The 123918-nt window shown below is 45.6% G+C and overlaps 2 protein-coding genes across 4 annotated transcripts; one reads left to right on the top strand and one right to left on the bottom strand.

Moving 5' to 3' along the window:
- Positions 1 to 13370: 13370 nt before the first annotated feature.
- On the bottom strand, positions 13371 to 13544 carry LOC125340684 (40S ribosomal protein S29-like). The gene has a single exon (XM_048332447.1). The coding sequence runs from the start codon at positions 13539 to 13541 to the stop codon at positions 13371 to 13373; it is 171 nt and encodes a 56-aa protein (XP_048188404.1). The 5' UTR covers positions 13542 to 13544.
- A 10542-nt stretch (positions 13545 to 24086) lies between these two features.
- Positions 24087 to 108740, top strand: Xpo6 (exportin 6). 3 transcript variants are annotated; one of them, XM_048333247.1, is made up of 24 exons: positions 24087 to 24678; positions 53106 to 53196; positions 55444 to 55556; positions 56505 to 56702; positions 60147 to 60306; positions 63357 to 63434; positions 68721 to 69174; positions 74235 to 74361; positions 75388 to 75497; positions 81387 to 81495; positions 82382 to 82471; positions 83827 to 83896; positions 87880 to 88039; positions 90318 to 90410; positions 94335 to 94479; positions 96782 to 96928; positions 97692 to 97881; positions 100988 to 101143; positions 102232 to 102346; positions 102474 to 102645; positions 104210 to 104371; positions 105947 to 106045; positions 106198 to 106428; positions 108100 to 108740. In XM_048333247.1, exons 1-24 carry the CDS (start codon positions 24676 to 24678, stop codon positions 108199 to 108201), a joined length of 3375 nt encoding a protein of 1124 aa, XP_048189204.1. In that variant the 5' UTR covers positions 24087 to 24675; the 3' UTR covers positions 108202 to 108740. The 3 variants fall into 3 exon arrangements, with proteins under 3 accessions (XP_048189204.1, XP_048189203.1, XP_048189205.1); XM_048333246.1 differs by having other exon boundaries at positions 24088 to 24678; positions 82379 to 82471; XM_048333248.1 differs by lacking the exons at positions 24087 to 24678; positions 53106 to 53196; positions 55444 to 55556 and having other exon boundaries at positions 56565 to 56702; positions 60127 to 60306; positions 82379 to 82471.
- The last annotated feature ends 15178 nt before the right edge of the window (positions 108741 to 123918 follow it).

Below are 123918 nucleotides of genomic sequence, written 5' to 3'. Positions count from 1 at the left end.
GTGCACTCAGTAAGCCCATCTCACACCAGTACCCCTCAAACCTCTGAGTCCCTCTGCTGCCTGCCTTGCACAGTCACCATGAGCAAGGCTGGGTCCAATTCCGAAACAGGTAGCTCCTAGTGTAACATGACTGAGTGTGGAATTTGTTTGTTTAACAAATACTTATTGAGTCCCTACCTCTATGCCAAGTGCTGTGCTGGACATGGGGCCTACAGTGACAAAGACAGCAGAGGCTCTTCCTCCATCTGTGGATTTTGTGAGAAAAAAAAATCTCATAGGGCTGCAGCTCCTCTATATAATGCCATCATGTGACTTAGATAAAGTTATTCCCAGCCGGGTGTGGTAGCACATATCTGTAATCCCAACTCTCAGGAGACTGAGGCAGGAAAAATAGGAGTTTGAGACATAGTCTCAAAAACAACAACAACAAAAGAAGAAGATGATCGATGATGAAGAAAAGAAAGAAAGACAGCAAGAGAAAAAGACGAGGAAGAAAGAAAAAAAAAGTGGCCTTTGAAGGCAGGCATCCCAGAGTACCAGCTCTGGGCTGGGTTTCAGCCTTATTCAGCTCTGCCACAATTCTTAACCATGCCCAGCGGCTTCAGGAGCCCCAGGACAGAGGAAAATGAATCAGAGAGACATGAGAAGGGCTATGGGCAAAGAGCGAGGATATTCTGGGAAGGAGGTAAGGAGAAGCAGGATCTAGGCAGCAGGTCTCGAGGGAAAATATTTAGAAAGAGGGATCAGCAGGTTGGAAACCCAGAGGTAAGAACCGGCTGGCGTTTGGGCTGCAAAGGTCTGGAAGCTGGACTTTGACAAGAGGGTAGAGTTTTCTAGAAGGCTCAAGAGGTGTGGCATCAGGAGCAGAGAAGGTAGAGTGTGCAGAGGCTCAGAGGCAGAATAGGGACGGATGATGCCCCATAAGCCAGGCAAAAGACAAGACGGGCTGGGAATATGGCCTAGTGGTAGAGTGCTTGCCTTGCATACAAGGCCCTGGGTTCAAATTCCTTAACACCACACATATAGGAAAAAAAAAGCCAGAAGCAGTACTGTGGCTCAAGTGGAAAAGTGCTAGCCTTGAGCTAAAAGAAGCCAGGGACAGTGCTCAGCCCTGAGTTCAGGCCTCAGGACTGGCAAAAAAAAAAAAAAAAAAAAGAAAGAAAGAAAAGAAAAAAAAGCAAAAAAAAAAAAAAAAGAAGAAGAAGAAAAGAAAAGAAAAAGAAAAAAAGACAAGACAGCAGCAAAGCAGAGGTGTAGCAGGCATTGGTTCCAGAGGGGCCCACTCAGTGTAGGTGGAGGCTGGGATCCAGTGTTCTGCAAAGTCTTGTGCTTTTGCACAGTGACAGTGAGGTTTGCTTTTTTCTAACTGGTCCATCCCAAAGGGTGCCCTTTTCTGATTGGTTAGTGTGGAAGTTCCCCCCTCCCTCCCTCCCTACTCCTTCTCTCCTTCCCTCCCTCCCTCCCTCCCTCCTTCCCTCCCTCTTCCCTTCCTTCCTTCCTTCCTTCTTTCCTCTCTCTCTCTCCTTCCTTCCTTCTTCCATCCTCCCTCCTTCCCTCCTTCCCTTCCTTCCTTCCTTCCTTTTCTTTCTTTCTTTCTTTCTTTCTTTCTTTCTTTCTTTCTTTCTTTCTTTCTTTCTTTCTTTCTTTCTTTCTTTCTTCTTCCTTTCTCCTTCCTTCCTTCCTTCCTTCCTTCCTTCCCTTCTTTCTTGTGCTGGTACTGAGGTGTGAACTCAGGACTTGGGATAGCAGCTCCTTAGCTTATTCTACTCAACATTGGTGCTTTACTGCTTGAACCACAGCTCTACTTCCAGTCTTTTGGCAGTTAATTGAATATAAGAATCTCATGGACTTTTCTGCCCCTGTTGGCTTCAAAGTGTAGTCCTCAGATCTCAGCCTTGAGTAGCTAGGATTACAGGCATGAACCAACTGAAAGAGGATTCCTTGTTTCTAGTTGATCCTCGTAGAGATAAGTCTCTTGTTCACTAGTCTGTCCACAGGGCCTGCCAGTGGAGCCACTTGGGTTGGGGTGTCTTTTATGAATTAGTGTACCCAAAGGGGTTGCTTTTTTCTGTTTGGTTCAAAGGACCCCATAGATGGACTGGGGCTCTAGGTGCCAGGGCTGGCCTCTGCTGCAGACTGTCCATGTGTCATGAGACCAGTCTTTGTCCTTTTCTCCAACCATAGACGTAGAGACTTTGCTAGGGGCCAGCTACACACCAGCTCAGAGGTGGCAGCTCTCTGGAGAAGCCACAGTGACACGTGGCAGCACTGGCACCCCTGTTTCAAGGCTCCCCTCCTTCCTCCCTGTGTCAGTTTGAGTCCTTGGTGATGCAGACTTGCTGTTTCTTTGAGAGGAGGACAGTGACGAGAAGGGGACAAGAGGAAAGATGGAGGAGGCCAGGCTGGGGCTCCCTGGGGTGGGGTCAGAAAGGGTCAGAGTGGCCCTGGCCTCTAGGACCCCCCTCCCCCTGGCCCCATGGGGCTGTCATTTGCAGACATTAACTATTCATGATGCTGTGCTTTGCTTGGTTTAATGCACTCTGATGGCGTTCTCTAGCTAATGGGGAAAATCAATAGGTTTTAATTCCTAGTGGCTATGAGGCTCTGTCTGTCTCTTGCTGGGGTGGCAGGGCATGGCTCTTTGGCTGGGGGGGTGGGTGGGGTACAGGCTCACCCTAGTTTTCAGGAGCCTGAAAGGTCCACTGCTGGGCCATCTCATGCCTCCAGCCTGGAAAGCCAGGATTGGAGACACCAGATATTTCCACACATCAAGGGGGGCTGAGTCCTTACATCTCAGCTGTCAGCCATAGTCCAAGGTGAGTGGTGGCTCTTCCCAATGTTCCCTCCCCGCCCCCCCCCCCCAGCCCCTGTGCAAGACCTATGGGGCCAGACACATGCTTGGTCGGCCCTGGAATCTGGGGGTCTGGGGGGGGCCTCTCCAGATCACCTGGTCAACCTCCTGTGGTTTGGGGGGAAATGTGGTCCTGACCCTACATGTCTGAGGAGCCTTAAACTGCAGACGTTAGAGGTTATCCTACGGACAGCCCCACACTGGGGCCTGGCAACTCTGCAGGATTGAGGGCGGCCATCTTTAGTGGCTGTCATGGAGAGCGCGTCTCCTCTCAAACCGCATCCTCTCCTTGGGTGTCGTTGTGATTCCTGTAAGAAGTCTGTGCATAGGACAGCTGTAATGCAGTGTGTGTGTGTGTGTGCTCGCGCGTGTGTGTGTACGTGTGTGTGTGTGGTATATGTATGTGTGAAGCACTGATTAGATAAGCATAAACATAGAAGACAACACGGTGGGTGTTGATAATGCTATTTTTGTTATTTCTCCATGTTTCTTCAATACAAGCTTCCAAAAAAAAAGAGAGGCCTGGGGTGCCTTGGGGTAGGAGGTGCCCCCCTTCTGTTTTCTGGCACCCCCTTCTGTTTCCTGACCTTGTGGTAGGCCTGAGCTAGTGCGGAGACCCTCTGGACCACAGGACCTGGGCTTGGGAATGCTTTCAGACCTTATTGCTTACTTACTGCTGCTATGATATGAAATGCTCCCCGCCCTCCCCCCGAAAAAACACGTTCCCCCAGAGGCACCTGATCCCTGGTGCAGCAGGCGGGACTTTGGGGAGGCGCTTTTAACACCATATGTGATGGCGCTTTAGGGAGTGATGGAAATTGGGAAGTGGGGCCTGGTGGCAGGAAATAGGTCTCTGGGGACACGCCTTGGGCCGACTGCCCTTGTCACCCGTGCCCTTCTGTGTCGCCTTCTGCCTCCTGGCCTCCATGAGGTGAGTGTTTGGCTCCACCATAATGCTCTGCCTCCTGTTGGTCATTTTCATTCACCTCTTGATTCCCTTCTCCTCCCCATCATCAGGCAAAAGCTACCTAGGTTTCCCCATCTTGTGCAATTTTTGGGAAAATCATCTGAGTCAGAGCACGCATCCTGCTCAGATCACTCTGAGCCTGAGCCACAGTGATGGCCAGCCGGATGAAGGTTCCATTTCTGTTGGGTACTTGTCACCTCCCCCCTTTAGTCCCCCCATCCCCTGGGGCTTGGGGCCTTGGAAGAAATCCTTTCCTCCTGACACACCCAAGCTGATGTCTTTCACAGGCCTTCACAAAAGGATTGGTCCTCCCTCTGGAATAGATTCTAACTTGCTCATAGTTACAGGGAAAGCAACTATCTGCCTCAACTAGTTATTTCTTTTTCCTTCCCTTCCTTCTCTCCTTCCCCACCCTTCCTTCCTTCCTTCCTTCCTTCCTTCCTTCCTTCCTTCCTTCCTTCCTTCCTTCCTTCCTTCCTTCCTTCCTTCCTTCTTTCCTTCCTTTCTTTCTCCCCCTTGTTTCTTTCCCATGCTGGCATGAAACCCAGAACCCTGCACATGCTAGACAAGTGTTCTGTCTCTGAGCCACACCCTCAGCCCTTGGTCTCATTCCAGGTTTAAATTCAACAATGACTGACTGAGCATTCTAGGTTGAGTCAAGTAATGGGTAATGGATTGTGAGGCCCAGATAGATGTAGAGAAGAAAGAGTTTGACCCTATGTGGAAGTCTCTGCCCAGTGGAGGTAGATGAGAGAGATTTTCTTCTCTAGCCAATTAGAGAATGAATTAATTTAGTACAGCTTAAGCTGCCACCATACCACAGGGGTCACACATTGCAGTGACTCCAACAAGTCTTCTAACAAATGATCAGAAGGGCAAGGCTAAGGTATATTTCAGGGAACGGACTTCACACCAAGCTGGTTCAAAGTGTCCCTTCTACAGTCTATTCAGGAGGCAGAGATTCTGAGGATAGTACTTTGAGGCTAGTTCAGGCAAGAAATTAGTATGAACTTCTGTTTCAACCAGAAGCTGGGCGTTGTGGGTGCACCTGTGACTCCAGCTACTGGGAGGCATAAGAAGGAGGATCATTTGAGACCTTATTCAAAAAACAACCAGAGCAAAAGAGAACTGGGACATGGCTTAATTGGCAAAGTGCAAGTGTAAGGAAGGCTCTGAGTACACATGTCAGTAATTCCAAAATAAATAAGTAAATGAAACCTGGAAACAGAATAGTCCTTTCCCTTCTTTTTTTTTCCTTTTCTCTGTAATAGGGATCAAATCCTGGACCTTGCTTATGCTAGGCAAGCACTCTACCCTGTAAGCAGTGCCTCTAGCCTCCCAGCTTTGACACAGGGTCTTGCTAGGGAGCCTATACTGTCCGCAAACTCGAAAACTCCTGCCTCAGCCTCCTGAATCAATGGGATTAAAGATGAACACCACCATACCCAACTCTCCTTCCTTATTTATAGGTGAGTATTTACAGCGTCTTTGTTTAACCAGGCATAAGAAAGTCTGATTCCAGACATATCATTACAGCCCCAATGGACAGTGCTAAGTGGGTACAGGCTAGTTTCGTTACTTGAAACGAAGTTACTTGAAGAAGTGTTACTTGACCTAAAGTTTATCAAAAGGTGGCTAAAGCATTTTGTGCAGAAAGCCAAAGTCTTTCCAGAGGGAACTTGTACCCATGGAAACCCAATTACAACCTGAACCAGTTTTAGTCTAAGTTTTCTTTCTCACAGGTGGGATTGTGTTTCTCAGGCAGCTGCCCAGCAGGTGGTCAGTTGTTTGAAGCTGGCTTATAAGGGTCCTATTGATAAGTTAGTCCTGAAGAAACAGGAAAGATGGGGTGACCTGGAAGATGAATCCCTCATTTCACTTGCTTTTTGTCAGCAATAGTTGGTTCCTAGCTAAATGGAGACTGAGAAATTCTACGTCTACTTGCACAGTTGTGGGCATTGCAAAAAACTAGGGCAGAGGTAGAATATTACTAAAAGGAGGAAGAAGACTAGGATATAATTAACCATCTTAAGAGCCTCATTTGAAACTGAGGCTCTGAACTCTCCGTTTTGCTTCCTACCACAAACTTTCTTCTTTTGTCAGTCCTGGGGCTTGAACTCAGGGGTTAGGCACTGTCCTTTTGCTTCTTTTGCTCAAGGCTAGTGCTCTACCACAGCTCCATTTTTGGCTTCTTTTGAGTAGTTTATTGAAGATAAGAGTCTCACAGACTTTTCTGTCGGCTGGCATTGAAGCACACTCCTCAGATCTCAGCCTCTTGAGTAGCCAGGATTACAGGTGTGAACCCCCAGCGCCCAGCTACACACTTTCTTTATAAAGCCTTTTTTTTTTGTCTTTTTGATGGAGGAAATACATAGAGAAATATGTATGCGAGTCCCTATTGGACCAGAAGACAGAATCAAATGTGTAGATAATGTAATATGTTTGAATTTACTAAAAAGAGATATTCAGTTTTGTCAGAAAGGCTTACAAATGCACTACTAAAGGTGAAGTGGAAAAATGGTCCTGAACATCATGACACACACCTGCAATCTCAGTCTTCAGGAAATGGAGTCAGGAAGATTGCAAATTTAAGACCACTTTGATCCACACAATGAGCTCAAGGCCAGCCTGTACTATATAGTGAGACCCTCAATAACAAATGAAAAAGGGAAACAGGAAGCAATAATTAACTCCAGGAAAAACAAACAGTTATAAGAGCAAGGAAATTATGTGGCTGTGCTGTGCATATTATCAACAGAGATGCAGCAATATAAATTTATAAATATCATTTTATAAGTTCAAAAAGGATATATAACCATATGGAAAGGATTAGGACAGGATGCATGTGGATGGGAAAGGGGCAAAAGGTACAAGAGACATAAATTTTCATTTTGTAGATTAAGAAGTACAATATTTATTTATTTATTTATTTATCTATCTATTTATTTATTTATTTATTGCCAGTCCTGGGTTTTGAACCCAGGGCCTGAGCACTGTCCCTGGCTTCTTTTTGCTCAAGGCTAGCACTCTGCCACTTGAGCCACAGCACCACTTCTGGCCATTTTCTATATATGTGGTGCTGGGGAATCAAACCCAGGGCTTCATGTATGCGAGGCAAGCACTCTTGCCACTAGGCCATATTCCCAGCCCAAGAAGTACAATTTTAAAAATAAACCTCAACAACAAATAGCTGTATGTAGTCAGAATCTTGCGCGCGTGTGTGTGTGTTCTGGTACTAGGGCTTAAAGTCAGTCTCGCCTTCCTATTCTCATTTAGCTTGCTTGCTCAAGCTGGTACCCTCTGACTTGAGCCATATATCAAATCCAGCTTTTTGCTGGTTATTTTTGGGGAACAGAGTCTCCAAGACTTTTCTGCCTAGGTTAGCTTCAAATTTAACCCTCCAGATCTCAGCCTCCAGAGTAGCTAGGATTACAAGCATGAGAATATCAATGCCTGGCTTGAGCTTTGAACTATGGAGAAGCTTTGTATTCCATTTAGCAGTTCTAAATGGAATACGCAGGTCTCTCTCTTTCTAGTAGAGATTCATACTCACCTTTGCCTTGTCACCACATTCTAGAGTCTCCTTCTAGAACAGTTCTCTGCAATCCAACCTTTGAGCAAACAGCTACTGTTTGTCTCTCTATTTACCTCCACAGAGAAGATCACCTTACCAATGCATCTTTTGGCTTCTTAAATTTTCATTTACCAATCTCAGAGATGATTCCATATAAGCATGTATAGATCCATTTAATTCACTTGTAGACTGCTTTTATAGGCTATTACAGAATGCCTAAAGTTGAAATTTATTTAACTACTCCCCTATTGATGGGAAATCAGGTTGTTTCCAGCCTTCTTCAGTAACATTGGATGCTGCAATAAGCATTTTGTAACCACAATGTAGGCTAAGGGTTCAAAATGCCTAGGCCTCGAAACTTAGGGCTGCTCTTAAAGCCAACTATTTGATCTCTGTGAATTTCCATTTTTCTAGCCTGGAAATGGGAAAGTGACACTCACAGTGCCCCTCTGCTGGGCACATTCAGAAATGAGCAGAACAGATGCAAGTCCCTGCCCTTGGGGAGCTTAGAATCTGGTAGTGAGAGATAGCTAATCAATAAGATAAATAAATAAAAATATATGAGAAGAAAGCTGGGCACTGGTGGCTCATGCCTGTAATCCTGGTTACTCAGGAGGTTGAGATCTGCGGATCACGGTTCAAAGCCAGCCTGGGCAAGAAAGTCCATGATATTCTTTTTTCCAATTGGCCACCAAAAAGCCAGAACTAGAGCTGTGGCTCAAGTGGTAGAGCACCGCCTCGAGTAAACAAAAACAAAAACAAAAAAAACACCTCAAGGACAGTACCCCAAGACCAGCACAAAAATAGAATAAAATATAAAGGAGTTGAATGTGGAGCAAGGAAGAGGGATGGGTGGGGGGTACGCAATTTTGTTTATTATTATTATTATTATTTGTTCCAGCACTGGAGCTTGAACTGAGGGCCTGGGTGTTGTTCCTGTACATTTTTGCACAAAGCTGGCTTTCTATCACTTGAGCCACACGTCTACTTCTGCCTTTTTCTGGTAGTTAATTGGAGAGAAGAGTATCTGGGATGTTTCTGTTTGGGGTTGGCTTTGTTTTGTTTTGTTTTTTTGGCCAGTCCTGGGCCTTGGACTCCGGGCCTGAGCACTGTCCCTGGCTTCTTCCCGCTCAAGGCTAGCACTCCGCCACTTGAGCCACAGCGCCGCTTCTGGCCGTTTTCTGTATATGTGGTGCTGGGGAATCGAACCTAGGGCCTCGTGTATCCGAGGCAGGCACTCTTGCCACTAGGCTATATCCCCAGCCCTTTGTTTTGTTTTTTTTTGCCAGTCCTGGGGCTTGAACTCAGGGCCTGAGCACTGTCCCTGGCTTCTTTTTGCTCAAGGCTAGTACTCTACCACTTGAGCCACAGCGCCACTTCCAGCTTTTTCTATATATGTGGTGCTGAGGCATCGAACCCAGGGCTTCATGTATACGAGGTGAGACTTTACCATTAGACCATATTCCCAGCCCTTGGGGTTGGCTTTGAACCATGATCCTCAGATCTCAGCTTCCTGAGCAGCTAGGATGACAGACGTGAATCAGTGCAGCCTGGCAGTTTTGCCAGTTTAGATGAACTTGTTGCAAATGATTTGGCTGACAAAGTGACCTGGAGTGGTATGTATTTATAGGAGATTAAAGCCAGTACAGCGAACTCACTACCTATCATGGCAGCTGCAGGCACCTGTCTTTTTCTCTTGCCTTTAAGTCTGCCCTTGGGGCCTATGCCAAACAAGTAGAACCCCTTCCCCATGTATTGCCAGCAAGAGATCTACCTCTGCCACCCGAGCCTGTGCCCTTGACGGCTCAGGGGACTCTGTCACCAGGTCCAAATGTTCTTCTGGTTGGGTAGGAGGGAGGGGGGTGGAGGAAGGGTGAGAGAGGGGGCTAGGAATCCTCTCTGGATGCTGATGGGTGGTGGCTTGGGTGGTGAGTGGCCCTTGGGGGCCTGGAAGTGCCCTCCTCCTGCTCAATCTGAACGTTCTGGAGAATCTAAAATAACAGTGTGACTGGAAGAGGAAAAGGATAGTGGGGAGTGGGTTCTGAGGGCAGCACTGGAGAGCGAGCTTACTGTTTTAGAATGTGTTTCTGTGGGATGAGTTAGGGGAGGGGAGGAGGAAGTGGTGAGAGGGCCAAAGGCAGTGATGTCACCACTACCCCAGGGCACAAGAGTCGGAGGGATGGGGAAAAGGCCTAGTGGTAAAGTGCTTGCCTCCTATACATGAAGCCCTGTGTTCGATTCCTCAGCACCACACACATAGAAAAAGCCAGAAGTGGCGCTGTGGCTCAAGTGGTAGAGTACTAGCCTTGAGCAAAAAGAAGCCAGGGGACAGTGCTCAGGACCTGAGTCCAAGACCCAGGACTGGCAAAATAAGAGTAAAGAAAAGAATCTGAGGGACTGGTCTCCCTCCTCCTCTAGCCTCCCTCCACACAGCCTCCTCTAGCGCCCCTTGGGGACAGAGTCTGTTACAGAGCCACACAGCCACACCTTCATCTGACCAAACACAGTGAAAGTGATAAGGAGAGTTTATCAGGAAAGGACTGTGTCTAAGAAAGGAGGGAGAGAGAGAGAGAGAGAGAGAGAGAGAGAGAGAGAGAGAGAGAGAGAGAGAGAGAGAGAGAGAGAGTGTGTGTGTGTGTGTATACTGCTGGGACTGGGACTTGAACTCAGGGCCTTGCAACCATTTGAGCCACACTTCTGATTCCAGCTTTTTGCTGATTAATAATTAATAATAATAATTAATGCTGAAGATAAGCATCTCTCAGATTTGTCTTTTGGCTTCCATAACTAAGATCCTCAGATTTCAGCCTCCAGAGTTAAGTGGTCCTTCCATCTTATCTTCATAGGTCTTGGGGGGGCTTACATGTGGGCATTAAGTTTTAGTAGAGGAAAAAATAAAGGACATATAACAAAGGTGTGCCTAGTTTGAAGAGTCCTATTTTCAGTTGTGGGACTCAACAGGTCTTTATCTTAGTCACTGTGTTGTCCCTCGAGGCTAAACTGGTTCCCATGACTTGAATCCTGCTCCAGGGTGCAGCCAGATTCATGCTAGGCAATTGTCCTATAATTTGGGGGTGCTGTGCCTTGCCAAACTCTGCTGTTCCTTAGGGGTAGCTTGAGTCTCTTGTAAAGACATTATTAACCAGTTCTGTCTTTCCTGGAACCTAAGCTGACTGCAAAGTGACTGGAGAGAACTGCTTAGAACACTGGCAAATACAAATTGAAGACCAGATGCCAGGCAAAGACAGTTTAAGGATCTGTGACAAAAACCCTTTCGATAGATTGGAAGTGGGGTTTCCCTAGCATTTGAACACAGCATTGGCCTTTAGAGTGTAAGTACTTATGGAGATGTCTATGAAACATTGCTGTCCCTAGGTCCAGTATACAGGGATGAAGTCACCTGTTAGTCAGGAAGTTGGCCTTTTTGGTTGTTTTTTTTTTTTTTTTTTTTTTTTTTTTTGCTGGTCTTGGGACTTAAACTCAGGGCCTGGGTGCTGTTCCTGAACTTTTTTTTTTTTTTTTTAACTCAAGGCTAGCACTCTACCACTTGAGCTATAGCTCTACTTCTGGCTTTTTGGTGGTTAATTGAAGATTAAAAGTCTCACAGACTTTCTTGCCTGGGCTGGCTTTGAACCATGATCCTCAGATCTCAGCCTTTTTTTTTTTGCCAGTCCTGGGGGCTTGGACTCAGGGCCTGAGCACTGTCCCTGGCTTCTTTTTGCTCAAAGCTAGCACTCTACCTCTTGAGCCACAGTGCCACTTCTGGCCTTTTCTGTTTAAGTGGTGCTCAGGAATTGAACCTAGGGCTTCATGCACGCTAGGCAAGCACTCTACCACCAAGCCACATTCCCAGCCCTGATCTCAGCCTTCTCAGTAGTTAGGATGATAGGTGTGAGCCTTCTGAGTAGCTAGGATGACAGATGTGAGCCACCTGAGTAGCTAGAATGACAGGTGCGAGCCACCAGTACCCAGCTAAGGGGAGTTTTCATTATATTTCCTCTTAGAGACCTTGTGATATGGTCCTCCATATAGGTTCTTGGTCTCATGGCTAGCTGCTACCTGTAAATAGGTAGTACTGAGCTTAATGCCTGGCATAAGGACATTGCAAGTTAATGACAGGAAAGATGGGCTTCTTTGGGAAACTACAAAGCTTAAAGCCCACAATACAATGGATGGATCAGAGATTTCAAAGCTGAAAATAAAACCCGCAAAGAATTAGAATAAAATGTGAATGATTAAAAAATAATGTGAATGGGAAAGGCCTTTCCAGGTGAATAACCAAGTTTGAAGATCATAAGTTTTGACTATAAAAAATTAAAAAGTGACTGCCCAGCATAAGTGTCTATAAACAAGATAAAGACACGTGGCAAACTATTTTTAAAGCATGTAATACAAAGGGCAGATCAAGGGTAATGTCTGTAATACAAAATTAGCTCTTAGGATTCAGAAATATAAGAACCACAAACCCAGCAGGGAAGAGAACAGACAATGTGAACCTGCAGTTACAAATAAAGAAGTGGAAATAACTAGAACGTATTGGGGGAGGGGTGGAGGAAGGGATTCACTTCTCATCACTGAGGAATTATCCTGTTGTTGTGTCAAGAGCCTCTTCCTCCCCCAGGTAGCAAGGAACCGGCCACAGGCTCCTTCAGTGTTACACCAGAATAAGGGGCTATAAACCACCTGAGGGCACTGAATGGCAGAGTAATTTTTGAAAGATCCTTCTCTCTGTCTCTCTGCCTCTTTCTGTCTGCTTCTCTCCCTTCCATTTCTCTCTCTCTCTTTCTCTCTCTCAGGGCCTTGAGCTCTCTCTTGGCTTTTTCCATTCAAAGCTGGCACTCTACCACTTGGGACACAGCTCTACTTCTGGCATTTTGCTGATTAATTGAAGAGTCTCCTGGACTTTGCTGTCCGGACTAGCTTCACACAGTGATCCTTGCATTTCAGCTTCCTGAGTAGCTAGGATTACAGGCACTGGTGATGCCTAGCACTCAGTCTTTATAGTTTTTGTTGGCTTGTTTTGGTCATGGGGTCACCAGCTTGTTTGAGCTGATACTGAGGCTTGAGCTCAGGGCCTGGGTGCTGTCCCTGAGTGCTTTTGCTTAAAGCTAGTGCTCTACCACTTTGAGCCACAGTGTCACTTCCAGTTTTCAGGTGGTTAAATGGAGATAAAAATGTCACAGACTTCCCTGTCAGGGCTGGCTTTGAACTATGATCTTCAGACCTCAGCCTTTTGAGTAGCTAGGATTACAGATGAGAGCCACTAGCCCCCAGATTAGTTTTTTGATAGGGCTTCCCATTATTTATTTATTTGTGTTAGTAGTGGGGCTTGACCTCAGGGCCTCACACTGGAAAGCTGGAAAGTCTGTGAAACTCCTGTCTCCAATTACTAACAACAAAAAGAGGAAGTAGAGGTATGACTTAAGTAGTGGAGCACCAGCCTCCAGTGAAAAATCTAAGGGACAGCACCAAGGCCCTGAGTTCAAGCCATAGTACCAGCTCAAACAACAACAACAACACCTCCTTTTGTTCATATATCCCTTCCTGCTAGAGGATAGTGACCCTTCATCTTCAGGTTCTTCTAACTGTATATTTATTTGTGTGTGTGTGTGTGTGTGTGTGTGTGTGTGTGTGTGTGTGTGTGTGCTGGTCCTGTTTGAACCAGGGCTCTGTCCCTGAGATTTTTTTTTTTTTTCATAAGTTGATTTTTTTTTTTGCCAGTCCTGGGGCTAGAACTCAGGGCCCAGGCACTGTTCCTGAGCTTCTTTTGCTCAAAGCTAGGGCTCTACCACTTGAGTCACAGTGCTACTTCTGTCTTTTTCTGTTTGGCTGGTACTAAGGACTTAAACCTAGAACTTCATGCATGCTAGGTGAGCACTCTACCATTAAAGCCATGTTCCCAGCCCCTTTTATTTTATGTACAATCAGAGTCTTTCACTGGATTTAATGTCTTAGGTATTCCATTCAAGGAAGATCGCTCAGTCCACTTTAATGAAGCTAATACCCTTGGCATACTGGTGAAAACACTGTTGGCACATGTTGAGCCTGTACTTCTGGATCAGACTGTGACAGTTAGAGCACCTGTGGCAAGAGCAAGAATCCTGGCCGAATTTTGGGGGGTGACTCCAGTAGAGCTGCTGGTGACCCATCTTATTTCTATGAGTCCAATGAGGAAAAAGGCGTCCCTGAGCTTTTTGGCTCAAAGCTAGCACTCTACCATTTGAGCCACAGCTTCACTTCTGGCTTTCTGATGGTTCACTGGAGATAAAGGTCTCATGGGTTTTTCTGCCTGGGCAGGCTTTAAACTTTGATCCTCAAATCTCAGCCTTCCGAATAGCTAGGATTACAGGTGTGAGCCACCAGTGACTGGGCTTCTAACTGTATTTAATAAAAGGAGGAAATCAAAGAGGGAGATGGAAGTGGAGCAATGCATTCCTTCTTAGAGCTCTGGGGATGTCCATTGGACTCACATATCCTCCGAAAGTACATAATGACACCGTGTGTGGGGTGGAGGGTGTGGTCCGGATGTGCTTGGCCAAGAAGTCAAGGAAAGCTTCCGGAGGAAATGACATTTGAGCTGAGGCTGGAAAAGTGATGGGGGTATTTGTATAGTATACAAAAAATGGGGACAACCGGCGCAAGAATGTATGTTTTTGTGCAAAATTGTATGTGTACAAAATTGTACATGTACAAAACTATCTCCTTTTCCTCCTTACTGAAGGTGTAGGACTGAAGCACTGGCGCTTTGGTGATTTCTAGAAAACAGAACTGGGGAGGTAAAACGAATTTGCAAATGGTAATTAGTTTATACTTGGAAAACCCCAAGAGTCTCTGTTGCAAAACAAACAACATTTTCCCTTAGTTAGCTGGATCCAAAATTAAAATAAAGAAATCAATAGCTTCGCCATTAATAACAACACCAGCCACTTAGAGGATGAAGTGACCCCATTTACAATAGCGACAGGAAAGGTAAAAGATCTAAGAATAGACTGAATAAGAAATGCATAAGATCTATGCAAAGAGAACTGGAAAACACAGCTGAGGGATACAAAAGATCAGAACTCATAGATCTATAGACACTCCTTTGGAGATACATATAGTCGGTTGTGGAGCTTGAACTCTGAACTCAGGGCCTAGGTACTGTCACTGAGCTCTTTTGCTCGAGGCTAGAGCTCTACCACTTTGAACCGCAGTGTCACTTCTGGTTTTCTGGTGATTAATTGGAAATAAGAGGAGTCTCAGAGATTTTTCTTCCCAGACTGGCTTTAGATCCTTAGATCTGGCCATGATCCTTAGATCTCAGCCTCCTGAATAGCTAGGATTATAGGCATGAGCCACCAGAGCCTGGCTTTTTTTTTTTCTGTTTTTTTTTGAGACAGGGTCTTGCTATGTTGTCCAGGCTGGCTTCAAACTTGTGAATATCCTGCCTCCGAAAGTACTGGGATTACAGGTGTATACCAGTAAGCCCATCCAATTTATGCTTCAAAGAGAAAAGTCAAGAGCATAGTCATGTTCTATATAAATTATACTGTTGCAGTTAAAAATAATTCCCAATGGGTCACAAGCTCATTCATTGGTTAAGACTCAGTTCAAATGTCATCACTTCCTACAGGAAGCCTTTGTGGTCAGGATTTATTGCTCATAGTTCTCTGACCTTTATTCTGCTTTTAGTCTTTTATTAGGGCTGGTGGCTGACACACGTGACACTTAAGATCTTTTGGAAGGTAATGACTGTTTCCCATCTGCTACAGGTATCAGGTTAGGAGAGGTGGAGATCATGGTGACCTTGAAGCCTGGAGCTACAGAATTTCCCAGAGGTCAGGCCACTAGGTAGCTTTCTGTTGAGCAAGGAATAGGTTTCCAATATGTTCTCTGACCTCCTCCATCTGCTGGCTGGGATCTTGGGCTTCCTCTCTGGTTGTTTCCTTGTCATCTTCCCTTCTGGGAAATGGTGTTAGCCTCCTGCTGTCCTGCTATCTATCCTTGGCCAGCCCTGGACACTACTTTCATCCCTTGTTTCAAGGGCTGGCCACTAGCGTGGCCTTTTCTGGGAACAAAACCACTTTACTCTGTTTCTTTTTTTCTTCTCTTGTCTCAAAACAACAGTTCAAGTATATACCTTACATTACACCAAAATATACTTCAAGAAAGTCAATGGCTTACCTGTTGGCTTTTTTTTTTTTTTTTTTGCCAGTCCTGGGCATTGGACTCAGAGCCTGAGCACTGTCCCTGGCTTCTCTTTGCTCAAGCACTCTGCCACTTGAGCCACAGCCCCACTTCTGGCCATTTTCTATATATGTGGTGCTGGGGAACTGAATCCTGGGCTTCATGTATATGAGGCAAGCACTCTTGCCACTAGGCCATATTCCCAGCCCACCTGTTGGCTTTTTTATATGCTTAAAAAAATAAAGCTACAAAAGTGGCTGGAGTTGGGGATTTAGCTCAGCCTGGCAAGTACAAGGCCTTGAGTTCCATCCTCATCTCTGAAGGAAAAAAAAAGTGTGGAGCTAGTTGCTCACACCTGTAATCCTAGCTCCTCAGGAGGCTGAGATCTGAGGATTGAAGTTTGAGTTCCATCCTTATCTCTGAAAGAAAATAAAAAAAAGGTGAAGCTAGGTGCTCACACCTGTAATCCTAGCTCCTCAGGAGGCTGAAATCGGAGGACTGAAGTTTGAAGCCAGCCCAGGTAGGAAAGTTCACAGGACTCTTATCTTCAATTAACCAGCAAAAAACCAGAAGTGGAGCTGTGATTCAAGTGGTAGAGAGCCTTGAGAAAAAACAAAACAAAACAAAACAGAAAACAAAACAAAGAAAAGCTCAGGGCCTGAGTTCAGGCCCAGGCCCAGGTCCAGCAACGCCCCCCTCTCCCCCTCCTCAAAAAAGTGAATCATCATAAGCCAATTCCTTTATTATTTTGGCATAGGAACATCCTTACTAATCATGACTCAAAGTCTATATCCAAGACTGATCAATTCATACATAAAAAATAAATTTAGGGGGACTGGGAATGTGGCTTAGTGGTAGAGTGCTTGCCTAGCATGCATGGAGCCCTGGATTTGATTCCCCAGCACCACATACACAGAAAGAGCCAGAAGTGGCATTGTGGCTCAAGTGGCAGAGTGCTAGCCTTGAGCAAAAAGAATCCAGGGACAGTGCCCAGGCCCTGAATCCAAGCCCCAGGACTGGCAAAAAAAAAAAAAAAAAGAAGGAAGGAAAGAATATCTTAAGTAGCTAGCCATTGGTACCTGGCTAACATGTAATTTTTGTTCCAGTCTGTGTGTGTGTGTGTGTGTGTGTGTATGTGTGTGTATGTGTGTGTGTGTGTGTGTGTGTGTGAGAGAGAGAGAGAGAGAGAGAGAGAATATATTGCTAGTCCTGGGACTTCAACTCAGGGTCTTATTCTTGCTCGACTTATTAACCAAGGCTCTGCCACTTGAGTTACTCCTTCACATCTGTGCGTGCACACGGGCACGTGTGTATGTGTGTATGTGTGTGTGATTACTTGGAGATAAGAGTCTCAGATTTGTCTGAGTTGAGATATTTTGTACTGGATTATACTCATTTCCCATGGATGGGGGCTCATCTTCTTTTTGACCATATTTTTGAATCCTTTAGGCATCTATTATTCTTACCATATGTTTTCCATTAAAACAAAATCTATTGTTGAATGTGGTGATGATGCCTAGAATCCCAGCTGCATTGTAGGTTGAAGCAGGAAGATCTTGGTCTAAGGAGAGAGAAAAGCCCTATCTTAGAAAATAAAAAGAAGGGGGTTGGGGATATGGCCTAGTGGCAAGAGTGCTTGCCTTGTATACATGAGGCCCTGGGTTCGATTCCCCAGCACCACATATACAGAAAACGGCCAGAAGTGGTGCTGTGGCTCAAGTGGCAGAGTGCTAGCCTTGAGCAAAAAGAAGCCAGGGGCAGTGCTCAGGCCCTGAGTTCAAGGCCCAGGACTGGCAAAAAAAAAAAAAAAAAGAAAAGAAAAGAAAAAGAAGCTATTATTCAATAACATGCATCAAATTTGGATCTTGTTTGGGAAATCAATCAGGTAAAAATAACTATTACACATACTGTTCAGAATGAAGGTATTGAAGTTTCATAAACTTACATGTGCCCTGAATTAGCACTCCATACTTTTCTACAAGAATTTTGTAAGCCACTGATTTAATCAACTAGCTAAAAGTGAGGGGGGCGGGGGAGCATGGCTCACACCTCTAATCCTTGCTACTCAGAAGGGTAAGATCTAAGGATCGTGGTTCAAAGCCAGCCCAGGCAGGAAAGTCCCCATGAGACTTGTATCTCCAATTAACCACTCAAAAACTGGAAGTGGTACTGTGGCTCAAGTGATAGAGAATTAGCCTTGAGCACAAAGACAGTGCCCAGGCCCTGAGTTCAAGCCCCAGAACTGACAAAAAAAAAAGTGAAGGTAGGAAGTTGGGTTCAAGTGGAAGGGGCTGATAATCCGAAAGCTGTCCAGGGCTCAACGATGAATGAATATGCCTTGGGGTTGGACTAGAGCAGGGAAGGTGAGCTTCAGGCATTACCTGTCCTTGAAGGCCATGGACAATAAATGGCACATCAACTTTCAGTGGCAGGTGGTTACCCATTGGTTGGTTGGGGTTATAGACAATGATTTCTTCAATCTTACAAGAAGAGAACTTTGGTGGTTCATTCTTTCTCCTAAAGGGTGAATTGTTATTGTGCTGTTCTATTTATATATTTCTGTATGCCAGATATATTGGTCAGCTTCCTGTCACTATACCAAATACCTGAAGCAAGTGACTTATGAAGAAAAAAATTTTCTCTTGGATCACACAGGTTCCAGAAAACGAGGAGGTAGGGGCTGGGGATATAGCCTAGCGGCAAGAGTGCCTGCCTCGGATACACGAGGCCCTAGGTTCGATTCCCCAGCACCACATATACAGAAAACAGCCAGAAGCAGCGCTGTGGCTCAAGTGGCAGAGTGCTAGCCTTGAGCGGGAAGAAGCCAGGGACAGTGCTCAGGCCCTGAGTCCAAGGCCCAGGACTGGCAAAAAAAAAAAAAAAGAAAAGAAAAGAAAACGAGGAGGTAATCCATTATTTTCAGACCTCTAGTACCAGGAGGCAATGATGGGAACAAATGACAGGAAGAAAAAGAAAGAGGAGACTGGGGACTCACAATTCCATTCAAGGACACACTCTGGTGACTAAAGACCCTGTGAACAGAATTTCACAGTGATATTAAAGCTCTTGCAGAGCTGGGCGCCAGTGGCTCATGTTTGTAATCCTAGCTACTCAGGAGGCTGAAATCTGAGGGTCACAGTTCAAGGCCCATCAGGACAGGAAAGTACATTTTTTTATCTCCAATAAACTAGTTTTTATCTCCAATAAAATAGTTTTTATCTCCAATAAACTACCAAAAAGCCAGATGTGGCTCAAATGGCCGAGAGCTAGTTTTGAACCAAAAAGCCAAAGGGAAAGTAGAGTGATCAGCCCAGTAGAAAAAGGAAGGAAGAGAAGAGGAGAAAAAAGAAAAGATAAGAAAAAAAGAGAAGAAAAGGCAACCCTGCATGGCTACAGTTTCAAAGGCCCTGAGTGTCAAACTAAGCTTAGCATGATCACCTACTGTGTGAACCCTACTGCGTGAGCCCTACTGTTCAAGCCAAACATTTACCCTACCTTCCTTCTCTCACTAAATCCATACTGCGTTTACAGTAATATTTCCATACCTGTTGAGAAACCAGTGTTTCCTCATTCGCAAAATGGAGGAATTCCCCAGGATATGATAAGCTCACAGAGCCAGGGTAGGACTGAGATCTGTGAGATATTCTGGAGCTTGGGGTGTGACCTGGCTTCTGTGATGGGTTTGGGAGTGAGAGTTTGGCCCAAAGCCCAGGCAGAGTGTTTTCCTAGGACAAGCATGAGGCTGGCTCCCTGTGAGCCGGGAGATGACAAAAGCTGGACATACCAGGAGCCACTATGTAGGTAAGAGATCCCTAATAAAGGAAACAACAGCAGCAAGTGTAGAAGAACCGAGTTATGTGTTCAGACACTGAATCCATCTTGTCTGAAACCCACCACTTTCTTGGGTAATTTTTTTTTCTCAGCAGGTCTTGGGACTTGAACTCAGATCTGGACACTGTCCCTGAGCTATTTTTCTCAGTGTTAATGCTCTACCACTTGAGCCACAGCTCTATTTCTGGCTTTCTTGTTAGTTGAAGAAAAAGTCTCATAAAATTTCCTCTTCAGGTTGGCTTCAAATGGTGACCTCAGAGAGTAGTTAGCATTATAGGCACGAGCCATTGGTGCCAGCTGAGTAATTCCTTTTAAGATTATAGATCTGACCAAGTCCCAACTGTAGAATTCCAACCTTGTCACTTGCAATGGAGAGTCTTAACATAGTGGAAAGCTGCTTACAAAATGGGAGCAGCAGCAAAGCCTTTGTTATTAGCCAGGGGAATGTTAACTCATCCATCAAAATCCAACCTAGGGGCTGGGAATGTGGCTTAGTGGGAGAGTGCTTGCCTAGCATGCATGAAGCCCTGGATTCGATTCCTCAGTACCACATATACAGAAAAAGCCAGAAGTGGTGCTGTGGTTCAAGTGGTAGAGTGCTAGCCTTGAGCAAAAGAAGCTCAGTGACAATGCCCAGGCCTGGAGTTCAAGCCCTAGAACTGGCAAAAAAATAAACACACACACACACACACACACACACATACACACAAAATCCATACCCAACCCAAAGGTTATCTGTGTGTAACCTTCCAACTAACCCCTCCCCAATAGCTTCTCATTTTCTCCCACTTCTTTGTATGCTCAGAAAATCTGACCACCTCTCTATTATAGAGCATCTCTCATACTGTCAGGCTGTTGTTAACATTGGATAGTGAATAATTTGTTTGAAACTTCTTCATTTTGGAATTCTTAGTGGTTTTTGTTTGTTTGTTTGTTTTTGCCAGTCTTAGGGCTTGGACTCAGGGCCTGAGCACTGTCCTTGGCTTCTTTTTGCTCAAGGCTAGCACTCTGCCACTTGAGCCACAGTGCCACTTCTTCTGGTCGTTTTCTATATATGTGGTGCTGGGGAATCGAACCCAGGGCTTCACGTATACGAGGCAAGCACTCTTGCCACTAGGCCATATTCCCAGCCCAAATTCTTAGTTTTTTTTTTTTTTTTTTTTTTTTTTTTTAAGCAAAAAGCCTGGGAGGATCCTAACTCTTTGAATGAATAACTAAATGAACAAGACCAGCTCAGCAGCCAATAGCAGCAGGCGGGAGGAAATGGAATGGGGGCTGCCCTTGCACTGCCAACAAAAACTAAGAGCAGCCTTAAATCTTTTATTGGAACAGGACATATTTGAGATTAATATTAATAACCAACTGTTATTTAGTTGACTTGGACAAAATTCCCTGAGGTGAAATGAATAATCGCTGCCATTGATTGCATGACTTTTTACAAGGTGTCTTATGTATATTGGATTCTGTCTTCACCCAGGTTGCAGCTGATGTGTGGTGGAGATGTGGAGACCCCATGATATCTGGTTTGTTCTGAGGAATTGAAAGCCCTCCAGGGGTTCATTCTTTAATCACATAGCAGGTGCGTTCTCCTTTAGTTAGGGATGAGCAGACCCAAGGCAGTCAGAGAGGAGCAGGGTAAGCATTATTGCCCTGAGAAAAAGGTATAAAGTGCTCCCCTGCTGCCTGTGAAAGGGGTTCCAAGCTAGGAACATGGAAGAGACCAGAGCCAAGAAAACCCTAGCAGGGGGCTGGGAATATGGCCTAGTGGTAGAATACTTACCTTGCATACATGAAGCCCTGGGTTTGATTCATCAGTACCACATAAACAGAAAAAGCCAGAAGTGGTGCTGTGGTTCAAGTGGTAGAGTGCTAGCCTTGAGCAAAAAAAAAGCTAGGGACAGTGTTTAGCCCCCGAGTTCAAGCCCCAGGACTGGCAAAAAATAAAATCCTAGCAGAATGGATTGCTACACCCAGCTGAACCTCAATTAGCTGTGCAAATCCAGTTATGAGAGTTCTGTGAGTCCAAAGCATACTTTCTATTTTTTTCCTTTGGCAGTTGTGGGGCTTGAACTCAGGGCCTGGGTGCTGTCCCTGAGCTCTTTTATTCAAGGCTAGCACTCAACCACTTGAGCCTCAAATCCACTTTTTTGTTTTGTTTGCTTCCCTCCCCCCGCCTCCCCAGTCCTGAGGCTTGGAGTCAGGGCCTAGGCACTGTCCCTGGCTTCTTTTTGCTCAAGGCTAGCCCTCTACCTCTTGAGCCACAGTACCACTTCCGGCCTTTTCTGTTTATGTGGTGCTGAGCTATCTAGGGCTTTGTGCATGTTAGGCAAGCACTCTACTGCTAAGCCACATTCCCCATCCCCACTTCTGGTTTTTGAGTGGTTAAGAAGTCTCACAGAGACTTTTCTGCCCAAGCTGGCTTCAAACTATGATCCTAAGATTTCAGCAGTAACTAGGATTACAGGCATGAGCCACCAAGGCCTGGCTTTTTTTTTTTTTTTTTTTTTTTTGATACCGGAGTTTGAATGCAGAGCCTTGTGCTTGCTCAACTGGTAGTCCACTATTTGAGCCACACTCTTAGCCTGGCTTTTGGCTGCTTATTTTTAAAAATTCGTATACATAGTATATGAATGGGCTCAAACCTTGGTCCTTTGAATTTTAGCCTCCTCTACACATCAGCTCCAAACTGGGTGAAGATTTCATATGGGCAGGGGCTACTGATATCCAGAAATACTTTTTTTTTTTTTTTTGTAGCGCTGAGGGTCAAACTCAGGGCCTCACACTTGCTAGGCAAGTGCTCCCCCACCTGAGCCATTTAAGTCCTTTTGTTTGTTTTTCAAATAGGGTCTTGCACTTTGGTCCAGGCTGATCTGGAACCATGATCCTCCCCCTAGTAGCTGGGATTGCAGCCATGGGCTACTGGGTCCAGCCCCAAAGCATACCATTATATGAATCTGGGTTGAATTTCTGTTAGTAAGTCTAATTTCACAGTGAAGAAACCAACGCTTGCTCAGGTAGAGAATTCAAGAGCTGGATGCCGAGTGAGATGCATATCATCCTAGAGCTTTGGTTATACTGAGTTAAGAAAAAGCAGGTGACTTGGCCTTGGTCCTCATTCATCTGTTTACCTACTGAGATACCTCTTCTCTTACATGGTCCTTTTACTGAGTAGAATGCTCCTCTGCCTCTTCTCTGTGCCTAGCCATCTCTACCTTGTTTCAGGCCACGGCTGCAAGTGAGCTGGCTCCTCTTGTTGTCTTCATGCATTTGGCATTTCTACAGTTAAATGTATTTATTTATTTTTGCCAATCCTGGGGCTTGAACTCAGGGTCTGGTCACTGTCCCTGAGCTTCTTTTGCTCAAGTCTAGCACTCTACCACTTGAGCCACAGTGCTGTGTCTGGTGCTGTTTATGTGGTACTGAAGAACTGAAACCAGGGCTTCATGCATGCTAGGCAAGCACTCTACCACTAAGTCACATTCCCAGCCCTAAATGTATTAATTCTTGTTGCCTATCTTCACCTCCTGCCTCCCCAGCAGGAGTTACAGATTTTATTTACCTCTTTTAAATAAAGAGTACAGGAAAATCATTGTTTTGGACTAAACTCCTGTATTAGATTCCAGTAGATGAGGTGAAAATAAAAAATGGAGTTATTCATGCTAAGGTTCCACCCCTCCAATGTGAAACTAGTAAAAAATTCAGGATTAGAAAGACAAAAGCCCTCCAGGCACTGGTAGTTCACTGGAATAGCCACTCAGGAGGCAGAGATCTGAGGATTGAAGTTGCAATTCAGTCCAGGCAGGAAAGTCCGTGGGATTCTTATCTCCAGTTAACCGCCAATAAAGCCAGAAGCCTTCAGGGAAAAAAAAACAAACCTAAGGAACAGTATCCAGGATCTGAGTTCAAGCCCTAGGCCCAGGATCAAAACAGACAGACAGAAAGGCAGAAAGAACTGGGCGAGTGGAAGGGAAGGGGGTGACACTGACCAAGAAGACATGCAGTGTTTACCTGAGTTATGCAACTGTAACCCCTCCCTACATCACCTTCTTACTAGCAATAAGAAGAAAGAAGCCAAGTTTCTCTAACAGGCCAGTGTTCATTGGCAAGAGAATGCAGTTCCATAGAGGACCAGCAGTGATTCTTCTATTTTCCTGTGTTCTCTCTCCTGGTCCCAGAAGAAGGCGGGTACTCACTTTGACACAATCTCGTTTCCTTCGGTTCCCCCTCATCTACCTTGGCTCGTGGGAACGCCCTTTCTGTTTCATGGGATGCCGTATCCCTGGATTCCAGAACCGGGGAGAAAGCGGATTAAGGTCGTGAAGTTACACTGTTACAGCTCTGTCCCGGCAGCCTCCCCCGCAGAGCCCGCGCCCAGGCGGGGAGGCCGGGCCTGCTGAGCTCCACCAGCACCGCAGAGACCTGCCGAATGAATGAGCCAAGGAGGCGGAAGCAAGAGCGCCCCCTGACCAACATGGCGGCCTCCGCTCCCTTTACCAAGATGGCGGCGCGCAGCGGCCGCCTCGGGGCGTGCCCCGAGGGGGTGGGGGCGGGGCCACGGGGCGGGGCCGCCGGGTGCCGTCAGGTGAGGCTCCACCCTCTTCCCCGCCCCTCCTCGGTTCCGGATTGGTCCGGTTCCAGCGGCCACAGCTCGGCCGCCTCGCTGTGGGGCGCCCAGGCGCTCTCCACTTCCGGCGCGTTGGGGCTGTTGGTGGCTGGCGGCCGCGCGGCGCGAGCGGGCGGCTCCTGGGCGGGCGCGCGCAGGGATGCTCTGGGGGGCGGCAGCGGCGGCGGCCGAGTGGGCTGAGGCGGCGAGGACAGCGCGGGCCTGCGGGCCTGTCTCCTGAGGCGGCCGCCCGCACCGCCGAGGCCCCTTCAGCTTCTGCTTCCTTGAGCCCCGGGGCCGGGGCCCGCCCTCGCCTCCTGCCTTCGGAGGCCGGGGAGCCCCTGCCTGGGCCCGCAGCCGCCCCACCGGGGGTCGGGCCCGGGTGGGGGCCTGGCGCCGCTGCTCTGGTCGCCGGCCTCCGAAACCCCGTTTCCTGCTTTTCCAGTTTCCTTGGGGAGGGGCCGGTGGGGCTGCATGAATTGTCGCGGAGAGTCCCCAATGAGGAGGACCGGGGGTCCCTGCTCTTTTTAGAGGGTCCCCGCGGGCCCGGGTGGGACAGGGGTTGCTTTTGCTTGGGGCGGGAGACTTCCCGAGCCTGCCGGGACCATGACCTGAACTGTCGGAGAAGGACGCTTCGGAAGCCCGGGAGCCAGCTCACCTGAGCCGCCTCACCCCCGGCCAGCATGGTAAGTGTGTGTGTGGGCGGTCGCTGGCCTTTCCCTGTGCGGGGGGCCAGGGCCCCGGGGCGGCCGAGCCCTCGCTGCCGTCCCCGGGGTGGGGAGAGGCGCGTGGCGAGCGTGGCCGGTGACACATGCGTATAGGGTTGTACGTTCCCCATCCCCCGCCAGGGCTGGCTCAGGCCTGGGAGGGCCCTGGGTGCACAGCGGGCACAACCCTGGCAGTGTGGAGCTTGCTTCTCTCCTGCCACGATAATCACTGTCGTCGACTGTGTGCCAGGCTCCGTGTTTCAGGTGATAGGCGCGCGTTTACTGATCTCAGTAACTGGGAAGACTGAGGCATGAAGCAGTGAATTATCCCCTTCAGGGCCAGTCTGCTTCACCTGGGGCTGTAGCAAGATTTAAACCTAGGAAGGCTGGCTTGGAAGCACCTGGTAGTAAAAGGCTGGTCAGGTTCTTGGAGAGCATCTCCATCTGTAGGTATTCGTTTTAATGTGGGGAAACTGAGAGCAGAACTTGCTGAGCTTGCCACATAGACGATGGTGGAGTTGGCAGTGGAATTCTCTGGACTTCCAGGTTGCTGTTCCTTCTGCTCCACAATGTGACCTTTACCTGTTGGTGCCAGGAAAATGTTCATCCTTTTAGATTCAGCTCAGAAGCTTTCTTTCTTTCTTTCTTTCTTTTTTTTTTTTTTAAAGAAAAAATAACTCAGGGGGCTGGGAATATGGCCTAGTGGTAAAGTGCTCGCCTAGTATACATGAATCCCTGGATTCGATTCCTCAGCACCACATATATAGAAAAAAGCCGGAAGTGGCGCTGTGGCTCAAGAGGTAGAGTGCTAGCCTTGAGCAAAAAGAAGCCAGGGACAGTGCTCAGGCCCTGAGTTCATGCCTCAGCACTGGCAACAAAAACAAAACAAAAAAACAACTAAGGGGCTCTATCACTTGAGCCACACCTCCACTTCCGCCTTTTCACTGGTTAATTGGTGATAAGTCTCTTGGATTTAGACTGCCCAGGCTGGCTTTGAACCACTATCCTCAAAGCTCGGCCTTCTGAATAGTTAGGATTACAGGTGAGAGCCACTGAGATATCTTCTGGAGGAAGAGGCCATCCTCACTTCCCAGATCTGCAGACACTCAGTGGTACTTCCTGAGATTTAGGTGTTCATCTCTTAATTTGTAGAGCATTTATGTTTTCCTTTTTTTTTTTTTTTTTTGCGTGTGTGTACCAGTATTAGGGCTTGAACCCAGGATTCAACTTGTGTACTTGGCTATGTTTTTTTGCTCAAGGCTGGCTGGTGCTTTACCATTTGGGCTATGCCTCTTCTTGCTTTTTTTTTTTTTTAACTGGATAATTGGAGATAAGACTCTTTCTTGGATTTATCTGCTTAGGCTGGATTCAAACCACAATCCGCAGATCTCAGCCTCCTGAGTAGCTAGAATTACAGATGTGAGCCCCCAGTGCTTGGCTTCCTTTTACCATTGTAATGGCCTCTGAGTCTATGGCAATCCAAAATAGACTGAGCTCCCTCAAGGTGGAATTGTCAGAGTCCTGTCTTTTTTTTTTTTTTCTTTTTTTTTTTTGGTAGTGGGGATTGAACCTAGGATGTTGCACTTGCTAGGCAAGCACTTTGCCATTGAAGTATAACTCAGCCCTTCAGAATTTTTGCCAGTCCTAGGGCTTGAACTCAGGGCCTGAGCACTGTCACTGGCTTCTTTTTTTTTTTTGGCCAGTCCTGGGCCTTGGACTCAGGGCCTGAGCACTGTCCCTGGCTTCTTCCCGCTCAAGGCTAGCACTCTGCCACTTGAGCCACAGCGCCGCTTCTGGCCGTTTTCTGTATATGTGGTGCTGGGGAATCGAACCTAGGGCCTCGTGTATCCGAGGCAGGCACTCTTGCCACTAGGCTATATCCCCAGCCCCCTGGCTTCTTTTTGCTCAAGGCTAGCCACTACCACTTGAGCCACAACTCCACTTCGGGCTTTTTTTGTTTATGTGGTGCCAAGGAAATGAGCGCAGGTCTTCATGCATGCTAGGCAAGTACTCTACCACTAAGCCACATTTCCAGCCCCCGTTCAGATTCTTTACTGCTTACCTGTGACATGTTCTGAACCCATATTGAGTGGTGATGGCAGTCTGGGTTTGAGCATCTCCAGGCCCCCTGTTTTACTTCTGGCAGTTTAGTGGTATAAGTAAATAGTATGTTCAAAAGGGATTGTCCAACTTTGAAAGGCCAGAAGATGATGGGGTTAGGTCCTAGTTGTAGAAAGGAAGTAAGGCACTGACCTTGTTTTCATGGGCTTAACCACCACCTGGGTTAAAGACAACACCAGCGCTGAGGAGCATGGCATAATTGTACTACGTATACTACTTAGTGTGTATGCTGTACACACACACACACACACACACACACACACACACAGCAGAGCAGTTAAACTCAATACAATGTAGAGATAGGAGTTTTCAAGAAGGTACATGCAATATTCAGTACTGAAAGTAGTACTACTCATTATTTCACTTTTAAATTTAAACATTTAAAATTGTGATAAAATCTCCATAACACAAAACTTTTTTTTACTATATTTAACTTGGAGATCAGTGGCATGAAGCATATGTCTTTTGTTGTACAACTTCAATGGCCATCCATCTCCCTGAACTGAAGACTGAAGATCTGTACCCTGAATACTAACAATTGGCTTCACCCAGTAGTCCTTCCATTACCATTTGATTTTCTTTTTCTATGAATTTCACTACTTGAGGCACTCCTAAGTAGGATTTGTCCTGTGGTGTGAGGGACTCATTTTACTTAGCATCATGTCTCCAGAATTCATCATGATTGGGTGTGCTGGAATTTCTTCCTTTTTTTTTTTTGCCAGTCCTGGGCCTTGGACTCAGGGCCTGAGCACTGTCCCTGGCTTCTTTTTGCTCAAGGCTAGCACTCTGCCACTTGAGCCACAGCGCCGCTTCTGGCCGTTTTCTGTATATGTGGTGCTGGGGAATCGAACCTAGGGCCTCGTGTATCCGAGGCAGGCATTCTTGCCACTAGGCTATATCCCCAGCCCGAATTTCTTCCTTTTTAAGGAACTTCTTGGTAGATGTTCCCTGTGTGTCTATTCACCTGTCAGTTGTACACTACATCACTTCTATGTTGAGCTTTTGTGTACAAATCTTTTTTCTTTTTCAGTAGGACTGAGAAATTGAACCTCATGCATGGTAGGCAAGCACTCTACCCCTAAGCCATATTCTCAACCCCTTGTGTACAAATCTTTTGGTGATTTTTTTTTTCAAGTCCCAGGGCTTGGACTCAGGGACTGAGCACTGTCCCTGGCTTCTTTTTGCTCAAGGCTAGCACTCTACCACTTGAGCCACATTGCCCACTTCTGGCTTTTTGTGGGTATGTGGTGCTGAGGAATCGAACCCAGGGCTTCATGCATGGTAGGTGAACACTCTAGTCACTAAGCCATATTCCCAGCCCCATTTTTTTTTTCTTTCTTTCTTTTCTTTTCTTTTTTTTTGCTGGTCCTGGGGCTTGAACTCAGGGCCTGGGCTCTGTGCCTGAGCCTCTCTGTGTTCAAGGCTATTTCTCTGCCACTTGAGCCACAGCCCCACTTCGGCCTTTTCTGTTTATGTGGTACTGAGGAATTGAACCCAGGGCTTCATGCATGCTAGGCAAACACTCTACCACTAAGCCATATTCTCAACCCCTTGTGTATAATTCTTTTGGTGAGTTTTTTAAGTAGCTACTACCTGCTGCACCTAGAAAGACACAGTCCTCCCTCAGGAATTTAGGACACTGTAGATAGAATTTTATTTGTTCTCAGCAGAGCCAGCACAGCCCTCTTTGCATGCAGGTTTTATTCAATGGGCAGTCAGTAGAACATTATGAGAACACCCAATGTTGAGTAATGATTGTGAATCTTTTGGCTTCATAACCTCTATGGACATCTTTTCCTGAGGTCAGTTGCAAGTCATTGTTTCTGTAATTGGTCCCCAGTTACTTAAGGGCACTGGGAGTGGCTGTGGTGGGTGTGAAGTGACCTAGCCACATCCTTTCACATCACTGACACTTGAGTTTACTTGCAGTTGTTTCAGGGTCAGAGATTTGGGCAGGGTAGGCTGTGTCCTCTAAAGGTGAGGAAGCCATTGCTTGATTTGTGTCTTACAGGAGGCCTTTTCTCAGGCATCACATATCTTTTTTTTTTTTCCCCCCAATCCTGGGACTTGGATTCAGGGCCTGAGCACTATCCCTGGTTCTTTTTGCTCAAGGCTAGCACAGCACCACTTCTGGCCATTTTTCTGTATATGTGTACTGGGGAAATTGAACCCAGGGCTTCATGTATTCGAGGCAAGCACTTTTGCCACTAGACCATATCCCCAGCCCCATCACATATCTTTATTCCAAATCTTTTCCTCCTTTTCTTACAGACATTTTGACTTTTAAGAATATTAGCTGGCCTAAGTTTAAACCTTTTCAATTTCCTTTTAGACCCCAATAAAGCTTGAAAATTATGTAGCAGGGTAAAAACTACCATTTGACCAGGCATGGAGTTCACACCTATAATCCTAGCACTCAGGAGGCAGAGGGAGGAAGATCCCAAGTTGAAGGCCATTATTAGCTACACATTGAGTTCAGGGCCACTTGAGACTACATTTTGAAACTAGCTCAAGAAAAAAATAAAAATCTCAAATCCTCTACCATTTATTAAGCATTTCTGGTAATGCTATTTTTCATTTATGGCCTTATTCAGTGTCAGTTAACCCAGGTTGCTTATTGCTCTTATTGCAGAGAGAAGGTAACAGACCTACTCTAGGATACTTATTAGGTGTTGGAGCTGGCATTTGGACCTAGGATGTTCTCTTCCAAACCCTGTGCTTTTTGCTGTACACTCTACCACCTCATGGGAAAGAAGATCAGAAGTGTCATCCAGCTGTGCTTTGATACATCTTTTCTTTCTTTTTTTCCCCTGCTGGTCCTGGGGCTTGAACTCAGCGCCTGGACACTGTTCCTGAGCTTCTTTTGCTCAAGGCTAGCACTCTACCACTTGAGCCACAGCACCACTTCCCCAACTGTGCATTGATTCTCAGAGTAGCAGGGCATGAGGAGTATGGCAATTTTCTTTAAATTGTCCCTGTAGCAGGAGGAAATTTGGCTTGCACATTTACTTTAAAAAGATTTGTAGTTGCAGCACAGAATTATTAACAGCCAACTCTATTTAAAATGATTAAATCATCATTTTGCACTGACTTTCCATGAGTTTGGGGGCTGTGTAACACATTAGAGGCTTTCAATACTGCTTTGAAAAGTTATTAATATTCAGTGATCTGCTCCTTCAAATGGTAATGTGCAACATTGAGCCTCTGTTTAAATTAGCATTTCTTTTTAGTTGCCTAGAGATTGTATTGGTTATAGATCAGACATCAAGTCTGGCCACTTTCATAGTGTACTTTCAATTTGTACATCTGCAGTGTTGTACTGTGTGCTTCACAGCGGAAGGCCTGGAGAAGTCATGGTGGTATGATGTGAATGCAGGGGAGAGTTCAGCATCCAGAGGTTTGAGTATTTTGGTCACAACCATTGGAAACTAGCTAGTTGCACACAGCTAAAATATACTGGTGGCACATACTAGTAATCCTAGCACTGGGGAGGCTCAGTCAGAAGGATGGGAAGTTGGAAGCCAGCCTGAGCTCTCTCACAGAGAAGATGGGGAAGGAGAGAAAAGGAGAGAGAGATCTCAAAACAAACCAAAAAAGATGATTTTGACAGCTTTTGAAAAAAATTAAAGAGTTGGAGGCATGGCTCAATTTGTAGAGTGCTAGCCAATTAGAGAATGTGTCAGTTACTGAGTGCAAGTCTCGTTCTTGGACCTGAAAAAATTTGACGTATTTTGAAGTGATGAAATTACCTGGCAAACAAGGCCCTCAGTTAATGTGATGTACACCTGTCATTCTCTATGTGAAGCCAAAGCTTTTTATTCATGAAGTAATCATTGAAGTCCTGCTTTCAAGCATAAAATCCCAGGTGCTGTGGTTATAACAATGTAATTATATATAGGAAGCTTAGTGTATGCTAGGCATTTTTGGCCAGTCCTGGGACTTGAACTCAGGGCCTGGGCACTGTCCCTGGCTTCTTTTTGCTCAAGGCTAGCACTCTGACACTTGAGCCACAGCGCCACTTCTGGCCGTTTTCTGTATATGTGGTGCTGAGGAATCGAACCCAGGGCTTCATGTATAGGAGGCAAGCAAGCACTCTTGCCACTAGGCCATATTCCCATCCCTATGCTAGGCATTCTACAGATAGTTATCCATTTGTTTCTCTAAACCATGTCAGGGGATAGAGACTTTTTATTTTATAGATGATGACATTCAAGGCACTGAGGGGCTAGGCAACTTCCCAAGGTCATACTGCAATCTCAGGGTGAGACTGGGGTGGCAATCCAGGCAGTCTGGCTCCAGAGTTGGTAGATTTGGGGTATTGGTTGTAGAGGGGCTGCTTAGCATACTTGAGGGCCTGGCTTCCAACCCCAGCAGTGAGAAAAATGGGTGCTCATAACAGTTATACTTTCAGAGCAGTATCTGCCTTTCCTGGAGGAGAGAGCATAATGGTGAAGATAAGACATACATTCTGATACATACAAGAGACTGTAAGAAGAGTGATAATAGAAGAATTTGTTGGCACTAACACATTGATGCCAAGGCACTTTGTTAGGAAGAATGCACCGACACAGCCGGAGGAGCAGCTGGGAAGCAGTCTGTGCCAAGGGAGGCTTCTTGGGAGGTACACGTGCATCTTGGAAGATAAGGAAGAGTTTGACAGTTAGCAGGGCACAAAGGGCCTTCTAAGTAAAAGTTGCCTGCATGTGGTTCCAAAGAGCGGATATATATCAATAAAGATAATGGAAGGCTGGGAATGTGGCTTTAGTGGTAGAGTGCTTGCCTAGCATGTATGAAGCCTTGGGTTCCATTTCTCAGTACCACATATACAGAAAAAGCCAGAAGTGGTAGTGTGCTAGCCTTGAGCAAAAGAAGCTCAGGATAGTGCCCAGGCTCTGAGTTCAAGCCCCAGGACTGGCAAAACAACAACAAAACTTCTGCTTTGCTTGATAGGTACTGCCCTATTTCTCTCCTTCCCCCCACCCCTTCAATAGAATTCTAAGAGTAGTCTATGCCTGGTCTCTAATTTTTCACTTCCTATTCTCTCTCTCTCCCTGTATCTCCCTATCTCTCCCTGTCTCTTTGTCTCTCCCTCTCCCCAGATCAGTCATGGGGCTTTTACTCAGGGCCTGGGCTCTGTCCTTGAGCTCTTTGTGCTCAAGACTAGCGCTCTAACACTTTGAGGCACAGCACTACTTCCAGTTTTTTTTTTTTTTTTTTTTTTTTTTTTTTTTTTTTTTTGGCCAGTCCTGGGCCTTGGACTCAGGGCCTGAGCACTGTCCCTGGCTTCTTCCCGCTCAAGGCTAGCACTCCGCCACTTGAGCCACAGCGCCGCTTCTGGCCGTTTTTCTGTATATGTGGTGCTGGGGAATCGAACCTAGGGCCTCGTGTATCGGAGGCAGGCACTCTTGCCACTAGGCTATCTCCCCAGCCTCCAGTTTTTGAGTGGTTGGTTAATTGTAGATAAGAGTCTCTTGAGAAAGAATTTTTCTGCCCAGGCCCGGCTTTGAACTGTGATCCTCAGATCTCAGCCTCCTGAGTACCATTTCAGGCATGAACCATCAGCGCCTGGCCTTCTCAATCTCTCTTGCTCTCTTCTTTGCCATGCTGGGGATCAAACCCAGGGCCTTGCACATACTAGCCAATACTGCCACTGAGCTGTACTTGTAGCTGTCTGTTCTTAAGCTCATTAATCAGAGTTCCTCCCATCACTGCTTGCTCACTCTTGTTTAGTCAGTGGCACTGGACAAGTTGAGTCCTTGCTCTTCTCTGAAAGAAGACTTGTCCCTGGGATTCCTCCCATCTCACTGATCCATCAACAGCTGGAGTCAGTTCCTAGGCTATAGGCTTAGGGAACTCAAGGTTCAGACCTCTCAGCACCAGCTCTCACAGTGTACCTGCCTATTTAGCATGCAAGCTTGTCATGCCTGTCAGACTTACTCTCTCAGCTCACCTAGCTGCCCTGGTCTTCTGTTCCCCCATCCCTGCAGAAGTGTTCGTGCTACAGGGATTGGTCCTGCACTGTGCTTTCCCCTGTAGTCTGACTAAACCTTCTTTTAGTCTTCTTAAAAGTTGCCTTAATCATGGGCTCTAGCCTTACTGCCCTATCTAGAATGGTTATCTCTGGGCCTGGCTTGTAGCTCAGTGTAGAGCACATTTCCAGCACTACCCAAAAGGAAAACAAACAGTCCTTCTTCAGAACCCACTCAGGGCCTGGGTTTTGTCCTTGAGCCTTTTTTCTCCAGGCTAGTTCTCTACAGTGTGTGTGTGTGTGTGTGTGTGTGTGTGTGTGTGTGTGTGTGTGTGTGTGTGTTTGTGTGTCTGTCTGTCTCGTGGGGCTTGAACTCAGGATTGAGCACCGTCCCTGAGTTCTTTTGCTCAAGGCAAGCACTCTACCACTTGAGCCACAGCACCACTTCCAGCTTTTTCTGTGTATGTGGTACTGAGGAATTGAACCCAGGGCTTCATGCATGCTAGGCAAGCACTCTACCACTACCCACTCTCCCAGGCCCAGCTCTCTATCATTTGAGCCACAGCTCCACTTCTAGATTTTTGGTGGTTAGTTGGTGAAAAGAGTCTCATTGACTTTGTTTTGTTTTTTGCCAGTCCTGGGGCTTGAACTAAGGGCTTGAGCACTGTCCCTGGCTTCTTTTTGCTCGAGGCTAGCACTCTACCTCTTGAGCCACAGAGCCACTTCTGGCTTTTTCTATATATGTGGTGCTGAGGAATTGAACCCAGAGCTTCATGTATATGAGGTGAGCACTTTACCACTAGGCCATGGACTTTTCTGACCAGGCTGACTTCAAACCTCAATCATCAGATCTCAGCCTCCAGAGTAGCTAGGATTACAGGTATGGGTTATCAGTACCCTGTTGTACTTCTTTTTATAGCATTCTTTTAACATTTAATATTCTTAGTGTTATGAGGTCCATTTTTGATTGTCTCATTGTGTTACAATATTGGCTTTATAAAGCTGGGAATCTCTTCACTGATGTATCTTAAATGTAGAACAATCCTGGCATGGCACATAGTTTTGCAGTGGTCGTCTTGGGGATGTAGCGAGAGGGAGTGAGTTGAGTTCCCTGGGTTGAGTAGAAGTTGAAGTGAGGATGTTTCATAGGAGATGTGTAGAGAAAGGTGGCATGTAAAGAAAGCATTGGGTAGACTTGACTGGCCAGTGTGTTGGTTTTTGTTTTTGGCTGGTCCTGGGCCTTGGACTCAGGGCCTGAGCACTGTCCCTGGCTTCTTTTTGCTCAAGGCTGGCACTCTGCCACTTGAGCCACAGCGCCACATCTGGCCGTTTTCTATATATGTGGTGCTGGGGAATTGAACCCAGGGCTTCATGTATATGAGGCAAGCTCTCTTGCCACTAGGCCATATTCCCAGCCCAGTGTGTTGGTTTTTGCAGTGTGTGGAGAGATGGTGGGAAGGCTGGCTAGATTGTGGAGGGTCTCTAGGGAGGCTTCTGGCCCCCTTTTTTTTTCCCTAAAGGAAAACTAATCTATCTGTTGCACATAAGTTAGATTGGTGTGGCAAGCCAGGTATGACTGTGTTGGAATGGATGTAGACTTAGGAGTGGAGAGGAAGACTTGAGTGTGGTGATAATTGTCATGTAAGTCTGGTTGCACAGAAACAGGATGGGGAAGAAGGAAAAGCTCAAGCTGATTGTGAAAACTTGAATTGGTGATTTGGATTTGATAGGAATGGAAGGTAAAAGAAAACCCAACAAACTTGCAGGAAGAGAAGACAGGAGATGGGCCATGTGCTGACAAAGTGTGGGGGTTGGCTATTCTCAATGTGGGAGACTGCTGTGTTAAGATGAGAGTGATTGGGGGCTGGGGATATGGCCTAGTGGCAAGAGTGCTTGCCTTGTATACATGAGCCCCTGGGTTCGATTCCCCAGCTCCACATATACAGAAAACGGCCAGAAGTGGCGCTGTGGCTCAAGTGGCAGAGTGCTAGCCTTGAGCAAGAAGAAGCCAGGGACAGTGCTCAGGCCCTGAGTCCGAGGCCCAGGACTGGCCAAAAAAAAAAGATGAGAGTGATTGGCACCTAGCAGGAAAAGGAAACTCAATTCAACCATGGTTGAATTGTTAGCACACACTTCCAAGTTAAGGATGATGTGATGGCATGGGCAGGGATGAAGAGTATAAATTCTTGAAAGAAAATGCACCTGCTTCTGCCTCTTGTTTTTGGAGTGGAGTGCTAGGGATTCAACCCAAAGCCTCAGACGTACTAGGCAAATGCTTTACCACTTGGCCATGCTCCAGCTCTGCCTCTTATTTATCATGCATGTGCTTGAACTCAGAGCCTAGAGCTCTCACTTGTTCCACTTTATCACTCACAGCTGGCCTTCTACCACTTTGAGCCAGGCCCCTATTTATACAGCTGTTTGGTGGCTAATTGGAGGTATGAGTCTGGAGGACTTTTCTGCCCCGGTTATTTTCGAACCTTGATCCTTATGTCTCAGATCTCGGCTAGGATTACAGGTATGAGCCACCAATAGGGACAAGCACAATTTATGAGATACTTGGAATATGTTTTAGAGACTTCCCAAATTGTGCCTTGTTCTCCAGTCACAACAGACCAGAACACTCAGTACCCTTTCATACTTGTCTGTTTTTGCTCATCTGTTTGTTTTCTCTGCTTGTCCACCTTGTTTTTGCAGGTGTGATTTACCTGCAGTATTCAGGGTCATAAATATCGCTTTGTTGCTTTCTAGCCCCTAGTTTGTAACAGAGATCATTTTTGATTATATAGTTTTTTGTTTTTTTCTTTTTGCCTTAATTTTTTCCAACAGTCTTGGGGCTTGACCTCAGGGCCTGGACACTGTTCCTGAGCCCTGAGCTTTTTTTGCTCAAGGCTAGTACTCTACTACTTGAGCCACATTGCCACTTCTGGCTTTTTCTGTTTGTGTGGTACTGAGGAACCAAACCTAGGGCTTCATGCATGCTAGGCAAGCACTCTACCATTAAGCCACATTCCAGCTCCTATTTTTTTTTTATAGCTATTACAGGATTTCCTTTATGAAATTAAATGTCAAACAGGTTCAAAGTTTGAGTTGTGCAATGTGAAATCTTGATTTCTTCCTCTCTCTCTCCTCTTCAGTCTTTAGTCCAAGTCTGGGGTGAGAAGAATCTGTGATAGGTTTATGGAACTCCTTTTTGCATCTCCAGTGCCCAGTAAGGATCCAGAAGATATTTGGGTAGTGGAGTCAGGAGTGATAATAAAATCAAGAAGGTCAAGGTGGGCCCAGGAAGTTAGAAATAACAGAGTATGAGTGTAGTCCCCACCCAGTTTTCTAGAATCCGGAACAGTAAGGGTGGGGAACTTTTGTAGCAGAGGGTGGGCAGCAGATAAGAAAGGACAGTGCTTTGAACAAGTGCTCTGTAGCACTTCCTAGAAGCCCCATAGCCTCATGGCTACTGGGAGATCCCTGGGCTAATAGTTGGAGGTAGAGATAGGTATTGGCTAACCCAGCAAAGCCTCTAAGTGGAAGAGTGAAGGAGGTGGAAGAGACAAACCAGGAGAGGAAGGAAAAAGGAAAACACACATTTCATAATTATATCCTGTAAGGATCACTGTTAGGGATCTCTTCCCATTTCTCACAGCCACCTCACAGAGTAGGAAGATATCCATGTTCCTATTCAACAGGTGGGAACGGCCAGGTGATTCAGGCCTACAAGGCTGAGCTGAAGCTCTGAGGATAATTAATACTAACCTGAATAGCTAAAATGACCTAGCAAATTGACAGCCAGGTTTCAGACCCCAGAGCCCATGCTGTTTAGAGATCACTAGATTTCTTCTTAACCTGGTGCACATATGCATAGACATTTGTTTAATATATAGCCTATTTAGGTATATTGTCCCAGAAAATCAGGGCATCTTGCCAGCTAAACTTGAAACTAAAAATTTGCTTTATAGAGGGAAGGGTCCACATTTGCTAATGGAATCACCTTGTGTCCTGGAAAGTGATGGGACTGTTGAGGCAGGGTGACTGCTGGCTCGCATTAGGCTCTGGCAAGGCTGTCTGTCTGCCTATGGGTCCAGAAGACTCATCTTCGCCTGAGAGTTACAGTGAAAAAGAACTCTGGTTTAGAAGGCCCATGCGAGGAAAAGGGGATTTATGACAAAGTAAGCTGGAAAAAAAGATTGATTTCTAAATCAGAACTAGCTAGACTTGGGGATTTAAATTTTTTTTTTTAACAGCAGGATAATGTCTCCCTTCCTCCCCTCCCCTCCCTTTCTCCTCCTCCCTCCTCTCCCCTCCTCCCGTCCTCCCGTCCTTGGGTTTGAACTCATGGCCACACACAAGAATTCCACTGCCTTAGTCAGTACCCCAGTCTTTATGTTTTAGTTATTTTTTGGGTAGGGCCTTATTTTTAGACAGCTTCAGATGGATATTCTCCTGCCTCTTCTTCCCTTACAGCTTGGATTACACATGCTTGCCACCATGTCCTGTTGGTGTCACTAACTTGGGGTGACTTCTAGCAGATTCTTCTGAGCAGTTAGATTACAAACAGGCATGACTATGCTTTGCTTTTTTATTTTTATTTTTTGCCAGTCTTGGAGTTTGGACTCAGGCACTGTCTCAGGCCTCTTTTTGCTCAAGGCTAAGACTTCCTATCACTTGAGCCACAGCACCACTCCTGGCCTTTCCTGTTTTATGTGGTGCTGAGGAATGAACACAGGGCTTCATGCATACAAGGCAAGCACTCTACTGGGGGTTGAACTCAGGGCCTGAGCACTATCCCTGGCTTCTTTTTGCTCAAGGCTAGCACTCTACCACTTGAGCCACAGCGCCACTTTTGGCTTTTTCTCTATATGCGGTGCTGAGGAATCGAACCAGGGCTTCAGGTATGTGAGGCAAGCACTCTACCACTAGGCCATATTCCCAGCCCCTGAACCATACTTTTTAGGAAAAAAAATTGTTATTATAAAGGTGATGTACAAAGAGATTACAGTTTGAACCATTTTTTTTTTTCAGTGCAGGAATAGAACCCAGAGTCTCTTCTATCACACTGAGCTACACTGAGCTGTAGGAAAAAGTACAAAGAACATTGCAGAAAAAGGAATCACTTCAGATTCTACTAGCCTACACTGATTAACATATAAATATTCCATATACCTTTGTGTCTGGTTGCCTATAGCTATATTTCTGTGTATGGAAAATGAGGATGGTATTTAAAATAAGGACAGATACAAAGCTAAAGAGTGTGCTAAGGTGTGTTTTTTTTTGCCAGTCCTAGAGCTTGAACTCACAGCATGAGCACTGTCCTTGGCTTCTTTTTGCTCAAGGCTAGCACTCTTACCAGTTGAGCCCCACTTCTGGCTTTTTCTATATATGTGGTACTGAGGAATCGAACCCAGGGCTTCTTGTATGTGAGGCAAGCCCTCTACCACTAGGCCATATTCTCAGCCCTGTGCTAAGTTTTTGAGTCACATGAGTTTTAAAATAAAAGTCAAGTCACTATCACTTGTGTTAAAAAAAACAACAATTATATTTTGAAGTAATTGTATGGTCATAGGGAGTTGGCCAAAATGGTGACATCTTATGTACCTGTGTACAGGTAACCAGGAAATTGACATTGGTACATGTCAATTACTGACTACACTACAGCGTTTCCAGAGTTTTAAACCTGCATTCATTCACTTGTGTGTTTATGGTTCTTTGTAGTTTATTCCACATGTTGATTCATGTACTGATACCACAGTCAAGGTTCAGAACTGACCAGTATGAGGACTCCTTCATAAGTCCCATCTCTTAGTAATTATAGTCCCCTTCCTAGCATCTCTCTATTCAGTACTTGTATCATTTTGAGAATGATAGGTGAATGCAATCTGCAGAGTGTAGCCTTTTGGAACTGCCCCCCTCCTCCAATATAAGCCCTTGAGGTCTGACCATTTTACTTGAATTTAATAGCAGAAAAAGAAAAATGAAATAGAAATGATCAGTTCAATTAAGTCTTTGCTTCAATTAATAAACCCGTGTAGAGTAAGGAAGATCATGAAAAATGTTAAGATGACATTGTCTCTCATAAATATGTATTTCATGTTTAAGTTCTGCCCACTCTTTCCTCCATTTTTGTTACGTTAGTGTGAGTGCATTTATAGTTTGTTCTAATTTAGTTCCTCAGCATTTTAGTATTCTTTATTTTAAAGGATTGTGTTCCCGTTAGTATTTTTTTTTTTTTAATTCTCTTTGTTTTTTTGAGAGAGGATCCAGGCAATATATCCTCTTGCCTCTGCCTTGTAACTGCTGGGATTACAGGCATGCCTCGTGCCTAGCTCCCTGCTAGCTCTTCTTGGTTGGTTCACATTGAATTCTGTGATTTATTTCCTTATGGCTAGGTTTTATTGTCAGATTTTATAAAGAGTGCCCTAGATGGTAAATTCAAACTACATATTTTGAAGAACATCTTGGCTAGGCATAGCATTCTTGGATTTCATTCTCTCTCCCTATGATTTTGTTGACATTCTACCATCTAGAACGAAGTGTTCTATTAACCTTTTTGTTTATTTATCATTGATTAGCTGGGTAGTTCTTTTTTCAAAAAAGTTCATAATTGTTATATTTCCTAGATTATTTCATGTTTAAAAAATGTCTGTGTTGTCCTTCTCCATAAATGGTAGCCTTGCTGGGTACAATGTTCATGGGTCATACATTCTTCTTCTAATAGTTATGTAGATGTTTCTTTATTGTTTTCTGCCAGGGAAGGATGGTGTGTGGAAATGTTCTCCCATATTATCCAGGCTTCTGCCTGGCTCAGAGGGGAGAGCCATGTTGGAGTTCTGTAGCATGAAGTGCCTCTCCGTGGATCACTTTTTATCAGTTTGCCCCAGAATACAGTGTGCCTGCATTTGTGAATGCACTTACTTCCCTGATGTTGGTGCATTTGCAGGGTTTCTGCCAACTGCCCTCAGTACTCCAACCAAAGATTGCATCTATCTTTGCATACTTTGTGACTTAGTAAGATACATTTGTAAAGGTGGAGATATGGGGCAAACAGCAAGTACTTATAAGAATTTTACTAAGTAGTGTGAGTCTCTAAAAATATTGTGTCATTACACTGGAACTTGTGGCATATTCAGTTTCCCTATTTTGTGGGTAACACTATTAAAACTCCTTATGTCCAATGAGAAAGTCACACCTCAGGGAGTACACATGCTTGTGAGTGAAGTAGAGCATCTGTGGTATTTTATTACCATATGTCTATTTCCTACATCATCTGGCCATTCTTGATCTTCTGATCTTTGTATGTTTTGGGTCAGTCAATATTTTAGAAAATGTAATTTAGTTGGATAAATTTAGAATGTTGACAGATTGCTCAGATTTGGAGTGGCTTTTAGCAATTTCAGGATGAATTGCACACCCTGCTTTTTGTCAGAATAAGAGCCCTAGCACTAGTGTGCTGGTTGAGACCATGTATACATACCTATAGTCCCTACACACAAGAGCTCCTTGCCTCAGCAGGGAGTACTGGTTTCATGACAGCCTGGGCTGTGTAGTGAGTGTGGAAGAAAAATGAGAAGAAAAAGCACCAACATTTCATGTCTACTTATGTTGTATGAATGATGATTATGATGGGCCTAAGAATCTGATAGTTTACTAAGCCACTGTACACTTTTAGTTTGCTGATCCATATAGATACAGATTCCTTTCTGCTTAGCTGTCACAAGGTAAATGAAAAACCTTTTAGAAGTCCAGGCTTCATGTAGGATAGCAGTGTCTATGTTGAAGTGGTTGCCTGGTTATCTTTTTTGGCTGGTTCTGTTAGTTGGAGATAATTATGAACCAGATTTAGAGTGCTCCTGTGAAGTGGTTTTATGGAAGGCTCTGTCAGCCATGCGTAGTGCTGTCTTCCCACTGAAACTCCCCTCAGGGCCCAGACAGCCCATACTGGTTAGAAGACCCCCTGTCCCAGGAGTATAGGTCATAGTTATTCCCTATAAACCTAAAATTTCAGGGGTTGGAATGTGGCTTAGCGGAAGAGTGCTTGCCTAACATGCATGAAACCCTGGGTTTGATTCCTCAGCACCACATACATAGAAAAAGCCAGAAGTGGCGCTGTGGCTTAAGTGGTAGAGTGCTAGCCTTGAGCAAAAAAAGGAAGCCAGGGACAGTGCTCAGACTCTTGAGTTCAAGCCCCAGGACTGGCAAAAAAAAAAAAAAAACAAAAAAACCAAACAACAACAACAACAACAAAAAACCCCCTAAAATTTCTTGAAAATCTTGGGTTGTATCTTAAACGTTTATTGTGTAAAATTAAGCTGGGGGGTGGGGGGAGGTCATAGCTAGTGGTAAGTTCCTGTCTAGCTTATGCAAGGCTGTGGATTCCATCCCTAGCACTAGGGGAAAAATGTGTTAGCACTCACAAGGCTGAGGCAAGAGGATATGGAGTTCCAGGCCAGCCCGGACTACACAGGAGATTGTAGGTAGGTTCTTTCTACTTACCTAGCAGTTTGCATTAGCGCGTGCGCACATACACACACACGCGCGCGAAGAGCACAAAGGCCTTTATTTCTTTTATTCCATGAGGAAACTGATGTCTGTGGTGCTCTGTGGTCATTCATACTCTGCTAAGAGGTGCTGAACAAAACCCCAACACATCTTGTGTGTCCACAAATTTCTTATGAAGAGAAAGCCATTGGAAGACATTTGAAAATACCTTAGAGCAATCTGAAAACTATTCTGAGGAAGTAAGGACACCCCCCCCCCAGACACACACACACACACACACACACACACACACACACACACACACACATATACACTTTTCTTTGTTGGTTGCTTGAACTTGTGGCTTGGGCAATGTTCCTGAGCTCTTTTGTTCAGGGTTGTCACTCTTACCACTTTGAGCCACAGCACTTCTGGTTTTCTGGTGGTGAATTGGAGATGAATCTCATGGACTTTCCTGGCTTTGAACTGTGATCCTCAGATCTCAGCTTCCTGAGTAGCTAGGATTAGAGGAATGAGCCATCAGTGCCTAGTGGGAACTCCCCTTAATGTTTCAATAGTGAACAGACTGAAAATGAGAGTTTGGGGTTGACAGTTTTGGTTAGAACACTCAGGAGACACCTGGCCATTTACTATTTTTGTTTTAAACTATTGATCAGTAACCTTCCAGAGCCTTTGATGAATAATTGTTGGTGTAGGAAGTTGTCTGGAGTGCATGGTTTAGTTAGCTGGTGAAGGGGCCTGCCTAAAAGCAGTTCCTAAGGCTGGGCGTGTGGTATGTTCTGGGCTGCTGCAAAAAATGCTGATTATTTACAGAAAATTGGAAAATTGTGGCCTAAATCTATACTGTAATGTGTGAAATTTGCAATACTTTCCTAGAAGGGAATGTCAAGAGCTGAAAGTACTGGTGCATTTGGAGAATACTTTGCAATAAATCTACATTTATGTTTGTAAGGCCGGAAAGGGTGATAGAAGTTATGAAAGTTTATAATTTCGTGATGGGTGTGATGATGCACCCCTGTAATCCCAGCTCTTGGAATGTGGAGGCAGGAGGATTGAGCATTTAAGACCAGCATAGGCTCTAGTCCAGTCTGGCTAAAGAGGGGATGAATGGGTAGTATGGGGAAAGGTTTGAAAGCTGTAATTTGGGGCATGAGGCAAAGCAGCAGGGCATTTGGCCTCTATACCAAGAATATACTTATTTTTTTCTTATCATTATTCCCCAAACAATACCATGTAACTATTTGCATAGCATTTAAATGGTTTTAGATAATCTAGAGATGATTTAAAGTATTCAGCAGTATATGTAGGACACTTGCAAATATGTGGGACACTTGCCAATATGGCACTTAAAAAAAAAACCACAAAGGATTTAAACATCTGTAAATTTATGGTATCCTTATTGAGGATAGGTCCTAGGAAGCGCCTCCCCCTCCCTCCCTTCAGATCCTGAGGGTGAAGTATGGAGCTTCTTTTCATAGTTGTATAGTACTCCAGTGTATGGATGTACCTCACTTAGCCACCCCAGCTTTGGTGGAAGTTTAGGTTGTTTCCTTTGTTTGCATCTTTTTTTTTTTTTTGCCAGTACAGGGACTTGAACTCAGGGCCTGAGCACTGTCCATGGCTTCTTTTTACTCAAAGCTAGCATTCTACCACTTGAGCCACAGCGCCACATCTGGCTTTTTCTGTATATGTGGTGCTGAGTAGTCAAACCCAGGGCTTCATGTATGTTAGGCAAACACTCTACTACTAAGCCTCATGGCCCAGCCCCTAATACTTTGTTTTAGAAACAGTGTTGTCATGAAGTCCTTTTACATTTAAACTTTGGAAGGGGAAAAAATAACCCAACATATGATTACTGGGTGAAATTGTGCATTTAAATTTTAATAGTTACTGCTAAATGGTCTTCCATTGAGATGGCACCAAAATTAGCATACCCTACTCCTAGCATTGTGTGAAAGTGCAAGGTCATTTCAGTTAATAATCGGAGGGCCAGGAGCAACCAGAGCTGGGGGCTACTACTGGAGGTCTGTTTCAAGGAGTCAGGGACATACTAGGAGCTGTTAGGTGGCTGAGGCCAGCAATAGATGGAGTCTGGAGAGGACATTCAATTAGGGCTGTAGCAAAGGTGGAGTGATGCCATTACTCCTGATGGTCAGACAGTAGAGGCCCTTATGGAGGGGATGGCAGCCAAAAGATGCTTTTGAGAAAGCATTTACAATACCCATTTATTGGGTATTGTATTTATAGGGTACTGTATTGTAAAAACATACCTGGCAGGACTTGAGTCATAAAGCTACAGGGGCTTAGCAGGGTTTTTAGTATAGAAGTCTTGTATTTAGCACAAGTTTACCCGCACCTGCACTCCCCCTCCCCTCCCACCTCTATTTGAAGCTGAGTGTGAGGCTATTCTGTGTTTTACTGGTTACAGGATTTCCTGGCTTGCCATAGGTGGTAGGTTGGGGAGTACAAGCACTCTCCACCTTGCTTAACTAAGCAGAGCCTATCTGAGTTTGTTCTACATGATGGGTTCTGTCAGTAGCTCTTTCTGTAACCGAATCAGCAAATAGCTCTTGGCTGTAGAATGAGGATCAAGTCTGAAGTCAGATGGAGGCCTAGGGCCTGTGAGTCACTCACACATTCCTTTTGTTTGCTTTCCTGGTAATGGTAGATGACCCGCATAAAAATGAGTGGCATTTGACTTTCTGTGGATTTTTTTACAAAGGGTTTTTAGCTTATGTGGGATTTTTGTTTATTTAGTTTCTTCCTTTTAAAAAATGCTTATTGACTCACCAATGAAATATGTAGTGAAATAGTTTTGCTCATTTATGGTGAAGGGTGCTAAGGGATTTATATAACATGATGTCATCTAATTCTCACAACTACCTGCTGAGGGGAGTACTCTTAAAAGTTTGTTTTGCAAGCTAGTAAGAAAGTTGAAGCTCAGAGAAGTTAGGTAACTTACTCAAGGTAAGGTAAATAAGCAAAAGGTATAGTCATTTAAGTACAGACTGTAGCTGACTCCAGAGCCCTCACTGTTCAGTTGAAGTCCAGTTATTTGCATAGCAAGAGTATCCAGACACCCACAGGGATGGAAGGACCCAGGGGCAATGCTGGGGGATCTGTGCAGGTGCCCACAATGAAGGAATAGAGCCGATATGTGAGCTGAATTCAAAAGTACTTCTCATTCCCTCATATCCTAGTTGGGTGGGCCTTTGGCCGATATGCACAGGGAAACTATATGTGGGCTCATTCCTCATTGTTCAGGATGTGAGCAAGCCAAAGGTGCTGGCAGGGCTGGGTAACTGTGCAGCACCTAAGCTCCTGTTTCCTTTTCTTTGTGGATCCTCTCCCCAAAGTTGCCATTTGCTTTCCTGCTGATTGCTGATGCCACTGCTCAGATTTGATAGTGGTATATAATGTCAGTGTTCCAACATGACTTTCTATATTGTGCTAGTTACAGCCTTTAAAAAATCATAGTTGGAGGGCTGGGAATATGGCCTAGTGGCAAGAGAGCTCGCCTCGTGTACATGAAGCGCCCTGGGTTCCATTCTCCAGCACCACATATCTAGAAAACGGCCAGAAGTGGTGCTGTGGCTCAAGTGGCAGAGTGCTAGCCTTGAGCAAAAAGGAAGCCAGGGACAGTGCTCAGGCCCTGAGTCCAAGCCCCAGGACTGGGCAAAAAAAAAAAAAAAAAAGACCAAAAAAAATCATAGTTGGGGGCTGGGAATGTGGCTTAGTGGTAGAGTGCTTGCCTTGCATGCATGAAGTCCTGGGTTCAATTCCTCAGCACCACATAAATAGCCAGAAGTGGTGCTGTGGCTCTCAAGTGTTAGAGTGCTAGCTAGCCTTGAGCAAAAAGAAGCCAGGGACAGTGCTCAAGCCCTGAGTTCAAGTCCCAGGACTGACAAAAAAAATTATAGTTGGGATGGACGGAATTTCCTTCATAGTGTTCTGCAGAGCCCAGAGCCGTGTGAACCCCAGGTTAGGGTTGCTGTACAGACTTCTCTGTCTTTGTGCTGTGACCATCTGTGTGATGGGAGGAGCTCACAGAAGCCCTAGCCAGGAAGAGGCATTTCCTACAAAACACTGATCTCCACTTGTGCAGCACCTCTTACTTCCTGCAGAATGGGATGCCAACAAAGGTCCCTCCAGCAGCTGCTTTTATGGCATCATTCTCTATTGTGTGGAGTATGAGGCCCAGTTGCGCCACTGGCTAATAAGACTGAGAGCTTTCACAAATGTGACTGAACAACAGTTAAAATGATAGTATTAGACTGGTGCTGGGTGTATTCAGACAGCTTAGCTGATGGTAATTTAGGGGGTTTTGTGTAGGCTGGGGATTTAGCTCTCAGTTGTAGAGCACTTGCTTAGTATGTGTAAAGCTGATGTCATTTCATACCAAAGATGCTCCAGGAGCTTTCTGGATTTGCCCAAAGTTATATAAGCTGAACCCCCAAGGAGTCAGGACTGGCTCCACATGTCATTCTCTTGTTGCTATGCATGGCTGTGTGCCTATGCATGGCTATGTGCCTCTCAGTAGCTGTACTGGTACCCATGAAATGAAGTCTGTGCTCTCTCTTGGCTTGTGTAAAGGCCTCCCTTTCTGTGTAGCCTCATTCTGGCTTTGGCCTATATTCAGAGATAGATAGTGTCCCCCAGGTAGGAGCAGCATTAGAGTGTATTCTCTCTCTCTCTCTCTCTCTCTGTCCCCCTCTCTCTCTGTCCTTCTCTGCCTCTCTCCCTCTTCCTCTCCCTCTCTGCCTGTCCCTCTCCCTCTCCCTCCCCTCCCACCTCCACCTTCCTCTTCCTCTCTGGTCTTGGAGCTTAAACCCAGGACCCTGAACTTTTGGCCTCAAGTCTAGCACTCCACCACTTTGAGCCACAGCTTCACTTCCTGTTTAACAGACTTTTCTTTGGGCGGTTTTGAAGTGTGATCCTCAGATGAATTACAGATGTGAGCCACTAGCACCTGGCTAGAGTGTATTCTTTTGGGTCCTCTTGTTACTACTTCCTTTCCACAGTTTTCATTTTCCTGATGGCTGTACCAGGGAGAGTGGTACTCCACTGGTCCTCATCTGCCAGGTATGAGGTTATTCACATATCAGAGCACTACCTAGATGGATCTGAAAACCATCATATTAGCCATTATATTAGCCAGTCTCAGAAGGACAAAAGTTGCATGGCTTCTTTCATATATGTGAGTGTTAGGGCTAAAATATAAATGTAAACACAGGATCGTGTGTGTGTGTGTGTGTGTGTGTGTGTGTGTGTGTGTGTGTGTGTATTATTAGGAAGTTGAAACATGTTGGGGTATAGGTATAGGTATTAACGGGAGGGGGGCCAAGTGAATGTGGAGGGAGGTAAGCAAATATAGTCAAAATATGTACATGTGTGAAAGTGGAACAAGGAAACTTGATGAGTCTGGCTTGGGAAGGGAGAGGGGAGGGAGAATGATAGAGGGAGTGGTTATGATCAAGCTGTATTAGATGCAAAAATGGACAGGTTAAGATGGAATCTTCCTGTACAACTAATTGATGCTATAAAAGAACACTGCCAAGCTTCGTGCTGAACTCTTTCATGCTTACCCTCAAGGGAAGCCTGTCCTCTGCTGTTATTTTCCCCCACCTCCCCACAGGGGCAGTTGGTAAAACCAGTTCAGAGTGGGAAGTGGGCCAGGCAGTGTTGCCAGTCACCAGGAGGATACTGGATTTGATCTGTGCTTGGGTTCTTGAGACTTTAGAGCCACTAGCTAGATCCTGGGAGGGAAGGAAGTAATTATCTGTACCCCATTCCAGCAGTCTGTCTAGTCTCGAGGCTTTGGCCAAAATCATACAACTGTTAACTGCTAGATCTGTCTGGGTGTCATTCAGGATGAGGGTGGTATGGGTTTTACAAGAGAGACTGGCTGTTAAACAGGACAGGTGGTAATAGCGACTGAAGTGAAATTATATAGGTGTGATTTAAAATTTGCAGTATGCTCTTACAGGGGCTGTCAGTGTCCTGCCTAGTTATTACCTAATTTCATCCCATGTAAGATAACGTCAGCCCATTTCTCATCCTTCAGACCCTCAAAGTAGAACATCCTTGTCTTCTTTGAGGGCAGAGGACCTGACACCAGGAAGGAACTCTGGTTGTCTGCTCTAGGTCTCCATTCCAGTAACTAGCAGCTTTGGGCAGGAAGCTGATTGAGCTTCATCATTGCTATTGCAAAGCTGGACTTGCTGTTCTTTGGGTTTATTTCTGTCTTAAGAGTCTGTGGACCTGTTTTAGAATTTCTTGGTAGCATGCCTTGTGTTCATGTGCTCAATGTGTTTGCAGTTTAACTGACTAGGCGAGCAGATAAAAACATTCATCCTCTGGGATGTGTACCTGGGAGTGAGAAGCAGATGGCTTGATGAAGGGAGTGCCTATTCTTGGATGATTACTCATTTATTTTGGACACTTTCTTGCAGAAAAACTATTTTTATAATACTCTTGGCTGTCTAATTAAAGCCTCTGGTATATAAATAAACATATAAAATACATATACTGAAGCTTCTAGTGCATATGGTTGTTGCCCAGTTTTTTAATGTTTAGCCTGTGTAGGATTTCAAAAAGAGTGGGTGAAAATAAGCCTGGCATCTGAGAGAACAAATTAATGTCTTCCCTCCTCTCTGTTCCTACTCTCTTCCTTCCTCCTTTGCTCTGCCAAGCCAGCTTGGAGCAGTGAGGAGCAAGGTGGGGGATACCAGACCATCATATGGGATTTAAAAACTTTTATTTGGAAATCATTTCAGATGGACAAAGACTGTATTGAACTCAGGGCCTGAGCACTGTCCCTGGCTTCTTTTTGCTCAAGGCTAGCACTCTACCACTTGAGCCACAGCACCACTTCTGGCTTTTTTCTATACATGTAGTGCTGAGGAATTGAACCCAGGACTTAATGTATGTGAGGCAAGCACTCTACCACTAGGCCATTTTCCCAGCCCCCTTAAACTACCATTGTGTGTGTGTGTGTGTGTGTGCGTGTGTGTGCATGTGTGCATGCCCATGCGTGCGCATGCTTGAACTCAGAGCTTTGCAGGCTTTTTTGCTCAAGGCTGATGTTGTACCACTTCCAACTTTTTCTGGTTAATTGGCCAAGACTCTCCTGGGTTGGCTTCAAATCTTGATCCTCAGATCTCAGCCTCCTGATTAGTTAGGATTTCAGGAGTGAGCCACTAGCACCCAGCTTAATCTACCATCTATGTTCCAGTTTTGTCAATTATATTCTTTGCAGCTTTTTTTTGGTCGTACCAGTGTTTGAACTTAGAGCCTCCTTATGGACTTTTCTGCCTGGGCTGGCTTTCAGTTGTAATCCTCCTGATCTCAGCTTCCTGATTACAGTTTCCTAGGATTACAGTTGTGAGCCATCGGTACCCAATCTTTGCACCTCTTTCTCTCCTACCCCTGTGTAGTTTGGGATCAGGTACAGCATTTACTTGGCATGACTTGGTGTTTAGATTTGTTGTTCTGAATTTTTGAGAGCAGTATTCTTAGGCATTGGTAGCTAATTTGTAGCTGTAGTATTGTTCAGGAGTACATGGATAGGTTTTCCCAGCATGAAACTGACTGTCCTGTCTGCAAAGATGTTTCCTCCATTTGGTCCCCATGGGGTTGTGACATGCTGTCTAGACCTTATCAGTCCTGCAGTGGGACTGGCTGATCTTTGTGGCCCAAGCTCTGGGAAGTCATCTTGCTTCTGACTCCTGAGCCTCAGTAGTAGTTACATCTTCTGTTCATGGAAGAGACAGAGAATCTACTGAGATGCCGAGGGCTGAAGTTGAGCACTTTACTTAGAGGTCTCTCTAATACCTTCTTTTAAAAGTAACAACTTATCTAAAAGGTCATTCGTTTTCCCCCTTGATTTGTTTAAGTTACTTTATATTCTGATAATAAGTTCTTGGCCATTTACTGTATTGCCAGTATCTGCTCCTGTTCTGTGGCTTCTTATACACACATGCATTGTGTTATCTGATGAATATTCCAGTTTGTCATTCTTTTCCTTCCTATTTAGTTCTTTATGTGTGGTTTTGAGATAGAAAAAAAAATCTCAGGACCTCAATATTATGACACTGTCCTATAGACACTTTATTGTATTATTTCACTCTTAATATCTAATTCAACTGGAATCCTTGTGTGTGTGTGTGCTCTGTCTCACTTAGGTTTAATTTTTTTAATTAATTGACTTGTTTTAATGTATTCTGCATGACCGCTGAATAGTATATTTGGCTTTACAAATGTTACATTATTTGCTGCATATCATTATAGTCTGTTGACCAGTAACATAGCTTTTTAACATGGGTTCATGCCAAAATTGTGAATAAGGGAATTTTGGGCATGCACACATACACACAAGTCCTACTGCAAACTTAAATGCTATCCTATATTTCAGGATTGTGTTTATGAATCCTCAGAAGATAGGCAACTAGCAAGAACACACATTTCATTTGCATAGCCTCACCCCTCCTATATTACACTGTGAAAGAAATAATTATTAAGTGTACTTCCTAAACAAATGGATTTTCTTATAGTGTCTCTCTAGATTTATTGCCAAAGGAAGAGCACAGTACAAGTTTGAGGTTACCAGTTAACAGCAAGAACGGTAGTAACACCCCAGCACTGGAGCCTCCCACTCCTGATCAGAAGGTTTGGCTGTCTTATCCGCACCTGTCCATTTTAGCTCTGCAGTGGGGAGAAAACTCAGTGCATGATTGCTTTGGATAGTTTGAGATACCTTCTACGTAATTTTGCTAGACACGTTGGGGTATCAGTAACATTCGTATTTAGTCAAACCCTAAGCTGTGGAGTCATCAGTATATTCGTGTGATACATTGATTTTCACCACCTGCCTTTCCCCATCAGCTCATTGGATTAAGTCTAGGAAACAATGAAAATACTTCAGGTCCAGGGCTGCCCAGTAGTAGGATGAAGACACCAATGCCTCTTTCTTCCTATGGATACAAAATTGTAAGTGTCTGAGCTGGATTTAGGAAAGTTCTGTTTGGAAGAGGGAGATAGTCATTTCTATGGACAACTCAGGAAAATCAAGATTTCTGTCAGTGCAAACTCACTGTGATGAAGGTGGCAAAAGTTTCTAGAAAGAAACTGTAACATGACCATTTGCAAGCTAAGTCTAGCTGCAGACTTGACTATTAAACTAGGAAGTTACTTGGTTGTAAAGCTGATCTTCCTAGGTTCTTCAGATCTGGAGGTGTAAATTCCAGCAGAAGATGGGAGGCAGTACACAAATTTTGAGTGTTCTTGAACTAGTGCAGGGCAAGGAGATGAAAGCTGAATCCCCTATGGGAATCTGCACATTGCTTGTCGTTAGCATGTAGTCACTTGGATTTTGTTTCTCGTTCTTTGTGTTTTATTGCTTGAAAGTGTAGTCTCGCATGGAGTACTACCACCTCCTCCCACTATAGTCAGGATTTGGGCTTTGCCTCTGCCTTGAAACAGTGGCAAAGGTTCTAGTGGCCTTCCTGCCCAGGGGGAAGTGGGAGAATCTCCCAGTGTCCTTCAACCATTTGCACATCTGTTTTTGTCTATTCTGACTATGATTTTGGCATAGTTATCAACCTCCTTTTTAAATCCTCTGCAAAATTTAAATAGTTTTATTTGGAAACTGAGGCTGAAAAACCCCAGTAGATATGTTTGTGGTAAAGCCTCAAGGGTGGATGTCTCTGATTTCAGAGTAGGCCTGACCACTTCTGTTCTGCATTGTTCTTGCTTGCCTTGGCCTGTTTTCATGTAGTGTCTAAGACCAGGTGAAAATTAGGGCAGCATAACTACTAGTTAGATAGTGCCTTACAGTTTATGTAGTGGTTTTACATGGATCACCTCATTTGATCCTGCTAACACTCTGGGAGGCAGGTATTGTTGGAATTACAGAAGTGATTAAACATGCGAACAGCATGCTGCCTGTACTTGTTGAGAAACAACTGGGGAAGCTAGGGGATCAGGCTCCAGAGCTCCTGTAGCCAGCACTGGATGACAGCATCTACCTGTGAATTTTGTGTTGGTTCTCCATACATTTTGCAGGTCTTTGAGATGCACCTTAGTTTCTTGAGTGGGGACAGGGAGCATGGGGGTAGGGAATGGAAATGGGAGCAGAGTCCTCTGGGAGAGTGTCAGAACTTGCCAGGAAGTATGAAATCCTCAGATCTCTGCCTTAGGAATGAAAGGAAAATAGACGTTGATAGTTGATTACCTGGGTATCATGAGCTTTTTCAGGATCTCTCTGATTTAAGATGTCTCAACATGAGAAAAAGTTGTGGAGAAGTGTGATTTGAAGATGTGTCCTTTATGCTCAGGAACCCATTTTGGCTTTAGAAGATATTTAGATAATTAGATAATTTAGATAATTGATAGGGAGGTTGAAAGAGGAGTGGAGGGTTAACCCCCCCCCCCCCCCCGTCCTGGGGCTTGAACTCAGGGCCTGGTTGCTTTCCCTGAGCTCTTTTGCTCAAGGCTAGTGCTCTATCACTTGGAGCCACAGTGCTACTTCCAGTTTTCTGGTGGTTAATTAGAGGTAAGAATCTCACAGACTTTCTTACCTGGGCTGGCTTTGAACTGTGATCTTCAGATCTCTGTCTCCTGAGTAGCTAGGATTACAGGTGTGAGCCACCAGGCAAGGGGTTAATCTTTATCAGTGTTATAAAGTTCCTCATACTCACATGTGCTAAGACTAGTATGCTGACTGTACCCTTCAGTAGGTAAAGCAATTGTCAGGAACAGCCTGCACAGTGACTACTGTATGGAGGCACAGCTATACCTGGCACTGCTTACTTGTGGCCCCTCAGTAGTCATCTTGCATGTGGGGGATGATAGGGCTGGGCCTGTGCCAGCCTGGCACAGCTTCTGAATGTGTTTCCAGTGCGGACTTGTCTGAGGCTCCATTTGGAGGCTCTGACACATCCTAGTTGACCCAGGGCTGATGGAGGGGATTGGGGGAAAGCAAGACAGAGCAAAAGGAAATGAGAGAAAAAGTCAGGAATCGGTTGGCTCTCATCTACGGTGTAGATTTAATGCTGATAAAGATTCTGACATGGTCTGGAAGTACTCACCTTATGGAGTTGTTTTTTTTTTTGAGATAGGGTCTCACTATAGAGTCTAGGCTGTCCTGGATCTTGGGAATCCTTCTGCCTCAGCTCCTGAGTGGTAGGATTACAGGTATATGCTTGATCTTGTGTGAAGTTTTGGCTTCCCTACTTTACTGAATGAAAACGAAGAGGGAGAGGAAGAGCACAGGGTCTCTGCCCCTTCCCTTTTATCCCTTCCCAGCAGCTCTGCTGAGAGTCTGATTCTTTGTGGGTCTGTGGTTTGGAGGTGCTGTTAAATTTGAGCCTGCTCAGCATGACTTTCAGCTGCACTTTCATCTGTTTTGGCTGACCATGTAAGATTGGAAGTGAAATGACTCCTGAAATGCCTTCCCAAACCCCATGACTCCTCACAGCAGGCAGGGGATGTGGCTGATGACCAGATGTTGGAATGATTAGATGGAGAGTGTGGGCTTCCCTGCATCTCCTTTTCTTAGTACCTTTCCAAAATTTGCATTCTGGATTGTTCATTTTCTGTAACACAAAATGACTATTGTGCAACAGCATGGGTTTGTAGAGGATACTAAGACTTGGGGGAATTCCCTTTCATTTTTGTGGCTTTTGCTATATAGTTGAAGAATGAATGTTGAATCCCAGGTGTTTGAGGAAGTTAACTGCTCTTGCCTTACTTAGTGTGCCCTGGAAGAAACTGAGGAATAGAACTGGAGATGCAGCTTACTGACGTGTTTTTCCAATTCCTTTGTCAGGCATCAGAAGAAGCCTCCCTCAGGGCATTGGAGAGTCTGATGACAGAATTTTTCCATGATTGTACCACCAATGAAAGAAAACGTGAAATAGGTGAGTGTGATTGTAAAGAATCATTTGTAGTAGCCGGGAAGGAAAGAGCTGGTACCCTTACTGGTCAAGGCTGGTCATGCCTGCACGAGTCCCTGAGGTGCTGGCTCTGTCTCTGCTGCTGAATGCAGACTTGGCTCAAGGGCACATTTACTGATTTTCTTTCCCTTGGCTAAGTGTGCTTCTCCACATATACTTTATTCCTAATTTCACACTGTTTGAACGTTTATGAGGAGTCTATGACTTAGTGATTTTAAAAAGGAAAACTCATAAAAGTTTATGAAAATGAATTGTTTTAGTGTGCAGCTGTCTGGGCTGAATCTCTTAATTTGAGTTACTTTTGTGTGTGTGTGTGTGTGTGTGTGTGTGTGTGTGTGTGTGTGTGTGTGTGTGTGTGTGTGCTGATCCTGGCGCTTGAACTCAAGGCCTGGACTCTGTCCCTGAGCTTTTTGCTCACTTGAGCCACAGTTCCACTTCCAACTTTTTGGTTGTTATTGGAGATAAGTCTCACAGACTTTCTTGCCTGGGTTTGCTTTGAAATTCAATTCTCAGATCTCAGCCTCTTGAATAGCTAAGATTATGAGCCACTGGTGCTGGCTTGAAGCTGATTGTAGGGTAGATTTAAATAATCAGATGCTGCAAATACCTACCTAATTGAAATGTAGGCGAAGGAGAATCCAGAGGTCTGGAAATGGCATGTCTTGACCTCTGAGTTCTCTTTGTAGCTAGTTTTTATAGTATTATTTGTGTATGGGGGGCAAGGGCCCACTTCTTCCTTCTTTTCTTTGGTTTTAGGACACACTCAAGGCTTTCCTTAGTGGGTGGGAGAAAAAGAGACCTATTCTTGAAAGAGCTTCACCCATCTTCAGCAGGCGCCAGTCAGTAGTACTCTGGATCCTGAAAGAATGCTTGGCCAGGACCTCAGGAGACCATCTGGCCACTTTGCCAGTGGAGGAAGGCAAAGTATCAGGAGGGGCAGTAGCTTACCAGGGTCAGCACAGTGAATAGTGGCCGAGTAGAACCCAGAGCCCAGCAGGCCTCAGCTTCAGCCCCCATTCACTCTCTTGTTTTGATTTTACCTTTGGGTTGCATAGACTCTGCTTACTTATCAGCTCGGGCCATCATCTTCTCATGGAATTTTTAGTAAGACTATCTCGTGTGGCATTTAGCCTAAATTGCAGGAAACTTAACTGAGCTGTGACTTGAGGATTAGAAAGAGCTCCTGTATGGCTCTTTCTACACAGACTTATAGAATCTCTCAGGGCTGTTGCCTTTGCTTCCCCCCGCCCCGCCCCCCATTGGGCTATATGTCATAGCCAGTATAGCATGTCCAGAGACATGGTGTGATGGGCTCCCAGTACTTGTGGCCCTGGGGACTTGGGCTGGTGCCGTCAGCAGCCTCAGGAGAAGGAAAACCATTCTGATTTGGGACCTTCCACAGGGCTGTTCCCAGCAGCCTTCAGGATACATTGTTACTTTGACTTTTTTTTAGTGATTTTTAAAACTGACCTAAATGTAGGTTAGCTAACTTGAATTGTCTTGTGTTTTTTTCCCCATCCTTTCTTTGTGAGGCCTTTTTTCCTCCACTTCCCTGAAAGGGACCAGTATAGACTTTACTGAAATGTAGAAGAGTGGTAAGGCTCAAACCTGAAGCATCCAGAGAGCCAGGAAGGTGAAATGATAATCTTAAACCTTGAGGCTTGCACGGTAGATTAAGTAAAGACTTTCTAACAGTGGCAAGATCTCTTCTCAGAAAAAATACCTGTAGCCAAGCTCCTGGCTTTAGCTGTTTGAGAACACTGTGTGCCTTGGTGCTCACCTGAGGGGAAACACTAGTATGTGATGTTCCTTTTTCTAGCACTGGCTGGCTTTGCTGGTTGGTGGTGACACAATTTGCATTATATGGGGAAGCATATTTAAAAATGCAATGAAGCTGGGTGCTGGTGGCTCATGCCTGTAATCCTAGCTACTCCTGAGGCAGAGTAGCAGTTTGAAACCAGCCCAGGCAAAAAAGTCCCTATGAGACTCTTATTTCCAGTTAACACTCAAAAATCGAAGTGGCACTGTAGCTCATAGAGGCTCATGGGCAGTACCAAAGCCCTAAGTTCAAACCCCACAACCAACCAACCAATCAACCAAATAAATAAACAAACAAACAAATTAAGTAAGTAAAATGCAATGAGACTGCTCAGCCTTGGGTTAACTTCATATGTCTTATTATCACCTTTTATTGCTGTTTCACTTTTACAGAAGAGCTGCTTAATAATTTTGCCCAGCAAGTAGGAGCCTGGAGATTCTGCCTGTACTTTCTCTCCAGCACTAGGAATGACTATGTAATGATGTACAGTTTAACGGTTTTTGAGGTAAGTTGTCAGGTAATCTTTTACTCTGGCAAAGTCCTTTGTGGGCAGGTTGCTACACCATTGCATTAGACTTGAGCTTTAATGTGCAGATGCCTGGCAAGCAGTGGGAAGTCAGCTCAGGCCTTCATCCCAGGTGCTGCCTCTTAGATGCTGGTGTCCTGGACACCTGTCCATCCTTGACTCTTGACTCCAGAAAGAACAGGTGGGTGGTTGAGTCTGTGATGAAATAATCAGCTTGTATTTGATGGCAGAGGCCTTTCTTCCATGTTACCATTTAGAAGGGAAAGATAACCAAAGGAAAAAAAATTGTTTTGGGAGGAGTAGTAATACCCATAATACTTCAGATGTTTGTTAACACTTTTTTTACCCTAATATGTGCACAGTTCAAGTAATTTAATTATATCACTTTCCTCATGTCTTCTTTTGGGTGTTTTTGGAGTTTGAACTCAGCCTCATGCTTGCTAGGCAGCACTTAAGCCACACCACTATCCCTTGGTCCACTTCAGCTATTTTTCAGGTAGTGTTTTCTGTCCTTTGTCTGGAGCTGGCTTTGGACTGTGATCTCCTTCCTGTGCTTCCTAGGTATCTGGGGTTATAGGTGTGTACCACCATGCCTGGCTCATTTGAGGAGATGGAAGTCTTGCTTTTTTGCTTGGGATAGCCTATGACTGTAATCTCCCTCTTCCCCATTCTCTACTTCTTGAGTATCTGGGATTATAGGCATGTTCCATCACACTTGGCCCTATTTGTGTGTGTGTGTGTGTGTGTGTGTGTGTGTGTGTGTGTCTAGCAAGACTAGGTCTTGCTCTGTTGCTTCTGTCCCTCAAGTGCTAGGATTACAGGCATATGTCCCTCACGCTTACTAGACAAGCTTACTCTGCCACAGCCTGGGGGGAAAAAGTTTTGCTTATAGGTAGTTAATTTAAAAGAACCATCTTTATTTTCCAGAATCTGATCAATAAAATGTGGCTTGGGGTCCCATCTCAGGATAAGATGGAAATCCGTGGCTGTCTGCCCAAACTCCTTTTGGCTCACCATAAAACCTTACCTTACTTTATCCGGAATAAACTTTGCAAAGTTATTGTTGATATTGGACGTCAAGATTGGCCCATGTTCTACCATGACTTTTTTACTAACATTTTACAGGTAAGGATCTATCTTGTAAACTGTTTGTTTGTAGAAGTGATTACTTCTGAGTCTTGAGCAGTGTTAAAATTAGCACTTTGGAACTGTAGTAACAAGGTTATGGCAGGATAGCTAGCTGCCTTTGCCTTGCTGTGTTTCTGAGATGAGTTGTGCCTCTGCAGTGCAGGAGGGTGAGGAAATCTGATTCCTTTGTTAACCTCTTGTGAAATTCTGTTCAGCAGGTCTTTGAAAACCTGCTTCGTGCTGTACCAGTGCTGTTGCAAGGCTGGAGGACTTCAGTAGTTTTGAGAATTTGGAGGGAAAGTAGCTGGTAAATAGCCAGTGCCAGGAGACTTAACTGTTACGGAAGTGTAGGCAGAGTACAGTACTCATGGAGGTTGAAAATATTTGTGGTCTTGCTTGGTCCCTAGACTTTCCTCTTTGTCCTTGTCCAGAAATGATACTTCTTGGTCTATGATGGGAAGAATGTTTTTCAGGGAAAGGAGAGTACCCTATAGTTCCTGAAGCAAAGAAATGCTTCACTTTGAAGTATGACCTATGAAGCTGAACACCTGTGGCTCATACCTGTGAGTCACACTTGTAATTCTACTATTCAGGAGACTGAGATCTTAAGGATCATGATTTGAAGCCAGCTTCAAGAAGTCCTGTGAGACTGAATTCCAAAATAACCACAATAAGCTGGACTGGAAGTATGTTTCAAGTGGTAGAGTGCCAGTTAGGACCAAGAAAGCTGAGCAAGCCTGAGGCCCTGATTGAGTTCAAGCCTTAATATGAGTAGGGTGAAGGAGAAGAGGTGGGAATATGAGTGAATATCTAATGCGCAGATAGAGTTCCTGAGTATCTTCTTTTCTCCTAAGGCTTATAAAGCTTATGTAGCTTAAATAACACATTTACATTGGGATGTGACCTACATTTAATTATGAAATTATTTTAATGAGAAAGATAAAGTCCTTTTTTGGGGGGGCGAGGCAGTTTTGGGGCTTGAAGTCAGGGCCTGAGCACTGTCCCTGGCTTTTTTTGCTCATGGCTAGCACTTTACCTCTTGAGCCACAACACCACTTCTGGCTTTTTCAGTCTATGTGGTGCTGAGGAATCAAACCCAGGGCTTCATGCATGCTAAGCAAGCATTCTACTGCTAAGCTATATTCCCAGTCCCTTAAATTTTTTTTTAAAGTTTATTTTTATTACCTTTAAATGGCTGTACAAAAGTTTCAATTTAACATCGGTTTATGTGTACATTGCATTTTGATTAGTATCACCCCTTCCATCATTCTTTAACTTTGTCGTAAAAGAATGTGGCTTAATGGAAACTCGCTTCATTATTTTTGGATCTGGAAACTAAAAATAAATGTAGCAGGAATTTTTTAAATGTTATGAAAATGATTAGGAAGATGTAAGTATCAGTCTATGAAAAGTGTACTCTGTGTGTGTGTGTGCGTGCGCACGCTCACTCGTGCTTGTGCATGTATGTGCCAGTACTGGAGCTTAAACTAAGGGCTTTATGCTCTCAGGTTGTTGCTGAGCTTTATTGCTCAAGGCTAGTGCTCTACCATTTGCACCTCAGTTTCACTTCTGGCTTTTTACTGTTTAATTGAAGATAAGGGTCTAATGGACTTTCCTGCCCAGGTTGGCTTCGAATTATGTTCCTTAGATTTCAGCCTCCTGAGTAGTTTGGATGACAGGTAAGTTCTCCTAGTGCCCACATCCCTACCCTCCCAAGGCAGAAAGTATACCTAGAAAGTGCTTTTTAAAAAAAATTAATAGTAGAGTCAATATACATGTGATAGAAAAAAGTAGCTTAGTTTGCTATGTAGGTATTTGCAAAACCAAACTATACTAGTAGTTTAATGATTTGCATGTGTATTGCTGCGCTGCCACATGTATGTATGTATGTATGTATGTATGTATGTATGTATGTATGTATGTATTTTGCTGGTCCTGGAGCTTATACTCTGGGCCTAGGCACTGTCCGTGATCATCTTTTTGCTCAAGGTGAGTGCTCTACCACTTAAGCCATAGCCCTACCTCTGCTTGCTCTGCCATGTTTAATCTTGATCTTTTTTTTTTTTTTTTTTTTTTTGGCCAGTCCTGGGCCTTGGACTCAGGGCCTGAGCACTGTCCCTGGCTTCTTCCCGCTCAAGGCTAGCACTCTGCCACCTGAGCCACAGCGCCGCTTCTGGCCGTTTTCTGTATATGTGGTGCTGGGGAATCGAACCTAGGGCCTCGTGTATCCGAGGCAGGCACTCTTGCCACTAGGCTATATCCCCAGCCCCAAATCTTGATCTTTTTTTAAGTACTGGAATTTGAACTCAGGACCTTGCGATTGCTAGGCAGGTGTTCTGCCATTTAAGTCACTCCTCCAGCCCTTGAACTTCTTCCTTTTGCCTGCCTACCTGCCTTCTTGCCCTCCTCTCTCTCTCTCTCTCTCTCTCTCTCTCTCTCTCTCTCTCTCTCCCTCCCTCCCTCCCTCCCTCTCTCTCCCTCTCTCCCTCTCCCTCTCCCTCTCTCCCTCTCCCTCTCCCCTTCCCTTCTCCTTCTCCTCTCCCTCTTCCCCTTTTCCCCTCTTCTTCTTCTTCTCCCTGCGTGTGCATGCGCTCTCTCTCTCTCTCTCTTCTTCTTTCTGTTAGTTTGGAACTTACTTTCTTTGTTTTTTTTTGTTTTTTGTTTTTTTGGCCAGTCCTGGGGCTTGAACTCAGGGCCTGGGCACTGTCCCTGAGCTTTTTTTTTTTGCTCAAGGCTAATGCTCTACCACTTAAGCCACAGTATCACTTCTGGCTTTTTCTGCTTGTGGATCTAAGGAATTGAACCCAGGGCTTCATGCAAGCACTCTACCACTAAGCCACATTCCCAGCCCAAGTTTTGAACTTTCTTAAAGCATGAAGTTTAGAAATGTAAACTTGAGAATTAGAAAGTTGATTAACAAACTGAATGTTGAAAAAAATACTATAAATGGAAATGTACATATCTTAATCACTAATATACATCCCTAATGTATATGGTCTGTCATTTACGGAAATATGATGCAGTAAGAGCCTGTTTGAGTGAGTGCGTGTATGTTGTAAGCAAAACTTGATTACTGGGCAAAATAACCTGCTAGCTAGGCAAAATGATGCTGGGAATCTGGACTTAAGTAGTAGCAATTGTTATGTTAGATACGAAAGTGCATTGTTTTCTATGTTAATACATTAGAAGTGTGTGTGTGTTCGTTCCTGGAATTTGAACTCAAGGCTACCATTTGATCCATGCTTCCAGCCCTGGAATTTATTCTTAGAGAGTAAGGTGAGAGTATGTTTTGAATGGTTAGGAAAATCATTTTTCTGAAGCGCTGACTATTGGAGCCTGTGCCTGTAAGGTTAAACATACAGAGATACCCCACAGGATTAATGCTGTCCTGTCTGTACCTTATCAGTCTGACACTGCTTAGAACTTTTTCTTTCCCGGCAGTTGATTCAGACCCCTGTGACCACCCCTCTTGGGCTGATCATGCTGAAGACGACCTCAGAAGAATTAGCTTGTCCCCGTGAGGACCTCAGTGTGGCTCGGAAGGAGGAGCTGCGGAAACTGCTGCTGGACCAGGTGCAGACTGTGCTCGGGCTCCTGACAGGTGAGCACCATGGTGTGCCTGGAGCTCACACGGGTCCCTGGGCTGTTGCCGAGACCAAGGGTGAAATCGAAATTTGGTGTTGTCTTCCCTGTACTGGCAGCCTACTGTCCAGCACATGGTAGACTTCAAAATAAAGTTGTAACTCAATTTCCTTGTAGACCTTTCTTACCTAGTCCTGTCCTCCCTGTAACTATGACTAGTCATGGGAATGTGATTGGCATGCTCATACTGGAGTCTTAAGTAGGTGCATGGCTCTTTATTTAAGATCATTTGAATTTAAGCCAGGAGATGTTGGAGGAGTAGCAAGATATAAGACAAAGAGTTGGAGGCATGGCTCAGTTGGTAGAGCACTAGACCATGTCTCATATCTCTATGTTCTACTCATATGCTGTCAAATTTATACTTTATTCTTCTTTTGTGTGTACTGTACTGAAGCTTGAAATCAGGATCTGAGCACTGTCCCTTAACTTTTATCACTCAAGGCTGGTGGCTCTACCACTTAAGAGCCACAGTTCTACTTTCAGCTTTTTGGTGATTAATTGGAGATAAGAATCTGGCTGGCTTTGAACCTCTTTTCTTTCCTTTCCTCTTCTTTTGCCAGTCCTGGGCCTTGAACTCTGGGCCAGGGCACTGTCCCCTGGTCTCAATGCTAGCACTTTACCCCTTGAGCCACAGTGCCATTTCCAGCCTTTTTTTTTTTTTTTTTTTTTATGTGGGGCTCAGGAATCAAATCCAGGGCTTCATGCATGCTAGGCAAGCACTCTACCACTAAGCCACATTCCCAGCTCCTTTTTTATTTCCTTTACATTTTATTATCTTTTTATTTTGGTTGGCCATCTGGTTTGAACTCAGGGCCTGGGCACATCTTTTTGTTCAAGGCTAGCTCCCCTTACCTCTTTGAGCCATAAGTGCTACTTCTGGTTTTCTGTTGCTTAATTGGGCTGTTTTTTTTTTTGTTGTTGTTGTTGTTTGTTTTGTTTTTTGCCAATTCTGGGCTTTGGACTCAGGGCCTGAGCACTGTCCCTGGCTTCTTTTTGCTCAAGGCTAGCACTCTGCCACTTGAGCAACAGCGCCACTTCTGGCCGTTTTCTATATATGTGGTGCTGAGGAATCAAACCCAGGGCTTCATATATATGAGGCAAGCACTCTTGCCACTAGGCCACATTCCCAGCCCCTGGGCTGGTTTTGAACCACTATTCTCAGATCTCAGCCTCCTGAGTAGCTAGGATTATAGGCATGAGGCAACAGCATTTTGCTTGTTTTATTATCTTCTAAGTAGTTGTACAAAGCAGTTGTTATTTAAGAAATCATTTTATAAATACAATGTGTCTTGATCAGTGTCAGTCCTTTCAACATTCTTACCCATTCCTCTCAACCTACTGTGGCTTTGAACCTTGATCCTCAAGTCTCAGCTTCCTGAGTAGTTGATTACAGCTGTGAGCCACTAGCACCTGGTTAAATTTATACTTTAAAACACAACATGAGGGCTGGGGATATAGCCTAGTGGCAAGAGTGCCTGCCTCGGATACACGAGGCCCTAGGTTCGATTCCCCAGCACCACATATACAGAAAACGGCCAGAAGCGGCGCTGTGGCTCAAGTGGCGGAGTGCTAGCCTTGAGCGGGAAGAAGCCAGGGACAGTGCTCAGGTCCGGAGTCCAAGGCCCAGGACTGGCCAAAAAAAAAAACAAAACAAAAAAAAAACACAACACGATTATGCAGCTATTGCCACTATGTAACTCTAGAGCATTTGCATCACCTCAGAAAGAAACTCCATTAGAGGGCATTCCTCATTCTTCTCCTCCCCTAGTCCCTGACAATCGCTTGGATTTGCCTTAGCATAAAACGGAATCAGACTTGTCATTTGTGTCTGGCATGTCTCCTGAGCAGGCAGAGCTGAGCAAGGAGGGAGACATTGTAGAGGAGGTGAAAAGCTCAGGGACAGCCAGCAGGAAGTCAGAGGAAGAGGTCTAGTTGGGGGAGGAAAGCAGGGCAGAGGTTGAGAAAGAAGGTCTTGTGTTGAAGGTACAGTGGATTGTTCATTTGGTATGTTGAAGGCATGGGTGTGGGGTAGATTGAAGGCTGGGATAGGTGAGGTTAGGTGCCAGAATGTGGGGGTGGTGCTGCTTACCTGGTGGGGTCTATGGGCTAAGTGATGAGCTCTGGAGAGCAGCTGGATGTGCAGGTCTTTGAGTGGATACCTGTTGGATAATGCATAGCTGGACCATAGTAAGAGTGAGTTTGGGCCTAGAGAGTGAGACTTGGGGTGACTTGAAAATAGGTGGTTGAAGACATGGCAGGAGATGAGTTGCTCCAGCAGAGATGGTGAGGGAGGATCTATCACAGGACCCAGAGAAGGTAGCATTTAAGTACTGGATAGGTACAGGGTGTGGTAGTAGCCAAAAAGGAAGCAGTGGTGCTGTGCTCTTAAGAAACCAGAGAAGATCTAGGAAAGAATATCAGCACAGGGTCAGAGAGAAGTATGGGCATAGCCCAGAGTGTGTGGAGTGCCATGCTGTATCAAGGAGGATTAACGGGTCAGGTGGTCACCAGGTGGATGGTGAAGACGGGTATTAAAGTAGTGGGGAGAAGCCATATGACAAGTCAGTTTGATGCAGTCAAGATCCTGAATTGGACAGAACTCTGAAAGATAACTGAGAGTGAAGCAGTGGGCATAGCTGATAGAGAGGGACAGGACATTTGAGGAGCGATGATTAAATACTGACCTTTGATCAAAGGTATTTATAATTCTGTGTGTTTGAGCTCAGAATCTTAAACGCTTACTCAGCTTATTGCTCATAGATAGCATTCTGTCATGAGCTATGCCTCCAGTCTGGCATTTTTCTGGTTAATTGGAGCCATAGTCTTTTAGACTTTCTGTCTGAGCTGGCTTTGAACCTCAACCCTCAGACCTCAACCTTCTGAGTGGGATTCAGTTGTGAGCCACTGGCATCTGGCTTAATAAATCATATTTAAAAATTTGATTCTTAATATGATCCTTACATGTTGGACATTTATTTCATTTAAACTCAATTTCTCCTTTCTTGGTAGGTATCTTGGAGACTGTTTGGGACAAACACAGTGTTACTGCTGCCACCCCACCACCATCCCCGACTTCAGGAGAAAGTGGTATGGTCTGCTGCCACCTATGGCATTTCTGGCTAAGTGCAGTTGGGGGTTTCAGTGGGGCTTAACAGGTTTTATCTACTTGGTACAAATATTGACTTAATTCATTTTGGCCTTTTTGTCCAGTTTTCTGAATAGCTAGCTTTCTATTTATCGTGTGCGTGTGTGTGTGTGTGTGTGTGTGTGTGTGTGTGTGTGTGTGTGTGTGATTTGAACTCAAGGCCACAAACTTGCTAGGCAGCTGTTCTTTTACTTCAGCCATTTTCCCAGCTGTTTTTAGCTTATTTTTCTAATTGGGTCTTGTATATTTTTCCTGGGACCAGGATTGGACTAGGTTCCTCCTATATTTGCCTCCTGTGGATGACAGGTGTGAACTGCTATGCCTGGCTTGTTGGTTGACTTGAGGTCTCACTAATGTTTTTTTCAGTGTAGGCTTGTATGTCAATCCTCAAGATTTTTTCATCCTCCTTAGTAGTTGGGATTACGAAACTTGTACCACTACTCCTTGTTTTCTTCTCTGCTCATTATGATTTTGGTACCTTTGATCACGTGTCATTGTTCCCATTTCTTTTAATTTATTGCTGTCCCTTCTAGTTTGTGGCCTTCTTGATTTTCTTTTTTCTCAAACTTCCTGTCTATGTTTCTTGAACCAAAGCTGGTGTAAGCTCGGCTTGACAGGTCTGCTTTGCTACTCTGCAGGATCACAGGAGGTCACAGTGGCCTGAAAGACAGGGCATAGGATTGGAGAAAACTTTTCTTCCCTGCTGCACTGTGGAAGAGCCATGTTGCCCAGGGCACATGGGAAATCAGTTTGTCAGCATTGAATTTGCTTTGTAATGTAAACAAGAAAGAATGTTAAGCTTGAGCATTGTTGCAGTGGTTATTAACTACACCATCAGTAAGTAGCTAGTTACATATCTAACTCTTTCTTCTGTAGTCATCTCAGCAAATAGCTATTTCAGGAGTCATTGATTCAAGGAAAGAAGATATTGTGACTGAGAAGGGATTTTTTGTTTCTGAATGCTTCTGTTTACATCTACTTTCACAGATGTTTTTCAAGTAGAGGACATCCTGTGAATTGGCACAAATTTCTTCCTTTCTGCTAGGGGCTGACGTGACTAATGAAAAATAATTGCCACATCCTTCTCTTCTTCTACCCCAAGGATATAGACTGTTGCAATCAGACATCCTTAAGCCTAAATTGTCTCATGTACCCTGTCACTAATATGTGGAAGTTGAAATTTTTTCAGTTACTATAAAATAGAATGTATGTCATGAGTTTTGAGCTGAGAGTACCCAAATACTCGAAAGTTCCATTTGTCATACTTGGATTAAAAACCATTTCAGAGTCCTAAAGTAGATTTAAAACCCATAGGAATTTGACAGTTGTACTTAATGGCAAACCCATCATGGGGCGGTGTGTGTGTGTGTGTGTGTGTGTGTGTGTGTGTGTGTGTGTGTGTGTGTGTGTGTGCCTGTGTGTGTGTGTGCCTGTGTGTGTGTGTGTGCCTGTGTGTGTACGTGCCAGTCCAGGAACCTGAGCACTGTCCCTGGGCTTTTGTGCTCAAGTCTGGCAGTCTACCACTTAAGCCACAACTCCACTGCTCGCTTTTTTTGTGGTTAATTGGAGATAAGATTATCTTGTGAACTTTCTTGCCCCTGCTGCTTTGAACCACCATCCTCAGATCTTAGCTTCCTGAGTAGCTAGGATTACAGGCATGAGCCACTAGTGCCTGGCCCAAACCATCATTCTTAAAATGGATATTTAATGTGACTGAGCAGATGTATACTTTGCATTATTTGAATGATTAAAGTTTACGAATGATGCTGCTATTTGGTTTATGATTAGACTGACATAGGGAATATCTACCATAGTTTGTCTAGTCACTATATTTTCCATTTCTTATAAAGTTAGTTCTGTCTCCTCATAGTACTAGCCTTAGCATCCAGTAGAGCTTCCTAGCACTTCCCAGTACTGCTGTTCTGAGCTACTTTATTTTCCTTGGGGCCAAGTTGGGGATTATCAGAAATAAATATTTTCTGCTTTTCCATGTTGCCTAGTTTTTGTTCATGTGAGATGAGGTGCATTATCTCACCTGACAATTCTGCAGGATCCAAACTATATGGTGCCCACATACCATAAGTGCTTACATACTATTACAATTTTTTTTTCAGGGTGTTCTGGTCCTGGAGCTTGAACTCAGGGCCTGGGGGCTGTCTCTGAGCTTCTTTTGCCCAAGGCTAGTGCTCTGCCACTTGAGCCATAGCACTGCTTCTGGCTTTTTCTGAGTGGTTTATTGGAAATAAGAGTCTCACAGACTTTCCTGCTCTTGGCTGGCTAGTTTCAAACTGCGATCCTCAAATCTCACCATCCTGAATGGCTAGGATTATAGGCGTGAGCTAACTATTGCCCGACTACAATTTTTTTTCTTGAATTTTTGTATTTGAAAAAAAGTGAAATAAGGCTTTGGGAGGGGGTGGGGAGCCTAGGGAGGTAAATAAGCTTTTAAGCTGGTGTACTTCCTCTTTCAAAAATAGGAACTGTATCATTTATTACATTTTCTCTGTTTTTGGTAATTGTAAGCAGTCATCAGATGTTGCCTCATTGTGTAGACAGTGCCGATGACTTAATCAACATGAATTCTGCTGTCTTTGCCCAGGTGTCTTTGGGCACTTAGGGCACAGTCAAGTAAACCTTACAGAAAAATTTCTTGATCCTTTAAGTGTAGTTTTGCAGAGGAAATTCATTCTGAGAAAGTACAGGTTCAGTGAGTAAACCAGACTAGTTCCTTGGTTACTGTCTCCTCTCTTTTTTAGCTCACAATTAGTTATAGTGGTGAAATTTCATTGTTACATTTCCACTCGTGTTTATAATGTAGTCCATTCAATTATCCCTTTTTCCCTCTTCCCAAAACAATTTCAAATTGAATAATTTTGTTGTTTTATTTTCATAGTTACTAATAATATATCTCCATGGTGTTCAGCTTCCTTCATCTGTTCCCTTCTAAGAAGAAAGATCAGGGACTGCTTCTTGCATCATTGGTAACACACACAATCTGGATGTGGAAAATGGTGTGAAGGGAGGGTGGGGTGGGTGTATAGTATTTCTCAGAATAGTTCCTCAAATTGTTGCTTCATCCTCTAACCCCAGGTGGCGATTAAGACTCGCAAGGCCTTCATAGGCAAGGGATCTGGGACTTTGGAGGGCAACTCCCAGAGCCCTTGTGGCTGGAGTGAGAGCAGAGATAGGAACCCAACATCCACTCACAAGAAAATGTTTTCTGTCCTAACCTGGCTACTTTGGTCACTGTCACCACCTCTGATCACGTCTTTCTTCTCCTGGCTTTGTGTGCTGGCCTTAAAACCCTTGATTGAGTCCTTTTAACCTCCCTGACACAGATGTTGTCAGTTTTAAGAGAATAGCCACTGTGAGGGTAAGCCAGTGAAGATGTGGACAGAGCACCTTACTGCTGCTGCTCTTTGTTGCTCTGGTACAATCTCTGCCTCTTAGTCTCCTCTTCTTGGTCTGTACTTCCTGCTCGGTCAATTGGAAGAAAATGTGTGCAAAAGAAATGAGATTGATGCTGCAATTCTCAATTAGCTTTGAAATTCTTCAGTAAAAGTGAAGAGACTGTATCTTTGTTATACACATGGTATGTAGTTTCCAGCATAGGTTTGTACACACTGATGAAAAATTTGTAGAGAAGCTTGAGTTGAAAATAATTCACGTCTTCTTACTTTCCCAAACTCTTGCCCAAGTATGTACCTTTATGCATTGCACATTTTTTTCCTGGATCCCCTATAAGTTACCTATAAAAAGACAATCAGAGGTTCAGCCTTAGCATACTGCCTGCGATCTCATTTTCTTCTTCAAACCAAGGGTTCCTGCTGTAGTTTCCTTTCTTTTTGAAAGTTAAGGCTATGGGTAGACCATTGGTTGTCAGCTGGGGTGTTCTGCCCTGTAGTTTAATGTCTGGAGAGAGATTGTAGTTAACACAGCTAGGGGAGAGCAGTTAACACAGCTAGAGGAGAGCTTCTGTCCTGTAGTGAGTGGAGGCTGGATGCTGTTAATCTACAGTGCAAGGCATACCAAGGCTTTGTTCAGCCCCACATTTCAACAGTGCCCAGGTTGAGAAACCCTGAGGCAAAAAACATGAAATCTCAGTAAGGAAAATAAAAAAGCCAAAGGGAAGAGTGATAGGATTTTGCAGGAGAGTTCTTAGAGTTGTGACAGCCACCATGGGAACCCTCCAAGTTATTAAATACACTGTACCACATACTTTTTTTTTTTTAAGTAGGATTTTATTTTCTGCCTGGGTACAGTCCTAGACTACAGTGCACCTGTTTTAGGTTTCTCATTGTAGCTGGAATGACAGGTACATATTACTACATCCAGCCAGCTTCTTCCATTGATGGTGTCGTGGATTTTCCTCCCCAGGCTGGTCTAGAACCATGGTTCTTTCAATATTAGCCCCCCAAATAGGATTGTAAGTATAAGTTACTGTTGCCCAGCTCTTATTTATTTTCATTTTTTAGAAGATGGGGCCTGTGTAGCACATGGTCACCTCTAACAGAGAACCTCCTGTCTCTACCTCCTTAGTGCTGTCTGCCTGCGGTCTACTCTGCCTGGTCATGTTCCTACTTAGATAGGAAATTATTATTTGGTGATGTGTTAAATTAGTTTTTCTCTTTTGAAGATTTGTATTGTGGTTGTTTTAATAAGTTTTCCATTTTGCTATGTCTCAGCTTGTGTGATTTTTAGATGAATTTTTGTCTTTGGTTTTAGTCTTAAATCATTAGTATCTAACTTTATGGTGTTAAGGTCTTTTATTTAATGATCATGTATTTTTTTCTAAAACCATGGCTATGATTTTAGGAGACAAAAGGAATCTTGGGTAGGCAGAGGCCTTTGGTAATATTACTACTCAGTTTCCTGGGAATCTGCTGTTGTACAAATCTTACTGAAACCACATTTAGGCCAGAACATTGAAGGTTATAGCCAGATTTTTTTCCCCCTCAAGAATCAGAATTAGTTATTGTATTTTGCTATGCTATTAAGTTTTTTTTTTTGTGTGTGTGTGTGTGTGTGTAAGGGGATCAGACCTAGGCTTGTGTGTATAAGCATGTGTTCTATCACTGGGCTAGACCCCAGCCCCTATATAATTGGTGTTTGATTTTCTTTTTTATTTCATAGGCAACTAAACTTTTTCTGGGAGAAGAAGAATTACTTAGAGTGGTTTGTGAGAGATTTGATACTGGCTATTGTAAACACTTCTTTTAAATTTCCAGGTGACTTACTAAGTAACCTGTTGCAGAGTCCTAGCTCAGCCAAATTATTGAATCAGCCTATCCCCATCCTCGATGTGGAGAGTGAGTATATCTGTTCTCTGGCCTTGGAGTGTCTGGCCCATCTCTTCAGTTGGATTCCTCTTTCTGCCAGCATCACCCCATCCCTCCTCACCACCATCTTCCACTTTGCACGCTTTGGCTGTGACATCCGGGCCAGAAAGATGGCATCAGTGAATGGCAGCAACCAGAACTGTGTCTTGGGACAGGAGCGTGGCCGGCTTGGTGTGCTGGCCATGTCATGCATCAATGAACTCATGTCCAAAAACTGTGTGCCTATGGAATTTGAGGAGTATTTGCTGCGTATGTTCCAGCAAACCTTCTACCTCCTGCAGAAGATCACCAGGGATAACAATGCCCACACGGTGAAGAGCAGGCTAGAAGAGCTCGATGAGAGGTAATGCAAAAGGCGGAGTGGCTGTACTCGAGACAGGGCTTACACGTGCTGTCTGTAACCTGTTTGATTTCAGAATATGGGCCTCCTGGTAAGGAACAGAAAGGTAGGTGGATATGTACAGCAAGTCCAGGCTGAGCTGGAAGGGCTAGGGTGGTTAAGGGAAATGAGTTGAGTGTGGAAAATGATGGTGGCTTGTGTAGGCCTGTTGTCTCTCTTCCCTGTCCATCTATCTCCTGTCCTCCTGTCCATGCCTCTATCCCCTTCCTCACTATCTGCCTGCAGGTCTGAGGTGTGCAGGAACCAAGAGCGTGGCCCCTGGCTACATAGGTGAGAACAGAAGAGGCTCACCGGAGGTACAGGGGTTCTGTTGCTCTTTCTCACTGGATGCTGCTTGTTTTCACCATCCAGCTGTTTCCCAGAGGGCATCTTGTGGTATATAGAAGTGTTGTTAGTATTGTTTTACACAGATGATACCTGTTCACCCAAAGACAGGAGAGGTATTCATGAGGGTACACACCTGTATTGCTTTGCTACTTCCTCTTGAATAGAGCCTAAAAATTTTCAAGCCCGTTTTCTTAAAGTCCTTTAGGAGATGATTCAGCGTAATAGTCTGAGATAGGGATGCATTATTTATTTATTTTGCAGATGATGTCGTTTATGTACCTTACAACTTTGACTATCCAGGTGCTACTGTTGTATAGAGATAAAGGCAGTCGAAACATGCCATGTGGATTGTTAAGAAGCATCCAAGTAGATAAATTGTGTTGGATTACTAAAGGTTTACATAACTTGGCAGTAAAATTGTTAATATTACAATTAATTTTCCTTTCATTATCTTTATTAAGCTCTGTAGAGTTAAGGTTATTTCCTTTTTCTCAAAATATATAGCATAGGGGCTGGGATTATGGCCTAGTGGTAGAGTGCTTGCCTTGCATACATGAAGCCCTGGGTTCGATTCCTCAGCACCACATATATAGAAAAAGCCAAATGTGGCTCTGTGGCTCAAGTGGTAGAGTGCTAGCCTTGAGCAAAAAGAAGCCAGGAACAGTGCTCAGGCCCTGAGTTTAAGCTCCAGGACTGGCAAAAAAACCCCACAAAAACAACAACAACCAAAAAAAAACATGATACATATATGTGTATATGTCTTTTAATATTGCTATCCAAAGCCAAGGAAGCTTTAGTACTTTTTTTTTTTTTTGCCAGTCCTGGGGCTTGGACTCAGGGCCTGAGCACTGTCCCTGGCTTCTTTTTGCTCAAGGCTAGCACTCTGCCACTTGAGCCACAGCGCCACTTCTGGCCATTTTCTATATACGTGGTGCTGGGGAATCGAACCCAGGGCTTCATGTATACAAGACAAGCGCTCTTGCCACTAGGCCATATTCCCAGCCCCTAGTACTTTCTTTTAAGATGCTTTTTAAATTGGACACAAGTTTTTCTAAAGTTACATTGATTCAGAAGGTTATTTTGATTCCATTCATTCTAAATAAGTTTTGTGTGATGTTTGCTTTGTGTAATCAGGAAAGAACTAGAGACATTTTTCAGCATTTAGTAATGACTTTTTGTGTGTGTGTGTGTGTGTGTGTGTGTGTGTGTGTGTGTGTGTGTGTCAATCCTAGGGTTTGAACTCTGGGCCCTGGGCGATGTTCCTGAGCTTCTTTTTTTTTGGGGGGGGGGGGCAGTCCTGGGGCTTGGACTCTGGGCCTGAGCACTGTCCCTGGCTTTTTGCTCAAGGCTAGCACTCTGCCACTTGAGCCACGGCGCCACTTCTGGCCATTTTCTGTATATGTGGTGCTGGGGAATCGAACCCAGGGCCTCATGTATATGAGGCAGGCACTCTTGCCACTAGGCCATATCCCTAGCCCCCTGAGCTTCTTTTGCTTAAGGCTAGCATTCTAACACTTGAGCCACTTTTGGCTTGTCTTTGATTAATTGGAGACTCTCATGGACTTTCCTGACTGGGCTGGCTTTGAACTGCAATCCTCAGATCTCAGCTTCCTGAGTTGCTAGGGTTACAGGGTGAGCCACCGGTACCCAGCAATAATTTTTTTTTTTTTTTTTGCCAGTCGTGGGCCTTGGACTCAGGGCCTGAGCACTGTCCCTGGCTTCTTCCCGCTCAAGGCTAGCACTCTGCCACTTGAGCCACAGCGCCGCTTCTGGCCGTTTTCTGTATATGTGGTGCTGGGGAATCGAACCTAGGGCCTCGTGTATCCGAGGCAGGCACTCTTGCCGCTAGGCTATATCCCCAGCCCCAGCAGCAATAATTTTTATATGAATTCATCTGCTTTAGTAGTCACGCAATTTCCTATCCTTTCTAGCTTTGTCTGAAGAAGGATTGGCTTGCCTTCATGTGTTAATTAAGAATTGAGCTACCTGTGGCAGCCAGCAACTATTAGTTACTTTGACTTTTCCTTGAAGCCTAGTGTGGCCTCCAAACCGTTTAGGGCACAAGGGCACATATTCAGTTGGCATAGAGTGCTGCCATGGATTATCTGTGTGCTGGCTTTGTTCTGTGTAACTTTTGTGTTCTTGCTTTTTTATGTAACCCTGTGCTTCCTGTTACCCTGGAAGCAGAAAGGGGACATAAACAGTATGGTGTGTTTATTTCCTGGCTTGTTGGTCTCACTACTAATTCTGAACAGCTCTCTCCACTCTTTGTTTCTGAGCTGCTTAACCAAGGCCTTGGCTTTTCTTCTCTTCTGCCTTTTTTCTAACTTTATTGTCCATTAGCAACTATACCAGAAGGTGGGGAAGGGAAAGAAAATGAGGTGAAATCTGTACTGAACACCTATGGGTTGGTGGTTGATCCCCTCTTCTCCATTTTTCTCCTTCCCCTTTGTTTGTTTTCTTGTGCACATGCTAGGCACATACTCTACCACTGAACTATAGCCTGGCTCTGTGTTTTTAAGATTGAGTTGGGTTTTTACATAAGATCGATTTTGGTGAATATTTTGTCTATGATTTCTCTTTATTTACCTTGTGGGCAATGGGTACAGCTTCCTAAGGAGCAGTAAACTTGCTGCTGTCAATGAAGATCTACCTGTGAAATACAATGCAGTACTCCAACCAAGGACTAAGCAGTTGGTCCTTTTGAATATTAGTGGCTGGAGGACCAGAGAGAAGCCCTTTGTACTTTCCTGCCTCTCAAAACTGTTGATCTGGGGCTGGGAAGGTGGCCTAGTGCTAGAGTGCTTTGCCTAATATGAATGAAGCCCTGGGTTTGATTCCTCAACACCACATAAACAGAAAAAGCCAGAAGTGGCGCTGTGGCTCAAGTGGCAGAGTGCTAACCTTGAGCAAAAAGAAGCCAGGGACAGTGCTCAGGCTCTGAGTCCAAGCTCCAAGACTGGTAAAAAAAAAAAAACCAAAACAAAAAACTGTTGATCTACTGGACATCAGTGATTCTTGCCTGTAATACTAGCTACTCAGGAGACTACTCAGGAGGCTGAGATTTTGGGATCATGGTTCAAAGCTATCCCAGGCAGGAAGCTTATGAGATTATAATCTCCAGTTAACTACCAAAGAAGTAGGAGCAGCACTATGACTCAAGTGGTAGGTTGTTAGCCTGGAGTGAAAAAGCCCAGCAACAGTGCCCAGGTACTGAGTTTAAGCCCCAGGACTGGCACAAGAAAACAAAAACAACCCTATTGATCATAATGCCTTATTTTTTTCCCAATATTTGTTCCAAAATCTAATCCTTATTGAAACAAATTAACTTAATTTTTAAAGAGCTGAATATAGCCTACAGGTCAAGTTGGCTGTCCTTGGGGATGAGTTCCAGGAACAATAGGGGACATTTTCTTTTTGGGCCAGTTTTATTTCTCTGAGATATGATTGTTTTGTCCTTCTTTATTTTATTAATTTCTCTCTTTGAAACATAGCCTTTTGCAGTTAGGAGTTTCAGGATTACTTTTAGACTTAATTTTCAGCTAAGGCCTACTATGACTGTACTTTTTAATTTTTATTTTTGTTGGTCTGGGGCTTGAAGTCAGGGCCTGGGTACTATCCTTGAGCTTTTTTTGCTCAAGGCTAGTACTGTACCACTTTGAGCCACAGTGCCACTTCCCATTTTCTGGTGGTTCATTGGAGATGAGTCTCATGGACTTTCCTGCCTGAGCTGGCTTTGTGATCCTTAGATCTCAGCCTCCTGAGTAGCAAGGATTACGAGTGTGAGCCACTGGCACCTGGCTATGACTTTGCCATGTTGGTGTCTGAAATGTGACTTTTGTAGGTTGGTGCATCTCATTTTCTAATCACCTTTTGGTACTGGGAGCTTAAAATGACAGTTCTGGTGCTGTGATGATGTGTTGTGTGCTTAGCAGAAAGCGCTCTGGTCATTGCCCTCACTGTCTTGAGAAATGACTTAGTGAGCAGATGCATGGGGAACACTGGGCTGGGAATGGATGACAGTCTCCTCTGCCACCAGCTGGCGGAGCCACTGGTGGCTGGGCACATTGCCTCTTTGGATCTCATCTGAAAAATGGGAGCTTCAGACTAAAGTGTCCCTGAAGCCTATCTAGCTCTAAACTCCCCTGTATTTGAAAATTCCTCTGACATGGGCTAAATACTCTGACTTGGAGCAAAAGAAGGCTAAATGAACCCTGGGTTGTGAGCCTGAGTCTGTATACTTGGATGCTAGGCATACTTGTATTGCCTTGGTCTTGGTCTGAAGCACACTGGTTCTAATGTTGGCCTTCCAGCAAAGAAAACCAGCTTCAAGATTTGCCATGTCAAGTGACATTGTCATCTGCCCATCAGTTTCTTAACTATCCCTTTCACTTTGGCTGGGCTGTGTACAGTGAATGAGTTAGAAGTAGATGAATGAACACTAGTTGGTAACAAGCCTTGGCGGGAGTGTCTGAGGATTAAAGCTGCTTTTCTGCTATGTTTCAGGTGGTAATGGAATGAAGGGTTGCCTGTCCTGTAGGTAATTGTTGTAGGCCTTTATATTTTTAACTGAAAACATACCTATTTTTGTATACTTCTGCTCTGAAAGAAATTTGAATTTCTTCTCAGGAGCTAGCTATGTTTCTCACATCTTCTTGCCTTCTTGTCTCATTCAGCTATATTGAGAAGTTTACTGACTTTTTGCGGCTCTTTGTGAGTGTTCATCTAAGGAGAATCGAATCTTACTCCCAGTTCCCTGTGCTGGAGTTTCTGACGCTGCTCTTTAAGTACACATTTCATCAGGTAAAGCACCACAGCCTCTTCTCCTCTCCCCATCCTACTCCCTTCCCTCCTCACCCCCAATTCCGTTCTCAAACATGGGGTTCAGTGAGTCAATCATGTGCAACAAAGGAGTATCTAGAATTTGAGTGGATGTTTTAAAGATTGGGAGCCACATGTTGTGCATGTGTGTGTAGGAAGGATTAGGTGCAGGAGAGAGTGTGGTGCCTGGGTTTTACATGAAATAGAACCTCAAAGCCCTTAAGAAAAGTTAAGTACAGGGCTGGGAATACGGCCTAGTGGCAAGAATGCTTGCCTCATATACATGAAGCCCTGGGTTCGATTCCTCAGCACCACATACATAGAAAAAGCCAGAGTGGCGCTGTGGCTCAAGTGGCAGAGTGCTAGCCTTGAGCATAAAGTTAAGTACAGCAGTCTGGGCTCTAGGACCCTGCAGAGACTTGTTCTTCTCTTCTAACTAACTGTTTATCCTTGTTCCTTCTTTGAGATTGCTGTTAATCTGCTTGACAACCCCTTTTTGCACAGTGCCCTGGGAGGTGCTTGACAGCTTTTTTTCAGCTTGTATTAGAAGACTGGTTACTTCCCTTATGTCCTTTGAAGCCACTCAGATTAATTTTGTAGTGGAAAGAGCATGGGAGGAGACGGGTAAAGGAACCTACTTGGGTCTGTGACTGAATACCACATCTCGGGACTGTGATTTCTTTTTCTCTAAAGTAGATTTGAGATTCCACACAATCTCAAATATTAAGATAGGATTTTATTGTAACCAGTTTGCCTTGCCGTACCTTTTGTCCTTGCCCCGTTTTGCCTCATCTCATTCTATGACACCTTTGTCTTGTTAGGTTCCATAAGGCCCACTGGTAAAGACTGAAAGCTCCCAGTGGTGATTACCAAGGAAGCAAGGGACTCTAGGCCTATACCTTTGCTATTCTGGTGGAAGTAATCACTTGTATGTGTGTTTCCAAGCAATAGTTGCATTAAGAGATTTCACTGACTGGATTTTTTTTTGTTTTTTTTTTGGTACCATAGCCTACTCATGAAGGTTACTTCTCTTGTTTGGACATCTGGACACTCTTTTTGGACTATCTGACAAGTAAAATTAAAAGTCGTCTTGGAGACAAGGAAGCAGTTCTTAACAGGTAAGCTTCAGAAACACTGATAAATAAAAGTCATTATTTTTGCCAGTTATTCCTGTGGCCGAAGGACAGTTGTGCAGCTGGACCTGCTTAGTGAGACAGTCATATGAGCTGTTCAGGCAGTAGTGCCACTACACATTTTAATTTTCCTTGTAATATCTTAGTTTCTTCAAGTTCGTTTCTGATTAAAAAGTAATATTTATACATGGTTATTAAAATGTATATAACATACATAAATTGTTAAGGTTGTGTATATGTATACTTAGGTATGATAATGCTTTTTTGTGTATGTTTTAAAAGGCTCTCATAGACATACAAACAAGTATATGTTGAATACATTGACATGACACAATTTGTTTTCAATAATGGAGTAAGAAGGAAGTATGGTGTATAAAAGAGATGGTTGCCCATGTGTTGATAATTGATGGTAAAGTTAGTTGGGACTGGGCTTTATTATGTTCTTATTCCTATCAGTATGTGTTAAAAAATTTTAAAAAAATATATCTGTCATGAAAAAAGCGTATTTATTTTTTCCAGTCCTAGGGTTTGAACTCAAGGCCTGAGCACTGTCTCTGGCTTCTTTTTGCTCAAGGCTAGCACTCTACCACTTGAGCTACAGCACTACTTCTGGCCTTTTCTGTTTATGTAGTGCTGAGGAATCAAACCCTGGGCTTCATGCATGTTAGGCAAGCACTCTACCACTAAGCCACATTCCCAGCCCTGTATTTATTTTTAAAATTAGGAAAATGTATGGAAGAACTTAAGGAAGATAAGTTATCCATAATCCTGTACTTCAGAGATAATGGCTTGCTTTTTTTTTTTTTTTAACCAGTTCTGGGGCTTGAACTCAGGGCCTGAGCATTGTTCCTGAGCTTCTTTGGCTCAAGGCTAGCACTTTACCACTTAAGTCATAGCACCACTTCTGGGCTTTTCTGTTTATGTAGCACTGAGGAGTCAAACCTAGAGCTTTGTGTATGCTAGGCAAGCACTCCACCACTAAGGCACATTCCCAGCTCCCTGAAGCTCTCTTTTGCTTAAGGCTAGCACTGTTACCACTTGAACTATAGCTTCACTTCCAGCTTTTTTAGTGGTTAATTGGAGATAAGAGTCTCACAGACTTTTCAGTGCTGCCGGGGCTGGCTTTGAACCATGATTCTTAGATCTCAACCTCCTGAGTAGCTAGGATCATAGGTGTGAAACACTGGTACCTGGATAGATAATTACTTTTATATGAATTATTTTTCCTTTTCAACAGATACTGTAGGAGAGGTTTGTTTTTGTCCCCGTTCCCCAAGCCAGAATTTCTTGCTATACAAGAAGCAGAAATCACACTTCTTGTACAGTGTTTGTGCTGCTGGGTGGGCGAGGAGGGCAGCTGGGAATTTATCACGCTAGGACAAGAATGGCAACATCCTTACATAGGGAAACGTACCATTCTTGGTATGTGGCTATTTCAGGCTCAAAGGAGGCAATGTTTCTGTTATACATGTCGTATTAGAATAGTTTCTTAGTACATTAAACCAGAGTTTTCTATTTCTTGTGCAGACACATGGTTTATGACGGGTGGTTACAAGTGATCTAGCACTAAGCATATTATACACTTACTAGGAAGCCTCTTAGGTTGTACCAGTTTGGTTATAACTCTTGGGTTCTTGCACTGTACTGCTCAGATGAGGAGGTTACGGTTTGTGAAAACTGTCTAGTGGCTGAAGGAGGTTCTACAATGTGGACAGCAAGACTGGGCATGAGATAGTCCTAGATTGGTCTTCTGGTTGTATAGTTTCTACTTGTATGTACTTGCATAAATTATTTAGCTTATAGAGGCTTGTTTCCTCATTTGTAAAATAGAGATGGTAATGGCAGTTAATTAGACGGTAAGTGAACTAACTTTTAGGATGTGTGATACATTGTCAATGGTCAATAAATGACACCAGAAATGGCGATTGTGTTGGGTAGCCTTCTATCACTGTGAGAAAATGCTCTGAGAAAACTGAGAAAAACATCTTAAAGGAAGAAAGGTTTTCTTGGCTTATGGTTTCAGTCCACGGTCACTTGGCTCTGTTGCTTTTGGGTGTGGTGAGGCAGAGCATCATAGTGGGGTACATGTGGCGGAGCACAGCTGATCACCTGATTGTGGAGTGGTGGTGGGGGGAGGAGGGGAGGAAAGGACTGGAGATAAGATCTGCAAGCCCACAGTGACCTACTTCCTTCCACCAGGCCCTACCTCCTAATAACCCATTTAGCTATGAACACATCAATGGATAAATCCACTGCTCAGATTAGTGCCTTTGTGACTCAGTCACCTCTGGAGGCCCTACCTCTGAACAAGGCTAGGTTTCATAAGCATCATGCCTCCATATGTGTCTTTGAGGGACCATTTGTAGCCAAACTTCAACAGCGGGGGAATTAGTGACATGCTTTCTCCCAAAATGGGCCAAATGGGGAAGGAGTAAGAAAAACTCCACCTGGAAAGAGGTTGGGGTTGTTTCTATAAAAGCCCTTTTATACTGCTGGGGTTTTATGAGCTGTTAAAATTCTAAATAGAATATTGGCATTCCAAGTTTAAGCATTTGGTCTTCTGTTTACAAGTACACTTTTGTGATTGCAGAACAGCTTCTAAGTTGCAAGGGTATCAGGCCACATGTTATGGTTCATTCATCAGGAACTTAGGACACAGTAGTAGATACTGGTTTTTAGCGAGGTGACAACTTGGAGTTATGGTGCTTTTGATTATATCTCTCAGGCTTTTTGAGAGAATAAGCTGAAAAAATGATAAATATGAAAATGTGTTCTAAAGCATAGTCTAAATGGGAGGTGTGAAGGGTGTGGTTCCACTAAGAAAGCACATGCTAGCAGGTAACTAGTATTTGCTAGCAGGTAACTAGTGTTAAACACTCATGCTGTTACTACTCTGTGAAGGTTATTTGTACAAACAGATGGAGCATTTCCTTTCCTGTTTTGTGATAGCCATGCATCTTTTGGTCAGGTTTTGTGCTGCTGCTACATATCCTCCTGTAAGATGAATGTGTTAATTTTCTTTTGCAGGACAGTTAGAACTCAGGGAATCACATATATTTAGCATGGTTTCCAGGTTTATTACAGTATTGCAATGTGTATGATTATTATACATTCAAATGGTCACAGTGGTGGTGATGATAGTAGCAACAGAAATGGAAAACTATCACTATTACTTGACTATGCTACTCCCCTGGATAGGCCAGTGTCTTTTAGCTGATTTGCCTGTGTGGGAATCTGATATTACAGTCATTCCTGGTTCTGGCTGACCATTTCAAACAATAGTAAATGTTCTCATATTTCATGATTTATTATTTCTATTTTGCACATCTTGGTATTTATATTATTTTTTGCCATTTTAGACATAGAACAGGGCCTTGGACATGCTAGGCAAGCACTAAATACTGAGGTATATCTGCACAACTTACTTTTTAAATACAAGCAAAAAACAAAAGCAAAACAAAGGACAAACTCTCAAAGCCAGTGTTTAGTTTGTGCTGTTAATTAGCAACTGTGGCTGCCGCTTGTCCCACAGGCGCCCCCTAGTGGTTTAAGCCAGTAGACTACAAAGAAGAGTGGATCAGAATGAATTTCGGTTTGTGCAGCCCCTCATGTATTTACACAGTGTATGTTTGAAAAGCTTTTAATTTCAATTTTTAACAGTTTGATAATCACTGATCAATAAGAGCCCCTATATCAGAGACATGCTGTTTTGTAGGAACAGCTGATGGCATTGACTACTGGTAACCAACATGTGTATTTTAACTGAGAGCTCCTAAGTGATCAGATACTTTACAACAGGTGGAACTATATGCCATTGCTTTTGTAATCACATTTGTGGCTTGAGCCAGAATTTCAGAAGCTACTGATCTTCCAGGAAGTAGTCAAAAGTGTTTACTTGTATCTTCAGTTGGAAACATGAGTGTGGTTAGGTCTCAGAAGCAGCACTCAGTTCCTGTCACTGTGGTTAAAAGGTTTTGCATCATTCCTCATCAGCAAAGTGCCAGGCATTGTGGGCTACAGATGTTGAAGCATAAATGTTCGTGGATTTATTTTTGGTCCTAGGAGCTTCAAAATTCAGAATGTGCATGTTCCTTTCTCAGTGAGAGTACTTGAGAGTTTCTTGATCAGAGCTGGGGCAAGCCAGTGTTAAGGGGCTAAAAGTTCTGTCACATGCCTTTCTGACAAAGCTGCTGAATGGTTGATTATCCTGATTGCAGTTGAGATGGTCTCAGGAAAGGCAGGAAAGATGCAGTATCCTTTATATTTGTACTTCAAGGCTGCCTTTCTCCCAGCTATGGAGAAAATAGAGCTAGCTAATGAATGTGTGTAGAGTGGTTGAGAGTAGGTGCTCATTAAGTGAGTGTTAACTGTCACCCACTTCTTTTCATGCTCTTCAATGTGAAGTCACCTGTGTAGGAACTTACTTTTACAGGAAGATTAGGAAATGTAAGTGGTGAAGCAACCTAGTCATTGAGTCAGACCCAGTGAACCTCCTTGTCACATGAATATTGGCAAGTACTGGTCACAGACAACAAAAGGATCCTAAGTAACATGACATTAGACTGTAAACAAATGCCAGTGGACATGAGAAAATTGCCGCTTAAGAGGAAGAAGTGCTGTTGTTACAATTGACATTTGATGTAGTTAATAGAAAGTATTAATTAGGCTTAGATCAGAGGTACAATAACTTTCTAGCTCCTACTAGAAGAACTTTATGCCTCAGTTTGCAACTAAGAATAAATGAATGGCATTTTACTTACCTTATGAGTTGAAAAAGCTATTCTAGTTATCTGACTCGTAATTTTATTTTTTGCATGCTTACGTTTATTGGGCCTCTATCATGTAGTTGCTTTAACATGGATCATTTGATCTATCTCTGAACTTGTGACTTCAGTAGAGTTTTCTTCCATTTTGTACAAACACTCCTAATCCTGTCAAAGCCTTGCTTTAGCTTTATTCACCAGACTTTCAGATACTGCCTTTTATTTGCCTTAAAATCGTGAAATATCTGTTGTTTCACTTCCAAACACACAGGATTTTTGTAAATCTTTCTTTTACTCTTTTCCAGTTAATTTTATTAAGATCTGTGATATAGTTTGTATGATTTCAGGGACTTACTTAGAATCACACACCAGTGGCATATATCTAGGAGGCAGAGGTAGGAGGATAGAGAGGTTAAGGTAGCCTTTGTTAAAGGTAGCAGTGAGACCCAATCCCAAAACCAAAATTAAAACAAATGGCGGAAGGTGTGGCTCAAGCGTAGAGCACTTGCCTAGGATGTACAAGGCACTGGGTTCTAGCACTGTGCAGAAGAAAAGGGAACAGGGAGAGAAAAGGAGAAAGAAAAGAAAAATATATTCCATGCAAAGAGTTTAACCAAGAGAGGTGTGGACTAAAACCAAAGTAGACTTTAAGACAAAAATATTGGGGGGAAAAGGCTATTTTTATTTATTTATTTTTGCCAACACTATCTCTAAGCTCAAGTCTTCATATTCTCCCACTTTGAGCCATAGCTCTACTTCAGGTTTTCTGGTGTTTAATTGGAGAGAAGAATTTCATGGACTTTTTTTCTTGCTCTGGCTAGCCTTGAACTGCCATCCTCAAATCTCAACCACCTGAGTAGCTAGAATTATAAGCACGAGCCACCAGTGTCCAGCAAGGCCATTCTTATAATAGTAAAAAGACAGTGCATCAAGAAACCACCTGAACAGTTGAGTAGAAAAATACAGTGTTCCTGTTTCACTTGTACACACCTTCGCCAGCCAGCTGACAGACTCTAGCTGCCTCTTGTGTGAGGCATTCTCCACAGCACTGTTTTCTGCTAGGCTAAATAAAGGCCTCCTTTCACTGATGTCAGGTTTCTGCTCCACACAGGTACGAAGATGCCCTGATCCTCTTGCTCACAGAAGTGTTGAATCGTATCCAATTCAGATACAACCAGGCCCAGCTGGAGGAGTTGGATGATGAGACTCTGGATGATGATGTAAGCAACATACCCCAACTGACCCTTAATCAATGTTTCCTTGTGATAGCAACCAGACTCTAGGCTTGCATTCTGTGACTCTGTTCTCTGGAAACTAAGTCGGAGTTGTTTTCAAACTGAGTTGTATATTTGAAATTCTTATCTCCTATTGCTGTTTTGTGGCACTGATGGTAAAAAAATGTTCCGTAGGCATTTATACCTATGTGGCCTAGAAGACCAGATGTAAAGTGAGGAGAGGTGGTTTAGTGAGAATTTTGTGTCCTTTCATTTTCCCTGTCTTGCACATCTACCTCCACTCTTTACCTGAGCATCAAAGAATACCTAGCTGGGTACTAATGAAAATTAAAGAGGTATTTAAATGATAAGACTAGAATGGAAGGAAGTCTGTTTTGGTATAGCCTGTTAAAAACAGATTTGACCTAGGATGGGGGCCACAGAATTTAAATTACTGCAAAGCCTCCAAGGAAGGTTGGTAATTATAAGCCTGTGGATCACACTGTAAGGGCACTGATTTAGTCGGGTGTGTATGCACACAGACTTAGCCTTGGACCATTGTGGAAAGGGGTGAGTGATGCCAATGGGTGGGACAAGGTAAAGGTTTCCAAACCTTTCACAGGTGACTCTTCTATCTGTGTACTATAATGCCTGTAGGAGGAAAACTGGGTTCTTCTGCATAGACTTTGGCTTTCTGAGGAAGTAGCTTGTTATGAAATCAGTTTGTTGGGTTAAAAAATAATTCTAGCTTGGCTTTTTAAAGTGTCAAATAACCTAGTTCTGTCATTCTCTACTTTGTCAGAATTCTTTGTCTGAGACCAGACACGAGGCAAAGAGAGAGTGGCAAGGAAGAGGACAGGTTCCAGTTGATGCTTTTGTTTCCCCACAGCAGCAGACAGAGTGGCAGCGGTACTTACGCCAGAGCCTGGAGGTGGTGGCCAAGGTGATGGAGCTTCTTCCCACGCACGCCTTCTCAACTCTGGTAATTCATCATTTGAAGGGGAAGGAAGAATCTATATTGTTCCCTGTTTGTGTAGCATGTATGGCATATGCTTCTTTGTCTCTGCTCTCTTTCTGTATATTGAACATAACTTAGCCCTTTCCTGTGCAGGGGATGGACTCCAGGGCTTCATGGAATGCTAGGCAAATGTCTTACCACTTGGCTACACTGCTGGCCCTAAGTATTATTTATTAAACAGAAAAGACCTCTAATTTATTTATTTTAACATTTTTGCAAACTTTTAGAAGCCCAGCCTAATTTTGAAGAAATCTATTTTACAAATGCCTTAATGCCTTCCGTCAGTAGAGTGAAGGTGGCCAGATCACACAGCTGTGAAGCTTGCCTCTCTCAAACTCCCTGTGGCACATTGCTAGTCCTCTGCCTGTGTATTTGTACTGGGCTCTTTAATCATAATGTTGATTTCATTCAATGAGGATTGATTGATTGTTGGTCATGGAGCTTGAAATCAGGGTCTGGGTGCTGTCCCTTAGTTCTTTTGCTCAAGGCTAGTGTTCTACCACTTTGGGCCACAGCTCCATTTCCAGTTTTCTGATAGTTAATTGGAAATAAGAACCTCACAGGGACTTTCCTGCCTGGACTGGCTTTGAACCATAATCCTCAGCCCTCAGCCTCCTGAAGTAGGTAGAATTACAGCTATGAGCTACCAGCACTGGTTATTTTATTAAACTCATGTCTTCCTCTAAGGAAAGATAACTTACTCGGGTCAGCTTTTGTATATATGACCCAGCTGCATGGTGTTCTATGGAAAATGCCGCTTGGCCATGCTGCCTGCCTCTCTTAGACACATACAAGGACATATGTAGGTCTTACTTTCATTTGTGGTGTTTGTGGCAGCTTCAAAAAGAGCCTGCTCTAGTTATGAAGTCTTAGTTGCTATATGAACAGTGAAAACGGACTTCCAAATCACATAGCCTGTTTTTTTACTTTGCCATGCACATTATCAAGGCATATTGGGTAGTGGATGTTTTTTCCCTTGGGCTTGAGAAGAAATACAGCCCCACCGCAGCTCTCAAAGGTTAGGTCATTTTAGGGCTGTTCCTTGCTAGGAATCTGATGGTCTTATCCCCAGCATCCTTTGCTATGCCTTAAAAAAGTTCATACTATGTTGTTTTCTTGTTCTGTGCATTACATAATAATTTCAACTGTAAAAACTGGGTGGAGGGGACAGCAAAAGGAGACTCCTCTTCCTAGCTGTGTGTAAAGGTTCTTAGAGAACATTTCTGGATTTTGACCCTCTCTCCATAGGTACTTTATGTTTTAATGTTAAAAACTGTTGTTAAAACTTGCATTTACGATTATAAAAACTCTGTTTTCAGTTTCCAGTTCTTCAGGACAACTTAGAAGTTTATTTGGGATTACAACAGTTTGTGGTTACTTCAGGGTCAGGTAAATTGGTTTATATTTTCACATTTAACCTAATTTAAAAAATGGGCTGATAACACGATCTTCTCCCCCATGATTCTCACTTCTGAACAGAAATTTACATCGTCCCAATGCAAGAAGCTGTAGGGGCTATGACACTGATTTCCAAAGACAAGTTTGGAAGGATGCTAGTTTGGGGAAAGAAGTAGTGCTTACTAAAACCTCAGAATATTTCTTTTTGTGCTTTCAAATAGTACAGCTACTGGAAAGGAAAAGCTTTGCACTTCCCTGCTATGTGTTATTTCTCTGGTTGGTAAAATTACAACAGAGGAACAGCTCTGAGCAGGCACACTCACAGTACAGCAGCATCCCGCTTGGATGGTTCACCCCCACCCGGGATGGCCTGCGAGCGGTGCTTCCTATAGCAAGCTGCAGAGCCTTTGGGCTGTGCTTTACAGACCACCCTGCTGATAATACTGAAAATAGCCTCCATTTGTAGAGCACTCATATGCCAGAAATTGTGGTGTTTCCCTGTGGTTTCATTCTCTCCACTGGCCTATAATGTATAAGCACTGCTACTCATACTCCAGTTTTACAGAGGATGACACTGAATTTCCAGACCCACTGCCACATGTCTGGCTAATTCTAGTCTCAGGATGGGAGTGGTGAAAATATGACATCACTGACATACATTTCTGCTAGGTAAAAACACTGGCAACTTGATTCTCAGGTCCCCCCCCCCCCCACACACACACACCTGCATCTTCCCTCTGCAAATTCACTTGCTGTTCCTTGTGGCATTGCCTTGTAGGAGGTACACAGGTCCTGACCTGCAGCCCTCTGGTGTCTCAGTCTGTCACTGAGCTGCCCATATGGGGACAGCTTCTTCCTGGCGGTGCTTCCATTGGGCCTCTTTCTGCTCTTTCTGAGGCTGCCCTTCTTGGTGGCCCCAGAGGGCTTGTTTCCATGACTGTTAGCTTTGAAAGCAACCCAATAAGCCCCAGGAGGCTGATGGGACTTGGCAGGTCCTGGTCCTGGCTTTCAGTGGCTTATACAAACTTTAAAAAGGCATCTTTCAAAACAAACATGCCTATAATATGCCTGTCATCACTAATGAATAATCATTTGAATGTGCAAATGCTAAATATTTTCAGAATCCATCCTTGGGAGTAATCATGAACAGGTGGTCAGGCTACTAACCCAAATTAGAATGTACTCCAGACCCAAAGAACATTAGGGGTAGATAGATGTTCGTAGGTTTGTTTTGAAACAAGATGGCTTCAGACTATTACAGATTACAGAAACCCTTTCCCCTTGTTCTCCCTCCCTCTTTCCTTCCTTCCTTCCCTCTGTCATTTTGCCACCCAAGCCTATGCATCCAGCCTAGCTTCTTGCTGGTTATTTTGGAGACAGAATCTAAACTTTGCTGTCCAGGCTGGCCTTGAACCATGATCCTCCAGATCTCAGCCTCCTGGGTAGCTAGAATTATAGACATAGCATCTACACCATCTATAATAAAAGTCAAGTATGTTAATGCCCTTACCCACAATTGACCCTAGATTTCTTGTTCATCATTATGGTGAGTCTGTTTAGGTAAAATCTGCAGTCGTAATTAATCCTTTTTAGACTATTGATAACTCAGAATTTCACATTCTATACAGATAATACATTTTCACTAAATCAAATATCACATACCTGTTCTCATTGGAACCCATTTACTGGCAGTTTCACAGAGCACTTGGCTCTTCCAGATCATTTATAAATCTATTCCCAGCACTGATCTGCCGTGCATATCTCATGGCAAAGCCTCTCAGGCCGGTGAAATGCTTATTTCCTGTTTTAAAATGAGCTTTCTTCTCCATGACAAAGCATTCCTCCATGCCTTAGTGGCTCAGAAGCCAAGTTTCCAATGCAAAAAGCTATTAAAAAATTTGAAATTGCTGAGTACAGTTTGTTCTCTTGTTCCCATGACCATTTGCCCCTCCAAATAACTTCTCTGCTATATTGGTCTGCCTTTCTGTCTCTCAACAGAAACCATGTTATCTTTTCTCTTCATAGCGTTTGGCCTCTCTCCTTTCATTTGCATTGACCTTTTAGCCCAGCTTCCACTTAAAAAAAAAAATAATAACCCTGCCTTTAGCACTGGAGGTTGAACCCAAGGCCTTGCACATGCTAGGAAAGCTCTCTATTGAGCTATACCTCTGGCTCTTCGGCCTGTAATTCTAGAGTCTCATCTAGAACGTGTGACGGTGGGAGTCAAGCATACCTTTTCTGCTGCTGTCATCATTGATGACAATTGGATGTGTTTTGACCAGTGAAACCTATAGGGCTGTTCCTCCGCTCAGAGCCCTGCCTTACCTGGTTTTGCTAGTACAATATTTAGAAGAGTGGGTGTTCTTACTGTTTACCATGCCACCACCGATCTTGTCTCCGAGACCAAGGCAAGCACATCTGTGTGGCACGGCAATTTCCTGGCAGTTGTTGTGTGGCTCTTGTGCTCCTTACAGGCCATCCTTAACGCTCACTATCTGTCTATCCTACTGTTGGTGGATTAGTAAACTCTCTTTGGTGATCTTGTATCCATTTTATGTGTGGCTGTGCCACTCATCATTGACAGCTTCCCTCAGCTCTAAGTAACCCCTTTAAACTGTTTTGCTTAGCCATGCAAGCTTCCTTGCTTGCATGACAAGACATTGTTTTTTCTTCAGTATATAAGCATTTGACTTACATTCCTTGCTCTGCTTGGGTTCATTTATGACTTGTTTGTTCTCTCAGAGTGGAATACCTTAAGCATTAATTTTCATGTTTTCACCCTCATGTCCCCTAAACAAGGAAACTAAATGATGCTTTCCATTAAGGTGCCCCTCCCTGTGAAGCAATTTGCAAAGGAGCTGTTCTTTGAATGTAGCTTAGAACACATTTAGGTTGCTTCAGGATGACTTAGAGGACATTTGAAAAGTCTCTCTAAACTTACATATAGCATAGTCTCACTTTAAGATTCTTCTTTATAGATGTTCTCTGCTTTAGGGGAAATATAAGCCTTAGCCAGAATGGAAGAAAGTGCAAGTCAATATGAACATCCCCTCCCCCCTATATAGTTGGTACCTTGTATGATTTAGTGGTAGGAAAGATAGGAGGTTTTTAGACCAAAGGAGACAGGATTTGGGGTACTTCTAGTCTCTGCCTTTCAGACAGAACAGGAAAGAACCACCTACCATTTTGATCAACATAACCCTGCCTTCCATGACACATATATGTTGAGGTAAATGGACTTTAAGTTTTTATGCAGTTTGATATGGTCAGCTGTCAGTGGTCAGCAATTTCACATGCTTCAGACTAGTAGTTTAAATTGCATAGCATTCCCAAACTACTTTCCATTCTAGGTACTGTGTTTTGCAAGATGAATTAGGGTAAGTTTAGAGGGGAGAGATTGGGATGGCAAGGATTCTCAGGAGAGTAAAGGGGATTGAAAGGGGCCTAGAACTGTATTTTTTTAAATGCATTCTAATTTTTCCATGAGAAGGGTGAATTGCATGGCAGCATAGCCCTGTCATTTAGTAAGGGCAGATCTCTCAGCCCCCTTTCAATCCCCTTTATTCTGAAACAGTGGTGGGCAAGGGCAGCAGATTTGGCATAATGCTTAGAGCAGTATCTCTTCTCTGAAAGTAAGACCGTGTTAGGCACATCACTTATGGCCTCCTTAGGTGCCTTTTTCTTGCATATATAATTCTGCTGGTGTCAGTACTTTCATATCTTTAGAAGTGTCAGGATGGGGGTTCTCTGTGTTAGTGTATCCCAGGTTCTCTCTTCCTTCCCCTCCACTTGGTTCCTCCTGTGGCAACACATGTGGATGTAGTTTTAGGTGGAAGCTGTGCCCAGTGTTCCTGCATGGTCCTGGGAAGCAATCTGTAGGTGACTAGGTTTGATGAATTGGTTTTGTCTCTGGCATCTGGTCTGAAGGAACTGCAGTCTATAATTACTGAAGTGACTGGTATGTTATGTTCCAGGACATAGGCTGAACATCACCGCGGAAAATGACTGCCGGCGCCTGCACTGCTCCCTGAGAGACTTGAGCTCCCTGCTGCAGGCTGTGGGCCGCTTGGCCGAGTACTTCATTGGGGACGTGTTTGCTGCTCGCTTTAATGACGCTCTTACAGTTGTGGAGAGGTAGGAGGGCCGCCTTAGAACTCACCCTCTTCAGCACTTACCTGCCTTCGGTGGGAGACAGCTGTTGTATGTATGTACATTGCTGTATTCGACAGAGATGGGCTTCATTGTTCGCTTCTATGAACTAAAAGTGCTTCATTTGGAAAATGGAGGGGAAGCAGCTTCTTGTGGGGTTATCGTGAGAGTTAAAGAAGGTGCTTAGTACAGGCCTAGCACATAACAGAGCAATGATGATCTCGCATATAGATATAAAAATGGTGTTGGATTGGAAAGAACCAGTTGGGGTCAGTGTCCAGTCACACAATTAAACAGCATGAAGAAAATGAAGTAGGCAGCTGACTGCCAGAGTTGTGTGATTGTTTTGGTCTGTCCAGTGCCCTCAGGGTCCTCAAAGTGGAAATGGAGCCTGGCCTGACAGTGAGTGAGTCCAGCGTGGCTCCTTTCATACCCATTCTCCTTTGGGTCCTTGCATGAAATGTGGCTGCATTTGTTGGGGAAGGTTTTCTTTTACATAGTCCTTCCCCACACTTGCACACTAAAACCATAAGAGATTCAGACCATTTCAAGGGTTGGTTAAATCAAAGTTGGGTACATGTGAGTCCAGCCTGAAGACCCAGAGTCCTTAGGCTTTCAGTGGTGTAATGGGTTCATTCCTGGGTCACATGCACATAGAGTCCCAGTAGCTGAGTTATGTCCACACTTAGTTTTTCTTTTAAGTGTTATTTCTTAGCTTAAAAAATTTAAATCCATTGAAAGCCTAAAATTTTAAGTCCCTTAAAAAACAGGTTATATTAACAATAAAAGCACCATATAATAGTGGGATTTTTTTTCTTTGGTTGGTGGGGGAGAGAGGGGAGGAAATCTGGTTCTGGGGTTGAATCTGGGTCTGAACACTGTCCCTGAGCCACTTTGTGCTCAAAGCTACAGTGCCGCTTCTGGGTTTCTCTCAGTAATTTATTGGAGATAAGAGTCTCACAGACTTTCGTGCCCTGATTGGCTTCAGATCTCAGCCTCCTGAGTAGCTAGGATTATATGTGTGAGCCACTGGTGCCTGGTCAATAGTGGGATTTTTCTTCCCTGGTCCTAGGGCTTGAACGCAGGTCCTGGGCTCCGTCCCTGAGCCTCTCTGTGCACCAGGCTAGTGCTCTACCACCTGAGCCACAGCCCCACTTCTGGTCTTTTCTGTTTATGTGGTCCTGAAGAATTGAACCCAGAGCTTCACGCGCGCTAGGCAAGCACTCCACCAATAAGTCACATTCTCAGCCCCAAGTGGGAATTTTTTTTTTTTTGGTCTTTTCTTTTTTGGGAGGTAAGTACTCCACCATTCCCAGCCTGTCTTTTTTTCTTTTTTGGTATTGGGGGGTCGAACCCAAGATGTTGCACTTGTTAGGCAAGCACTTTGCCACTGAGCTACATCCCAGCCCAAGTGGGAAGTTTTTTAAAGTGGGTTTGCATGTTTTATTTAATTTTATTGTGTATGGAGAAATTGTATTTCCATTGTACTTCTGAGTCAATAGTGCCTGAGAGGTGGTTAGTCCAGTTCACGCAGCTTATGAGAGAGAGAAAGAGAGAGAGTTCCCCCCCCCCCCCCCGTGGGATTTGACTAGCTTCTTTCTGAGTCCAAATGCCCGGCTCTTGCCAAACAATAGCATGTCTGATTCTAGTTTGTCTGTGTTCATTTGCACTAATGTTTAGCTGGGATAGGATATGGAACCCATTAGATGTTCATTGTTTACTCTTGAGCAGTACTGACATGTCTGTCAGTCATTATAACTTTGTGGTGAGAGAGTGTATCAGAGGTCCCTTGTCATTGTCTTGCAAGTCCCATGCATGTCTCTTTCTGCACCGCTAAGGTTTGCATGTCAGTGCTGAGCAGTGCTTGCTGTCTTTGTGTACTTGGACTGCAGTGTGAGAGAAGTCAATGTGGTTATTATACATATGAGCATTTCTTAGCCCTTTTGTATTTCAAATACCTTGACTGTGTCATTTAATACTCTTCCAAGCATGTTTTTAAAAAATTAAGTGTAATATATTCCATTGTGTTATATTCATTTTTAAGGTTTTTTAACAACATTAATATTTTAGTAAACGTCTTTGTATAGAAATCTTCACACCCATCTCAAGGTTATTTTCTTTGGATAAAAATTAAAGATCTAGTGTGGCTTCTTTCATTATGAAAAAGTCTGTGGTTGGGGCATTTCTTAGTTGGTACCTTGTCAATTTTGTTCATTTTGTCCTTATGCTTGAAGTCCATTTTCATCTGTTTCTTTGCCAACAGGTTGGTTAAAGTCACTCTGTATGGATCTCAGATAAAACTATACAACATTGAAACAGCCGTGCCATCAGTGTTGAAACCTGACCTCATTGATGTGTGAGTAGATGAGTGTTTGTGCCTCCTCAGGAAAGGCCACATCCTTGCCTTTGAACAATTTGATAGAGGGAAGGCAATAGTTGCTGCCAGGGTTAGGGGTATGACTCTTAAACTCTTAAGAGTAGAATGAATATCCTAGTGACAGAATATTCTAGAGAGAGAATTAGCTTAGTGTGTCAGAGGCAGGGCACTGGAGGGAGTAGAGTTAGTTGGATGTGGGAGCCAGTAGAGAAGAAGGTTCTGTAGACCAGGCAGACCTGTGTAGGCTGAGGAAAACTATATAGCTAGGGAGGGGAGGCTGCAAGGTCCACCAGGACTATTGTGGGAACACTTTTTTTTTTTGGGGGGGGGGGCTGGTCCAGGGGCTTGAACTCTGGGCCTGGGTGTTGTCCCTAAGCCTCTTTGTGCTCAAGGCTAGCCCTCTACCACTTGAGCCACAGTGCTACTTCCAGCCTTTTTGAGTAGTTTGTTGAAAATAAGAGTGTCATAGACTTTTTTTTTTTTTTTGGCCAGTCCTGGGCCTTGGACTCAGGGCCTGAGCACCATCCCTGGCTTCTTCCCGCTCAAGGCTAGCCCTCTGCCACCGGAGCCACAGCGCCCCTTCTGGCCATTTTCCATATATGTGGTGCTGGGGAATCGAACTGAGAGCTTCATGTGTAGGAGGCAAGCACTCTTGACACTAGGCCATATTCCCAGCCCAGGGTGTCATGGACTTTTCTGCCCTGGCTGGCTTCGAACTGCAATCCTCAGGTCTCAGCTGAGATCAAGTGTTGAATATGTGAGCCTGTGGGGGACATTTCATGTTCAAACCATAACAATGTCCTTCCCCCCCTTTGGTTTGGTGTTTAAAACTTACTAGATGGGGCTGGGAATATGGCGTAGTGGCAAGAGAGCTTGCCTCATATACATGAAGCCCTGGGTTCAATTCCCCAGTACCACATATATGGAAAACGGCCAGAAGTGACGCTGTGGCTCAAGTGGCAAAGTGCTAGCCTTGAGCAAAAGGAAGCCAGGGACAGTGCTCAGGCCCTGAGTCCAAGGCCCAGGACTGGCAAAAAAACAACAAAAAACAAAATAAACAAAACTTACTAGAATGTTTTCTGGACTTGAATAAAATACCAAATTTTACTGCCTTTTCCATATAAATTTCAAACTTTTTTTTTTTTTTTGCCAGTCCTAGGGCTTGAACTCAGAGCCTGCATGTGTCTTGAGCTTTTCTTTTTTTCTCAAAGCTAGCTCACTACCATTTGAGCCACAGCTCCACTTCCTCCCCCACCCCCCTTTTAAAAGTAGTTAATTGGAGAAGAGTCCTTCCTGGTCAGGCTTCGAACCTCGATCCTCAGATCTCGGCTTCCTGAGTTGCTAGGAATATAGGTCTGAGGCACTGGCTCCTGGCTTAAGTTTCAAATGTTTAATGTCTAGATTCTTTCTCTTTCTTTTCTTTCTTTCTTTCTTTCTTTCTTTCTTTCTTTCTTTCTTTCTTTCTTTCTTTCTTTCTTTCTTTCTTTCTTTCTTTCTTTTTCTCTCTCTCTCTCTCTCTCTCCCTCCCACCCTCCCTCCCTCCCTCCCTCCCTCCCTCTATCAGGCCTGAGCACTGTCCCTGAGCTTCTTTAGCTCCAAGGCTAGCACTCTTACCACTTGAGCCACAGCACCACTTCAGCCTGAACAGAAAGTTCATGTGGTGCTGAGGAATCAAACTCAGGGCTTCATGTGTACTAGGCAAGCGCTCTACCACTAAGCCACATTCCCAGCATAGATACTCTTTTTTTTTTCTCCAGTCCTGGGGCTTGAACTCAGGGCCTGAGCACTGTTCATGGCTTCTTTTTTGCTCAAGGCTAGCACTCTGCCACTTGAGCCACAGTGCTACTTCTGGCCGTTTTCTATATATGTGGTTCTGAGGAATTGAACCCAGGGCTTCATGTATAGGAGGCAAGCACTCTTACCACTAGGCCGTATTCTCAGCCCCCTAGATATTCTTGCTTTAGGGTAATTAGTACATTTCTTACTCAGCTGACTTTGAAAAGTTCAAACCTGTAGAATATGGGAAAACCAATAGAATAAACTTTCTCACACTCTTACATTCATCAGTTACAAATATTTTTATCTTTGCCTTTGTTTCTTACGCTTTCTGTACGTCTGCATGCTTACACATCTGAGCCATTTGAAAATAAACTGCAGATAACATCCTACCAACCCATTAGTTCTTTAGTATGAGTCTCTTTCAAATAAGGCCATTCTCCTCCATACCAGTAATATTATCAACACTCAAAAGATTTAATGGATGAAGTAATAATATATGGTTTCTACTCAAATGTCTCCAGGGGCTGGGGATATGGCCTAGTGGCAAGAGTGCCTGCCTCATACACATGAGGCCCTGGGTTCGATTCCCCAGCATCACATATACAGAAAATGGCCAGAAGTGGCGCTGTGGCTCAAGTGGCAGAGTGCTAGCCTTGAGCAAAAAGAAGCCAGGGACAGTGCTCAGGCCCTGAGTCCAAGCCCCAGGACTGGCCAAAAAAAAAAAAAAAAAAAAAAAAAGCATTCAAAGAACTCAAATGTCTCCATTGGTCCCAGGAATGGGACAAGTAATTATGAACCACATGTTAAGTTTCTGCTATAGATCAGATGCCAGTCATGCATGGAGTGCACATGCATGTATGTGAGCACCTGTGAGATGGTGACTGCCTTTGCTTTTGGGTCCTATTGAGAGGCCCCTATTGTGAATCTGCCCTGTAGTTGTACCTGCTGAGTTTGATTGTAATGTCCTTTCTGCCATTATCCTTGCTGTGTCCACTGAAAGGTCCCAGAAACGGGGACACTAGCAAGTGTGGCCCCTCTGAAAAGAACCAATGGGCCTTAGGGAAATGCAGTAAGGCCAGGGCAGGGTAGTCCTGGAGAAGATTGTAGTTTGAGGAAGTGGGGTGTGAAGGTCAGTAATATTTGAGGAGGACACGTGGGGACTGGCTTAATGGGCTTTTCTGATCACCAGGAGAAAATGAGGATGGTGATTGTGTGTGTGTGTGTGTGTGTGTTTGTGTGTGTGTGTGTGTGTGTGTGTAGATAGGTATACATATGAATCCATATAGATTCTTGATTTATATTGATATAAATTCATGTAGATTTTATATATTCATATTGATCTTAAAGACAAGATAGCAGGGAAACTTCTTTTAACCGAAGAAGATTGCCAGCAGAAAAATAGAAAAGAAAAGATAAAATTAGAAAAATCATTAGTTGTAGAGTGATTTAGGTAGGGCCCTCCAGTGTGTTTATTACATCTCGTAGTGTCACCACAGATTGTTCAGTAACTGTAAAGGAAGGGGAGAATTACATTTAGGTAGATTACAGGTCTGATATATGGAATCTCTTTTACAGTTGCATCGCCTTAGTAAGATTTATTGTTAAGCATCTTGGACATCTATCTTACTACACATTAATGCAGTAGGACCCTGGCAGAAAGGACACATGGTCTCTGCTACCTCATTTCTCCACTAGTCAGACAGATGGTCAAGGGAAGCTTGAACTTGAGACCATCAGGTTGAAACCCAATTTACAAAGCTGTGATACCTGGTACTTACCTGTGTCTTGGTTTGCAGCTGTAGGTGTTACATTTTCACTAGATCTAAAGTCAACACCTTATCACTTGACTCTGTTGATTCAGATCTTACAATTTTTACCTCTTCTTAGGTGAACTTGTATATTGTAGAAAGATTGGGTAAGATCTGATAGACATTCATGGACTACCATTTGTGTTCTAGGTGGCCACATGCAGGCGATGAATAGTTGTTTTCAGGTCTTATTTGGGCAGGTCAATGATTTCCATGCTATCTCCATGTCCTGCAACAGCCATCATAGTGGAAACAAGCGTCATGCTATCCTACGTTTTCCTGACCCTGTGGATCACATCTCTCCTCTTTTTCACAGGCATGCCCAGTCGCTAGCTGCCCTCCAGGCCTACTCGCACTGGCTAGCGCAGTACTGTAGTGAAGCCCATCGACAGAACACGCAGCAGTTTGTGACACTCATTTCCACCACCATGGATGCAATCACACCCCTGATCAACAACAAGGTCTTGAGACAATGAATGCCCCACTTTGTATCTGACTTTGCCTGTCCTTTTGTCTATATATCTGTTTACCTGAAAACCAAAATGTTGCACTGTGACACAAGTGTTATTTTGTATAACACTCGAATATAACTTTGTTTTTTAGTTCTCTAAAGTCTCACATGAATACATGATCACTATGAAAAATATAAATATTGTTCAAGTCTGTGGACTAAAAGGAGTTGCTGTCTTAAAGCCCTTCCCCTGAACAGGTCTAAGCACTGTCCAGCAGTTGGTTTCATGTTCTTCTAGACCTTTGCTATTATTTACATTTGTCAGTGCTATGGGTCGCTGCAGGCATTGCTTCTTCAGTTGCTTTTACATAGGAGCAGCTCCTGTTTTTTCTGTTGCCCATAGTTGTTCTTCCATGGGACTTTCTTTGACTTTTTCACTGAAGGGAATGTGTGGCCTTTATGTGCCTCTTGTATACACGTTAGAGGTCCCATATAGTGGGGCTTCCCTCAAGTAGAGTTACTGAGTAAAGGAGGTTACATCCTTTATGTATCCTGTATGTAAGCTATACTAAGTTGTCCTCCAAGAAGACTACCAGTTGATGTTCCTAGACCATGTTTACTTCTCTTATTTCTTTTTTCATAGTTTTAAAAATCATATCTAGTACTGTATCACTTTTGTCAATGTATTGTTTTAATAAGCACAATGTATCATTTTTCCATAAATGTATGTTATCTATAAAGACAAAGTATAACTATGAAGTTACACTTTGTAAAAAGTTGTGTTCTTCCCTAAGGTGTCTGTCTGTTCCGTAAATTTACCAAGCTGTTGCTGACTTAGGCTTCCCTCATTAAAGAATGTTACTGGGAATCCTTCTAAAATACATGTATTTATGAATGTAACAGTTTAGAATAAGTGGAGATGAGGAGCATTTTATGCTTCTTGGATATATATGTACATATATATATACACATATATATACACATTTATCTGCCATGAGCTCGAACTCAGGGCCTGGGCACTGTCCCTGAGCTCTTTTGCTCAAGACTAGCACTCTACCAGCTTGAGCCACAGCTCTACTTTGTTCTCTGGTTAATTGGAGATAAGAGTCTCATGGACTTTCCTACCCAGGCTGGATTTGAACCACGATCCTTAGATTTCAGCCTCCTGAGTAGCTAGGATTACAAGCCACCAGTGGTTCTTGGAAATTATAATGATCTCTTTCCTAAATCATCTGGACTCCCTGACTTTGGTGTGTCTTACTAGTGTTAGGTCTCATCTATAAATGTTCTCTTGAGACTGAGAATGTGGCTCAAAGGTAGAATGTGCTCGACCTGCACAAAGCCCTGGGTTTAATCCCAAATACTCATCTTCTCCCAAGATTTTTCTTTTGCAAAGTTGGAAGTGACAATGATACTTGGTAAGTTTTGTTAGGTGTGCTGAAGTGAAAGAAACACTGGTGTGATTGATAAATTGTAGCAAGGAAGGGTTGTATGAGAGCTTGGCTTGGTGGGAGCCAGAGGAACAACATGAAGAAGCCGTCATTGTTTGCCAGGCACTGGTGGCTCATACCTGTAATCCTAGCTACTTAGAAGGCCGAGACCTTGAGGATTGCAGTTTGAAGCTAGCCTGTGCAGAAGAGTCCTTCAGACTCCATTTCTAATTAGGAAAAAGCTGGACTGGATTCATGGCTCAAGTGGTGGAGTGCCACCCATGAGCAAACAAACTGAATAAAAGCACACAGTACTGAGTTCAAGCCCCCAAGCTGGGGGAAGAAACCCTCATTTTTTGAAGGGGGACTTGGATGGCGTACCCAGCGAGTGCCATGTGATAGAACAGCTTAAGAATGCCACTGTGAGTTCATGAGCTGAGAAATGACTAAGTTCAAAGATGCCAGTGTTGGGGCTGGAAATGTAGCTTAGTGGTAGCGTGCTTGCCTAGCATGCATGAAGCCCTGGGTTCAATTCCTCAGCACCACATAAACAGAAAAAGCAGGAAGTGGCACTGTGGCTCAAGTGGCAGAGTGCTAGCCTTGAGCAAAAAGAAGCCAGGGATAGTGCTCAGGCCCTGAGTTCAAGCCCCTCAAGACTGGCAAAAAACAAAACAACAAAAAATCCCACTGTCTGGGAAAAGGGATCAGGAAATGGTAGTGGTACAAGATGCTGTGGAGGTGGCAAAGGCCACAGGAACCTTTTGCAGATTCTGCAGATGGATCCTGGTGATTTAGCTTATGACCAGACCATCACCTCTGCAGTGTCTCTTGTTTCAGCCAATGGGGAACATAGTGAACCAGCATGTCCTCTTCCGTTTCCAGGTCCAAGACAAGTTGCTGTTATCTGCCTGCCACTTACTAGTCTCACTGGCCACCACTGTGCGGCCTGTCTTTCTGATCAGCATCCCTGCAGTGCAAAAGGTGTTCAACAGGATTACTGATGCCTCTGCCCAGCGGCTTGCTGATAAGGTGAGGGGTGGCTTTGCTTTGTACCGTGTGTGTCCACACCAGTGAGTGGACTGCTTAAGGAGTGGTGGGGTAGTGGGCCTGATGACACAGCCCCCTGCACTCCTGCATTGTGTGCTTCTTTGCTAAGGCACATAGGCAGGGGGCTGGCCCAGCTGGGGCTCTCACGCATGTGTATGTATGCACACAGAGTTGGGCTGCTCAGAAAACATCATTGGCCAGTGTTGTGAGGGTCACAGTTTGGTTTCTTTTGTTGCATACTTGGTTTTTTTGAAGGTGGAAAAATACCAGGCGAGTGTATTTTCTAAGAAGGCTTCTGGCAGGCTCAGGTTGGATGGTGGTGGTGTGGTGTGTTGTGGGTGAGAACAGGAGGGGTGCAGAAGCCCTTCTTCAGAGAACCAGGATGTGAGAAGTGTTCTCTCCCCCCTGTTCTGAGTGGCTCCTTAAGCTAGCAGAGGTAGCAGCGAAGGGCCATGGCAGACTTAATGTCTACAATGGGATTTCACCTCTGTAATGCCGCATCTATGGATTAGAGGGCAATGTGAATGCCAGAGAGGCCTCTGGAGGCCAAGCCTGGCCATGCCTGCCTCAGGGTTCTAAACCTTGAGGCTCCTTAGAAATGGGCCAACTTAGATGAGCACAGGTCCTGCCCAGGCTGTAAGAAAGAAGCTTGCGACTTGAGCTCTAGGTGTGCATTGAAGCCAAAGGCTAGCAGCTGGTACAGTTACCTGTCTGACTCTGATGGATATCTTTGGGTGTCTCCTAGGCTCAAGTGTTGGTGTGCCGGGCACTCTCTAACATCTTGCTGCTCCCATGGCCAAATCTCCCTGAGAGTGAGCAGCAGTGGCCTGTGCGCTCCATCAGCCACACCAGCCTCATCTCTGCCCTGTCCCGGGACTATCGCAACCTGAAGCCCAATGCTGTTGCCCCACAGAGAAAGATGCCCCTGGATGACAGTAAGTGGGCCCTGGTCAGGGAGCTGGGCAGGGTTGACATGGCTCCTCCTTCATGGCAGAGAATTGTGTCTTAGCTCAGGAGGTGAATTCAGTGGTTAGGTCCCATGGTTGCTAAGTGGAAAACTCAGGTGCAGGAGGTAGAATCCCACTTACCCATGAAATTCAGTTGTCACATGGGCTGGACATGTGCATGTACCCAAGGTTAGGTAAAATGTAGGATGTGCTAAAGACCATGGAAACGAGCCTGGAAAGGTGCTCTTGGTAGTGTCTTTCACAGAGAAGACAGCTACAGTGACCGCCGATCACTTCAGCTGAGCAGCAGGGCACTTCCCCTCTGCACTAGGAAGGCAATTGGGAGACTGTCTTGTGAGGCTGGTTTACCCTTTTTCCAAATGCAAATAGTTCAGAAGTTTTGGTATCTTCACAAACATACTTGAAGTTTTTTTTTTTTTTGTATTTAAGAGGGAGGAAAAAAGTGAAGCAGAAGAACTCTAGTTCTAGGTACTAAATGTCAGAAAAAAACTTGTTGAAATATCTAATATTGTGGGCTGGGGATGTGGCCTAGTGGCAAGAGCGCTTGCCTCGTATACATGAAGCCCTCGGTTCGATTCCCCAGCACCACATATACAGAAAATGGCCAGAAGTGGCGCTGCGGCTCAAGTGGCAGAGTGCTAGCCTTGAGCAAAAGGAAGCCAGGGACAGTGCTCAGGCCCTGAGTCCAAGGCCCAGGACTGGCAAAAAAAAAAAAAAAAAGAAAGAAAGAAAGAAAGAAATATCTAATATTATAGAAATCTTTAAAATACAGTCTATTTTCACGATAAAAAACATTAGTGTCATTTGATAGTATATAGCATATATATATAGTAGATAGTATATAGTCATCTGATAGTATACTATCAGAGATGTTTTGTGAAATAGACATTATTTTTTAGCATTCTTTTTTAAAACATTTTTACAATCAGAAGATTGACATGAACTCATTAGAAGAAAAAGAAGAAAAAAACTCCTAAATCACCAGTTCCTATTTTCAAAAGTGAAAATTTAATTAATTTTTTAATTGTTGCTATAAAGGTGATGTACAGAGGGCTTAACTTTTCAGAAAGTGATTTTTTTTCTTTTGGTCAGTTGTGGGGCTTGAACTGGGGCCAGGGTGCTGTCCCTGAGCCTCTGTGCTCAAGGTAGCACTTGAGCCATAGCACCACTTCTGGTTTTTGAGTAGTTAATTGGAGATGAGAGTCTCAGGGGTACTTTTCTGCCCTGACCAGTTTCGAACTGCAATCTTGAGATCTCAGCCTCCTGAGTAGCTGGGATAACAGGTATTAGCCAGCAGTGCCCGGCTCTGTTTGGCTTTTTTAAAAGCCAAATGCCCTGTTTGGTTGTCACCTCTTTCAGTACAGAAAGCACCTGCTTTGTTTCAAATGTCCACTGTATTCTCAAAGGCCCATGCTTGTTTCCTTGCAGAGGTCCTTAGTCTTGTTCTGTCCGATTCTTCCCAGCAGATTGGGGGCAGTGGCATTGTGCTTCTTGTTGCATCACTTCTGCCTCTCGTTTCCCAAGCAGTTTCTAACAACCTATCACTTGGAAAGTATCTTTGCCTCCAGATCCTCCCACCTCCTCTCCTGAGGGCTAGGAAAGCAGGCATGCCCTACCCTGGTTGTATAATATACTGTTCCTGTGGAAGTACCACAGTTAATGGCCTGTTCTATTATTCATACTTACAGTGCTTTCAAGGCTTTATGCTTCCATTCCTATAAATATACTTGTTCTACTTTTAATTTCTTACATGGCAGAGGTCAGAGTTTGGTCTCTGGACTTCTGTTTGGTTTTCCCCCTAGGCTGCTTCTCCAGAGCTTGTGTGCTCTTAGGAAAATGTCTGTCCTGCATGAGTTTCCGAGTTGGCCCATGTGCTTGCAGTAGTTTGAGGTCACTCCTGGTCAGTAGTATAACTGTGCTTTCACTCCAGGTTGCTGTGACTAGGCCTATTATGGGCCATTGTCTTCTACCAGTCTTGTGTATATAGCAGTATTTTTTATGGGCCCACCTATTCTGATAAATAAACCAAGACTCAGCCGTGAGCAGAGTTGGTGCAGAATCGAGCCCACAGAACTCCTGAGAGTCTCTTCTCAGAGCCTCTTCTTTCTTGGAAGTTGCTTTAGCCCGTAGAGTGGCTGGTGAGCTAAAGGGTTCCAAACAGGGCTGAGTTCACTGTCGGGTAGCTGACACATGGGGTCTCTATCTGTGCTGCTCTGGACCTTCTCTGCTAGGGGTACTAGCAAGGATCCTGCCCAAGGCATCTGGCCAGTTGCTAACTCCGTGGATCATATCAAGGGCTCCCTGCCCTTCTGTGTTGGCTGCAGGTACCTCCATTTTCCCTGTATACTGTATGGAATATAACATAAAATCATATGTCAGCATTTTGCTAGAATTAGATATATTATTGGACTATCTAATCTCTGATAATGATAAGATGTATTCTCAGAGTACAGGCCTGATAGACCCAATGGCTGGGTTAGGCAATTTATTCCTGGCCCGATCACCATGCTACCCTGTGTGCTTCATGTAGATTAGTTCTGTTGGAAGGAGAAGGCTGATCCAAATGTGTTCATTCTTGCCTGTGGTAATCAATCACTACTGTCACTTCCCTCACCAGTCTATTCACCACTGTAGGTTCTGGTTAAGGCCAAGGCTACCACACCTAACCTGAGTTTATAGCTCAGTTTGTCTTTTCTGTGGACTTGTGGCTCGTGGGTAAGGAAAAACAGGCAAAGACTGAAGTGAGTAGGCAGGCAGACAACTAGAGACTTGGCAGTGAAAAAAACAAGGAGGCGGAGAGGGACAGAGGGAAGGAGGGAAGTATTTAACAGAATTAAGACAGAATGTGTTCTTTTAGCAAGTCAAGTTTCTCTTTTTTTAAAAAAATAATTATTGTCAAAGTGATGTACAGAGGGGTTACAGTTTCATATGTAAGGCAGTGGGTACATTTCTTGTACAATTTGTTACCTCCTCCCTCATTTTCCCCCCTCTTCTCTCTCTTTTGTTGTGTTCCCTCTTAACTGCAATGTGTCCTTAGGCAGCTCATAACCTGCAACTTAATCTTGATTTGCAGCCAAAGTGATCATCCACCAGACACTCAGTGTCTTGGAAGATATTGTGGAGAACATCTCTGGGGAGGCCACAAAGTCTCGGCAGATCTGCTACCAGTCACTGCAGGAGTCTGTTCAGGTCTCTCTGGCCCTCTTTCCAGCTTTCATCCATCAGTCAGGTAGGATCCTTGAGGGTGGAGTTGCTGCTAAGAGCCATGTGTCTGCACTTGCTCGGTGGAAGGAAGCGCAGTGACAGGGCTTTGCTTCTTTGGGGCATCTGGGCTGAGGCTTCATGGAAAAGGGGGCAGAGCACTCAGTAGGGGCCCTGGCACATCTCATGAGCCCCTGAGTCACTTGCCGCCTCCTGCCTAGTCTTCCTTTTGAAGCCCTCACCTCCCCTGAAGAGGGATGATGAGAGGACGAGACAGTGGCAAGCCTAACACAGGAGAGGCAGGGCGCCTTTGCTCAGATCAGTGCGCTTGCTTCTGTGGCAAGGCAAGTTTGACTGAGACGTTCTCCCAGCCCCTGTCACTGCTGCTGTCACTGACAGTGCGCTCCAGCTCTGTGGATGTACTTGTCTGGCTCTCCTAAAAGCATTTATAGTAGACTTGTCAGCTTATGAGTATATTCAGCAGTTATCTTGTGTGAATGAATTGTGTGCAGGAAAGGCCACAATATACTGGGCAGAGATGATCTTTGAGATCTGTTAGTGAAGCCACATTAGCTGAAACCAGTATTTTCTGCAATTAATCCATTTAATGGACTTGGGCCTTGTGACCAGAGTATGCCTTCATTATCCACTTGCAGCCACTTAACCCTGACCTGACTACAAGGATTTTTGGTCATAAAGAGAAGTAGCTTGAGGCCCTTGGGGGCTGGCCCAGTTGAGTAGTTTTGTCAGTGTGAGCACAATATAATCCATCTGCAGTAAAAGCTGACCATTGCTGGATGCTGGGCAGTGAGGGAGGCTCTGAGGCCACCTCCATTTTCTATTGGTGGGCCATGTAGCATCGCTTCCTTGGCCAGAGCTGAGTGCTCAGCAGGCCCTTAATCATTTTCCACTTTTCATCATTGGCTGACGGTTTTGGAGAAATTTCTTTCAGCAGGAGGCCAGAGGGAGAGAGAGAGAGAGAGAGAGAGAGAGAGAGAGAGAGAGAGAGAGAGAGAGAGAGAGAGAGAGAGCAGCACTGATGTAGTCAGTGGAGAAGCTGAGGCTTTGCTGGTCCCCAGTGCATAACTCTTGACTGTTTGTTTGTCCTTTACTTAGATGTGACTGATGAGATGCTGAGCTTCTTCCTCACTCTGTTCCGAGGCCTTAGAGTACAGATGGGCGTACCTTTCACTGAACAGATCATACAGACCTTCCTCAATATGTTTACCAGGTAACCACATGCCTGCTGCCCAGGCGTTTCAGCCGGGGGAGATGTCAGGGGGTCTTGTCTTCATTCACCACAGGTGTTGGTCATGTGGTCCCTAGAGAAGCAGTTCTTGCGTTACTCTTATCCACAGAGAGCAGCTGGCTGAAAGCATCCTCCATGAAGGCAGCACTGGCTGCCGAGTAGTGGAGAAGTTCCTGAAGATTCTGCAGGTAGTGGTGCAGGAGCCTGGCCAGGTGTTCAAGCCATTTCTCCCAAGCATCATCGCCCTGTGCATGGAGCAGGTGTACCCCATCATAGCTGAGGTAGGTGGCCCCTAAGCGGTCCCTCGCACTGCCTCTGCCTGCCACTGGGGGGTAGGGGAGTTGAGGATGAAGCATAAAGGTAAAGTGCACTGTGTTTTAAAGTCCATCTGTGACTTAATATTCTTGCAAAATAGGTTTTTTTTCCCCCCAAGATAAAATGCCTTTAGCCTGGTAGCTAGTTAAGTTGATCAGGTTAAGTAGAACTAATCTAGTGTAAGCATAACAGGTTAATCGTGAGATTGGGTGATAAGCCTAAGTCCATCTCCGGTGTCAGTATATAATGTGAAGTGCATGTCTATGCCAGTAGCAACACCAGTGTGCTTTCCTACCAAGAGCATCCACAGTCTCAGGGATGCAGGGCAAGTTCTTGGAACTGTGCAAACCCTTCATTGTCATAGGGAGTTCTTTGTCCTTTGAAAACAGTCAGGTACCTGGCATGACAAGATCCAGGATAAGTAGGGATGTAACTTGGATTTATAATAGTAGTTACATAAGGAGCTGAGCTTCTTAACTGACTGAACCCCAGAACAGAAGCGAGTCCAGGTGCTTTGCCCCCAGAGACACCCATGAGCCCTGTACAGCTTCTGTTGTGGAAGCCTGTCAGCTCAAGTGCAAGTTGAATTTTAATCAAAGCTGGATTAAAGATCTGTGGCCATTTAATTTTGAATTCTGCAGAGACACTTGAAATAATGAGACCTGCATGTTCTCTAGTGACTTGAGATTTTGGTTGAGCTAGAGACTTGTGCTCTGCAGGGCCCTGCTCCTCAAAGAATCCTGGCTGCACGGAAGACCAGAGAGGCCCAGGTGGCAGTTAGCCCAGCGCGTGACCTCCAAGGTCCTCATTAGCAGTTCTTTTTGTGCTTCCTGGCTGCTCTTAGACTCACCTTCTCAGAGCTACTAAGAAGGCATCTTGTCTTCATTCAGCCTTGGAGTTAGCATGAGGCCAGCAGGTTAGCCAGGACAAAAGGAGATGGCACAACAGGGAAGAAAGGGTGCATCACGCCAGCTGTTTTCTGACAGAAAAATCCATATTCTTACTGTTCCTTCATATAGTAGCTCTTTTTTCCCCAGCTAACAAAGCCTAGTGCTCCTGTCAGGAGAATGGCCCTTTGGCATTGACCTGTGTGCACCTGGCTCAGGTGCAGGCTTGTCTCTGCTAAAGCACCCCGTGTGAAGTGCCCATTCCACAGGACTTGTATAGGAAGGGACAGACGTATAGGTGGCACTGACCCTCTGGGATGCCACTAGCCATCTCATGTTCCTGTGCTCCTGTGGGCCCAAGCTGAGAGTGCCCCCTCAGTGCTGCATGAAGGAAGTGTGAGCAACCAGGCACTGAGCTTCATGCCCGTAATCCCAGCACGTGGGAGGTGGAGGCCAGGGATCATGAGGTTAACACTACCCTGGGCATAGGTGGCAAGTCCCTATCTAAGAGGGCAAAATAACACCCCCCGCCCCCCCCAAAAAAAGCTACAGTCTTGGCTTGCTAAGCAAGTACAAGGGTTTTGGTTCAATCCCTAGTACCACCCGAAAAAAAAGGAGGTTAAACTCTTGTGTATCTCCCCAGCGCCCTTCCCCTGATGTGAAGGCAGAGTTATTTGAGCTCCTCTTCCGCACTCTCCATCACAACTGGCGATACTTCTTCAAGTCCACGGTCCTGGCTAGTGTGCAGAGGGGCATTGCTGAGGAACAGATGGAGAATGAGCCCCAGTTCAGTGCCATCATGCAGGTGAGGTAGAAGGCTGGCTGGTATAGCTGCAACATGACTGCAGCCTTGTCCTGAGTGCCTCCTTGACCTACCATCTCTAGGCTTCTTGTCTGGCATAGAGTCCTGCTTTTCCTCCAAGTTGGTCACCACAGCAAGGGCCAGCTCTAAAGTCACAGGTTCTAGGGCCTCACTGAGTTTATCACACATGCCACTTCTCTCCACCCTGCAGCATGGCAGAGACCAGCTTCATCTGGCATGGCACTTTGTACCTGTAATCCCAACACTCAGGAAGACTGCCTGGGTCACACAGATCTTATATCAGAGAAGGGAGGAGGGAGGGGAGAGGAGGAAGCAAGAGAAGGAGATGGGGGTGGGGGGAAGGAGATACCACTTGCATCCGAGGGAACTGACTGGATAGGTGTCAGTCTTGGTTGTGAGCTTAAACTGGGAGAGATTCTGCCTATAGATGAGCACTCACTGTCAGATGAGTGTTTTTATTCTAAACCCTGGCCCAAGCACCAGGTTCTTCATTAGTGCGCCCTTCTCCTCAGTGGATCTTCAGCGTCCTCACACACAACTCTGTTCTTGCTATTAAGAACTCCCCCTCCCCCCCCCCACATCGTGGTAAAAGCCACTCTAGAACATACTTTCACAGTTTGGCAACTTTTTGTAATGTGCAATATATCGTTGAACATATATATGAGCTAGTAATCCCACCTCTAAGTATTTTACTGAGGAAAAATGAAACATATGTTCTGACAACTTTTACACAGATGGTTACAGTGGCAATTTCATAATTGTTCTGAACTGCAAACAACCCAAGTGTCCATCAGCTGGTGAATGGACTCACCAGCTGCTATGGGCATAGACCACTACTCAGAAAGTAAGGAACACATCACTAGTACCGACAACCGGGATGGATTGTAGGGCATTGCTGGGTCCGCAAGGCCTTGCACCATTTGACTCCATTCCATCATACACCATTATAGGAAAGGTGGAACTTTGGAGTCAGAAAATGAGCGGTGGTCTCCAGAGCAGGGCAGAGCTGCTGGTACTGTGGCTGCAGGGACAAGATCCTTTCTCATAGCTCAGCAGCCCAGCACTATAGCTCGCCGCTTTTCCAGGGAGGGTTCTTGCAAGCCCCCAGTTCTACTGAAGCTAGGGAGCTTTGTGTTGCATGGGGGGTTGCTTTTGTCTTGAACTAGTAACTTGTATACACAGAGATTCCAAGGCAGAGGTGACAAGTTGAGAGGAGCCTGAGGGTGTGAGGCTCCTGAGATCAGGTTGGTGAGGGGTGGGGTGGCTCCCAGAGGGATTTGTTGGCTTATTTGGCAGTCTACTGTTCTAAGATTATAGAGGGATTTTACTAGCCTTGTGAGTTTCTTCAAAGACCATCCATAAAGGGACACTACAGGTTTCCTAGGAAAGGTGCATAAGGCCAAAAATATTGGGCCCGGTAGAGAACAGATTGCAGAGTCCTGAGCAGAAAAGTCAGGAGGACTGAGACAGGGTGCTCTCGTTGGTGGGGTCCTGGAAGGATTGGGTCTGAGGGAGCTTAAATGATACTTACAAAATGTCTTATTTCTTATTTCTCAGGCTTTTGGACAGTCCTTTCTCCAGCCTGATATCCACCTTTTCAAGCAAAATCTCTTCTACTTGGAGACCCTCAATACCAAACAGAAGCTGTACCACAAGGTACATCTGTCCCTTGCAAAGGTTCCTGGCCAGGATACGGACTCCTTGACTCCTTGGTGGGGGAGCATGAGTGGGAATGGGGTGGAATTGGGGCAGCCCCCAAGGACCTGAGTGAGCCTTACAACCAACACTGCCCACACCTCTCCCTGCAGAAGATCTTCCGGACGACCATGCTGTTCCAGTTTGTGAACGTGCTGCTCCAGGTCCTGGTCCATAAGTCCCATGACCTTCTGCAAGAGGAGATTGCCATTGCCATTTACAACATGGCCTCCGTTGACTTCGATGGCTTCTTTGCAGCCTTCCTTCCAGAGTTCCTGACCAGCTGTGATGGTGTGGATGCCAACCAGAAAAATGTGCTGGGGCGGAATTTCAAGATGGATCGGGTGAGGAAAAAGGGAGGCCAGGCTACAAGGAGGCAGTGAGAATGCTCGGGCCTGGCTCTTATTCAGTGAGGCAGGCAGCTGCCACATGGGCACATGGTGGCCTCTGGCATGGTTTGTGCCCTTGGCAGCAGCTTGTTCAATGCCAGGATGAGTCAGTGCTGTGCTTGGGCTGAGGACACACTCCCCCAGCCATCCTGTAGGCCCTGGCTTCTCTCTCCACACCTCACCTCCACTAGGGTGGGAGGTGTCCAGTGGGCAGTGTGCCTCTACAGGGACAGCCTCACCAAGTGTAATGGAAGCCACACGGTCACTGCCAACACCTGAAGACAGGCCGAGAAATTGGTGCTGGGGAGCTCTTCGCAGCCACCCCTAGCACCTTGTAGGCTGAGCTGCACCAGTACAAGGAAGAGCATATATTCCTCTCGGGAGGTTGGGTGTCTGGCTCTGCCTCAGCAGCACCTCAGGTGGGGCTCGGGTGCCGATGGTGCTGAAGGCCCTGAAGCATTGCTGCTGATGCTTGGGCCCCATAATGCCCAGCGTTTCCTGGCCTGGCTTAGCAGCTCTTTCCTCAAGCTTGCTGCCTCTGCCCAGCCCAGGCTTCTGTTTGGGGGGGCCCTCCTTGGAACTCTTCTCACAGGACAAGTAATTCTCTTCCATCCCTCTCGGTGGTGAGATGCCAAGAGTTTGTTCTCTCCCCTGGGTGCCCACATGTCTTGACTCCTACCCTTGAGCAGCCCATCCCTCGTAGCACTTGAGGCCTCTGGCCTCCCGCTGCTATGCCAGGTGGTTCTGCTTCCCGCTTCCATCTTGTGGTTTGGCTTCGGGAAGTTTGTGTCAGACTCAGGTCCTACTGTCCTTTGCCTCGGAATCTTCCTTTGTCAGCCTGTCCCATTTTGTCATCATTCATCAGAAGCTCCTCGGTGTCTGTTAAAAGTAGAGAAATGAGTTATTGTGTTCCACCAAGAAAATTTACCTTGATGTTTGAGAGCCACTGATTTTAAGGGACATTTTGTTTTCTTTAGAATATATAAAGGGTCACATTTTCCCTTCCCTCCCACTCCCTCCTCTCTTCTGGCTCCCTTTCCCTTTTCTTCCTCCCTCTCTCTCTCCCTCCTATTGTGTATGCGCATATTCTCTCTCTCTCTCTCTCTCTCTCTCTCTCTCTCTCTCTCCCCCTCTCCCCCTCTCCCCCCCTCCCTCCTTTCTCCCCCTTCCCTCCTTTCTCCCCCTTCCCTTTCTCCCCTCCCTTCCCCCCTCCCCCGTGTGTGTGTGGGGGGTGGGGGGGTGGGGCGTGCTACCCTGGGGTTTGGGGTCAGCAGCACAGCACTCCCTTTGGGCCACACTGTGCCCAGCACTTTTCCTGCCTGGGCCAGTGAAGCCTCAGCCAGCACTGTTGTCTTCCCAGGCTCAGGAGGCAGTAAGTAGGTGGTTGGCAGTACTGGACCTGGAAGTGTAGAGCCAGGGGAGGAGCTGAGCTGGGGCTGCGGCTGCGGAGTGGCAGTGTGAGCCCAAGCACCCTCCCGGCTGCCAGGGCAGGACCACAGGGCTCTGAGCTGGGGGAGAGCTAGAGGGCCTGAGCTGTGCAGCTGGTGCGGTCTGGCAGGTCGGGATCTGAGGTGCTGGGGGAAAGGTGGGCCTGGGCTGGGCTTCAGCTGTGTCCTTGCCTTGCAGGACCTGCCTTCATTCACCCAGAATGTGCACAGGCTGGTCAACGACCTGCGCTACTACCGGCTCTGCAATGACAGCCTGCCACCGGGCACCGTGAAGCTCTAGGTTCACCGGCACTGCCTGCCACACCACGGCCCACCCAGCATGGAGCCCCAGACAAGTCTCGCCATTCCTTGGAGTCTGTGCCCTGAGCAGCGTGGCCAGCCTCCACCCTCCTGTCGCCACCCAGCAGAGCTGGCTCACCATGTTAGCACTGGTGGAGCCCTAGGGTATCGGGAGCAGGCCAAGGCCCATGTGCCAAGGGGCCCAGGCGGCACCTGGAAGTCCCACGGGTAGTCCATGCAGATCATGTGCATATCAGTCATGGGGCAGAACCGCCAAGGACCACTTGTGACAGTGCCACCTTCTCACCATTCCACCTCTGCCTCCCCTCCCTGGCTGAGCGAGCTGAGGAGAGACCAACTGACTGACCAGAACGAACCGTCTCTGTCGAGCATCCCACCCCTCCAAATGCCTTGAAGTCTCTGCTCTGCCAGAGACTCGCAAAGACTTGTTTTGTTGTTGTCGTTTTCTCATCATTCCATTGTGATACTAAGAAACTGAGAAGCCTAATGGAAAAATAAAGTGCTTACGTCGTTGTTATAGACACGTGGGTTTTGTAGACAGGTGGGTGAGGAAACTGGAGCTTCCTTCAGGCTGGCATCCAGCTGAGAGCCTTGGGGGGCAGCAAGGGTGCTGGGTCCCTGGGGGCCCACTTTGTACCCTGGGAAAGCACCTCAGAGGAGTCTGGTAGCTGTGGTGCCTGCGTCCCTTCTCCTAGGTAACATCCCCTTCAAGCCATGTGAAGAAGCAAGGTCCCCATTTCTCTACAGAAAGGAGATGGGGAGTCTCCAGGAAGTAGCAAGTCTTGCCCCTCTGTGTGCCAGGGGTTGTCCCTGTCCTGCGGACAGCAGGACAACAGGTTGGAGCAGGTGTCGGGCGAGAAGGAGCTGTTTGCGAACTGGGAGTGGACGTGGCTCGGGCTCTAGTGTGTCAGAGCTCAGCCTTCTCTCTCCATCCATGTGTGCGAGTAGCACTCCCCCCCCCCCCCCCCAAACTTTCCAGAACAGATCCCGCGCTTCATGGGCCTCACTGACTGCATGGGCAGGGCCAGGGAAGATTCTGATGTGGAGCCACACCTCACTTGAAGAGATTCGCTCCCCTGAAAATGAGAGTGGATTCCAGAGCTGGAGGTGGGTTCTGGCTCATGGGCAGAATTAGGTGGGACAGAAAGAAGCTGTGGGGGGTTGGAGGCATGGCATGGTTGGTAGAACTCTCTAGCCAAAGAACAACAGTGGCAGGTACTGAGTTCAAGCCCTGGTCTCAGACCCAAAAGAAAAAGGGAAGCCATGGCCTGAAGCCTTCATCAGAATCACTGAGGGAGTGGGCCCACTTAACCTACTTACATGCACACGTGTGCATTGCCACCCGTGATTACCGATTGGAATGGCTAGTAGCGGCTAGCCCGACTGTTGAGAAAGCAGGGATTAGAATTCCACCGATGGCTTGTTGCTGAAAGGAGCTGTAAGTACCAACTCCCCTGCCTGCCTGCCTGCCCACCAGGGAGGCAAGAGCGCTGTCCACCTGCTGTGCCCGTGTGTGGATGGAGGGGCATGGCATGCCCAGAGGGCTTGTCACCTGGGCTGGAGGAGCCCAGGTGGGACTGGGACTGCTGGGGGAAAAGCTGTGGCAAGGAAGGTGGGCAGGCTGCTTGGAGGAGTTTGTTCCAAAACAAGTCTGACCCCAGCCAGTGGCTCCGAGGACGAGGGAAGGCCTCCCACAAGGGACATTCATCTGGGTGGGTTCCTGGAGCCAGAGGAGAAACCCGGGTCTTGGATGGAAGTGACTGTCTATAGGGCGGGGTTACTGGGGTCCCTGTTGTGCTGAGCACAGAGGACGCTCTCAGCAGTAATTCTGGGACAGCGCCTGAGCAGTGGCAGTGTGTGATGCGGGGCTCCTCCCAATCCCTCTGTGCTCCCTGCATGGCAGTGTGCCACCTCTTGTCATGGGCACCGTGGCACCACCCAGAGGGGATCGTTAGGGCAGGGCTTATCCTTAGCTTTTGGTGTACATCTTGGCTTGGGGCAACACCCACCAAATGTTGACTGTGCCCAGGTGGGCTCGTCCTCACTGGAAGCCATTGGGCGTCATGCCAGGCAAAGCGTCTTCCGGCCCATGGTGAGCACTGATGAGGCCCGGCCTTGCTGCCTCTGGGAACATGAGGCCCCTTTTCAGGGCTCCACAGGGATCGCCCTCGAGAGCTGGCTCTTCAGACAAGGGCTTCTTTAGCTCAAGGGCTCCCTTTTCCACTCCTGCATCTGAATCATTTGGAACATCTTTTAAAAGCCTTGGTAATTAATTGGCTCTGGCCTTTGGATCTGTCTGAATGCCAGAGTTCATAGCAGCACCTCCAAAGCCTTCAAGGAGGCCCCAGTCAGCCTCGAACCCCAAGAGGACTCTGAAGGACAATAGTTTAGGCAGGAAGAAGTTTGGGAAATAAGGAATTTAACAAAACAAGCCTGATATCAGTGGACATTTGGCCAGATTTAAAAAAAAAAGCTCAGGCCAGGTGCCAGTGGCTTACGCCTCTTAATCCTAGCTACTCAGGTGGCTGAGATCTGAGGGTTGAGCTTCAAAGCCAGCCTGGGCAGGAAAGCCTATGAGACTCTTATCTCCAATCATCCACCAAAAAGCTGCAAATGGAGATGTGGTTCAAGTGGTAGAGTGCCATTCTTGAATGAAAAATCTAAGGGACAGCACCCAGGGCCTGAGTTTATGCCCCAGAACAGGCACTAAAAATGGGGGGGGGGGGCAGGGGGGGAAGCTTTCTTATTCTCCTTTGTCTTTATCATGGAAGTAATACATGTGCTTTTGTTGGTAAATAAAAAAAAAAAAGAAAAATCTGCTAAAACATTTTTTTCCTTAAAGGGTATTCATAGCCCATACTCACAATCCTTTCATGTCTGCTTCCTGAGTGCTGGGATTATAGGCATGAGCCACCATGTCCAGAGCTAAGTCCGTTAATGACATTTCAGTGGGTGGCCTGAACCTTAGTGCATGCACCCTCGACCCCCCTTGGGGGTCATGCTATGTCTTTGGTGGCTCCTACACATCTTGTGGCTGCTGGAGGAGACACTGGGTGCTTGGAGGTTCTTAACTCTCTCCTCTGGCCCACCTGGGCAAGCCCGCTAGGGTGTTCTGGGGCTTTCTGTCACTGGAGTCCTATGCCAGAGGCCCAACCTGGGGTTGCACAGATCAGGTCCGATAATCCTGCTTTCCACCCCCACCCCCCCGGGTGAGCCAAACTGGGTGGTGGAGGGGAGAGGGCAATGGTTTATTAACCCAGAGTGTGTGCAGTGCAAGAGGAGGCAAGGTAAGCATTTCAGTCCATCTTCCGAGTACAGATGTGCGCATTAGGTCAAAGAAGAGCTGGAGCGGGGGATGAGAGGTGCTCAGTTACCAATCCATCCAGACCACAGTGTGGTCTGGCCAGTCATTAGCTCGGCTCTGGTTCTGCAAGAGATTCTGGGGAAGTCATTATGGCTGTCAGCACTTGAGGGGGAACAATCTGGTTCTTTGAGATGAGGTTCCTTTTGCCTGGGGGTGTAGCCTCCTCGCTGTAGGTAATTGCCCTCATTCAGTGTGAGTGTGGGTGATCAGTCCTGGGCCTCTGCGGTTCCTTTCCTTGGGGATGGCTTGAGTCCCTTGTCATGAACTGGTCGCAGTCTTGGAATCTGAGCTGACTGCAGGAGAGAGATACATGCAAAACAGGTGGGGACGCCCAGCCACTCACCTGCTGCTAGTCACTTTGTGGGCCCAGCCAAGTGGTCTGGGTTTTAGCAAAATGTTTCTAAGAGCCTGTTAAAAATCTCTACTGTGACTTTCCAAAAATGGCCCCTTCTTCCTATCACAGAAGAAGACTATTTCAGGGTTTTCTTTTTCTGCAGACCCCTGTCCCAGCCAACCACGGCATTTCCTGCCCTGCAAAACACACTGATACAGTGACCAAAGCTCAACTGGATGCTGGTGACACACTCCTGTAATCCTGGCTACTCAGGAAGCGCAGACCAGGAGGACTGAGTTTTGAAGCCAGCTGGGCAGAAAAGTCCAGGAGATTCAACCACCAAGAGGCTGATAGACACGTGGCTCAAGTGGTTCAGTGCTAGGCTTGGTTGAAAAGCTAAAGAACTGTAGCCAGGTCTTGCGTTCAAGTCCTAGTACCAGCGCGCACACAAACACACACCTTGGCATTGGCAGAAACACATGGTTCCTGCTCTCGAGAAAACCAAGATTACAGAGATGCCAGATGGCAATAATTGTGTGTGTGTGTGTGTGTGTGTGTAGGGGGAAATAGTCCATTCTGCCTTGACTCCTATGCCTAAAAGATACCTGTTTACTGGGGTTTGAACTCAGGGCTTCACACTTGCTAGGCACCTAGGCTCTCTACCACTGAGCCATACCTCCAGCCCTTGTTCTCATGGTTTCTCCCTGGAGACCAGGTTTAGACCACAGTCCTACTATGCCTCTTGCATAGCTTGGATTACAGATGTGTACCATGCATGTCTGGCTTTGAGTCACGATCCTCTAGATTTCCACCTCTGAGCAGCTGGGATTACAGGTGTGAGCCACCATACCCAGCCCAATATCTACCTGTTTCTGCAACTCCACAAAGTTGATGCTGAGAAAAATTTGCCTTATATTTTTTTTTCTGGTTAAACAGCACTTGTCCTTTTTTTTCCCACTAGAGTCCTACTTTTATTGTTTGTTTTTTATTGTAAAGGTGATGTACAGAGAGGGGTTACAGTTACATAAGTCAGGTAATGAATACAGTTTTTGAATACTGTCAACACTCCCTCATTTTCTCCATTTTTCTCATCCCAACTCCCCTCCCCCCCAACTTGTAGAGTTCTTTTCCAACACAGTGTCTAATGAATATCACTGCTGAATTGGTTCACCCTTTGTCCCTCCATTTCTGTGCTTCCCTTTCCCTCCCCAAATCAGATAAACTTACATACAAGACAAAGGGTATAGAAATAAAAAAAAATAGAGACAAAAGAGACTAAACAAAAGAGGGGGAAGAACTGAAAACAATACAATAAAAAAACTTCATGTTTTCATTTCTTGTAGTTTATTTTGATAAGCAGCATTTTATATGGCCTTTTATGCACATAGCTATTAAGCCCTAGTGATCCTCTTCTAAGAATATCCTCCTTTGTTCTCACTGTGTGAATGTTTAGACTGCTTTTTTGTCATGGGGCTTGAACTCGGGGCCTGGGTGCTGTCCCTGTGCTCTTCAGCTCAAGGCTACCACTTGAGCTACAGTGCCACCTCTTTTTCTGGTGGTTAATTGGAGGTAAAAAGTCTCACAGACTTCTCCTTCCCAGGCTGGCCTTGAACCACAATCCTCAGATCTCAGCCTCCTGAGTAGCTAGGATGATACCGTGCCACCCTATGTTCCTTTGGGTCTGAGTTTCTTTGCTTAATATATTTTTTTCAAAGTCTTTCCATTTCCTTATGAATGGGGCAATGTCCTTTCTGATGGAATCATAGCATTCCATTGTATATATATTGTCCACTGAGGAGTAGCTGGGTTGATTCCATATCTTAGCTATGGTAAACAATGAAACCACTTATTCTGTTGAGTTCTTTTTTTTTTTTTAATCAACTTTTTGGTTGTTGTTGTTAAGTAGAGGAATAAAAACGAAAAGGAGGGGCTGGGGATATGGCCTAGTGGCAAGAGTGCCTGCCTCATATACATGAGGCCCTGGGTTCAATTCCCCAGCACCACATATACAGAAAATGGCCAGAAGTGGCGCTGTGGCTCAAGTGGCAGAGTGCTAGCCTTGAGCAAAAAGAAGCCAGGGACAGTGCTCAGGCAATGAGTCCAAGCCCCAGGACTGGCCAAAAACAAAAAACAAAAAAACAAAAAAAAAACGAAAAGGAGTTCTGCAGAATTAAGTGAAAACTGGATTGTGTCCAGCCTATTCCCATAACTTTTCAACAGTTGCAAATACATTTAATCTCAAAACTCATGCAAAGTTTAATTTAAAAAAATGCAAATGTCTGATTACCTATCTGTGGTGTCTTGTGTGTGACCACAGGAGAATTTCAAGTCACTTTACAACACAGCAGGATCAACAAAAGCCAAAGTCCTTGAAAAAGATTAGAGCATCATCCACAATCATAGCTCTGCAAATCATCTTTTTATTAGTATTGTGAGATAGAAAAATAAATACATTGAAAAGTGATGAAGCTCCGTGGTAGGTGGTAGATTCTATCCCTAATGCCACACAGAAATCAAAACAAAACAAAAAAGCCCAACCCAACCTTATCATAATCAGTGAGCTAAAATTTCAGCACACACAAATGAAATAAAGTGAGTAAACATGCTGCCTAAACAAGCTCTAAAAGGTTTTTTGTTTTTTTTTTTTTGTTTTTGTTGCCAGTCCTGGGCCTTGAACTCAGGGCCTGAGCACTGTCCCTGGCTTCTTTCTGCTCAAGGCTAGCACTCTGCCCCTTGAGCCACAGCGCCACTTCTGGCCATTTTCTATATATGTGGTGCTGGGGAATCAAACCCAGGGCTTCATGTATAGGAGGCAAGCACTCTTGCCACTAGGCCATATTCCCAGCCGCTAAAAATTTTAAATAACTTGTAAAAAGTTAGCTGGGTGCTGGTGGCTCGTGTCTTGTGATCCTAACTACTCAGGAGGCTGAGATCTGGAGGATCATTGTTTGTTTTTTTGTATCAGTCCCGGGGCTTGAGCTCAGGGCCTAGCCATCATTCCTGAGCTTCTGTGCTCAAGGCTAGCACTCAGACACTTAAGCCACAGCTTCAGAGAGAAGAGTCTCATGGACTGTCTTGCCCGGGCTGGCTTTGAACAGTATTAGCTGGTGACCAGGCCTTCAGTGCAGGGCTGTTTCTAGGGGATGGTCGTAGCTTTCAACACAGACACCAAAGAAGACAGCAGGGCCAGGACTGTCTCCTTTGCAACTGATTATGACATCATTGTGATGATGACTGTGGTTATGATTTGATTACCATGAACACTGTAACTATCAGGATTGTCACTTGCAAATACAGTACCCACAGTACCCACAGTACCCATCTCAGTGACAACCTTCCAAATGCCAGACCAGACCCATCCCCCATTCGGTCCTCTCCCAGCCAAGATGACCCCTTGGGGGATATGCCAGACCCCTCCCAAGGAGGCCAGGAGATCCTGCCACCTTCAGCCACAGGACAAGGGAAGGTGACACTCAGGTTTCCTGGAGGAACAAAGTCACAGGGGCCCCTCCTGCATGGCTGGACCCATGCGCCTGTGTCTGACAGAAGTGGGTGTAACAGATTGTGGAGGTGCCCGCGGTGCAGGGGTGAAGCCTTGGGGGATGGGCTGGCCCGGCGCTGCATCACGGGGACCTGGACAGGCTCCTCCTCAGGCCCCACATCCCCCCTGTCCTCTCGTGATGCTCTCAGAACCTACAGCTCTAATGGATAGGATTTGCTCTTAATGAGTCTGCCCAGAATCACATTGTCTTTTTGCATTGGAAACTTTATCCCTTAATAAAATTTTCATGACTCAATTTATTGAGAGGGTTAGCAGTGTCATCCCAGCCCCTCCTGGCCCCTTCTCACCACTGGCTTCTGAGCACTGGGCCCAGGAGTATCAATGCTGGCTTTAGGAGCTTCACCCACCCACCCACCCATGGTGGCATGGGGCCCAGTGGCCTGGCTGCCACTGGCTCCTTCTGTCCTCCATGGGTGTCCTCGCTGTTCACATATGCCCTGGTTACCTGTGAGGATTGTTGGCAATCAACTCCTACTATCTCTCCCAGTCCAATAGAACATACTAGAAGGATACTAGTAATAGCCATCTGGAAAGAGGATCCTCCAGCCCTCCAAAGACAAGTCTTCACAGTCCCACTTTTGGAATGCATCAGAAGAGATTCTGAACCAGAAACACTCTGCTAGGCCCACCCCCAAATTCCTGACCAGGAAAGTTGCTGTTTTCAACTGTGGCATTTAGAGTGTTTGTTATGCAGTGGTAGCTGATAAATACACTGGGAGTGAGAAGCCCGCACTTGCATTTTTCTGGGCCTTCCCACCCTCGGTGTGAACCCCTGAGCTAACATGTAGCAGTCACCGTGCCTTAGGTATGGTTGAAAGCAGTTCATGTATGGCTCCTATGAGCTTCCTAACAGCTCAGTGAAGCAAAGATGACGATTATCCCATTTGACAGATGAGGAAATCAAGGTTCAGAGAGAGAAAATGGCCAAGTTCACATAGTTACCAAGAGTAGAACCGGGATTCAAACTCAGATGATCTGCTTAAAGCCACAGCCTTACCAGTTTGCCACTTACTGAGGGGCACTGTCCCAAGGTAGGCCGTGACAACCACCATGCCATGTGTCCTTATGGGTCCCCACTCTCTCTGCCCCCACCCCATCCCAAGAGATGGGTTTGCTAAGGTCGCTGGGACACAAGTTTGCAGTGGCCACTGTTGATACTCTTCCAGTTCTCTCCTTCCTAAGAACTTGGTTTACAGAGATGTTTCTGTGGTCAGACATGATACTTCACTGAAACGCTGATAAGACAAAACAGCCAGCACCAAAACTCAGCCACAAGAAAACAAGGACCTTTGTTCTTCCATCTACAGCACTTAAAAGGAGTTCAGGAAGGGATGATTAGGGTCAGAAGGGCATTCTGCCTTCTCCCTCCCTCCTCGTGGGCTCCCTCCGATCACCTGCCTTTATTTTATTTTATTTGGTTTTGTTTTTGCCAGTCCTAGGGCCTGGGCACTGTCCCTGAGCCTCTTTGTGCTCCAGGCTAGCACTCTACCACTTGAGCCACAGCGCCACTTCCAGCTTTTCCTGAGTAGTTTATTGGAAATAAGTCTCACGGTCTTTCCTGCCAGGGCTGGCTTTGCTTTGAACCACAATCTTCAGATGTCAGCCTCCTGAGTAGTTGGGACTCCAGGCCTGAGCCACTGGATTTTAATGACACTTTCTTCTAATGGATCACATTTCTTTCTATGTCATAAAGACACAAGTGAGGGTGACCAACCACAGGGTTCCTGGGGAGACCCCTTCTACAGGATGGCGGCTTAGTCAAAGCTTCCAGGCCACTGAGATTGGAGTCACAGCCCTGGAGCTGCAGCCTAGCCCTACCTCAGTTTCCTTTCTTCTGCCGCCCCTGCCTTAGAGCCTGTGCTTCTGCTCTGGGCCACTGGGGGGCAGCAGAGGGAAGCAAACTGCAGCTTTGCAAACACTGGTGACTTCAGCCCTTCCCGCCCTTCCTGCACGCCCCTTCTCAGAACAAGGGCAACACAGCACCTCACGATCCCTGGGACTACGAAAAGTCCCCACTGTGGAAGGAGCAAAGGCCAGGGACCCCCAAAGACCATTTTGAACTGTAGAGTTTTAGCCTGAAGTGTGTGGCTAATCTGCCACAAAAGGTCAAGGGCGTTCAGGATGGCCCTGGACTCTAACCCTTGCCTTTGCTTCTCCCCGTGCCTCAGTTTCCCCAACTGGGATCTCAGAATGCTGGAGGTTCAGATCCAATATGTTGGCCTCTATGTCTGATCCACAGGCAGACAGTGCCAAATGGATGTCCTCCATCCCAGACCCCGTCTCTCCTCCATCCTGCACCCCGCCTCTCCTCCTGCCTCCGACATCCACCCGGTTGCCCGCCAGTGTCCCAGTGGCTGTGGGGAGTGCGCATGTGCAGCTGGGCTCTGTTCTCTCTGAAGTCAGCTGGGGTTGGGGTCTGAGGTTCTTTCTCTTCCCTAAGCACAGGCTTCAGTCCTTGGCTGTGGCCTGAGGCCTGAACCTCTGGATTTCTTTTCTTTTTTTTTTTTTGCCAGTCCTGGGGCTTGGACTCAAGGCCTGAGCAATGTCCTTGGCTTCTTTTTGCTCAAGGCCAGCACTCTGTCACTTGAGCCACAGTGCCACTTCCGGCCATTTTCTGTATATGTGGTGCTGGGGAATTGAACCCAGGGCTTTATGTACACGAGGCAAGCACTCTTGCCACAAGGCCATATTCCCAGCCCAGGCCTGAACCTCTGGATTCCTCCTCTCCAAGAAGCCACATGTTCATCTTCCCCAGCCCTGCCTGGCTGGCTCCCAGAGCCCTGAGCAGGTCACTGGCTCTTCCTGGCATCCCTGGCTGATGGGGTCAATGCAAAGCCCTTGGGCTTGTTTGTAAGGCTCTGCACTCCCAGCCCCGCCTCTTTACATGACCCAGCCTTCTGTCAGACTGTCCTGCCACCGCCAGCCTCGTTTGTGCCTCTGCCAAAGGGACCCAGTCAACCTGAGAGGGTCAAGAGTGACAGAATGGGGGCAGTATGTGGCAAACTCAGTGAGTGCCCAAGTCTCCTTCCCCATGCCTGTTTTATAGATGGAGAAACTGAGGCAGAGAGGGAGAGATAAGGAAGAGAGATTTATTCAGGAAGAGTAGCCACATATGGCAAGAGGAAGGCAGGGCTGACACTATTTTTTGTGTGTGCCAGTACTGGGGATTGAACCCAGGGCCTGGGTGCTATTCTTTGGCTTTTTTCCTTTTTTATAAAATCTCAAAGCTAGTGCTCAACCACTTGAGCCACAGCTCCACTTCTAACTTTTGGGTGGTTCATGGGCTTCCCTGCCCAAGCTGGCTTTGAACCTCGATCCTCAGATCTCAGTCTCCTGAGTAGCTAGGGTTACCAGTGAGTTCCCTCTCAACCTTGAGACATCCTTTAGCTCTTCCCCATTCCGGCGTCTCTCCTGGCTCCCTCCTGCAGCCTCCCTCCCTATCTCATTGGTTAGCATCTTCCCAGGAGAACAGAAGTCTGTGAAGATGTAGCCTGGGATGACATTTCCATAACCTCCGGGCACAGGCCAGGGGTCCACACGGAAGGGCAACAGCACCAGGTTGTAGTCTGGGAGGCTGTGGCTGGGGTGTAGCTTGGTAGCTGAGCGCCTGCCTGGCATGCACAAGGCCCAGGGCTCCACCCAGGACAGCAACAAGCAAAGTGCTGGGAAGTTCCAGCTGTTCACTGTCTCCTGAAGCTGCTTCTTGCTTCTCTTCCCCAGAGCTGCAGCCCTCCCTCCTCCCCCATGGCTCTGACTGCTCAGAGCTTCCCCCCTACCCCCCAAGTCCCTGGAAACTGGGACTTAAGCAAAGGAGGGAAATAGGCATGAAGCTTAGCTACCTTGGGAGCCGTTGTTTCAAAAGCCTCCTCAATAATTGGAAATTGCTAATCTCTTGCTATAATTAGGAGGGCCTGGGGGCTGGGGAGGCTCTGCTGAGAAGCATCAGGAAGCAGGAAGTGACTTAGGGAAACCAGAAATCAGGGGATGTGTGTAACAGAAATGGAAAGTGAAATGCACAGGGGACCTGTCCCTGTGAAGCCTGCTCGTATTTCCTGGAAAGCACCAATGTCATTATTAATAGCAACCGTTTTCTCTGGCAAACTTGTCAAATGTTAAAAAAAAAAAAAAGCATACTTCCCAACTGTACGACTCTTAACAGTTTTCCTGAACTGAATACCCCTGCGTATTCAGCCCCCCAAAAGCCTCCCTTGAGGCACCCCCAGCCACTCTTCTGAGGTGAGGTCGCCTTGATTTTTAGCATCAAAGATGGTGTGATTTTGTGGGTGGTGGGACTGGGGTTTGAACTCAAGGGCTTCATGTTTGCTAGGTAGGCACTCTACTACTTGAGCCACACCCCATCCCATTATGTCTTTGGGGTTCTCTCATTTATGGCTGACTGGCCTGGACCCTCAATCTAATCTCTGCCTCCTTAGATTACAGGTGTGAGCCACCCTGCGCCTGGCTAGGATCATAGATTGCTTTTATCAAAACTATTTGGGTGTTGAGTGAGACAAGCCTAGAACACAGAAAACAAAGGGGCATGATCTCCCTGATAAATGACTGTTAACAAAGGGAGACGGAGAGACAGTAGAGACCAAGTCTGTGAATACTGTATATGTTCTTGATACATTGTATATTGCATATATGTCTACCTGACCTAGACAAGGGATAGAAAAACAGGTCGTAAGAGATCACAAGAAATGTACACATTGCCCTACTATGTAACTGCACCCTCTTTGCACAACACCTTGTAAAAAAATTTATGTTCAATTAATTAAAAAAAAAACTATTTGGAGCCTCAGTGTCAGGTTCTGAAATTGAAATCCTCTCAGTAGCCTGACCATTGTTCTTTTATTGTTAACTTTTTTTTTTTTTTTGGCCAGTCCTAGGCCTTGGACTCAGGGCCTGAGCGCTGTCCCTGGCTTCTTTTTGCTCAAGGCTAGCACTCTGCCACCTGAGCCACAGTGCTACTTCTGGCCGTTTTCCATATATGTGGTGCTGGGGAATCGAACTGAGAGCTTCATGTGTAGGAGGCAAGCACTCTTGCCACTAGGCCATATTCCCAGCCCCCTGACCATTGTTCTTAATATCGGAAGGGCCTGGTGGCACCGTGGCTGTTGGTGCCCGGGTACAGGGACATTTGTCCATGTTTGTAGGCCAACACACAGGCGCAGGGGCTGGCAGGAATTTGATCTTGTAAGAGAAACCAAAGTCAAGATTTTTATGTCTAATCTCATGATTGTTGAATGTCGGCTTCTCATTCAAGTGGAACATTCTAGACTCCAACTCCAACCAGGCCAAACAAGACATAGGTGCACTTGGACGCAAGTGGACCTGCAGGCTATCCTCAGGGCTGATGGGGTGTGTGTGTGTGTGCAGGCCTGTGGGGGGCTCAGGTGAGGAGATAGATATCATGGCTCAGCTATTCCGTGACAGGCCCAGGCAGGGATTCCAGGCACGAGGAGGAAGGCCTGGATTTGTCAGACCATTGTGTGTGTGTGTGTGTGTGTGTGTGTGTGTGTGTGTGTAGTATGTGTAGAAGCCAGGGGTTCTGGGCCAGAGTGATCAATTTAGACTCTTCCAGAAAGGCAATGGAAGCGCTTGCCAGGCGATTGGGCGAAGGCGAGCTGGGCTGGCCTGTGCACCAGCAGGCACAGGCCAGCGATCCTGGTGGGGCAAATTGGGAACAGCAGGGTGGTTAATGAGGCCTTTGACAGGCCTAGGCCAATGGCAGTGGGCTGGGAGGAGGGGTCTTGAGCCCTAATTTCCTGTTTCTTAAAACTAACCCCATTCATTCCCGGCCATCCCAATATCAAGGTCAATCAGTGCCCAAGGTCACGACGACGGCTCTGATCACTCAGAATAAAAGCAGCTGCCCTCTGCAAAGGCGCTTGATGGTGTGTTCAGATGCCTTCCAAGGACTGAAAACGGGTGTGACGTGGCGCCCCCTAGTGGCGAGGTCCCCACCAGTTCCTCGCCCTCCCCTCCAGGTTCAGGAATTTCCTCCACACCCTGTAGATCTGCAGCCATCCTAGTCAACATCACCTCCACCCTTGCAGGAGCTCCGCCCCCCCTACTTCCCCTGCACCCCACGATCCATCCTTGGACAAATCCTGACGAGTCTGTCCTCATCAAGCCGAGGGTGGTGAGGGGACAGCTCGGTGGGAGTGTGCTTGCTGTGCTGTGCCAGGCTCCGGTTTCCAACCCCAGCACCACAAAGACCAATGAGACAAAACCAAGGTCAGTGCCGCCAGTCTGATCCAAGCCCCCTCACCAGATCTGCTTCCAGACGCTTCACACAACTCCCAGACCCTCTGCTGGCTCCTGCTTTTTTCTCAACAAGTACCAGCGTCCTTCCGATGGCCTGGCCATGCGTCCCTCTTCTCCACTGCCCCTCTGACCTCTTTGGCTCCGCCCCTGGCGCACATTGTGGCTGTTTTCCCACAGAGGGCTGCACAAGCTCTGACCTGAGGACTTGTGCATGGGCTTTCCCTCTGCCTGGTCTTTCTTTCTCTCACAGACAAAGATTCATAGTCTCTCCTCCAGCTCCTTCAAATCTTTGTTCCAATGTCACCTTGTCATTGTGTTAGGAACTTCCTCCACAGCATCCATCCTGCTTTCTTTTACTCCAGCCCTTGCACGGTCCACTCTGTTGTTTTCTGTGTGTGCAGTTTTGTGCCCTGGGGCTTGAACTCCGGCCCTGGGTGCTGTCCCTCTGCATTTGTGCTCAAGGCTAGTACTTTACCACTTGAGCCACAGCTCCACTTTTGGCTTTTTGGGTGGTTGGTTGGAGATAAGCGTCTCCTGCATTTTCCTGCCCGGGCTGGATTTGAACCTCGATCCTTAGATCTCAGTCTCTTGAGTAATGAGGGTTACAGGCTGTTTTCTCCTGGGTGTTGAACATACAGTGGCTGCTCAGAGGCGGCTTGGGTGCTTTAGATGTCAGGCCCCCTGGGCCTGTGTGCTCCCTGAGACCTACTTTGCTTGGGTGGTCGTGACTTTGAACCCTCCAGACAAGAATTCCGAGGCCTGAAGGGCTCTGAGTCCTAACCTGCACTACCAGTCATTGTCTCAGGGCCACAGGAGAGTGACACGAAACCCACTTCCAAGAAACTGGTTTGCAATGTGTCCAAACTCTGGAAGGATAAATATTGCATGCTTGTTAAAAGCGCTGGTGGCTTCCTCGCAGCTCTTTGGCCATGATAGATCTCTTCTGTCAACTGGTCTCCTCCGATGCCATCATTACGACACACATTTCCTTCTCAAAACAGTTGGACAGCCAGGAGCCAGCAAAGGGCTCTAATAAGCAAGTGGAGGGACCCCTGGCCATGCTTCATGCCGGTTCCAGCCCATCATACCTTGCTCTCCCCTACCCCCAGGCAAGCAGCAGCAGCTGACAGTGAGCCCGGGCACCCCCACAGGAGGAAGGCAATTGGTAGTCTGTTAACCTTGAATTCTGCAAAGCCGACCACGCGGCGAGCTGGGGGTGGCTGGAGACTGTGCTCAGCTTGGGCAGAATTCAAATTAGCTCTTGCAATCAACGTGCAATTAATCGTTACACACACCCTGGGCATGGGAGCTCAGAGAAGGAGGTGGGGGTGAGGGCGGGTGCCCGCAGGTGGGCAATCCTAGTTTGCAACCAGAGATCCTGAGAAGGTTGGTTTGGAGCAGCTTCAACGACGTGGTCCAAATGTGAACCCCAGTGGCTGGTGCTTAGTGGGCACCTACTGTGTGTCAAATGCTCCCGACGGGCATGGTGAACACAGGCAGGGCAGGGCGGCTCTGAGATGCATGCCTTCCCCTTTTTATACAGCTATGGGTTCTGAGAGAGCCAAGTGACTTGCTCAGACCCACACAGCTAGCGGAGCCCCCACATTTTCCTCACCTCCTAAGTCACTGTGTTTGCCCGCTCCGCCCCCACTCTCAACCTTCTAGATTCCAGGTTGGCAGGCTCCGTGGGGTGCCCCTGCCGGGTGGCACCCACACTTGGTGTCTGGGTTGAACGCTCCTTGGGTCCCGTTGTCCTGGATCTCATGGGGGCCCGGCTTGTGCACAGGCACCCTGTGCGGGAGCCCCTTCACCGCCCACTCTGCGGTTTCCCCCACCCCACCCCAGGGCGCTCGGATGGCGGCTTCATGCTTGGGGGGCTGGAGGTGACCTGGAGGATGGGCCAGCCTTTCAAGCTCGGTGACCCTGCCTCCCTGCCCAGGCCTCACAAGGTCCCTTTCTGGGGGTCCTGCGGCCAGTGACCTGGGCAGCAGTCCCTCAGGCCCGGGCCTGGGGTGCGGGGACGGCCCTGGGGCGGGGGGGGGGCTGGCTTTGGGATCCGCTCAGGGGAGGGCTGCCCCGGTTCCTCCAGGCCCCCGCCCGCCGCGCCGGCGTGGGGCGGCCCCCTCTCCCCCTGCGGGCGGGCGCAGCGGTGTCGCGGGCCGCCGGC

This window comes from Perognathus longimembris, chromosome 23, assembly GCF_023159225.1.
Source record: "Perognathus longimembris pacificus isolate PPM17 chromosome 23, ASM2315922v1, whole genome shotgun sequence".
Classification (NCBI taxonomy): Eukaryota; Metazoa; Chordata; class Mammalia; order Rodentia; family Heteromyidae; genus Perognathus; species Perognathus longimembris.
Note: the sequence above shows the minus strand (reverse complement) of the source record. Positions and strands in the feature narration are given on the sequence as shown.

Bases quoted from the DNA above. Each gene is read 5' to 3' on its own strand.
- Xpo6 (XM_048333246.1), top strand. The intron at 82,472-83,826 runs GTAATTCATCAT...CTCTGTTTTCAG, and splicing joins CGCACGCCTTCTCAACTCTG to TTTCCAGTTCTTCAGGACAA. The intron at 106,046-106,197 runs GTACATCTGTCC...CTCTCCCTGCAG, and splicing joins AACAGAAGCTGTACCACAAG to AAGATCTTCCGGACGACCAT.
- LOC125340684 (XM_048332447.1), bottom strand. From the start codon at position 13,541: ATGGGTCACCAGCAGCTCTACTGGAGTCACCCCCCAAAATTCGGCCAG.